Source organism: Borostomias antarcticus, assembly GCF_949987555.1.
Source record: "Borostomias antarcticus genome assembly, chromosome: 14".
Taxonomy (NCBI): domain Eukaryota; kingdom Metazoa; phylum Chordata; class Actinopteri; order Stomiiformes; family Stomiidae; genus Borostomias; species Borostomias antarcticus.
This window is the reverse complement of record NC_140247.1, coordinates 6,735,251-6,872,457: the sequence shown is the minus strand read 5'-3', so window position 1 is coordinate 6,872,457 and position 137,207 is coordinate 6,735,251. Positions and strand designations below refer to the sequence as shown.

Sequence of the window (137,207 nt, the reverse complement as noted above, 5' to 3'; positions counted from 1 at the left end):
AAATTAACAGAAACAAGAGTATTCATTACATTAAGATGAAGATAAATAATAATGAATAATTAAATGTATAAATAACGATTAAATTACGCTTCAAAAGTTTTAAAGAAAAAGCGGCATAAGAAAATACAGTATTTTACAATGTGCAAATAGTTGAAGTATACATATCAGTTTGATTACCGTGGGTTTTGTGTACCATTGAGGTATTTCACCTAATGAAATGTATGTACTGTATGTCGATATTTGCTTTGTTTTTAAATTCTCTGTGGGTCTGTGTGACCTGTGGGAAATATATTTCTAATATGATATAGTTGGCAGGAGGTTAGAAAGTGCATCTTGGTTTCCACCTCAGTGTCCAGTAGGTTCATAGCCCGTCTTCTCTCGAGAGCTAGATCTGTATGGCAGCCTACGGTACCTTTCCATAGCAAGGCTATGCTCACTGAGTCTGCAGTAGTCGTGGATTTTCTTACTTTTAGATCACCTTTTAGAGACCTGACGAAGACCCACACGGGTCGAAACGTTGTCACCTTTGACCTAATAAATAGCCCTGTGGAGTAGCTGTGTGCGGACCTCAACCTTACTGTATCAGATGTCATTTTGTCCTGCACCAGCATGGTGGATGTGCTTGGCATACATTTGATTGTATTTCACTTACTTTTAGATCAGTCACAATGGTCAGGTATTCATCCACTGTGAACTCTGGGTTTAGGGCCAAATAACGTTCCAGTTTGCTCTTTTTTGTTTGATTCATTACAGTGTGTCCAGTAATTATGTTTTTGTTTTCTTATTTGGTTTGGTCTAATGATGTCGCTGTCCTGGGTCTCTGTGTAGTCTGGTTGTGTTAGTGAACAGAGCCCAGGAACCAGCTGGCTGAGGGAACTTTCTAGATTAATCTCTCTGTAGGTGACAGCTTTGTCATGGAAGGTGTCAGAGTCGCTTCACTTTCTTTTAGGTGATTATAGAACATCAATGCTCTCTTCTGGATTGTAGTGGGTGGGTAACTTCCTAATCATCTCTTGTATTCCCTCTCGCTCCCTCTCTCCCTCCCTCTCCTCCTCCCTCTCTACCTCTCCCTCTCTCTCTCTCTCTTTCATCAGTGTGTTTACATCACCCATGACTGAGGGGGATCACTAAAATCTGGTCCCTTCCCTGAATGGGTCTACACACACACGTACACGCACGCACACACACACGCACACACACACAAAGTCAGGGCTCCAGGTATGAATGGAGAATGAGGCTGTTTGAGTGTAGCTGCTTTTAAGTTTCCCCAGAAGGAAAAACTAACATGGAGCCTTATAAACAGACGAGCCTGCCCACCAGTCCCCCAGCAGCATTCAACCATCCTCCACGCGCACGCACGCACGCTCGCACGCACACACACACACACACACACACACACACACACACACACACACACACACACACACACACACACACACACACACACACACACACACACACAGGCGGCAGCCTGGTGGAGGAGTGTGTTTTCTCCCCCTCATCACATCCTGCTCCTGACGGCAGCTAAGTTAGACGTTCTCTCTGGCCAACGTTTCTCGTCTGCTCCATAAAAATCAGCCAAAGCAACAGAACACAGTTCATAACTAACATTGGAACTGATGGGGGAGCGAGAATCAAACTTAACACCAAAGTTACGGGATCTCAATACATCTGTCAAACAAAAACTCCTCACGAAATAACAAAAACCCTGGATCACCTCTCCCTGGCCTCAGAACCAGCCTATACTCAGCATCTTCAAGAAATTGTGGGTGGTGGATGTTTGTGTGTGTGTGTGTCCATCTGTGTGCGTGTGTGAGAGTGTGTGTGTGTGTGTTTGTGTGTGCGTGTGTAGGAGAGGGAGTGTGCGTGTGTGAATAGGCCCTCTGTGCATTCCTGTGGGTGGTTCCCGAGGGGCGGGTCTAACAGGGCAGTCCCCGCCCCCATTGGCCAGCGTGGTTGGGCTGAGGGCTGTTAATTGGCTTCCTGCTCAGGGTTAAGTCAACAGGCTGGCCTGGTGTAGGCAACAATACAGCTGTGTTAGCTGCTGCTAGCCCTGCCTCCTTTAGCCTATCTTTGCCTTGCTTCCTCTCTACCTCCATCTGCCTCTCTCTACCTCTCTACTGTACCTCTCTCTACCTCTCTTCCTCTCTACTGTACCTCTCTCTACTTCTCTACCTCTCTACTGTACCTCTTTCTACCTCTCTACTGTACCTCTCTCTACCTCTCTACTGTACCTCATACTACCTCTCTACTGTACCTCTCTCTGCCTCTCTACCTCTCTACTGTACCTCTCTCTACCTCTCTACCTCTCTACTGTACCTCTCTCTACCTCTCTTCCTCTCTACTGTACCTCTCTCTACCTCTCTACCTCTCTACTGTACCTCTCTCTACCTCTCTACCTCTCTACTGTACCTCTCTCTACCTCTCTTCCTCTCTACTGTACCTCTCTCTACCTCTCTACCTCTCTACCTCTCTACTGTACCTCTCTCTACCTCTCTATACCTCTCTCTACCTTTGTACCTCTCTACCTGTCTACCTCTCTTCCTCTCTATCACTCAACCTCTCTGCCTCTCTCTACCTCTTTCTACCTGTCTACCTCTCTTCCTCTCTATCACTCAACCTCTCTATCACTCAACCTCTCTGCCTCTCTCTACCTCTTTCTACCTGTCTACCTCTCTTCCTCTCTATCACTCTACCTCTCTGCCTCTCTCTACCTCTCTATCACTCTACCTTTCTGCCTCTCTCTACCTCTTTCTACCTCCCACTGCCTCACCAGGCTGGTTAGAAGAACAAACCTGCTGGAGCCCAAGCTGCATGACAGATCCGTCAGTCATCCTCACAAACACACACACACACACACACACACACACACACACACACACACACACACACAGACACACACACACACACACACACACACACACACACACACACACACACATGCTCACATGCACACACACATGCACTCACAGACTACCCCCCATAACAGACTAGGTCCCTCAGTTCTCTCAATCATCTTCACTGTGTTTGTGTGTGTGTGTGTGTGTGTGTGTGTGTGTTTCAGATGACACAGTGGTGGTGAGCCAGACCAGTGCTCCTCCTGTTGCAGCAGAACCCAGTGCTGAGCTGATCCAGCCGGACCCTACTGGAGAACCCTGGGGTAGGACAACACACACACACACACACACACACCCTACCGGAGAACCCTAAGGTAGGAGAGCACCCTGTGTCAGGGCCAGGTACTCACATGTTCTCGAGTAGACATAACCTCTGTGACGTCATCGCTGTGACATCATCCCCACGTGCTCCTGTCCCCCGTCCCCGCCCAGTGAAGCCCAGGTTCAGCCAGCCCACCAAGATGCGCCGGCGGGTTCTGTACAAGCCCGTGGGCAGCTCTGTGCGCCTGAAGTGCCAGGCCGCGGGGACCCCGCCCCCCTCCATCAGCTGGTGGAAGGACCACGCCCCCCTGCCGCCGCCCCGCAGGGCCGGCCGCCCCCAGTGGACCCTCACCCTCCGGAACCTGCAGCCAGGGGACAGCGGCAGCTACACCTGCCAGGTCAACAGCCCCGCCGGGCACATCAACGCCAGCTACAAGCTGGATGTCATCGGTATGAGGGGGTCAGGAGGGAGGAGATAGGGAGCAGGAGACAGGGGGTAGGGGTTAGGAGGTAGGAGGCATGTACACCAGCCTATACAGATTGTAGTGGAGGGGACGGAGTACGCTCACTTCTTTATCCGTGGATCCACAGTATAAACCCTCTCCTTTAAACACCACCCATTGGAAAAACTGTAACATTTCCGCTGCAGTTTACCCACTGATTTAGTCGCGGCTGCACCCGTGGATGCTAGCATGTCAACGGGGCACGAGGCACAGCTACACAAGACACAGCTTTAAGGGTCAGAACTTAGCCGCCAGGCACATCAATACCTCTTCCACATTAATACCGCTTCCTAAGTATCTAATCTCTCTCTCTCTCTCTCTCTCTCTCTCTCTCTCTCTCTCTCTCTCTCTCCCCCACACACACACACACGCGCGCAGAGCGGTCCCACTGTAAGCCCGTCCTGACGGGCACCCACCCGGTCAACACCACCGTGGAGTTCGGCGGCACCGCCTCCTTCCAGTGCAAGGTCCACAGCGACGTCAAGCCCGTGGTCCAGTGGCTGAAGCGGGTGGACGCGGCGGCGGCCGAGGAGGACCGGCGCAACACCACGCTGGAGGTGGGCGGGCAGCACTTCGTGGTCCTGCCCACCGGCGAGGTGTGGTCCCGGCCCGACGGCTCCTACCTGAACAAGCTGGCCATCGTCAAGGCCACGGAGGAGGACGCCGGGATGTACATCTGCCTGGGCGCCAACACCATGGGCTACAGCTTCCGCAGCGCTTACCTCACCGTGCTGCCAGGTCAGCGGGGCGGGGGCGTGTGTGTGTGTGTGTGTATATATGTGTGTGTGTGCGTGTGTATAAGAGTGTGTATATGTGTGTGTGTATGTAAAAAAACGTGTGTGTATATATGTGTGTGTGTGTGCGTGTGTGTGTGTATAAGAGTGTGTATATGTGTGTGTGTGTGTATGTACAAAAATGTGTGTGTGTGTGTGTACAAAAACATATAATATATGTAATGTGTTGTGTGTGTTTGTGTGTATACGTAATGTACAGGTGCATCTCCGAAAATTAAAAGTACATTATTTTCTGTTTAATTCAAACTGTGAAACTTTCATGTATTCTAGATCCATTACACAAAGTGAAATATTTCAAGCCTTTTTTGTTTTAATCTTTATGATTGTACAGTATGTTCAGTATGCTCATTTATATACTCAATACTTGGTCAGGGCTCCTTTTGCACATGGAGATAATCAGCCTTGAAATGTTTCACTTCATGTGTAATGAATCTATATAATATATGAAAGTTTCACTTTTTGAATTAAATAACAGAAAATAATGAACTTTCCACAATATTCTAATTTTCTGAGATGCACCTGTATAATGTGTGTGTGTGTGTGTGTGTGTGTGTGTGTGTGTGATCTCCCTCCTCACCTCTCTCTGGCCTGTGTGTTCAGACCCCCAGGTGGAGAACACGGTGACGGTGTGTGTGTGTGTGTGTGTGTGTGTGTGTGTGTGTGTGTGTGTGTGTGTGTGTGTGTGTGTGTGATCTCCCGTCTCACCTCTCTCTGGCCTGTGTGTTCAGACCCCCAGGTGGAGAACACGGTGACCCCGCCCCACCTGAGTTCCGGCCTGCCCTGGCCTCTGATCGTGGGCATCCCTGCCGCTGCCCTACTCATGGTGGGCACCATCGTCCTCTGGCTGTGCCACGCCCGCCGGCGCCACGCGGCCCTGCCGCCCCGGCCCCTGGGGCACCGAGACCACCACGGGCCCCCCTCGGACAAGGACCCCCCCGGCCATGACGTACCTCCCGCACACAGACTGCTGGGCGTGGGCCCGGGCCCCCCCCCTAACCTCGGCGCCCCGCCCAAGGTGTACTCTAAGGTGTACACGGACATGCACACACACACTCACACACACTCCCACGCGCATGTGGAGGGTAAGGTACACCAGCACCAGCACTTCCACTACCAGTGCTAACTGGGCACACGCAGAAACACACTACTCACACATACACACACACACACACACACACACATAAACTCTCTTATACACACACTCAACACACTCACACGCACACACACACACGCACACAAATATAATGTTTTGTACGCACACACACACAAACACACACACACACATCTCCCTTGTGGCCTTGTCTCCTAGCCACTGCTGCTACTCCCACCTACCAACGGACTACAAGCGAGGGACACTGAGTCATGTAGATGAAACCAAAAATATGAACTATATCTCCCATGGTGTAGTGTGGACACGGGGAACACTTCCTACCTCCTTCGAGAGGTGTGGAAGATGTCATGTCAGTGGCCGGTCTCACCAGTCTCTGTCTGGACCACACCTGGTGGAGGTCAGGCAGCTGAGAAGACGCCTACAGGGGTGAATGGGGTGACCAGGGATGGGACAGTCTCTATTAGACACCAACACAGAGAGACAAGCATGTAGCTTAGTGGAGGGAAGAGAGTATGGAATAGTCAGCAATAAGCAGAGAGACTGAGGCCGTAGCAACCTAGCTGGTCTCCCATCCCAAAGAGACTATATCAGTCTAGCTGGTCTCCCAGAGAGAGCGTAGCAGCCTAGCTGGTCTCCCAGAGAGACTGTAGCAGCCTAGCTGGTCTCCCAGAGAGACTAGCAGTGGTTCTCAGGAGTCCTAACCCTGGTTGTGTGAGATCAGAATGATAGAATGTCCCAGCTCTGGCGGTCATCCACAAACACTTTGATCCTCTCCAGTCTGACTTAGAAATTGAATTCCAATTTACTCACAAGTTCTTCGCCCTAATATGGACCCTATCTGACCCAAGCCTGGAATGTTTTGTGGTGTTATCTGCTTGGAAGCATGATGTACAGTAGCTACTGTACCCTGTATGTCTCCGCCGCAGGGAGACGCATGGTCCAGCCAGCCTCTGTGTGCCCCAAATGTCAACTGTGTCCAATCAATTAAAGTGTACCAGCCAGAATGTTTACAAAGTGTAGCTAGCTTGGATGCTAGCCTGTTAGCAAGGTTAGCTGTGGTGGTTATGGTTCCACTCCCTGTCACGGAGATGATAGATGTTGGAGAGGAGATTGTTACGTGTGAGACTCCTGGAGGAGAGCACAACTCATCAGGGAACATGGATGGACGGACAAATGGATAAAGGTGAAACAGGCTTTTTCTATTTTTGTATTCAGATATTGTATGATAATATAATATGTATCCAACTGTGCCTGAGAGAACTACAGTACTACCGTTGTTAATCAGCATGTATGTGCCAGATCCCATGTCGTTCTCAACGCTAGGTGTGTATATTATTCTCATTTCTTCTTAGGTATATTTTTATATAAAGTATGTGAGGATATGTATTGTTTTATTGTATTGTGAATTGTTAACTCGCCAAAAAGCTATTTTATTTGCGTTATTTTCTCATATGTCTGGGCAGTCTGACTGGACTGACAGCAACCGGAGCTGTAAAGAAAAGAAAAGCTGATTGTACTGTTAACATCACATATCTAGCATCATATCTAGCACATCTAGCTTGGTTCTCTATGCAAATTTCTATCCAGTCAGTCCAGTTCATTCTATAGGAAACCTATCGAGTATTTTTATTTCCTGGAAATCATGCCAAACATTTCACAGAGCCATTCAGCCAGTCCTGGATCTACAGTGGGGTGTTCTAGAAGAAGTATTCTAGAGCCTGTTCACGTCATGCTGTACATTTGTATTTTTGTAATATAAACATCTCCATTACTGTTCCCCAGAAACTCTTTTGAATGAAAACAAGGTGAAAGATGTGTGAACATGTTTGTTCTGTGAGCTGTGGAGGTTGAGAGGGCAGTCTGGGGCTGGTCTCTCCCTGGGTAGTCTGGTCTCTCCCTGGGCAGGCTGGTCTCTCCCTGGGCAGGCTGGTCTCTCCCTGGGTAGGCTGGTCTCTCCCTGGGCAGGCTGGTCTCTCCCTGGGCAGGCTGGTCTCTCCCTGGGCAGGCTGGTCTCTCCCTGGGTAGGCTGGTCTCTCCCTGGGCAGGCTGGTCTCTCCCTGGGCAGGCTGGTCTCTCCCTGGGCAGGCTGTTCTCTCCCTGGGCAGGCTGGTCTCTCCCTGGGCAGGCTGGTCTCTCCCTGGGTAGGCTGGTCTCTCCCTGGGCAGGCCTCAGCCCTCTGTTAGTGTAAAAGAGGGAGGAATGCTCTGGGAAAAGCAAGCTGCTCTCTCAGCGTCAGGCAGATAAATATTCCCAATAGGATTTGCTGGTTATTAATCAGGGGTCGAGTTGTGCAGAGGCAGGCCTCAGAGACAAGCCTCCTTCCTCTGAGCTCCCCAGGTGACTCAAACTGTTCATCAATCCCTGACAACCATGGGCTTTACAAGGTTAAAGGTTGCATGTTTGTCAATGTGACACCTAACACATTGGGTAAAGTTGTGGTGAAAACTTGTGAAGAACATGTATGTCATGGCAATCTTGAGTTTCCAATATGTTCTACAACTCTTATATTTCTGTGATAGAGTGATTTGAGCACATACTTCTTTGTTACAAAAAAACATTAATGAGGTTCTTTTATGAATTTGTTATGAGTCTACTGAAAATCGGACCAAATCTGATGGATCAAAAATATACCAACAGCAACATGAATTTTGGTGATGTAGAAAGTTGTGTCCATCAAATTAGCTTTGTGGCATGGCCTCTTAACTTAGAGTGATTATGCTTGACTACAGCTGGTGACTTTTCCAAGCCCATTTAAATTGGTACAAATTAAATTTGATACAATCATTAGACTCAGGCACAAACACTACAACGGGAAAGTTAAAGGAGTTCAGCACGGATCTGAAAAAGCACATCATTGACTCGAACAAGTCAGGAAAGTTACTTGGAGCCATTTCAAAGCAGCCACAGGTCCCAAAATCAACTGTGCAAAAAATGCTTTTAAGTATAAAGTGCATGACACAGTTGTGTCACTGCCACAATCAGGAAGAAAACGCAAGCTATCACCTGCTGCTGAGATAAAATTGGTCAGGATGGTCAAGAGTCAACCGAGAACCACTAAAAAGCAGGTCTGCAATGAATTAGAAGCTGCTGGAACACAGGTGTCAGTGTCCACAGTCAAGCCTGTTTTACATCACCATGGGCTGAGAGGCTGCCATGAAAGAAGGAAGCTCTTGCTCCAGAAGTGACACCAAGGCTCGACTGAAGTTTGCAGCTCATCACATGGACAAAAAAAAGCCCTTCTGGTGGAAAGTTGTGGTCAGGTGAAACAAAATTTGAGCTGTTTGGCCACAATGACCAGAAATGTTTGGAGGAGACAAGGTGATGCCTTTAACCCCAAGAATACCTACCGTCAAATATGGTGGTGGTAGTATTATGCTATGGACCTGTTTTGCTGCCAATGGAACTGGGGGTTTACAGAAAGTAAATGGAATAATGAAGAAGGAGGATTACCTCCAAATTCTTCAGGATAGCCTAAAACCATCAGCCAGTTAAGTATTGGGCACAGTTGAGGGTTCCAAGAAACACACATCAAAAGTGGTAAAGGAATGGCTAAATCAGGCTAGAATTAAGGTTTTAGAATGGCCTTCCCAAAGTCCTGACTTAAACTCCATCGAGAACATGTGGACAGTGCTGAAGAAACAAGTCCATCTGTCAAGAGGAGTGGTCAAAGATTCAACTAGAAGCTTACCAGAAGCTTGTTGATGGCTACTAAAAGCACTTAATTGAGGTAAAAATATGGCCAAGGGACATGTAACCAAATATTAGCATTACTGTCCATATTTTTTGACTCGATTTGATTTGGTCACATTTTCAGAAGATCCATAATAAATTCAAAAAGTAACCAAAGTTCATGATTTTGTGTGGCTAAGAAATGTGTGCTCCAATCACTCTATCCAATAACTTAAGCCTGTCATTGTTCTTTACAAGTGTATGTAAACTTTTGACCAGAACTGTATGTAATAAATGTTTATATTTGTGTATCTGTCTCTTTCATGAGAAAAACACCCAGTAGCTTAGTCCCATTCTAAAAGTCTTTCATTGTTTCATCTATGGAGGACAACATTCATTGTAGCGTAAATTTGCCTCATCTGTGTCTAGTCTACAAGGTCTGTCCATAGATGTACTGTATCGTACGAATCTCGTATCTGATTGGGAATCAAGGAAATACTATGACTTTGTTTAAGAATGGTATTTTGCGCCATCTAGTGGCTAACTTGCGCTACGACTAGGCTACGTGCGACCATGATCATGTTGCTCCTGTTGGGGCGGCTGTACCTCAGTTGGTAGAGCGGATCGTTCAATGATCGAAGGGTCAGTGGTTCGAATCCCAACTCAGACTGTCCACATGTCGAAGTGTCCTTGAGCAAGACACCTAACCCCAAATTGCTCCCAAAGAGCAGGTTAGCGCCTTGCCTTGGATTGCTGTGTGATTGGGTGAATGAGAGGCCATTGTAAAGCTCTTTGAGTGCCGCTAAGGTGGAAAAGCGCTATATAAGTGCAGTCCATTTACCATCAATAATCAGATATTCTAATTAGCCTATATAATAGGCTAATTTTTACCCCATTTCTGTCAAATATTCACTGCAAAGATCTGTCCACATAGAGGTGAGTCCAGACTGGTTATTCCAACTACTACAGTACTTAAAGGGTGTTGAGCTAAAACCAGGCAAGGTCCAGCCTGGCTTATGTACGTGGCTGACTTGTTTCTGTTCAGGACTGGTAGAACGGAAGCTAGTCATGCCACTGAAATAGCTGTGAATTGAAATTACATGAAATAAGGTCTGATAAATTAAAGGAGTAGTAAAGGGAAATGCATGTTTAGCCCTGTTTTAGGGTTACTTATGATCATATACGTTTTCTGTCTCCCCTAGTGCCTCTCTCTCTCCCTCTCACCTCTAACCAGGTCCAGTGTCAGCTGCGGAGCTGTGGATATCGTAGTATTTAGTACACACACACACGTACACACAGACACACATCAGTCCACATCCGGCTTAGGCCTGGACCTGATGCTCTTAGCCTTTCTTGCTCCGAAAATTTAATTTAATGTTATCTATTGTTCTTTAAATGTTCTTAGCCATTAGACAAATATATTCCAGGAGCTTGCCCCAGGTTGCCTGTTTCAATATCTGTGTGGTCTGTATGGCTCTATGTGCTACTAACCCTGCTCTGCCTTCTCTCTGCCTTCCCTCTCCCAAGTGCCTCTCTCTCTCCCTCCTATCTTCTAACCAGGTCCAGTAGATGCCCCACTGTCACCAGCAGACCTCCCGAAGTCCGATAGATACCCCTGTGTCTGCTGTAGATGATGTAGCATGTCCATAGAATATTCTCTCTCCTATGATGCTTTTAGCCTCTCTCACTCTGAAATGTAATTTAATGCAATGTATTGCTTTATAAATGTTCTTAACCGGTAGACAAACATACTCCTGGAGCTTGCTCGATCGCCTTGTTGAGAGGGGAATAATTTTTACAGCTCACTTATCTGGCCCCCGGGTGATTACTGTTTTTTTGCTTCCCTCTGGAATATGTAGAGTGGGTCGTATGCCCACCTCCCTTGTTCTCTGTAAAGCGCATTGTGTTGCCTCTGGGTATGAAATGCGCTATACAAATAAAGCTTTGATTGATTGATTGATTGATTGATTGATTGATATACAATGGTTCAGATCAAAACGTTGACAAAACTAGCACTTTTGAGAAAGTCTGATAATTGCTCTACCACCGTTTTGGTCATACAATGGATGTGGATGGGCACTGTGAAAAATCATTCAAAAAACATGTTAAACTCTCAATTTCAAAGACAAGAAACTCACCGAGGTGTTAGTTGACGTTCTGACATATAATTCGCCATAAAGTAAGATTCTAGTTCATCTGGAAAGGCTTTTAAAAATATTTAGCATAGAACTATTTAGTCCCAGCACATACGTGTGTAAACTTCTGCAAACTAGGTAGCCTAGCAACATAAACAATAACAATAGCTACTGTAAGTAGTTCCGCTTCCTGAATCCCCTCTGCGGATTGATCTACACATCTACAACGGTCGCTTCAATACAAGTCAATGGATTTCATAAAATGATCAATAAAACCCTACAGGATTCATACTTTGCAATTAATTTTATGTCAGAACACCAACGGACACCAATTACCCCCTCGGTGAGCTTCTTGTCTTTGAAATCGAGAGTTTAACATGTTTTTGAATGATTTTTCAAGATGCCCATCCACATCCATTTTATGACCAAAACAGTGGTAGAGCAATTATCAGACTTTCTCAAAAGTGCTAGTTTTGTCAACGTTTTGATCTGAACCATTGTATATGATCATAAGTAAGCTTAAAACAGGGATTAAAAAAAGGGATAACTAAACATGCATTTTCCCTTTACTACTCCTGTAAGATAGGTCTTGTCGCCTGGACACATCAGTTCCAATGCTAATCCAGAACAGTAAGAGTGGGATAGCCAGTTAGCTCATGAGCTCACAACAACTAGCAGCAGCTTCCATAACATTAATGGTAGCGGTCAGTAGCTAAAGTAGTTATACTGATGATTCCTTTAACGTTATTTTGCTGCAATTGGTTCAACTTCTGTTTCTGGACAAAGGTAAGGGATAAAAAGATTGGAGTGAAAGGATGAATGTGTGGAGGCTTGGGGTATAGTCCCATAAAGTCAACCCCACTGGGGCATTGAACCCCGGTCTCCCAGGTGGGAGTCCTATGCTCTTACCACTACTCTACTTGTGTGGGTTGAGGTTGGCCTGTGTACTTGTCCTATTTTTCTGCGACAGTCTCATGATGTTCTAGGCCTTCTCCTTTGCTACAGGCACTTGTTGTGAGCAAATGCATGTAGGTTTGCCTTGTCTGCTGTATATCCCAGAAGAAATAATGCTCTTTCAATCTTTCTTGAAATGCCCTACATTCCTTGTCAACCATTCACTTGAAATAGTGAGATTAAACATTAAAGACTTATTTAAGTTCAACAGTTTAATAGTTTAATATGAAACATTTGAATACAAAAATAAAATACAAAAATATTTCCTCAACAGTGTTATTGTTCATTCTATTACATCACAACATCCAATTACATAAAAAGCATGAAAATGAAAAATATGGGAAAAAAAACATTTAATGAAATAATTTAACAGTAAAGAAAGAATGCTGACAAACAAGCACAATATGTAACAGATAACCTCACAATGAACACACACAAGACAATAACCTCCCAATGAGCACACAAGACATAACAAATAACCCACCCACCGACCTAGAACACACACAAGACATAACAAATAACCCAACCACCCACCTACATGCCTACCACCCAAAAACCCCTCCTACCTACTAACCCACCTACCCCCCTACCTACTCACATACCTACCTATCCACTTACCTACCCACCCATGTACCTACCTACCTACCTGCCTACCTACCTACCTACCCATGTACCTACCTACCCCCCTACCTACCTACCCCTCAGTTACCTACCTATCTACCCACCCACGTACTTACCTACCTACCTACCTACCCACCAACCTAACAACCTACCTACCTAAACACCTACCTACCCACATACCTGACTACCTACCTACCCACCAACCTACCTACCGACCTATCTACCTACCCCCTTACCTACCTACCCACCTACCACTCTCCCACCCACCCACTCCTACCTACGTATCACCCCCCCCCCCCCCCAGCCCTCCTACCTACCCCACTACTTACCTACCTAACCACCCACTGACCCACACCCCTACCCATCTACCCACCCCTACCTACCCACCCACCCCTACCTGGTGGAACTAGGACTAGCGCTGGGGGGACTAGGTCTGGAGCTGGGAGGACTTGGAGGCCTGGAGCTGGGGGGACTAGGTCTGGAGCTGGGAGGGACTAGGTCTGGAGCTGGGAGGGACTAGGTCTGGAGCTGGGAGGACTAGGTCTGGAGCTGGGAGGGACTAGGTCTGGAGCTGGGTGGACTAGGTCTTGAGCTGGGAGGGACTAGATCTGGAACTGGGAGGGACTGGAGCTGGAGGGACTAGGTCTGGAGCTGGGAGGGACTAGGTCTGGAACTGGGAGGGACTAGATCTGGAGCTGGGAGGGACTAGGTCTGGAACTGGGAGGGACTAGATCTGGAGCTGGGAGGGACTAGGTCTGGAGCTGGGAGGGACTAGGTCTGGAACTGGGAGGGACTGGAGCTGGAGGGACTAGGTCTGGAGCTGGGAGAGACTAGGTCTGGAGCTGGGAGGGTCTGGAGCAGGGAGGGACTAGGTCTGGAGCAGGGAGACACGAACGAGAAATTACAAGAAAAGCCAAGGCAATAAACATGGGAGCCAGGACCATGGCCACACCCACTGTCCCCAGCCCCAGGACTGAATCTCCAACCAGCCGCCATGGTAACATGCCAGCCACTGAGAGAGTGTGAGGGAGAGAAAGACAAAGTGAGAGAGAGAGAGAGAGAGAGAGAGAGAGAGAGGGAGAAAGAAAGAGAGAGAGAGAGAAATATCCAGCAGTTTTATTACATGGCGCTCTGAAATACTCGATTCTGAATGGACAACCGACACATTCTGCTGTCAATTATTTCTCAACAACTTACCCACGTTCAGGGCAACGGAGCAATGTTGAGTGCTGCTTGGGGCAACACTCTTAGACCGGTCATGACTGGGCACGATGATCACAGGACATGGCTCCTGAGACACAGACAGACACAAACAGCGAGAAGATTAGTCAAGTCAAGTGAGCCGCCAAATCTGTTTCCACTCCTCCACCAACCAACAACAATAACCGGCATTTTTGTTCAAACTAAAAACAGTAAGTCCAAATGTCCAAACGTCTATCTCGGGCTGCGTGGTCCGGTTGATGGCAGTGCTCTGTGGTGACATACCCAGCCTGCCTTGCAGCACGTGCAGGTCATTGGCCACCTGGAGCTTGTTACAGTACAGTATGAGTGTATGAGTACAGTGACACACCAAAGATTGAGTCATCTTACTGATTTAGAATCCTCTCCTAACAGTTGCTCCATCTGGGGGTTGATGTAGGAGAAGCCTGTGAAGGAATTCTGGTCTGTCACCGTGTCAACGGTGGGGAGGCGGGGCTCCTCCCTCAGCACCTCCTGGTCACTGCAGTCATGGGCGGCTTTCTGTGATTGGCAGAGAAGGGCTGTCAGTCAACAAGCTGCCAGTAGGAAGGACTATGGTCCCAGTAATACATGTGTTCTGCTTTCTCTAGAATGTTCAGTGTTCTGATGTTCTGATGTGACTGGAAAATAGGCTGTAATGGAGTCCCTACTTGTTGTGTAAGAGAGACGATTATCATTCTAGAATGATAATCATCTCTCTTACACAACAAGAGGGACTCTAGGCTGGAGCTGGGAGGGACTAGAGCCGATTGGACCAATGTTTCATTTTATCACAGACATCCTATCACCAATAGCCTAGCGAGTCGTAAACCACACCTCCCTACTACAGCAAGCATTAAATAAAGCATTACTTTTAGAGTTCAATGCCCTACAGTTATGCTAGGTGGTGCTGTAGCTAAGTTAATCGTAGCTGGCTCTGTGACACTATCTTTTAGTTTGCTCTGACCCCTTGAGGGATATTGTAACCTTAAGGCCTATACTCACCTCTGTAGCCTAGGCCTACTCAACAGTGTGGCCTATCCACCTGTAGATTCACTACATCCCTGCATTTAGCCTGAATCAACTAAATGCCAGAATAGTCCCAGGTCTACTACCCAGCTTGATATAGACTGGTTTGCTTATGCATATCTTAGACCTCTCTTACAACAGGCCTACAATAATAGATTAAAAACGCTGGTATCAGGTCATCTATTAACAGAATTTCCCCACCCATGGCCCATGATGTCTTAAAACGTGTTATGTTATGTCTAATAGACTATAGCCTTTTACTAACATGCAACATTACTAATAAATAATAATAATAATAATAACAATAATAATAATACTAATATTGCAGATATTTCTTTGAGCAGTGTAGTATTTGGAGCCAGGTCTGGGGCCAAACACACTCACCTCCGGGGCCATGTATGGCCGAGTTCCACAGGAGTCGGTGCCGAACATGTCTTCCTTGCACAGCCCAAAGTCGACGTGTCCCTCCCTATCCAGCAACACGTTTTCGAGCTTCAGGTCCCTGTGGAGGACGCCCTTGCCGTGGAGGAACTGGAGCCCGATGACGATCTCTGCAGAGTACAACCTGGGAGAGATGGAGGGAGGTTAACAGCACATTAAGGTTCATACAACAGCCCAGGCAGGCAGTTTTCGTCGTGGCTGTAAAAGGGCCTGTATATGACCTGGTGTAGCTCTATAACAAGACCTGTATATGACCTGGCGAAGCTCTATAACAGGGCCTGTATATGACCTGGTGTAGCTCTACAACAGGGCCTGTATATGACCTGGTGTAGCTCTATAACAGGGCCTGTATATGACCTGGTGTAGCTCTATAACAGGGCCTGTATAAGACCTGGTGTAGCTCTATAACACGGACTGTTATTACAGGGCCAAAAAAGGGGAAAGGAGCGAGCAGAGGGTGTGGGTATTCTTTCCCCAAATCTTTCCCACTGGGGTCTTGAACCCCTGATCTCCCGCATTAGAGTTGGATGCTTCATCCACTACACCTACACTACCAGGGAATTAAAAAATGTGTGATGTCATAGTGTATTTATTTGGTGTGCTGGGACTACTGCCTCTTGTGGTGGCAAAATAGAAATGCAGTTCAACAACGGGACGGGGGGAAGGAGGGAGGGAGTGACAACCCGACAAATGCTATCTATGGTGCGCCGGCTTACAGCCACGCACAAAAAAATAGAGTGGCAAAATACGTGGTTTGATTGCTTTGAGTTTCCGTAGCTCAAGACATCACGGAAGTATTTCAAATGAAAAGTAAACAGACAAGTGCACAGGGCGGCAGGAATCTTCTAGCAAACTTAATGATTTGTATTTTAAGAATCGGAGATAGAACCATGTATTAGATATACTTTAGTATTGCTAGCGTGTTCAACAAGCTAGCAGGGCAACGTATAGCACTAACAGTCAGATTCAGCTTTAGTAGGCTTAAGCGAATGAACGTTGGTCAATTGCTAACTTACCTCGCCTCCTAAATTGTCTGGCTAGTTTGTTAGCTAACCAGGTCATTGGCTATCTAGCCTAGCTACTATCTAACATTAGCTGTCAACTGGGACGATGAGACTACGCGCGTCTGTTTTCGCCTCGTTTATCCTCATATTGGAGGTGTTGGGCATCGCCCTGTTTCTGAGGGGGTTCTTCCCTGTCCCCATCAAGTCTTCTGTCTCCTCAAAGAACAAGCTGTCTGATCTCCCTGCGGAACCCTTCACAGGTTTGCTGCTCACTGTGTCCTATACGTAGCCTATAGGCCAGCCTAGCTGCTGGGTAGTATTGTAGTAGTACCTGTGAACTAAAAAGTTATTATGACTTTTCACATCCATACGGATTTATAATGTCAGGTGATGATATGGCTCTTGAAAATATTCCAGCACACATAGGTCTAGCCCTTCTCAGTCCCAGCACACATAGGCCTAGCCCTTCTCAGTCCCGTTACACACAGGCCTAGCCCTTCTCAGTCCCGTCACACATAGGCCTAGCCCTTCTCAGTCCCGTCACACATAGGCCTAGCCCTTCTCAGTCCCGTCACACATAGGCCTAGCCCTTCTCAGTCCCAGCACACATAGGCCTAGCCCTTCTCAGTCCCGTCACACATAGGCCTAGCCCTTCTCAGTCCCGTCACACATAGGCCTAGCCCTTCTCAGTCCCGTCACACATAGGCCTAGCCCTTCTCAGTCCCAGCACACATAGGCCTAGCCCTTCTCAGTCCCGTCACACATAGGCCTAGCCCTTCTCAGTCCCGTTACACACAGGCCTAGCCCTTCTCAGTCCCGTCACACATAGGCCTAGCCCTTCTCAGTCCCGTCTCAGTCCAGTGAAATTATTTTTCCGAGGTAGTCTTCTTCTGTGGTGGTGGCGGTGCTTTGAAGGAAAAATAATTTCACTCGGACAGAACGCGTCTAAATAAGTTATTTGATGGTATCGCCGAGGCTTCAAAACCCAGTATTTGTTAAAATAGACCCTTTTGCTTAGGTAAGTGAAGTTTGATGTTTATCTGACACTTGTAAATATAAGCGCCTCTCCGGCATGAGCGAGCGACAAGGGGACTGAGAAGGGCTAACATAGGCCTAGCTAGAATGACAACACCTTGTGTAGCTCATGCAGAGGAATATTTGGTAACACATATTTTCTTTTTGCATCACAGGGAGCTCTTCTAATGCCACCAAAGCCCCCCAGCCCCTTTTCAAAAGAGTGGTCATAATGCTGATAGATGCTCTCAGAGAGGACTTTGTATTTGGGCCCAATGGACAGAAAAACATGCCATACACCAGACATCTGGTGGAGCGGGGCTCAACACACAGCTTTGTGGCCAAAGCCAGGCCTCCCACCGTCACCATGCCCAGAATAAAGGTAAGGTGATGTTTTGGTTAAACAAGGAGTAGAGTCGCAGAGTAGTTTGATATGTTATGATGAATAATTATAACATATACAGTAGGCCTATAACAATGGGTGTGATGAGCAGACAGCTAAGAGCCAAATCATTTGGTATGTATTCAGATGTTCTGCAATTTACCAGGAGGTGGCAGTGTTGAAGTGTCATGGAGTGCTGTTCCTGAGATTACTGCAGTGCACCCAATAAAGTAGAGTGACCCAGCCAACTCAACCAAATCATAATCTCACATACTTGTATGTACACACCCATTCATCAATGGCTCACCATCCGCCCTCTGACTATTGACAAGAAATCATTGAAATACTCAACGGCCTGGATTCTTGTGGCTGATGTGATAAAACACTTAGATGTGTAGCCTACATTTCCTTGGGTGAAAACAGCCCAGAAGCACACACATTGTTGTGGTCTCAATCCCTCCCTTGATAGGCCCAATCAATTAATTTGCTATCCATGAATGCATAGTGCTGTCCATCACATTCTCTTGACTTCATAGAGATGGTCAGACCAATGCTAACTCAGAGATGGTCCGCAATCTTGCCACCTCCATCTTTGTTATCATAGCTCTGTCTGCTGACGGCAGCATCCCCATCGACACAGTCTCCAACTCTATCCTCCTCAACCGCCTGTCCGACCACCTAGTCCTCACCAGTACAGCTCTCTCCTGGTTCCAGTCATACCTCTCCAACAGGAAACAGTCACCATCAATGGCTCCAGCTCCTCCCCGGCCCCAGTCAACCAAGGTGTGCCTCAAGGATCAGTGCTTGGACTCTTCCTCTTTACCATCTACATGCTCCCCTTCGGTCAGATGCTACACTGATGACACCCAACTGTATCTCAGCACCACACCATCCACTCAGCTGCCCCCACAGTGTCTTGTCAACTGCCGACACAAAATAAAAACATGGATGTCGTCAAACCTACTCAAACTTAACTGCAAAAAATCTGAGCTCATTGTTGATGCACCCAAGGCGCTACTCCGGAAGGTTGGTGATTTTGTTCTCCGGGTAGACGGCTGTTCCATCTCTCCATCACCAAGTCTGTAACCTGGGTGTCATTCTTGACTCCCGTCACACATCAAATCCATCACCAGAACCATCTTCTTCCACCTCAGAAACATTTCCAGACTCTGGCCGTCACTCTCAGACTCCTGACTCCTACTGCAATGGAGTCCAGTTCGGGGTGTACCCAGTAAATCCATGGGACAAGCTCCAGTATGTGCAGAACTCAGCTTCACCCCCACCCTCATCCAACTCCACTGGCTTACAGTTATGTCCCGCATGTCCTACACATGCCTCCTCCTCACCCACAAAACCCTCCATGCCCTTGCTCCCCAATACCTATCTGACCTCCTCCACCAACATGCACCATCCCAGAGCCCGCGGTCCTCAGACACGGGTCTGCTCTCCACCCCCCTGCACTAGCCTGCGACCCTTTGGGGACAGAGCCTTCAGTGTGGCTGCCCCCACCCTCTGGAACTCGCTCCTCACAGAGATACATAACCCCTCAACCCTGGACATCTTCAAATCAGCCCTCAAAACCCACTTTTTTAACAAGTGCTCGTTAGTTAGCTAGTCAGTTAGTTAGTTAGTTAGTTAGTAAGATAGTTAGCTAGTTAGTAAGATAGTTAGCTAGTTAGTAAGATAGTTAGCTAGTTAGCCAGATGGTTTCTGTGTCGTTTTTGTTCTGGTCTGTTTCTTTTGTCTGTCTGACTCATGAAAGGCGCTATATACATGTAATTGTATTATTATTATTATTATTATTACATGTTTATTTAGCTTGTCAGTCACACACACACACACACACACACACACACACACACACACACACACACACACACACACTTTCTCTCTCTGACCTGGCAGCCCAGTGAGGTGCGGAGTTGTGTGGAGCTTATCCTCCACAAACTGTTGTTTCATCCCAGCCTCCAAATGATGAAATGGTTGGCAATACTGCACACTCAGGTCCTTCATGCATCTGATGTGATGCCAGGGCCATAGCCTACCTCAGAGAGCATGGTGGGAGGAGACAGGTTACAGCCCAGAGGGGTGTACAGTACTACAGTACCAAGCAGTTTGGAGGAATTAGCAAACTAACTTCAACTCTGACTTGAAAGTGGAGTAACTGGTACAAAGCTGGCAACATATCCTTCAGAACTAATCTGCTCTGGGGGAGGTTAACTTAGTGTCTGAGTCACACTTTAAGGACCAATTAAACCAGATTCCCTCATTCTGGCATATATATCATCATCCTCTGAAGTAGGGATGCACCGATTGCAAAATTCTGGGCCGATGCCGATGTTTAAAATAACAATCCGGCCGATGTTTATTTTATTTTATTTTGATTCCCCCTTTTGTGCCAGGGGAACAAAGAAATGAAGTGTTTGATTGCAAAATGCCAATTTTTTTTTTCACTTTCATTTGAAAGCAAACTACACGTGCATTTGCGGTGTTAAGTCACGGATCTTCTCCGAATCTGCAGCTGGGTAGGCTACGTTTTGCAACAAAAAAAACCGTAATTGTTGCGACATAAGATCGGCCACTACCATCGGTGAATGTCACTTCATTTGCCGATGGCAGTCAACAAGGCCGATGCATCGGTGCATCCCTACTCTGAGGAACTGATTAAATATTTCAGTGATTATTAAATGTTTTTTGAGTGTTGAAAGATTAGATTACTATCACAGAATGCATTTCAAGCATCAAGCACAGTGAAACTTTTATATGCACTTGGAGAGACAGTTCCATTACTACTAGAACCATGACGGTCAGTTGGTATTTCAATTGTGTAGGCTAAATACTTTCAAAGGCCTAAGAAATAATACATTGCAAGATGATGGTATGTTTCATATAGTTGCAAATCCTCAGCACAGCAAATGGTACCTGTAATTGTAGTTACTAATATATTCATAGGCTTTAGATTCAAGAAGTGCATGTTGGATTAGGCTAGCCTTGTGAGACCATCCTGATCTTGCGAATTCACTTTCAGTTTCTCTCCGCAGATCAGTCTGGACTTCCCCCTATCTCAAATTATTTCGCTCTGATTACGTTTCACTGTTCTGCCCCCCAATAGAACTAACCCCTTATTGGTTCCCGTGGAAAAACAGTCTCCCGAAGCAACGAGCAGTAACGTTAACGTTATTAGAATAAACAGCCTTAAGTGTAGTATTGCAGAAATAGATTCACAACAATTAAACAAGAACTGATTGGCTGAAGGAGTTAGTCTGTCAAGGCAAGTGCTCCCGTCCACTGAAATCATTCAAGATAGGGGGAAGGCCAGACTGATTTGCGGAGAGAAACTGAAAATGTGCTCCCTAGATCAGGAGGGGCTAGTGTAGTAATAGGCTACTAGATAGGATTGTTTTTCTGACTTAAATAGTTGCATGCCCGTCTGTAGTCTAATCTAATACATTCCATTCCATATATTCTTTCTGTGAAATATGTGTTGACCATGGTAGGGTATGGGAAATATAAGTGTGAGATGTGATGTCTGCTAAATGAACACATTGATTGGGGTATGCGGTGTAGGCTTAATCTAGGGGGGTAAGACCATTAACCCTGCAAAGATCAGTTCTGGTGAGTGTTTAATATATGCTTAACATTATATGATGTTAATTTCCCTAGCCTATTTGACTGTCCTGTTTGTTGGCTTTTCTAAAATAGTTAGAAACCCCATCTGAAAAATGGAGAACAGAAATGTATCTGTCTGTCACTTTCAAATAATAGCAGCACTGAGAAGCTTCCAAGGACATAGTAGGCTATTTAGCCTGCCCACCGAGAGAACTACTCTTTACTGTGGGGGTAGTGATTCAGTCTTGGTGGGTTGACACAGCAAAACATTACCAGTGGAATCAAAGAAAAAGACAAAACTCAAAGTGTGCGTGTGCTGAGATTCAATCAGCAACACAGAACATTGCTCTAAGCCCTTATTTGGGAGTGTGGATGTACCTAAACCCACAAATTGTGACTGAAGCAGACTGAATTTAGGCTCGTAGCACAAAGGTACATACTGTAGCTTTAATGTCTATCTGAAGTGTGCACAGTTATTCTGTTTATACCATTGCTAATGGACACATTTCCCCAACCAAACATGTAGTACCCCTTCAGCCGCACTTTACTGCATATCAATTAGGGCTTCAAAGTTGCATGTGGATTAGAGAGGTGCCTCTATTGATTAGTGGTTCAATGAAAACCCCTAAATAGACGAATCCATAAACAAAGTTATTATACAATAAGGAAGAAATAGATGGGAAATAGATCTCCTCTCCTCTCTATCTTTCATCATATCAGAGCATCAATATCAGGCGGAGGATACTGAATATTTGAGAGCACAGTCACAGCACTGATTCATCTCTCTCAGTTGTATGCATGTTGTCATCTTGTTTATCTTGTTTCATGTTTTATGTATTTTATGTATTTTTACTGAGCCCCTGTCAAAGAAAGATGTTCTTTATGCAAATTAGATGGACAATAACATAATAATAATAATAATAATAATAATAACAACAACAACAACAAATTCTGAATCTGAATCTGCTGTACGTGGCAGGTTAGGCTACATCAGACCAAACGCGGATCACTCTGTGCTGGTTTGGCCTCATCACCATCATCCCTGTTCCCTCCGTCTTTGCCTGCAGGCCCTGACCACCGGCAGCATCCCGGGCTTCATCGACGTGGTGATGAACCTGAACTCTCCTGCCCTCCTGGAGGACAACCTCCTCTGGCAGGCCAAGACCGCCGGCAAGAGTCTGATCTTCTACGGGGACGACACCTGGGTGCGCCTCTTCCCCAAACACTTCATGGAGTACGACGGCACCACCTCCTTCTTCGTGTCCGACTATACCGAGGTAAAGGGGCCTTTGATCGCCTTCTTGTGGTTCACTTGTTGTAGCAGCATGCTGCACTACTGTGTAGCAGGGACGGATCGGACCCTAACCCCAGCAGGGAAGGACTGCACCTGCGAGCCACTAAGCCAGCCTGGAAACCACCGTGTCAATTTGCCAAGCGTCTGTGCAACAACAGACCGACAGGCGATGCGCCATCAGCGTTTGCCGAAAACCAATCCCCTACTTCTGTTTCAACCGTACGTCTCGTGAACTACAGTATGTTGTGTGCCGCTCTCTCCAGGTTGACAACAATGTGACCCGTCACCTGGACAGCACCCTGAAGAGAGATGACTGGGATGTTCTCATCCTGCACTACCTGGGTCTGGACCACATTGGCCATGTCAGCGGACCCCACAGCTCCCTCATCCAGCCCAAACTCCTGGAGATGGACGATGTCCTCAAGAAGATCCACAGCTCTCTCATCTTCAAGGTGCTGTGCCGTCCTCTCCTGTTGAGTTTGTGTTGTCTTCTGAGTGTGTGTGTGTGTGTTTGTGTATGCTCTAAGGGATTGAATTGTGAAACGAATCGTTCATGCTTAAATTGGATCTCCTACTTATGAGTTATCCAACGTTTAATCCAATCTTTCTGTAAACAAAAGTCTTTCAAGATGAGCTTTCATTTCCTGAAAGCTGATCTTTTTCATCCCCGGTATAAAAAGTCCTCACAGTTTACGACTAACGGCTGTTTTCCTGTTCATTTTTTAATTGGATATTTGCATATTAACCACTCTTGCGTTGTAGCTTTTATTCTCTCAGCCAGGAAACTCAACTGGGAGCTCTTTGAGTGGCATCTTTGCCACAACCTCCCCTGTGTAGCTCTGCTGCTTCCGCTGTTCCCTCCCCGCTACCATTGTGACCTAAATATAGGTCTTGCGGAAGCTCACACAAAAGTCCACAAGCTTCGTCGGATGACTCTTCACTGTCGGCGGGTTTCGAGGGAGGCTTATGAAACAACCGTGGCTTATATCGCGCACCACCAAACAAGCAATTTCCTGCGTCTTCCTGCGGTATCGCGTCGGGAAGAAATCTCAGAGGCGTCCTGAGAAGTGTGGGGAGAAACGGGAAGACAACCAGGCTCCCCGGGCTCCCCTCGTGCACAGGTAGCAGGAGCGGTGGCCTACTTTGGATAATGAGAGCAGGACTAGTGGTGTCATAGCTGCAGTGCAGCCCTGCAGGCCCACTGAGCCATGGCTGCCACAGGGTTATGGCTAGATGGAGCGTTATCTGTCGTGTTAATGAGCCTGTGATGATCAGTGAGATGTACACTGTTAGCCAAAGGACTATCCAAGCTGACCAGGAGTGTGAGTTTCTTCACCATTTAACGTGACATCCTGTGCAGTAGGTCACTTTAACCGGGTGGGATCTATTACGTTTCAAGTCCCTGCTCGCGGAAGGTAGACGCAACCCAGCTCATAAGGCAAAGCCCACCGCTTTGTTCCCCAACACGTATGTTCTGCATCACTTCGTTTCACGGCCTGTTTCTCCCTCTGCGCTGACGGCAGCCCTGTCAAACAGACGCCGGCAGGTCCTTCTGAGTCAGGATGAAAGGGAATCTGGAGCAGAGAAAGCAGGCTTGATCACTCAGCGTGTCATCCCTCATGAACCAGCGCGTCATCCCTCATGAACCAGCGCGTCATCCCTCATGAACCAGCCTGGCCACCACTCACCTCCTGGGAACATGGAGCTGAATCCTTCCAGGCACAGTTTGCATCAGCATCTCCTGCAAACGATGTCTCTCCCTACGAGGTCTCTCCTTTCCTCTCTGTACAGTCACTTTAGAATGCCCTCCAAAGAACAGAGGAGAGAGAGGGAGAGAGAGAGACGGGGGGGGTGTTAAGGAGGGAGGGGAGAGAGGAGAGAGAGGAGTATTTGGAGCAGTGTCTCTACAGTGCAAACTGCCTGCTTCTCTAGTTTAATCAGACTGGGAGAGAGGTGGTGACACAGAAGGCTGCCAATAATGACCACTAATGTCTTCTCTCACTGTAATCCCATTCCTGCTATTAGCGGTAGGCAGGAGCTCGTTAGCCCGCATTTCAACATCTTAAGAGTTTCGTTTCCTAGCAGTTCTGAAGACTCGGACGACAGGGAGGTCCAGTAGAGCTTCGGATCCACTTTTGACGTGAAGGTGAAGACGTGGTCATTTAGGTTGGGAGCGTTGAAGCAGTCCTATATTGAAATCCCGGACGAGTGCTGCCTGAGTCATCACCAGGGGAGGGACAATCAGGGACCCCATCTCTCTTCCTCTTGCCTTTCAATCCTGCCATGGCAGCGGCCCCGGGGTCCTGTTTTCCTATTCTGACCCCTCTTCTCCAAGCTCATCAACCCCATACTGCAGCACTCGACAAACCTCAGATCTGTTGGACGGCCAAGCTCACCCCCAGACCCCCACCCAACCCACGTACCTGTCCATCCATCTGGCAAGGCGGAATAGGGCTAGATACATAAGAGATGAGAAGGATCATGTTTGTGGATGAGGGATGACGATAGAGCTATATTTCTGATGCAGAGAAGCAGCTGCCAGTGGCTCACCCTTGGCGTAGCTGTGTTGAGAGCGTGTGGATTACTCCCAGCGGCCTGGCATGAAAAATCAATATGAGGAGAGTAGAGCACCGTGGCGTCTCTGAGAGGCTGGAGACGAGGGCCGCATTGTACAGCCGCATCGTAAATCACCGCGGCGGCCTCTGAGCACGGGGCGGAAAAAAATGTTTTCTGTCTACCCATTACTTTAGCTGTGCCTGTCGAGGACCTGCTACGTTAACTGTGCCTGTGGAAGACGCCTTACTGTAGCTGTGCCTGTAGAAGCGGTGCCTGCGGAAGACTCATTTCTTTAGCTGTGTCTCTAGAAGATGTTCCGGTTGAAGACTCGTTACTCTAGCTCTGTGTGTAGAAGCTGTGCCTGTTGAAGACTCGTTACTTTAGCTGTGTCTGTCGAATTTGTGCCTGTGGTGGAAGACTCGTTACTCTAGCTGTGTCTCTACAAGCTGTTCCTGTGGAAGACGTGTTACTGTAGCTGTGTCTGTAGAAGCTGTGGAAGACTCCAGAAGTAATAATAATGTGATGTGACGTGAAAAGGCCACTCTTCTCCTGACCTGGCCGTCATCCATCTCCAACCCTGACAGACCTTCAACCTGTTCCTTCTTGTTCCTCTGCCTGCTGCTGCTGCTGCTGCTGCTGTGTGTGTGTGTGTGTGTGCGTGCGTGTCTGCGTGTGTGTGTGTGTGCGTGTGTGCGTGCGTGCGCGTACACACGTGTGGGGAGCTCTCACTGAACATAGGCTTACCAGGCCAGTCTGGTTTAGGCAGGTACTCCTGTTTGATACTGTTGTTGTTGTTGTTGTTTTTGTTGTTGTTGTCTATAGCGCTGGGTACTACACTACCTCCACGGTGGGACTCTTGTTAAGGAATAGACATGGAGGCAGGGGACAATTATTCTTTAGGAACGCATCAGCTCAGAGGAGATTTTTTCATTGTCATGTCATTTTAACAAGGCATTAGGCCCCTTAGGCAGCCAACTCAATGCTCGACTAGAATTGCAATACTGCCGGTGGCCTCCAGGTGGAATACAATACAGCATGGCTATTATGTAGATTCCTACGGTGCTACAGAGGTCACCAGATCCACATCGTCCGGGATGGCCGGCAGCTGGACAAGGTGTAGTGATTTAAATTGATTCAGCTCCCCTGCAATATAATCATGTCATGATATTGTAATCTTGTAAAAGCTGATCTGCTCTTGAGGGATAGTAGTATAAAAAGTCACCACCAGATGTAGCCATCGGGAACGGATGGGTGGAGAAGGGAATATCCCCACTGAATCAGGTTAACGCGGGAAAGCATAATATGCACCCAGCCTGAGCATACAGGATGTTTTTTTTCTCTTCTTCCTGCTGAAAGTCCTGGCTTGGTTTCAAGGAGCCTTGGCCATTAGCAGCCAGAGTATAGTGATGAGTATGCAGAGGTTGCATAAAATAGTTGCTCCTTTTCCTGTGGGGGGGGGGGGGGGTAGTTGAGATGCCGGAAAAGCCCTAGTTTTCCTCTTAAAAAGCAGACAGAGCCCTTCACCCAGGAAGCTGGGAGAGAGGGGGGGGGGGGGGAAGTGGGGATTCCGGCCGGGCCTTATTTTCTCTCAAATGAGCAGACAGTTACACCCAGGAAGGAGGAGGGGGGGGGGGAGGGGGGGGAGGGGGGGGGGGGGGGGGACAGGAAGGAAGGTAGGATATGAGATTATTTGCTGAGCCAGCAAAACTAGACATCATTTTGATTGGTGGAAATGTTTGTGATGTATGGAAAATGGGATGTGGTCAAGGGTGGGGGAAGGGGTGTTAAAAGATTATAAAAGGTTAATGTAGACAAAGAAAAGGTGTGATCTTCCCGGGGGAATCTCCGTCTTTATGCTATCTTGTTTTTACAAAAAGCAATAAAGTCTTTATCGCATTTGGAAACTTGGTGCCTCGAGCTTTTTCCTCTTTCAAGTCGGACTCTGAAGTTATTTTGAGACTCTGAAACTAATCCGAACTTAGAGTTATTTTCTTGAATTTTGACCCAAGACAGAGTAAATAATTTTTACACGACATTTGGCGAGCCAGAATACAGGAGGAGGACGGCAAAAAGGTCACCGAGGAGACCCGGGGGGACCCTTCCACGCCAAAACACACACGGGCCCTAAATTACAGAGGTAAGCAGAACCGTTTATAAAATCTGCTGATTTGTGTACGTGTGTTTGACGTGGTCGAGATCCGCCCGGGCTAACAGGTACCTTAAATGCCCCTCTTCAAAGAATCTAGAATAAAATGTTACTCTAAATTGTGTTTATCAAATTTTGATTAAATTAAAACATTGAAGGCACCCAGTATCCTATGTGATCGTTTGTCATTAACCATACTGCATGATTTAGAGGAAATGCATGAGCCTCGGTGCGGATAAAATGAATGAATGATTGCACAAACTAACCGCTTCTGACAAGCCAGAGTCATAAGTTGAAATAGTACAAGATATGTGGATTTGTACGATTGATACTTTTGAGGAATAAATCAGCCTACTTAGGTTTAAATTCCTCCTCTGACGTTTGGTTAAAAGATTAAAGTGTACATTGTTGACTTCGAAGATAGAAAAAGTTTGAGTAGCTTGTAAAGGGCCTGTGTGCCCTACAGTATGCGCTGACGAGGGCCGGTGTGTGTGCTCTTAGAGGACAGTGCGCGCGGCCGAGAGGGCAATAAATCTGATCAGAGAAAGAGTGTCTGGTTGTACACTTATTTTGGTAGTGTTTGTTTGTACACTTATCTTGTTAGTGTCTGGTTGTACACTTATATAGAAAAAGTTACCTGGTTGAGTAGCTTGTTGGTGTCTGTTTGTACACTTTTATAGAAAAAGCTACCGGTTTAAGTAGCTTGTGAGGGCCTGCGTGCCCTACAGTACGCGCGGACGGGGGCCTGTGTGTGTGTGCTCACAGGAGGCTGCGCGAGGCCGAGAGGGCAATAAATCTGATCAGAGTAAAAAATTGTAAATAAGTGTAAATAGGCATGCCGACGGAGTAAAATAGTATGAGAGTTGAGAATAGAATAATTTTGGGTTGGGGGTTATTTTTCTTTTCCTAAAAAAGTATAGCGAGTGGTTCTATGATTTAAAACTGAATGTAGTTTGTTAAATAAGTGTTAAAAATTGAGTTCAGGACAGCGAGGCCGTAATTTTACGATCGTAGGGGCCTCAAGACTCAAGCGAGCTGATAAGGGGAGGCAGAGCGAATAGCCCGGCTAGCTCAGAGGCCCGTTAGATTTAATGAGGAAGATTTATAAGACTAAGCGAGCAAAAATAACCGGTGCAGGGCGGTTTAACAAGCCGAGCAATAGACACCATAAGCGAGAACAGGCTTATGAGCGCTATATAAAACTCGAGAGTGGGCACATCATTTGCATCATCGCAGTGTTTTGGGCTCTGGTTATTTTATTACTGTAAGGTTACAGTAAAAGATCTGTGTTGTGCGATAATTGTCTCTGACCCACTCCTCAAAAACTCATACAGGCGAGGTCAGCTCGCCACACACACACACGCTTCGCAGCACACACACAGGTTCTCCAGAGCACACGACACACACACACACCACTCATTAAGCCACCCATAAATCACCACACACGCACGAGCGCCTTCCATCTCCATCACACACACCGCACTCACGCACACGCACGCACACACACATACACGCTTACAGTCCACACACACACACACGCACGTACACCTCCCACACACACACACACACACACACACACACACCCACACAGACACACACACACATACGCACACACACACACACACACACACACACCCACACAGACACACACACACATACGCACGCACACACACACACACACACACACACACCCACACAGACACACACACGCCACACATGCACACACCCTAAATCACCACACGCACGCGCCTAAACACACACACCACATTTCCTGAACGACACACACACACACACATACATACTCGCTTACATTCCACAGACACACACCCACACAGACACACACACACAGACACACACACACATCACACCTTCCACACACACACACACGCACGTACACCTCCCACACACACACACACACACACACACACCCACACAGACACACACACACATACGCACGCACACACACACACACACACACACACACCCACACAGACACACACACACTTACGCACGCACACACACACACACACACACACACACACCCACACAGACACACACACACACGACACACCCTAAATCCCCACACGCACGCCTGAACGACACACACACACACACATACATACTCGCTTACATTCCACAGACACACACCCACACAGACACACACACACAGACACACACACACATCACACCTTCCACACACACACACACGCACGTACACCTCCCACACACACACACACACACACACACACCCACACAGACACACACACACATACGCACGCACACACACACACACACACACACACACCCACACAGACACACACACACTTACGCACGCACACACACACACACACACACACACACACACACCCACACAGACACACACACACACGCACACACCCTAAATCCCCACACGCACGCCTGAACGACACACACACACACACATACATACTCGCTTACATTCCACAGACACACACCCACACAGACACACACACACATACGCACGCACACATACACACACACACACACACACACCCACACAGACACACACACACATCACACCTTCCACACACACACACACGCACGCACACCTCCCACACACACACACACACACACACACCCACACAGACACACACACACATACGCACGCACACACACACACACACACACACACCCACACAGACACACACGCACACACATACATACTCGCTTACATTCCACAAACACACACCCACACAGACACACACACACATACGCACGCACACACACACACACACACACACACACACACACACACACACACACCCACACAGACACACACACATCACAACTTCCACACACACACACACACAAACACACACCCACACAAACACAGACACACACACAACCCTCATCACCCGATACACACACTCACCCACGCACGCACACCTTCCATACACACGCACACACACGCACACACCCCGCACTCACAAGGCTAAACACACACACACACACACACACAAACACACACCCACACAGACACACACGCACACACACAACCCTCTGAACGACACACACGCACACACATACATACTCGCTTACATTCCACAAACACACACCCACACAGACACACACACACACACACATAACCTTACACGTTTATCCCCACATTAACAAACACACACACAGATATACTTACAATAAGCATATACACACACACTCGCATACACACGCACGCAAACACCCTCACACCGATATACACACACATCCCCAGAGAAACACAAAGCCTCTAGGTAGTCAATCAGGATAAAGAGATATGGGGGCTGCCCAAAGGAAAAAAAGGATTGAGAATGAAAAAGGGCCCTCCGCAGTAGAGATAGTGGTGAAAAAACACCCGACACACAGTAAACAAATATTAAAGTATATGGAAAAGTGGCACTCGAGGAACCCATTATGGCCGAAAGAGGGTAGCTTTATGATGGCATGTTGTGACGAGATGGCAATGAACATAAAACATCATAAAGCCAAAGACACCAGCAACAGAAGAACAGGGAAGAGAACAAAAGAAATGGAAGTATTGCAGTGGTTTAGACTAGAGAGAGAAAGACAGAAGTTCATGAAGCAAGCCAAGCAGGAAGCAATAAACAAAGGCATAATAAAAATAAAAGAAGACAATAACATAGGGAGTCAGGAGATAAAACCCACAGCGCCCTTATGGCCTTTTGAACCGCCCCCATATTCAGGTGAACGTAATCCATTCAAAGCAGGGATCTACCCGTCATTAACAGAAGGAGAGGTAGAGGAAGGAAAAGAGGTGGAGGTAAACTGTTCAATGAAAGGAGACTTCACTCTGAAAATACTAGAGGCACCATCAACACCAGTGAAACTAACACAAAAGTCGAAACCAGCTGAAATAGCAGTCAATGATGACACATCTGAAGGCGAAGGGTCACAGGGGGATGAAGACAGACAAAGATACCACTTCATAGAAAAACAACATCAGAAGAAAGGTCAGTCTACATCAAAGACCCCTCTGACCCGTCCCGTTCACAGCGTAGCGTTCAAACCACCGGTCCCGGCACAGCGAGAACCAAGACGGGATGTCCTGAATGAGACAGACCACACACTGCCACAGAGACAAGATGACCTGACTGATTCTCCACAGGAGCCGGGTCATGCAGAAGGCCCAAAAAGGATACAAACAGAGGAGGAGCAAGTCAATGAACAACTCAATGAGTTAATGGCCGAAGCCGTGCGGAAAACCACCGCACAGCTAAACCGAGCCGAACACCATATAGGAGAGTTGAGCAGAAATCTTAGCCCGTTCAGCCCCAGGCCGGGTCCGGCCAGGGGCCCACGACATCGTCATAAGGGGGCGGGGCTACACCCCGACACACAGGGGAAAATGACGGTGAAACTAACAGGTACAATGACACCAACGCAGCCAAATGAGAGGATGCAGCAGGATTCCGAAGAAGAAGAGGAACAGTTGGAGACCACCCAGCCCCGGAGAAAGAAGGGGGGAGAGAACAGACAGGGCTGGGAAAGAGATGAAGGAAGACGATTGACACGAAGCAGGAATGATCCTGACACACACACACACGGCTCAGCAGAGACAATCTATCCACTAGTAGTTAAGGGACAGGGACAAGCAGCATCATATATTCCCTGGGCGTTCATGGATATGATCGGGCTCGCGTCCAGATTACCAGCCCTAACAGATGGAGCTAATAAGTGGGTGTTAACATTGGAAGAAAGCACGGCCGGACTGACTTTGGCATTAGGCGACATAAAAGCTCTATTGATGCATCTCGCAGGGACACAGACCACCGAAGAAATCTTCACAGGAGCAGGCATACCAGGTGTAGTAACCGGAACCCACCACAATGGGGTGGGGTTCGGAGGACATCGCACAATGATATGGGCGGAACTCAGAAAGCATTATCCAGAAAAAATGGACCCCTCCAGACTGGAAGGAGTGAAATTGAAAGATGATGAGTGCCCATCCAAGTTTCTGCATGATTTCCAACGGAAGTGGAGGGATGAGACAGGAAGTGCCTGGAACATAAATCTCACCACTCAAAGCCTGTTCAAACTTATGGTGAAAAAAGCCATGACAAATGATATACAGAAAAGATTGGATTGCGTGGTAGGTTTGTTGAAGATGGAATGGCCACTATTCTCAGAACATGTCGTCCATCATGTGAACATCTGCAGAAAAGAAAAACGAGATGCAGAAGAACTGAGCAAACAGCTAACTCACAAACTAACACAGCTGCAATTGGGAGAATTGACCAAGAAGAAGGACAAAGTAAAAACTCAGGCCCCGGTGGTAACCATCACGCCAGCCCAAACCACAGAGGGACCAATGACCCAGGCTCCAGTTGTGCACCAGTCCCAGTCACCACCACGAGAGGGACCCACTCAGGTGGCACCCTGTCCCCCCATCCACGTGCACATCTCCGGCGCAGATATTTACCGCACAATACAGGGGCGAGGAAGACCAATGCAACAAGGAGATAAACCAGGACGCGGGGGATGGAGAGGAGGCCCGCTCACTCAATATAATACAGGAGGCCACCAACCGCAACAACCACGAGACCCACACGCACAAAGAAATCAGGACCAGCGTCAGCAACAATATAGACACGCTCAGTCAACACCAAACCTAGCTGAAAACTCCCCAAGGCGTGGAGAAGAGTGCTGGGGATGCAAAAAATTGGGTCACGTCAGGGGAAACTGCCCAACAAACCCGTGGATGGGTCCTGCTGCAGAATGGGAATAGGGGTGCCCAGAGAAATCCGAGGGGGACACAATGTCACCAATCATCTCTACCAAGCCACATGATGAGCCCACCTTACCTGTCCTGATTCATGGCCAAGAACACACTTTTATGATTGACACAGGGGCGACATATTCATGTATCGGCGGCCACAGGTGCAATTTGCCCCTCTCCAGCTCGTCTATAAAAACTGTAGGTTTCTCTGGGAAAACACAAATAATACCCCTCACTAAGCCGGTCCCAATGTTCATTGCAGGTAAAGAAATCGTGGCACCTTTGTTATATTCAGCTCAAACTCCTGTTAATCTATTAGGAAGAGACATTTTATGCCCTCTAGAAGCCAGCATTATGTGCACACCAGATGGCCTACGTGTCTCGTTCCCAGAACACTCACCAACACGCCTGATGGCCCTTATGACACATCAGGAACACGGAGACACACCTAGGAGCGCGACACCGAAACACATAAACCCACAACCAGTGGTTTACTGGTTACAGTTGACCCCACAGGAGTCAATGCTACAACTGCGCTGGTTAGAATGGGCGCCCTGGGTGCATACGAAAGTGGGAGGAGCCAAAGATCCACAACTACCACTTCACTGCACACTCCTGTACACCACTGAACAAACTCATGAGGACTATGATGCCTGCTGGCGAGAAACAATCAACAAAAAACACTATTCAGTGATCAGTAATGACATTTACGTGGGTCCACAGGGGGCGGCCGCAGCAGTGACGCTCCCAAGCGAGCTCCGAGAATGGTTTCAGGTGCAGGGGTCAACCCCACACATTACATTAATGATAACAGAGGGACATGAGTCTCATGAGTTAGGTCCAATGGTTAAAACAGCGATGCAAATTCCAGAATGGCAGTCGACCCATAACAAACATATTCATGTGTCTCCGGATGCACAATTCCTTAGAATATCCTCCAAAGTTTATGATGTAGGGATAGCAGAGCGAGTCATAGTTACAGCTAGTGCACCAGTAAGCCAAATGCTCACCACAGAAGAACACAACTTATTGGCCCAGGTGCCTCAGTGTTTATGGTCGAGACACAAGACAGATGTAGGGTTTGTGAAGTCAGCGCAACCGATACACATCAAAATAAAAAAAGGAGTGCGATTACCCTATCAAAAGCAATACCCGCTCAAAGAACATGCCATCGTAGGGATAACTTCTACAATTGAAGGCCTGGTGAACGCAGGAGTTCTGGTAAAAGCACAGAGCCCTTGTAATACACCCATTTTTCCAATAAAGAAGCCACACTCTAATGATTATCGATTGGTACATGATTTGAGGGCTGTGAACTCAATTGTGGAGGTCCCCAGTCCGGTCGTTCCCGATCCTCACACCTTACTCTCAAATATCCCTCCTGGAACCAAATGGTACACTGTCATAGATCTATGCTCAGCGTTTTTTAGTGTGCCCATACATCAAGAGTCACAATATCTTTTTGCATTTACATTTCGAAATTCGCAGTACCAGTACACGAGACTACCGCAGGGATTCACTGACAGCCCTGCAGCATTTAATAGAGTACTGGCCCAGGACTTACGAGATTTACAGGTTTCAAGTACAGTGTTACAGTATGTAGATGACCTATTAATCTGCAGTTCCACTAAAGATCAGTGTGAGACAGACTCAATAACAGTACTAACCAGACTAGCAGAAGGAGGTCACAAGGTCAACCAAGACAAGCTACAATTCTGTAAAAACAGTGTAGAATATTTAGGGAGGCAGTTATGTGGTGACAAAAGACAAATAGCTCAGTCACAGATAGAGGCCATAGTGAAGGCCCCTAAACCACACACAACTGGAAATATGCTATCATTTTTGGGCATGACGGGATATAGTCGACCATGGATCTGTGATTATGCCTCCAAGACGGCACCATTACGAGCTCTCATACGCGCTGCAGGTCAACTAGACCAAAAAAGTCAGCTTCAGTGGACTGAGGAAGCGGATGGGGCGTTTTTGGCTCTAAAAGCCGACCTACAAACAAGCCCTGCTTTAGGAAATCCGGATTACACTAAGCCATTTCACCTGTATGTTGCGGAGAGGGCAGGCTATGCAAATGCTGTATTAATGCAAAACACTCCAGCAGGAAAACAACCACTCGCATATTACAGTACTAAGCTCGATAATATTGAGGCAGGGCTGCCTCCGTGCTATCAAGGTTTAGCTGCAGCCTCCTTTGCATTTCAGAAAGCCGCATCAATCACTATGGGGTATCCGGTAATACTATATACGTCACACCAATTACATGCTCTCCTCACTAGTCAGAGATTTGTTTTAACTCATGCCCGATGCACGGGGTATGAGGTAATATTGTCTGCACCTGAACTTACTATCCAGCGGTGTGGAACAGTAAACCCGGCCACCAAAATGGTTTTGCCAACAGATGGTACGACACATGATTGTGTTTTAGCAACCAATACGTTCATGCGTGCACGCGATGATCTACACAACGAACCAATCGCAGCTGACCTCACTCTATTTGTAGATGGTTCATGTTTTCGCGACGAGAAAGGAAATCACGCTGGATATGGTGTGGTGCAATTGAGTGAGGATGAAGAATCTTTTCATGTCATTCAAAGCTTACATTTAGCACAGCCATGCTCTGCTCAATTAGCTGAGATCAAAGCTTTGACAGCTGCATGTAGACTAGGAGCAGGAAAAAAACTCAATGTGTTTACTGATTCACAATATGCGTTTGGAGTGTGCCATATTTACGGAAGTATATGGAAACAAAGAGGATTTCTCAGAGCTGATGGCACAGCCATCACTCACGGTGACGCTATATCCCAATTGTTAGAAGCAATGCTTTTACCTATTGCATTAGCTGTCATTAAGTGCTCAGCACATCAAAAAGCTGACACAGTCATAGCTAGAGGCAACAATAGGGCTGATGAAGCAGCCAAACGAGCCGCAACACGTGATGATGCAATAATAGGTCCGCTTCTAGTAACTGAAGATTTACTGCCACTGATAACCTTACCGTCACTTATACAGGCCCAGGACAAAGCTTCTCCACAGGAAAAGTCTATGTGGCTCAAAAGAGGGGCTCTCCCTCATGCAGCACCAGGCCCACAGACAGGGCTCTGGCGCAGCCTACAGGGGCGTTTTGTAATGCCCAGTGCACTGTTGCATTTTGCAATCAGGGAGGCGCATGGGGCCGCCCATTGCGCCAGGGGGGAGGTTATCAAAACGCTTCAAAAAGTATGGTGGTCACCATATTTGGCAGCCACAGTAGACAAAACGCTGACAGAATGTGAGATTTGCGCCAAATATAATGTCAGAAAAGTCCTTCCAGCACCAATAGCACACATCCCGGTCCCCGATGGGCCATTTCGACATATTTTTTTAGATTACATTGACATGACGCAGAGAATAGGAAGAATGAGGTATATTCTGGTGGTAATCTGTCGTTTCAGCAGGTGGGTGGAGGCAATAGCCACTACTGGACCAGACGCTAGGTCAGTGGCAAAATTCCTATGCAGAGAGGTTTTTCCTCGGTTTGGCATCCCAGACACAATAAGTTCTGATAACGGCCCACATTTTGTGGCAAGTTTAGTCAAAATAGCGTTCAAAATGCTAGGAATCAATCAGAGATTTGGATGTGTTTATCACCCACAGAGTCAGGGAAGCGTGGAACGAGCGAACGGTACTTTAAAAACGAAATTAGCCAAGATAATGCAGGACAGTAGGATGAATTGGATACAGGCTCTGCCGATTGCTCTAATGAGTATGCGAACGTCTACTAACAGAATAACGCATTTAACCCCGCATGAAATGCTTACCGGCCGCCCCATGCCCGTACCGCATGTCCGAGGTCCTGTCGAAGGACCGGCGCTCGAAAAATTGGAAAGGGAGCTGCACAGCTACCTACTGCACCTAACAAAAATCCATAAAGCTGTGTTTCAACAGGTGAAAGGAGCCACAGAAGCAAGAGAAGCAGACATCCCAGAGAACCTGCAGAAAATCACTCCAGGAGACTGGGTGTACGTGAAAGTGTTTAAGAGAAAGTGGGACGAGCCCAGACGAGAAGGCCCATTTAAAGTCCGTCTTGCAACCAGAACAGCCCTAAAAGTTGACGGTAAGAAGTTCTGGTTCCATCTCACTCACTGCTGCAGAGCAGACGACCCAGGCAGGACTATTGAAGCAGATAGAAGAAGAGCAGCGTCACCTGTGGTGTCGGGGGCAGGTGACACCGCCCCGCAGGAACAAAAAGGATACCACGATGGGGACGGCGATGCCTCCCCGCAGGGGGTCAGGCGCTCCCAGAGACTGGGGGCAGCCAGAAGAAGGAGTGAAGAAGGCAGAGACATTACAACCAACGGCCCCATCCATTCCGATAGTAGAGGGTCAGCTAGGCGAAGGTCCTCACGTCGTTGAACTCCTATTACTGTCCCCAGTGAGGGCAATAGTAGGACACAAACCTAGTCCAAGGAAAAGGCAGACCATGAAGCAAGTTCAGGAGAGAGATGCCCTAAATTTTGAGGCCCAAGTAGTATGTGGTTTAGGAATATTGATAGTAATAATAACCTTTCTACTAGCAGGAATTTTTGTAATAACCTCACTCCGACAGCATCATGCCACAAAACCGAATGTCCAAACAGTGATAAGACCAGCTCAACAAGCCTATGAAGCCCTGCGTTCAGAACCACCCTATAAACAAAACCACTCAATGAAGGAAGCAGGCATATTAGCTAAGTGTGCTCTGGCCACAGGAGTTATAGCAGCAGGGGAAGGGAGGCTGACACTAGGGAAAGAAATACAGTTAATATACGCTAAACGTTCCACACATACGGAAGCACTGACCATGGACATGAATAGAACCAGAATCTATAGCAATTCAGTAAAAAGCAGATGCGATGAGACAGGGATGACGACAATCTGGGTGATTTGTTTGAAAAATCACTGCAGGGATACAAAAACCGGAAGGATAATGATAAAAAACAGGGCAGAAGGAATGATAAAACTGGTCTCAGCAGGCAGTAGAAAGAAGAGGGATGTGTTAGGATCAATCCCACACAGGTTCAACAGACTGAAAACGTCACAATGGCGGGCCAATATGTTCTACCAGTGGCTAAACTTCTCCGCCAGACAAGTGAGTAACGAGACCTGTGTAGCCTGTTATAATGCCAAACGGCTGCCCAGCATAAGGCCCATTCCGGGAAGCCAGATAGGGGACTGTCGATGGATAAGGAGGTGTTTCGCGCCCTGCGCTATGTTTTTGGCAGGTACTCATAACCCAAAACTAAACAACAAAGGATGGAGTGAAGATAAACGAGTGTGCCCAGAAAGGTTGAATTTAACATCTCCAGCAGACGAATTCCCACTGCCACCAATAATAGACATTCCATCAAACATGGTATTTCCATTTTGCATAGTAAGAGGAGCAAAATTGCAAAGAATAGTCACCCGTAACAGTCCAGAGTTACATGATCCAGGAGGGCTAGTGCAGTGCATAAACACTACGATAAATCTTAAAAAAAAGGACGGAACAAACAAAACGGAGTACATAAAATTATGTAACACTACAAGCAAAGCTAAATTTCAGTGCCAACAGTTGGTGGCAAATGGAGGAAGGGTGATTTATGCACTAACAGATACTAAAATTCGGCGGTACGCGACCCCAGACTACTCTAAAGGGACTCTCCCGCTAGCAGATATGTTCTGGATATGTGAGCAGGATGAACATCTGCAAACCCACCTTCCAAGCCAGTGGACAGGAATCTGTGCCCCTACAATGTTAACAGGAAAAGTGACCATCCTAGCCGCATCAGCTTTAATTGGAGGGAGGGCGAAAAGGGACATAGATCAAAAGGGGAAAGCAGAGGATAAGGTATACGTTGCCTGGAACCAGGAACCGCACAACGTGCCCACCGATCATTTAGCAATAAGTAACGCATGGATAATCTCCGGGCAAATAGCAGGGTCCGTGCCCATGTATGGACAGATAATTAATGCACAATACCTTGCACGCAATAGCAGGTGGATCAATTACTTATGGTATAACCAACAAAGATTTATTAATTTCACCATACGGGCCCTCGAGGGCGTAAAAGAGCAATTACATGCCGTCTCACTTATGGCCCTGCAGAATAGGTTTGTCATAGAAACACTTTTAGCAGAAGATCAAAATGTCTGTCAATTAATTGGTGACGAATGTTGTGTTGAAATACCCATGCATTCAGGAGAAGGAGGGAACCTCACAATGGTCCTATCTAAGTTAAAACTGCTGAGAGAGGAACATGTAATCAATTCCAATTGGAGCACGAAAACGAATGAATGGTGGGATTGGCTCAAAAGCCTGTCCTGGAGTAAAGTCCTGAGAGGAATAGGGATTATGGTGGCATGTATTATTTTAATAATACTAATTACGGCATGTTGTGTAGTACCAGTAGCAAGCTTGGCGTTAAAACGAATATCAAAAGCAGCCATTGGGCAGTTCGTGGTACAGGCGGAACTACAAGAGGTTAGGAGGGAAGCTGAGAACCAAATAGACCAACTGTCAGAAAACAACCCCTATGAAAACGACCCCTACGAAAACCACCCCTATGAAAACCATAATGTTTATATAGCCATGGAAGGGCTTAGCCGTTGTTAAAACAAGCAGCCACTAACCCATATGATGGATATTTCAGTGTATGAATGATAACAGCCATCTAATTTTGATATTATGTTACTAGATGAACATGGAAGGAGGGACATTCTGGACGGACAACGATGAACGCCCCCAACATCCCCACGATCAGACCGTACCCCTACCTAGTCTTCTGCCCCCACCACCAGGGGAGGAAAGCCTCCAGCAAGTAGTACCCCAGGTTTTACCGTACCCCGTCACCCTGTACCACAGCTCTCAACCAATAGAGAATATAGTACACTCCACATCCATATCTAATTCCCAGCCCCTGGGGAATCAACAGTTCAGGCAGCCCCTAGGACCCTTAAGGCCAGTCCAGTATCCCAGAGGTCAGGATGAGACCCAGGGGGTCATGCCCGGAGGGCTAGATGAGATGCCCCGATTAGAGATAGAAGCAGCATACGCCATGGGCCTACTTCATAACACCCCCACAGGTCAAGCAGTCTGGCAGGGAGATGCAGGGGGTCCAGGACCGGCTGGTCCGCCCCCCTACCCGAGGGGACCGGCTGGTCCGCCCCCCTACCCGAGGGGACCGAGGACCCCGCCCCCCTACCAGACGGCGCCGATGACCCCGGGACCGGCTGGTCCGCCCCCCTACCCGAGGGGACCGATGACCCCGAGCCCCTACCAGACGGCGACGATGACCCCGAGCCCCTACCAGACGGCGCCGATGACCCCGAGCCCCTACCAGACGGCGCCGATGACCCCGAGACCCACTGAGCCGACAGCCCCCTACCAGAGTATGCCGAGTCCAGGACCCAGCAGAAACCCCGCCTTCGAAACACCTGGATCAGCCTTCAGGAGACACCAAGCGACAACCTGGCCATCCACTACACCAGCTAATTCACCCACCGGGGTCAAAACCCGGTCATCAAGGATGACTCCCGCCCCTCAAAAGGAATTCCCAGGTGCCATTAGCACCATCAAGGGGAGAGTAGACGCCTCGCCCCGAGTGGTGCCCCAAAGCCCGTTCAGTCCCGTCGAGGTGGAGCCGCTGGCCACACCCCCAGAGCGCTCCAGGTCACGCAATTGGTCAGCGAATAACAGCTACATCTCCTCAGAGGAGAACATGGATCTGTCTTGGTTTCCCTGCACCCCCAGCACAACGGAGCGCCTGGCTAGAATGCCCTTGCCCAGGTTCAAAAATCTTGTTGATAAACTGCCCGCCCGTCAGGATAAATCAGAGCTGCGCCGTCTGCGCCGTATGGGCCAGAGTCGCATCAGGTATCATCAGAATCAGGCTGTCCCCACAATGACGCCCAGGAGGGGACTCAGCACTAGGCAGATAGTCGAGGAAAACCGCCATTACTTGTTCGCACTCATCGCCGGAATGGATGCCCTGGGAAGCAGGCTTGACGAGTTGTGTGAGCTGCTGAGGCAAATCCCAGTCGACTACTGAAGAGAGACCCCTGCGTAGGGGGTTATGTGGGATCGATATAACATGTATAATCAAGTGTACCCCACAATAATACTTGTGAAGTGATCTGAAGTAATGTATACCACTGTAGTAAGTAGACTTGGTCACTATGCAATCAACATTATAACCATCAAGAACATAATGTAACTAATGTTCTAGAAATAGTTTTCAGTTTTATTGATGTTTTAAGAACTGTCTTTTTGTATTACTGTATCTGCACTAAAAAGGTGCTGTTCGGCCGTAACTATTTCCAAAAAGAGATAAACAAAATGATGGAGGGCTGTTTGTCTAAGATATAAGTATTAGAACCTCAGTTACATAGGCTTAAGTGGTTTGTAAAGTTTCTCGCAGACAGAGGTATTTTTGTACACAAGGGCGTTATTATGTTGGGCAATGGTGGGGTTTTTAGGAACTCAAACCCGCGGAACATCCCCTGGTGTTAGTTTAATTTAGGGACATCTGGTAGAAGGTGATTGCTAATAGGTGTAGTAGTTATCCGATTTACCGTGTTCAGTTAACGGTGATGTGGCTTGTACTGTGACACTTTATCATTGTTTTTCCTCTAACTGTGTGCTATACAAACCATACACCCACATAAAGTCTTGTAATATAGCTGAAGATATGTAGAAATAAACTGTGCCGAATTGAGCAGGATCTCTATGGTCAGGAGCCTGATGAAACATGTGTGAGCAAAGGAGGGGAATGTTGTTCAGGTCATCCAGCCATAAAGAGCTGCGTATACGTGCGGTCTATAACCGTACTCTCATATCTATGTGTTGTTGTTTATGTTGAATTATTTAATCAGTAATATTGGAAATGTTGGGTCTGAATGTGACTAACTATTATTGTCACATAGGAGGGATTGTAGTGATTTAAATTGATTCAGCTCCCCTGCAATATAATCATGTCATGATATTGTAATCTTGTAAAAGCTGATCTGCTCTTGAGGGATAGTAGTATAAAAAGTCACCACCAGATGTAGCCATCGGGAACGGATGGGTGGAGAAGGGAATATCCCCACTGAATCAGGTTAACGCGGGAAAGCATAATATGCACCCAGCCTGAGCATACAGGATGTTTTTTTTCTCTTCTTCCTGCTGAAAGTCCTGGCTTGGTTTCAAGGAGCCTTGGCCATTAGCAGCCAGAGTATAGTGATGAGTATGCAGAGGTTGCATAAAATAGTTGCTCCTTTTCCTGTGGGGGGGGGGGGGGGTAGTTGAGATGCCGGAAAAGCCCTAGTTTTCCTCTTAAAAAGCAGACAGAGCCCTTCACCCAGGAAGCTGGGAGAGAGGGGGGGGGGGGGGAAGTGGGGATTCCGGCCGGGCCTTATTTTCTCTCAAATGAGCAGACAGTTACACCCAGGAAGGAGGAGGGGGGGGGGGAGGGGGGGGAGGGGGGGGGGGGGGGGGGACAGGAAGGAAGGTAGGATATGAGATTATTTGCTGAGCCAGCAAAACTAGACATCATTTTGATTGGTGGAAATGTTTGTGATGTATGGAAAATGGGATGTGGTCAAGGGTGGGGGAAGGGGTGTTAAAAGATTATAAAAGGTTAATGTAGACAAAGAAAAGGTGTGATCTTCCCGGGGGAATCTCCGTCTTTATGCTATCTTGTTTTTACAAAAAGCAATAAAGTCTTTATCGCATTTGGAAACTTGGTGCCTCGAGCTTTTTCCTCTTTCAAGTCGGACTCTGAAGTTATTTTGAGACTCTGAAACTAATCCGAACTTAGAGTTATTTTCTTGAATTTTGACCCAAGACAGAGTAAATAATTTTTACACGACAAAGGCAGGCCACAGGGCGGAGGTAGTCTTGTCTCCAACTCTGACCTCGGTGCAGATGCAGCCGTCTGCACTGGTGTTCAGCTTGACCACCTTCCCAATGGGCCAGTGAGCATGTGGCAGCTGGGGATCGAGGGGCTCTGTTAACTCATAGGTCCTGGAAGTAGCAGGGCTCGGTTGAATAGAGCGGAGAAGCCTTGTGTTCCAGAGGGCAGAGAGGCTGATTGGTTTGTTGAGCCCCATTTGAGTGGAGAGGTAGAAACCTCTCCCTTACGGCAGGACTTTCCACCCAGGCCACGATCATGGTGGCACACTTGGACAAACGCTATAGTCAAATGCTATTTGCAACAGCGCTGTAGGCACAATGGCCTAATGTTGATATTCTGCTCGTGCAACGCATCCGGAGGTCAGTGGAGGTGCGTCCAGTATAGGAGTAGAGTACTGTAACTGAGTGAGGTCAGTGGAGGTGCGTCCAGTAGAGGGGTTAGAGTACTGTAACTGAATGAAGCGAAGGTGTACCACAGTGAATGGAACAGGCTAGGTGTGACAATGGATGAATGAGCATAGAGCTGGCGAGGAAAAGAAGCTTTAGGCTATGCAGGAGGAGGTCGACATCCTTGTGTGTGAAGTACAAGAATGCACATTACAGAGTCAAATCATGTCATGCAATGTTAGACTTGCTTGGGAGGAGATAGCGGTGGCTGTCAGTACTCATTTGTAGGCCGACAGAAAGATGTGGTGCCAGGGGCGGATCACGCTGGTCACAGGGCCCCAGGCTAGCCCCCCCCGCCCCCCCCACCCCCCTCCATTTCATGTAGCTGCACTTGATGCGCTTGAATTTCACATTGCCTAACTTGTAAGTCGTAATTGCAGCTTTTGGTAAACAATTATTCACTGGACATATGGCTACTGAGGCTATTATTGAATAGTGTGGTGAACCTACAGTACCTGGGTGGAGTCAAGTCAGCTATCAGGCTAATGACTGACTCCTGCACCCACATGTTTTGTGTGGTGATATGTAGTACTGACCTCTGACGCCGGACCGTACCGGTAGAAAAAGGTGGTGGCAGCGTAACCCTCTAAATGATCCAGTAGATTCCCCCTTTCTAGGTAGTTCTGGACCATTCCAATAGCTTAAATAGACATAACGTTATATATCAATGTGATATATATATACATATCTCCCACACCTCCAGCACATCTACACACGGCAGTGCAGGATCAAGGTCAGGAGAATGTTGAAAAATCCCAGCCACCCGGACAACAGCCCTGGCAACAACTCTGTCTAGACTCAAAATGAGCCCAAGTGTCCAATTGTGAAGAAATTCCCATAAGCTGTTTCTGAGATATGTGGTGGAGGTTGTTGTCCTGACAACATTTAGTTCGGCACTCCACCACCTCCATGAAGGCCTTCTCATTATTGTTGGAGATTAGGCCTACCGCAGCTGTGTCATCAGTGAATTGATAATTGAGCTGGAATTGTAGGTAACTATGCAGTCGTGTTTGTACAGAGGATATGAAACAGCCCAGTGTTGAGGGTGAGAGGTTGACTGTCTACAGTGTTGAGACAGTTGCTGAGTTTGGAGATGAGTATGGGGGGAGTTATGGTATTGCAATCTGAAATATAGTCAATGGATAGCAGCTCTTAACTATAGTTGATGAACAGCAGCCTCATAATTTGCCTCATACACTTCTTTTAATTCATATAATGAAATCTGTTTTAAATTAAATCCTGTCTTCTACTATATAGGCTAAGATAAAATACTAAATCCCTTTTTGAAGGGCCCTACTAATCACTAAGTATCTCAAAGTACTCCAAAGTATACCACAAAGTACCGCAAAGTACTCCAAAGTATAGTGCAAAGTACTGCAAAATACTGCAAAATACCACAAAGTACATTACATTACAGTCATTTAGCAGACGCTTTTATCCAAAGCGACTAACAATAATTGCATTTAACGTAGGAAGAGCCAATGTACTACTACTTGCCAGAACTCACAAGTGCATCTTCTCTCTAAAACAAGTGACTAAGAGCATAATCTAGTGCTGAAGGCAAAGTGCAAGAATAGCAATCTAAAGTACAGTGCAATATAATATAATACAATAAAATACAATAAGTGCTTAGGCGGGAGGATTGTTGTAGTACTTCTTGAAGAGATGAGTTTTGAGCCTGCGACGAAAGATGGGCAGGACTCTGCTGTCCTGACATCAGTGGGCAGTTCATTCCACCACTGCGGGGCCAGGACAGAGAAGAGCCGTGACCGTGTCGATCGACCGCAGGAGCCTCGGAATGACGGGGCAACCGGTCGCCCTGAGGTAGCAGAGCGTAGTGATCGGGAGGGGGTGTAGGGTTTGACCATGGCCTGGAGGTAGGAGGGGGCTGTTCCTTTCATTGCCCTGTAGGTTAGTGCCAGAGTTTTAAACTGGATGCGAGCCGCTACAGGGAGCCAGTGTAGGGAACGGAGGAGGGAAGTTGTGTGGGAGAATTTGGGGTGGTTGAACACCAGGCGAGCAGCAGCTTTCTGGACAAGTTCCAGAGGTTTAATGGCTGATGCCGGCGCCCCAGCGAGGAGGGAGTTGCAGTAGTCCAGGCGGGAGATCACCAGGGCCTGGATGAGTACCTGCGCCGTTTCATCAGTGAGGAAAGGGCGAATCCTCCTGATGTTGTAGAGCATGAATCTGCAGGAACGTGTGACGGATTTGACATGTGCGGAAAACGACAGTTGGTCATCCAGGGTCACACCCAGATTCCTCGCAGTCCAAGTCGGGGTCACCACTGTGTCTTCAATGGTGATGGTCAAGTCCCGGTGCGGGCAGCCCTTCCCTGGGAGGAACAGCAGCTCAGTCTTGTCCAGATTGAGCTTGAGGTGATGTGTCGTCATCCACTCCGAGATGTCAGCCAAGCACCCAGCTATGCGTGTCTCCACTTGTGTATCAGAAGGGGGAAATGACAGGACCAGTTGGGTGTCATCGGCATAGCAGTGATAGCAGAAGCCATGCGAGCGAATGACAGAGCCCTGAGATGTAGTGTAGAGGGAAAACAGGAGAGGACCCAGGACAGACTCTTGTGGAACCCCCGTAGTCAGACTACGCGGTTCCGACATCGACCTTCTCCATGTCACCTGGTAGGAGCGGCCCATCAGGTAGGATGCAAACAGGGAGTGTGCAGAGCCAGCGATGCCTTTCTCCTCGAGGGTGGAGAGGAGCATATGGTGGTCTACCGTATCAAATGCTGCTGACAGGTCTAGGTGTATCAGGACAGAGGCGAGAGAGTTCCTCTTGCGGCATGGAGTGACTCCGTCACTGCAAGGAGGGCGGTCTCTGTCGAGTGGCCAGCCTTGAACCCGGACTGGTGGGGATCTAGGAGGTCGTTCTGGTGGAGGTACGAAGACAGTTGGTTCAAGATAGCACGTTCAAGTGTTTTGGATAGAAAGGATAGAAGGGAAACCGGTCTGTAGTTTTTGACATCAGAGGGGTCGAGAAATGGTTTCTTTAGGAGGGGGGTGACTCTGGCAGTCTTGAAAGCGGAGGGAAAGCATCCTGAGATGCTTTGATGAGGTGGGTTAGGAGGAAGTACCCCAAAGTATACAGCAAAGTACCCCAAAGTATACAGCAAAGTATACTACAAAGTACCGCAAAGTACCCCAAAGCATACTGCAAATTACCACCGTATACCACAAAGTACCACAAATTACCACACATTACTGCAAAGTATGGGTAAGTACCTCAATGTATATCACAAAGTACCCCAAAGCATACTGCAAAGTACCTCCGTATGCCACAAAGTACCACAAATTACCACACATTAATGCAAAGTATGGGTAAGTGCCTCAATGTATACCACAACGTACTACAAAGTACCCCAAAGTAAAATCAAAAGTACCCCAAGTATACTGCAAAGTACCACAAAGTATACCACTAAGTACCGCAAAGTACTCCAAAGCACACAACAAAGTACCTCAAAGTATTCCGCAAAGTATCGCAAAGTACTGCAAAGTACCCCAACGTTTACTGCAAACTCCCGCAAAATTTCAAAGTACCTCAAAGTACCCCAAAGTATACTGCAGAGTACTGCAAAGTATTGTTGTGTACTCCAAAGTATACCACAAAGTAGTGCACAAAGTACCGCAAAGTACCCCAAAGCATACTGCAAAGTACCTCCGTATACCACAAAGTACCACAAATTACCACACATTACTGCAAGTATGGGTAAGTACCTCAATGTATTCCACAAAGTACTACAAAGTACCCCAAAGTATAACGCAAAGTACCCAAAGTATACTGCAGAGTACCACAAACTACCCTAAAGTATACCACTAACTACTGTAAAGTACTCCAAAGCACACCACAAAGTACCTCAAAGTATTCCGCAAAGTACTGCCAAGTACCCCAACATTTACTGCAAACTACTGCAAAAGTACCCCAAAGTATACTGCAGAGTACTGCAAATTATTGCTGTGTACTCCAAAGTATACCACAAAGTACTGCAAAGTATACCACAGTGTACCCCAAAGTATACCACAAAGTACCTCAAAGCACCCCAAAGTATCATGACACACCAAAGTATACCACAAGTACCACAAAGTACGCCAAAGTATACCACAAAGTACCCTAACAGTATTATTCATTCACTTTTTTAGATTATTACATTATCAGTCAAGTATTACATTACCAGTTTTGAAAAAAAAGACCCACCTGATAATGTAATAACTTGACCAACAATGTAATAAGGTATTACATTATCAGAAAAATTGTATTACATTATCAGTCAGGAAATGTTATTACATTATTGGTTAAGTTATTACATTATCAGGTTTTATTAGGGCCCGAGCACTGGCGGTGCGAGGCCCTATTGTATTTCGAAGGATTATTATTCTCCTTGTTAGGGCCCGAGCACTGGCGGTGCGAGGCCCTATTGAAACTCGAAGGATTATTAGGGCCCGAGCACTGGCGGTGCGAGGCCCTATTGAAACTCGAAGGATTATTATTCTCCTTCTTCTCCTTTACTCCAAACAAATGCCTTTTAGGCGGCCTGAACATCGATGAAAACGGATGAAACTTTGCAGATACGTCAGTCCCGGTGAAAAATTTGATAATTCATGGGTGACGGAAATGGGCGTGGCAAAACGGCTCAAGAGCGCCCCCTGGAAAGTTTAAAATGGCGAGCCCCACCTTTCAGTTTGATGTAGGCTAACGAAATTCGGTGGCCATATGTATTTCATCGAGCCACACTTAAATGTCTCTTGGAGCTATACCCAACATGCAACAGGAAGTCCGCCATTTTGCTCTTAATGTGCCATTTTGTCCTTGTTTTGACCATTTCCATGCCTCGTACTTCGACGAACTCCTCCTACAGATTTCATCCGATCAACTTCATATCGGGTCAGCTTCATCTTAAGACCTTTGTGATCAAAAGTTATCAAAAAAATTGAGTTTTCACCAAACACCCTTGCCGTGGCGCCCCGCCAAAGTTTGACATTTCGCCATAAAACACGAAGTCCTCATAACTCCTCCATACATTATCCAATTTGTCCGATATATCTCACGCTTCATGAGGGTTCTGTCCTGAACACATCTATGTGTCAGTATTGCGTCATACTTATAGCGCCACCTATTGGTGAAACAGGAAGTCCTCATAACTCCTCCATACATTATCCGATTTGTCCGATATGTCTCACGCTTCATGACAGTTCTGTCATGAACACATCTATGTGTCAGTATTGCGTCATACTTATAGCGCCACCTATTGGTGAAAAAGGAAGTCCTCATAACTCCTCCATACATTATCCAATTTGTCCGATATAGCTCACGCTTCATGACGGTTCTGTCCTGAAAACATCTATGTGTCAGTATTGCGTCATACGTATAGCGCCACCTATTGGTGAAACAGGAAGTCCTCATAACTCCTCCATACATTATCCAATTTGTCCGATATATCTCACGCTTCATGACGGTTCTGTCCTGAACACATCTATGTGTCAGTATTACGTCATACTTATAGCGCCACCTATTGGTGAAACAGGAAGTACTCATAACTCCTCCATACATTATCCAATTTGTCCGATATATCTCACGCTTCATGACGGTTCTGTCCTGAACACATCTATGTGTCAGTATTGCGTCATACTTATAGCGCCACCTATTGGTAAAACAGGAAGTCCTCATAACTCCTCCATACATTATCCGATTTGTCCGATATATCTCACGCTTCATAACGGTTCTGTCCTGAACACATCTATGTGTCAGTATTGCGTCATACTTATAGCGCCACCTATTGGTGAAACAGGAAGTCCTCATAACTCCTCCATACATTATCCAATTTGTCCGATATAGCTCACGCTTCATGACGGTTCTGTCCTGAACACATCTATGTGTCAGTATTGCGTCATACGAATAGCGCCACCTATTGGTGAAACAGGAAGTCCTCATAACTCCTGCATACATCATCCGATTTGCACCAAATTGCTGACGGTTCATGAAGGTGGCCTTCTGAACCCATCTATGTGTCGGTATTGAGTCACACTTACAGCGCCACCTACTGGTGTAACAGGAAGTCCTCATAACTCCTACATACGTCATCCGATTTACTCAACATTTCTCACGCTTCATCAAGGTACCGTCCTGAACACATCTATGCTTCGGTATTGAGTCACGCCTAGAGCGCCACCTACTGGTGACAGGAAGTTTCTCTCAGTACTGCACACCGAAATAGCACAGCCTTTAACGGCGCAGCACCCCGACACGCATGGGGTGCGAGGGCCCGCTCACTGCTGCTCGCAGCCCTAGTTATTATTATTCTTCTCCTTCTTCTCCTTCTCCTTCTTCTCCCCAAACAAATGCCTTTTTGGCGGCCTTAACATCGATGAAAACGGATGAAACTTTGCACATACGTCAGTCCCGGTAAAAAATTTGATAATTCATGGGTGACGGAAATGGGCGTGGCAAAACGGCTCAAGTGCGCCCCCTGGAAAATTTAAAATGGCGAGCCCCACCTTTCAGTTTGATGTAGTCGACCGAAATTCGGTGGGCATATGTAGTTCATCGAGACACACTAAAATGTCTCTTGGAGCTATACCCAACATGCAACAGGAAGTCCGCCATCTTGCTTTTAATGTGCCATTTTGTCCTTGTTTTGACCATTTCCATGCCTCGTACTTCAACGAACTCCTCCTACAGATTTCATCCGATCAACTTCATATCGGGTCGGCTTCATCTTAAGACCTTTGTGATCAAAAGTTATCAAAAAATTGAGTTTTCACCACACACCCTTGCCGTGGCGCCCCGCCAAAGTTTGACATTTCGCCATAAAACACGAAGTCCTCATAACTCCTACATACATTATCCAATTTGTCCGATATATCTCACGCTTCATGACGGTTCTGTCCTGTACACATCTATGTTTCAGTATTGCATCATACTTATAGCGCCACCTATTGGTGAAACAGGAAGTCCTCATAACTCCTACATACATTATCCAATTCGTCCGATATATCTCACGCTTCATGAAGGTTCTGTCCTGAACACATCTATGTGTCAGTATTGCGTCATACTTATAGCGCCACCTATTGGTGAAACAGGAAGTCCTCATAACTCCTACATACATTATCCAATTCGTCCGATATATCTCACGCTTCATGAAGGTTCTGTCCTGAACACATCTATGTTTCAGTATTGCATCATACTTATAGCGCCACCTATTGGTGAAACAGGAAGTCCTCATAACTCCTACATACATAATCCAATTCGTCCGATATATCTCACGCTTCATGAAGGTTCTGTCCTGAACACAACTATGTGTCAGTATTGCGTCATACTTATAGCGCCACCTATTGGTGAAACAGGAAGTCCTCATAACTCCTCCATACATTATCCGATTCGTCCGATATATCTCACGCTTCATGACGGTTCTGTCCTGAACACATCTATGTGTCAGTATTGCATCATACTTATAGCGCCACCTATTGGTGAAACAGGAAGTCCTCATAACTCCTACATACATTATCCAATTCGTCCGATATATCTCACGCTTCATGAGGGTTCTGTCCTGTACACATCTATGTTTCAGTATTGCATCATACTTATAGCGCCACCTATTGGTGAAACAGGAAGTCCTCATAACTCCTACATACATAATCCAATTCGTCCGATATATCTCACGCTTCATGAAGGTTCTGTCCTGAACACAACTATGTGTCAGTATTGCGTCATACTTATAGCGCCACCTATTGGTGAAACAGGAAGTCCTCATAACTCCTCCATACATTATCCGATTCGTCCGATATATCTCACGCTTCATGACGGTTCTGTCCTGAACACATCTATGTGTCAGTATTGCATCATACTTATAGCGCCACCTATTGGTGAAACAGGAAGTCCTCATAACTCCTACATACATTATCCAATTCGTCCGATATATCTCACGCTTCATGAGGGTTCTGTCCTGTACACATCTATGTTTCAGTATTGCATCATACTTATAGCGCCACCTATTGGTGAAACAGGAAGTCCTCATAACTCCTACATACATTATCCAATTCGTCCGATATATCTCACGCTTCATGAGGGTTCTGTCCTGTACACATCTATGTTTCAGTATTGAGTCACACTTACAGCGCCACCTACTGGTGAAACAGGAAGTCCTCATAACTCCTACATACTTTGTCCGATTTACACAACATTTCTCACGCTTCATCAAGGTACTGTCCTGAACACATCTATGCGTCGGTATTGAGTCACGCTTAGAGCGCTACCTACTGGTGACAGGAAGTTTCTGTCAGTACTGGACACCGAAATAGCACACCCTTTAACGGCGCCACACCCCGACCCGCGTGGGGTGCGAGGGCCCGCTCACTGCTGCTCGCAGCACTAGTTCGTGTTCTTCTTGTTCTTCTCCCCAAACAAATGCCTTTTTGGCGGCCTAAACATCGATGAAAACGGATGAAACTTTGCAGATACGTCAGTCCCGGTGAAAAATTTGATAATTCATGGGTGACGGAAATGGGCGTGGCAAAACGGCTCAAGAGCGCCCCCTGGAAAGTTTAAAATGGCGAGCCCCACCTTTCAGTTTGATGTAGGCTAACGAAATTCGGTGGGCATATGTATTTCATCGAGCCACACTTAAATGTCTCTTGGAGCTATACCCAACATGCAACAGGAAGTCCGCCATTTTGCTCTTAATGTGCCATTTTGTCCTTGTTTTGACCATTTCCATGCCTCGTACTTCGACGAACTCCTCCTACAGATTTCATCCGATCAACTTCATATCGGGTCAGCTTCATCTTAAGACCTTTGTGATCAAAAGTTATCAAAAAAATTGAGTTTTCACCAAACACCCTTGCCGTGGCGCCCTGCCAAAGTTTGACATTTCGCCATAAAACACGAAGTCCTCATAACTCCTCCATACATTATCCAATTTGTCCGATATATCTCACGCTTCATGACGGTTCTGTCCTGAACACATCTATGTGTCAGTATTGCGTCATACTTATAGCGCCACCTATTGGTGAAACAGGAAGTCCTCATAACTCCTCCATACATTATCCAATTTGTCCGATATATCTCACGCTTCATGACGGTTCTGTCCTGAACACATCTATGTGTCAGTATTGCGTCATACTTATAGCGCCACCTATTGGTGAAACAGGAAGTCCTCATAACTCCTCCATACATTATCCAATTTGTCCGATATATCTCACGCTTCATGACGGTTCTGTCCTGAACACATCTATGTGTCAGTATTGCGTCATACTTATAGCTCCACCTATTGGTGAAACAGGAAGTCCTCATAACTCCTCCATACATTATCCAATTTGTCCGATATATCTCACGCTTCATGACGGTTCTGTCCTGAACACATCTATGTGTCAGTATTGCGTCATACTTATAGCGCCACCTATTGGTGAAACAGGAAGTCCTCATAACTCCTCCATACATTATCCAATTTGTCCGATATATCTCACGCTTCATGACGGTTCTGTCCTGAACACATCTATGTGTCAGTATTGCGTCATACTTATAGCGCCACCTATTGGTGAAACAGGAAGTACTCATAACTCCTCCATACATTATCCAATTTGTCCGATATATCTCACGCTTCATGACGGTTCTGTCCTGAACACATCTATGTGTCAGTATTGCGTCATACTTATAGCGCCACCTATTGGTGAAACAGGAAGTCCTCATAACTCCTCCATACATTATCCAATTTGTCCGATATATCTCACGCTTCATGACGGTTCTGTCCTGAACACATCTATGTGTCAGTATTGCGTCATACTTATAGCGCCACCTATTGGTGAAACAGGAAGTCCTCATAACTCCTCCATACATTATCCAATTTGTCCGATATATCTCACGCTTCATGACGGTTCTGTCCTGAACACATCTATGTGTCAGTATTGCGTCATACGTATAGCGCCACCTATTGGTGAAACAGGAAGTCCTCATAACTTCTGCATACATCATCCGATTTGCACCAAATTGCTGATGCTTCATGAAGGTGGCCTTCTGAACCCATCTATGTGTCGGTATTGAGTCACACTTACAGCGCCACCTACTGGTGAAACAGGAAGTCCTCATAACTCCTACATACTTTGTCCGATTTACACAACATTTCTCACGCTTCATCAAGGTACTGTCCTGAACACATCTATGCGTCGGTATTGAGTCACGCTTAGAGCGCTACCTACTGGTGACAGGAAGTTTCTGTCAGTACTGGACACCGAAATAGCACACCCTTTAACGGCGCCACACCCCGACCCGCGTGGGGTGCGAGGGCCCGCTCACTGCTGCTCGCAGCACTAGTTACATTTTCGATTTTGTTAAGTCAAACTTTTATTACATTATCAGCCGTTATTACATTATCAGTTAATTATTACATTATTGGGTGCTACATGGATGTACAGTGCATCTGGAAAGTATTCACACTTCACTTTTTCCACATTTTGTTATGTTACAGCCTTATTCCAAAATGAATTAAATTCATTTTTTCTTCATAAATCTACACACAATACCCCATAATGACAAAGTGAAAAAAGCTTTGTAGAAATGTTTGCAAATGTATTAAAAATAAAGAATTAAAATATCACATGTACTTACAGTTAGGTCCATAAATATTTGGACATCGACACCAAATTTTCATAATTTTGGCTCTGTACACCACAATGGATTTGAAAAGAAACATTCAATATGTGCTTTTCAGCTTTAATTTGAGGGTATTTACTGTACATCCAAATCTGGTGAACGGTGTAGGAATTACAACCAATTTTAACCCCCTTTTTAAGGGACCAAAAGTAATTGTACAAACTAACAATCATAATCAAATTGTTCGTTTTTAATATTTGGTTGCAAATCCTTTGCAGTCACTGACAGCCTGAAGTCTGGAACCCACAGACATTACCAGACGCCTGGTTTTGTCCCTGGTGATGCTCTGCCAGGCATCCACTGCAACTGTCTTCAATTCTTACTTGTTCTTTGGGTTTCTCCTTCAGTTTTGTCTTCAGCAAGTGAAATTAATGCTCAATTGGATTCAGGTCAGGTGATTGCAGAACATTCTTTGCCTTGAAAAATGATTTGGTTGCTTTCGCAGTATGCTTCAGTTCATTGTCCATCTGCACTGTGAACAGCGGTTCAATGAGTTCTGAAGCGTTTGGCTGAATATGGGCAGATAATATTGCCATCATCAATGAATACAAGAGAACTATTTCCATTTGCAGCCATACATGCCCACGCCATTACACTACCACCATCATGCTTCACCAAGGAGGTGGTATACTTTGGATCATTCCCTTTTCTGTACTCTTGTCTTCCCATCATTCTGGTACAAGCTGATCTTTGTCTCATCTGTCCATAGGATGTTGTTCCAGAACTGTACAGGCTTTTTTAGATGGGTGTTGGCAAACTCTAATCTGGTCTTCCCCACTAATGGTTTACATCTTGTGGTGAATCTTTGAAACCCTGGTGAAGTGTTCTCCTGATTGTTGACTTGAGATATGCGAAACATTATTGAAACTGGACTACAACAGTCAAAGGGCCGCCATTTTTTTCATACTTGAGCAACTGTAGCACTACAGATTGTGAGATTTCCCAAACTGAATAAAGACCACACATATAACCACACCTATAAACACAAAACTGCCTCGCTAGCTCAATCATTTTGTAACTAGGATATCTGCTGTTTTTTTTTTTTCCATGGACAGATTTAGCTGCAACGAATGCAAATGTTATCTGTTGCACTTTTAAGTCAATCTGCGCTCAGAACAATGGTGCGTCAATGAAGCCATTTAACTAAGTCCACAAATATTTTCGATTTTTTTTTTCTCTTCGATTTATTGGGCCGAGAAGACAGGACAAACGTTTTGGCAGTCAGGCCATCATCAGTGTTTCACACGCAGTTGGACACTGTCACACAGTTTTTATTCACTGTTCAGTGCTTGGTTTCTGGCATAGAGCCCGCTGGCATCCTGTCACCAAGTGCCGAATCGAGCAGCCTAGACTTGACAGTCTATTCCAGAAGAAGTTCTCAGCGCTTCGCATCGTAGGTTCATGGGTAGGCCCATTTTTGTTTGTTGGCTGTAAGCCGACACACCAAGGAGAGGGAATCCTTTTTGTCCATGCTTCTTGCGTCTTGCGTCTTTCTTGCGGCATGTTGTTGACCTGCAATTCCATTGCTGCTACCACAAGAGGCAGTAGTCCCAGAACATCAAAACCAAAAGACTCCACTGACCCCTACATGCGTAGTTTCTCTCCCTATCTGCGTGTGTGTACGGGGTGTGCAGGGGGGGGGGTTGGGGGGCATTGGGAGTAATAACAATGTCGGAGAAGACCCTGTGCAAGACCCCACGGTACGCTACTGCATTATAGACAGACAGTCCTCATTACAATAGGAGTAGGACACTTCAAATCCTATAGTAATTAATTTTTGTATAGGATGTGATGCACCAGTCGCTCTACGCCTATGTGGTTTATTTTCGGTGATTAGACTGACTGTTGACTGGCACAGCTTTAGGTGGTGATGGAGAAATTAGCTTAATGTATTGATGCTTTTTTGTGCGTGACTTACAGTGCCAGCGCACCTAGTATAGCGTTCGTCCGGTCATCACTCCCTCCCTCCCTCCCCTCCGTTACTGCGGACAATGTTGGCCTGCATTTCTCTGTTGGCACCACAAGAGGCAGTAGTCCCAACACACCAAAATCAAGAAGGACACCAAAACCCACCCGCCGATCTCCACTGCACAAGTAGAGTAGTGGTGAGAGCATTGGACTCCCACCCAGGAGACCGGGGTTCCCGGTGGGGATGACTTTATGTTATCATCAGTGTAACTGCTTTAGCCACTGACCGCTACCATTAATGTTATGTAAGCTGCTGCTAGTTGTTGTGAGCTCATGAGCTAACTGGCTATCCCACTCTTATTGTGCTGGATTAGCATTGGAAGCATTGGAACTGATGTGTCCAGGTGACAAGACCTATCTTAATTTATCAGACATTACCGTCCTACCAGTCCCGCACAGAAACAAGCCAGCCAACACACATAAGCCAGGCTTGACCTGGCCTGGTTGGACAGGGGCAACCATATCCGCTTAGACAAATAACATCTGTCAGGGTTAATTTGAGTGTTTAAACCATCATTTTCTAAGTTAAACTATTGTTGAATCCTTTACTTTGCGTGGACACCGCTAGCGCTAGCAGTTAATGGACCAGGGGCTATAGGGCTGAGTGCCTGTGCTGGGGCTGAGCATAACACTCTGGCCTGGGGATGAAGTCTCAAGACCGCGTAAACGTGGTCTAGGCATGGGTCTGGTCTCGGCTGGGGTGTGATCTGACACCTGCCTTGTGTGTGCTGTGTTCTTCAGGAGGCGGAGGGGTCGCTGCCCTACCTGCTGGTGCTGTGTGGGGATCACGGCATGTCAGAGACCGGCAGCCATGGAGGATCCTCCGAACCAGAGGTCAACACCCCTCTGGTGCTCATCAGCCCTGCCTTCAAGAGGAAAGGTGAACCAGTCTGTCTATTGTCTAGCCTCCCCCTGACACATCTGCAGTACTGTCTGTCTGTCTGTCTGTCTGTCTGTCTGTCTGTCTGTCTGTCTGTCTGTCTGTCTGTCTGTCTGTCTGTCTGTCCCTGCCTTAAACTTCTGCCGAGTTGTGTGGCTGAAGGATTCTGTTCTGCACACACATAGTATGTCTCTTTCTCTCTCTCTCACACCCACACACACACACACACTAAGCATGTAACGGTAACCGCAGTATTTTTTGGTCACGCGGTAACCTTGGGACTGGCTCGGTAAAACCGTAGGCTAAACTCACTGTTCTCGACTGGTCAGACGCCTTAGTTATATCTTAGTATATATCTTAGTTATATCAAGCTAAATATTGGCATCGATGTGCTTATCGGTGTCATATTTATTCAGTTTGAGTAATTTAGGATCGAGCTAGCTAACCACCTTTAGCTCAATTGGCTCAGTTGCTGGTTAGCGATGAGAGGCGGAGTCCCAGCCCAGTTGATAACCCTCCGTTGCGGGTTGGGGGGATGCAACGGTCGGCTAGGATCCTGCCTCTCATAGCTAACCAGCAACTGGTCACATAGGGCGCATGTTCAATCCACACTAGTCACGTAGCTTTATAATATATAAAAATATATATATTTTTAAAGGTAGCCTAATTTAAGTAATAAATACACACAAAAAGTTTTAAGAATTTGAGCAGAGTTGGGCTGGCCAATCAGGGGGGCACTTGCCCTCCCTGCCCCCCCCTATAAAATCGCCCATGCCCACAGACCTCCTCTATCACTGCTCAACACACCGTCTATACCCACAGACCTCCTCTATCACTGCTCAACACACCATCTATACCCACAGACCTCCTCTATCACTGCTCAACACACCATCTATACCCACAGACCTCCTCTATCACTGCTCAACACACCATCTATACCCACAGACCTCCTCTATCACTGCTCAACACACCGTCTATACCCACAGACCTCCTCCATCACTGCTCAACACACCATCTATACCCACAGACCTCCTCTATCACTGCTCAACACACCATCTATACCCACAGACCTCCTCTATCACTGCTCAACACACCATCTATACCCACAGACCTCCTCTATCACTGCTCAACACACCGTCTATACCCACATACCTCCTCTATCACTGCTCAACACACCATCTATACCCACAGACCTCCTCTATCACTGCTCAACACACCATCTATACCCACAGACCTCCTCTATCACTGCTCAACACACCATCTATACCCACAGACCTCCTCTATCACTACTGAATAGTGGTGCAACGGATCATTGTTGATCCGTGATTGTAAGGAAAGCAGAAGCACTTTAAATTAAAAGAAAAAAACTGTACACATCAGAAATGTGTTTAATAAATGCTATGGTGTTTTTTCCAAAGTACAAATCTTCTTCCTCTTTAAATTTTGTGTTTTAAAACTGTGTTTAATACCGTGATATACCGTACCGTGGACCTTGATACCGTGATATTACCGTACCGTGAGTTTTTGATACCGTTACATGCTTAACACACACACACACACACACACACACACACCATGTCTCTGTGTGGCATGCTGACGTCACAGTGGTGTGAAGACTGGCTCATTAACACGTGCTCCGATCAACGTGTTCAGGCACTTTAGTGTGAACCTGATAATTGTTTCTTCCTTCATCACGTCTATTTCTGAGATCTCTCACTCGCACCATGCCTTTATTTTTGGTTCCACCATATTTAGTGGTAATGGCTGGTGGTTGCTAGACAACTGAATCGCATGTGCACTGGTGCTGTAGCACAGAGGAACATCTTGATTTGTGTACTAAAAAGTGTGTGTGTGTGTGTGTGTGTGCGCGCGCATGTCTGTGCGCTTGTGTGTGTCTGTGTGTGTTCTTGTGTGTCTGTCTGTGCGTGTATATGTGCGTGTGTGTGTTTGTGCGTGCATGCTTGTGTGTGTGTGTGTGTGTGCATGTTTGTGCGTACCTGCAGTGGCCATGGAGAAGCCCGCCGTGGTGGAGCAGGTGGACTTGACCCCGACCCTGGCGCTGGGGCTGGGACTGCCCATCTCCCAGAACAGCGTTGGCCGGGTCATCCCGGCCGTCATCGAGGACACGCCCCTCCGGGAGCAGCTGCGCTTCCTGCATCTCAATGGCCACCAGCTCAGCTGCTTACTGAAGGACAGCACGCCAGACTACCAGAAAGGTACAGCAGCACCATATACACTACACTGCTGTCAATAACCATTCATCACAATAGAAGAACCATCTGAAAAAGCTTCCATGTAGAACCCTTTTTAGGTCCATAAAGTTCCATATAGAAAGAAAGAACTAAGGCTACAATCAAAGCACCTTATACAACGGTATAGATCCGGTCCATTGTCTCTATTGGTCAGTTTGCATTCCAGCCATGGCGATAACCACGATATCCCCACGCTAAAATGGAATGTTCGCACATCTTTTAATATCAATCCACCTCTTATTAGTAGCCGTGGCAGTGTCCAGATCAATGTTTACAAAGGGTGCGTTAAATAGCTGAGCGCTCGGTCAACGATCTGTGATCTGAATTCACTTAACGGGTTGCTCAGTTACGCTCAGACTGATCGGCTCAGAGCACAAGTGAGCAGTTTTGAACTATGATCGGTTTGAGCCAAACACCACGTCATAATCATCATCATCACCAAAAAAGCAAAAAAAAACAAGGGGTGGTTTTGGCTTGGGAATCATTGGGACGCTGCTCGCTAATCACACATTGACAACAGGTGAAAAGTTCTCGTCTCCTAGCAACTCAGCGCTCAGTTAGAGCAGACCGTTAAGTGGTTTTAAAAACCGCTCAGCGCTCAGAGTAAGCATACTACTACTTAACGCAGTACTACTTAACGCACCCAAAGATGTGCTGTAGCATTTTCGTTGCCTGGCACCGTTCCCTTTTTCAGCGGAAGTATCCGCAAATGATTAACAAATAGTTCCATTAAAAATACATTTTAAAGTTTGTATTGTCTTTCTTTTTGAAATATTGACGGATAAATGTGGCAAGCGTTGTATAAAAGCATTATGGAACTCGAAGCCGTGGGATGTCACGGATATCGCCACGGCTAGCGGGGTGTAACGGCACTCCGCTGCGCGTCGTGCCTAACCACTCCCGCTAGCCACTGCTTCTCGTTCCATAATGCTTTATTATTATTAAGAGGTCCTGGAACCTTTTTAGAGGGTTAATTTATTGGTAGCTTTGTTTAGAGTGTAGCGGTGCTGCAGAGAGAAGCGAGTTGGTACCTAGCCATGAGGCACAAAGGACAAATGAGCGGTCACACAGCGCCTGCAGGAGTATCATCTACTTTCTTCCCCGACGCACTCATACCCCCCCCCGCCCCCCCCCACACACACACACACGTCCCGCTCTCATACCCCAGACATACACACACTCACAAATCCCCCAATTGCTCCAGACATGTGCACACACACACACCCACACACACACTGATGAACGAACAGATACACACAAACACACATACATGTACACATGCACACACACACTCACACTTCCCCCAGATGCCCCAGACACATAACCGCACACACACACGCACACACACACACACACACACACACACACACACACACACACACACACACTGTGTGCACACACACACACACACACACGTCACCCAGACGCAGACATACTGGCCTACCTCCACAGAATGGAGTGAGCAAATGGAATCCTTAAAGCCTTTAAGTAGATGGATTGACACCCACAAAGGACTAAACAAGGGTTACAGATGTATTGCCTTTGTTCAGTTCTCCCCTGAGTACAGTCCCGAAGCACTGCCCTCTCCATCCCCCTCTAAACACACACACGCGCACACAACCACACACACACACACACACACACACACACACACACACACACACACACACACACACACACACACACACACACATCTTACACATACATGTACTGTATGCACACACACATACATCTTTTTCACACATAAACAAACACAAACACGCAATCATATCTTTCTCTCTCTCTCTCTCACACACACAATCACATCTTTCTCATCCACATGCACACACACACATATACACACTCACACACACACACACACACACACACACACACACACACACACCTCACTCACATGCATACACACATCTCTCCCACATGCATACACACATCTCTCCCACATGCATACACACATCTCTCCCACACACGCGCACACACACACACACACACCTTCCCACAGGGTTTTACTCTCTTTCCGATACGCCCATCTTTCTGAGTCAGTCTCTATGCTGGCTGTCAAAGAAAGGGGAGGATTATCGACCTCTGGGACTGACACACACACACACACACACACACAACTCCCACACACCTACAGTTCCACCCCACGTTGTTGACTAGCATATTTGGCTGGGATTTAGAGGTAATTCCAAGATTGAGAGACTTTCTTCTCATAATAAATGACAGGATCCTGGGTTGGGGGTGGGGGGATCTTTAATCCGCCACACAGTGACACTACATATCGTGAGCGGCGACACGGCAACCTTTCCCTTCCCGAGCCGTCTTCCTCCAGGGGCGGCCAGGAGCAGTGAGCAGCCATCATTCATGGTGCCCGGGGACCAAGTGCTCAGTCCAGGTCATGGTTAGGGACCAGACTGAAGACCAGACTCTTCTTCTGCATGTTTTTAGTATTGGGTTCTTTTTTGGAACATGGGAGAACATGCAAACTCCGCACAGAAAGGCCCGGAGACCTTCTTGCTGTGAGGTGACAGTACAAGGTAACCCTAGCCTTAACCTTCACCCGCCCGCCCGCCCGCGAGCGATTTTGGGGTTCAGTGTCTTTGGCAAATGCCAGGATCTGGGATGGAACCAGGGACCTTGCGATCCCCAGCCAGCTGCTCTACCTCTGGAGCTACGTGCTGCCCCACACCTTGAGAAGGTTCTGGTTGACTGTAATACAGAGCATAGCAGTACAGGTGCCTACAGGCTGGGTTTTTCCTGCTTCAGAATGGGTCTTTGGGAGGTTAAGCGTACAGAATTTTTTGGGGAAACCTTCATTTTATGCCGATTAGCCTGCCAGCATTTATAGGCCTATATTCTTCGCTGTCGTTCTGACTGAGCTCACTTTTCACAATCGCAGGAAATCTCCCGACATGACCCAAAATGGATATGAAGCCAAAATGTTTAAGATACTGATAACCTGTCAATAATCTCGATTACTAGTGGTCCAAACCATGGACAACGCAAGAAAGAGGGATGGGCTGCACTTGAAACAAGCTCTCAAACACATTTGGAGAGGATTTGAATTTCTATTTTTATTCTCAATTTTTAGCATTTTGGCACTGGTGATTTTCCTTTGGCACTAGGGATGGGGATCATTAATTTTAATTGATATTGATACCGTTATCGAGTCTGCTTAATGATCCGGGTCCTTATTGATACCACTATTGATACTTTTCTATGGGAAAAACGAGACAGACGGCAATACATGTTTAACAGAACTGATTTTGCAAGCACTTGACCGTTTTGCACGCTCTGCCATTTTCTCAACAAGCCAACTTGTGAACGCGTGTGCAAGGCAATAAAATAACAGCGATTGGCATGCAATTCAATTGAATTCAAAAACTTTATCAATCATATGTTTGTGCACCACGATCAGACAGATCAGCCAGGACGTATAATGTGGGTGACCAGACGTCCCGATTGTCCGTGTCACTGGTTGTACCGAGAAATATCTGTAGAACACTAGTTTTCAACATTCACTGCCAACGGTTTTAACCACAACATAATGTGATGCTTGTTAACAGTGCTCACATGACATTTATCAAGTTAATATGATCTTTACGTCGGCATTCCTACCTACAAGACTAAAAGTGTAGCCGAGTGTGTGCTTGCTTGCTGGGAAGCTGTCCATGATGCTGAAACTGAAATACTTGTATCATTCTGAATGAAAACTCCTAGTTTTGGTGCTCGAGAATTATATATGCCTAATTGTGTGCTTGCATGAACGTGCAGTAGCCTAGCCTACACTTTTGATTGTCCCGGTTAAAATGGTCACTTGGCTGTAGGCTCGATAGCAGACCCGATAAACTCCGACCTTATTGATTACCGGGTCTTGAGAAATTTGGAACCCGGTCCTTTTGGACCCGGGTTTTGATCCCCATCCCTATTTGGCACTGGCTAAAATCTCTTTGGGGGGCGCCAAAAAATCCTCTATGCAGGAAAAACCCTGCCTACAGGTAGACAAAGGCCCAATCTCAAACCACCCCCTAAGCCCTCGCCCTATCCACTCCCCCTCTGTTTGCGCGTTCACGCCGAGCTTCGCCATCTTAAGGGCCGTCCCAAGCCAATTAGTGCGGGGTGCGCTTGGAGTGCGAGTGTGCTGTCATAGCAAGCCTGCATCGGTGCAAGCTCCCGATAGCCGAAGCAGGAAGTGCAGGTGCCAAAGACATGCCGCAGGAAACCGCATATAAATAACGTTCCGTCTTCCTACACTGTCAATTATTTTAGATTATTTTACAGCACTCAAACATTTGTTTTTCTCACGCAGAATGTGGTGTCAAAAGATACAACCAAGTGATACAATCACTTTATCCCTAGATCACTTGACTTTGCAAACTCTTAAAAGCCTGTATTCATAGCCGACATAAAATAAATCTAAATAGGCCTAGGTCTACGTCAAATGTAGCCTACATCATATATTCCATTCCATTAGGCTGCGATATGCAAATGGATCTTCACAAAAGAAGGAATGCTGCCAAAGAGGCATGGGAGTAAGTTATTAATTGATTTATGTATTTGTCTCGGGACAGTGTTATAGTATTAATTTAGAGTTAATTTGCAAAAACATATTTGCATTTTTCATCATACATGGATTTAATTATAGTGATTTATATTTGTATTATAAATCATAAACATTTTCCCCATAAATCACCTAAACATGCCATGGTGACGGCCCTGTCCCGGTCGGTTCCGGTGGAGTGGGGAGTCCGTCCCACATTTGGCTTTCCATTTATATACCCTCCCCCTCGATTGAGAGTGCCCTCCACAGCTGCGAGTCACACTTCATTTGGAGGGACACTCGGTGGCGGAGTGTGAGTGGGTAGGGGCTGGTTTGGGATTGGGCCAAACTCTGTGGCTGGAGATAGATTTGATCTCTGAAAATAAGAGCATTTCCTACTGCATGCTTGGCAACACAGAGATAAACATCTCTGGTCTAGGCGTTCCTTTGTTCCATAGACATACTGTGTGTGTGTGTGTGTGTGTGTGTGTGTGTGTGTGTGTGTGTGTGTTGCATCTCTCCTCTGAGAATTTGCCAGATCAAAGCCATGTATCCCAGTAAAGTCGTAACAGGCCCTGCAGCTAACCAGAACAACCTGTGTGTGTGATACGGTACACATCCCTCCCAACCTCCAATGCACACACACACACACACACACACACACACACACATACACACACACATACACACATACACTGACGAACAGATACACAAACAGACACACACACACACACATTGCACACACCCACACACATATTGACGAACAGATGCACACAAACACACACACACAAACACACACGTTCATAAACGCACACAGCCTGGGATGGACAGAGCAGCGACCCTAACTGCCCTCTCAGGGGTGTGGTTAAGGCTGGAGTGGAATGCCTCAGAGGTGAACTAGTTCCAAGATGTCAGCAGCACCAGCACCAGCAGGGCTAGGGATTCATCCTGCACACACAGGGAGACTGTCTTAGCCAGAACTGCTTTAGGGCTGTCATTCAAAGCTCTACTTCTGCTCTCTAGTTTCCTTAGTGATGTGGCTGGTTGCGTGGTGTGGAGTTAATCAGGTACCAGAGGACGCCAGTCTCTGGAGATGCTGGACTCTGAGTGGAGGTGTAAGAGTCACTCAAGGCAGAGGCCTTGGCCAACTGACGCCCCATCTGGACACTTGATGGACCTGCATACTAGTCTCCCCCTCCTCTTACCTGCATACCAGTCTCCTTCTCTGAGGGACATGCACACTAGTCTCCTCCTCTGACCTGCAGACCAGTCTCCTTCTCTGAGGGACATGCACACTAGTCTCCTCATCTGACCTGCATACCAGTGTCCTCCTCTGAGGGACATGCACACTAGTCTCCCCCTCATCTGACCTGCATACTAGTCTCCCCCTCCTCTTACCTGCATACTAGTGTCCTTTTAGCTACGTGAGAACAGAAACATACCAATCTAGCCTGGCTCCAGCCCCTGAATCTGAATTTTCGAAATTAGATTTCGGGTCTGGAATGGCTCTCGTCCAGAGTGATTCCTGTGTTGGAATTCCAACCACATCAATCAGTGTCCTTTATGAATGCGATGACAGAATTAAACTGTGCAGCGTGATTGGTTAGGGGATGACCTAATCGCTGAGGACTCCTTCAGAAATGCACATTTCGGAAAATGTTTGCATGGGGAGCCTGTTCAGAAAGAATAATGAAGTGAAATGAAATGACAATTCAGTCTTGAGTGCCAGGTTAATAACAACCTCTTATGTCCAATCGCTGAGCTTCACTAAATGCTGTTGCAGAATACATCTGCTGATGCAGAACACATTTGTTAGTGTAGGTTCTGATGCTGTGGCGCACCTCTGGTGACTTGATGACTTCACACCAGAAAACAGTCACAGAAATCAATAGTGAAAATCACTTATATTACAGATATGAAAATAACAATGTAGCTTTGAATGGAACCAGTCGCTCATCCACTGTTACTTCAGGCCCAGGGTTGTCCCAGACCTTTCTTATGGCTGCCAGTTTGTCTGTCACATGTCTTGCGAGTCTTGACTCACGGTTATCAAATCGTAGCAGTGTTGAGTAAGTGTGGAAGAGTTTGAGTGGCATCATGGCCCAGAGACTGCGTCCCAGAGACTAGCTGCAGCCTGGCCTCGGGACGTGTTTACACCCGCTAAGATTGGCAGCCCTGTGTAGGCATGCAGGTCAGTCTCATCCATCCTCTTCCAGCTCTCTCTATATTTCTGAAAACCCTCCAGATTTGTCATCTCCAGAATGATCTTTTCGATTGCTGGTGTGATGAACAGGTAGAATGTTGAGGCATGTCATGGGCATGGGAAACGGCATATCTTGTGGGTCCAGCGGTCATCTTCATGCCATTTTGTGCTGCCATCCTGCCCTGTTTGTCATATGCTGATGAGGACCATGTTATTTTGCTGTTTTTATGCCTCCGCCAGGAGATAGCCTGGCCAGAGGCATTATGGTTTCGGGTTTTCCGTCCGTCCGATGTTTGTTAATGCAATATCTCGGGAACTCATTGACGGAATTTCTTCCCCTTTGGTACAAATGTTCACTGGCACTCAAGGATGAACTGCTTAGATTGTGGGGGTCAAAGGTCAAGGGTCACTGTGACCTCACAAAATGTGTTTTTGTCCTGATGAACACAATATCTCAAGAAAGTCTTAACGGAATTAGTTCATATTTAGGTAAAATGTCCAGTCTATCCAAGTGCATCCATCTCTCAAGACCAACTGAATGTTAACTGCAACTTGCATTGTTGGACGGAGGCATTTTGCTGCTATGCGGTTTTTCTTGTTTGACAAGAAAGTCTGTCTTTCAGCTTGAGGGATTTCTTCTTGTTCTGAAGATGATGCATCATACTCTGGGTTGTATTCCTCCCCATCTTCTTCTTCTGATACCTCATCCACTTCCTCTTCTGAATCAGAGTTGTCTTGCTGGACATCTGAAAAAATCCATTCTAAATCCATTCTAGAGCCTGTTCTTTAGTGAAACATGCAATCGTGGCTTCAGCACAGAGAGAATTCTGGGTACTGTCATCTGCAGCACCTTTATATCCTCTGAGTAGCCACACAGAGAAGGTGGCAATGTTGTTACATTTCAATCATCAGAGCCTGTATGTAGTACTACCCCGAGCACCAAGGGACCAACACTGAAAACATTGTTGAATATAAATTATAATTGAATTCAATCTAATAGAGAGAGAGAGAGAGTGTGTGTGTGTGTGTGTGTGTGTGTGTGTGTGTGTGTGTGTGTGTGTGTGTGTGTGTGTGTGTGTGTGTGTGTGTGTGTGTGTGTGTGTGTGTGTGTGTGTGTGTTCGCGTTACGTATTTTTCACATTATTTTGGTTACATGTATTCCATTTGAGAGGAAGACATGCAGAAGTTGATGTGGAGTTGGGCTGTGCTGCTGCAGTTGGTCACTCTGACCAGGTGAGCATACAGCAATATGATACAGTGATGCAGTCAGTACTCAGTCTGCTGTGACGGTAGACCAGTCAGTACTCAGTCTGCTGTGATGGTAGACCAGTCAGTACTCAGTCTGCTGTGATGGTAGACCAGTCAGTACTCAGTCTGCTGTGACGGTAGACCAGTCAATCTAGTCTGGCTGTGACGGTAGACCAGTCAATCTAGTCTGGCTATGATGGTAGACCATTGTACACTACTAAGATGGTAGTCAGTACTCATTCTGTCAATGATGGTAGACCAGTCAGTCTATTACTTGGGCAAGACACTGAACCCCAAATGCTCCCAACGGGCAGGCTAGCACTTTGTATGGCAGCTGCCGCCATTGGTGTGTGAATGTGTGTGTGAATGGGTGAATGAGAGACCATTGTAAAGCGCTTTGGATAAAAGTGCTATGTAAGTGCAGTCCATTTACCATAATCTCTGATTCATACCTACAGCCATTAGTAATGTCTGATTCATAGTTCATACCTACAGCCATTAGTAATGTTTATTTAATACCTACAGCCATTACTAATGTCTGATTCATAACTACAGCCATTAGCAATGTCTGATTCATACCTACAGCCATTAGTAATGTTTGATTCATACATATAGCCATTACTAATGTCTGATTCATAACTACAGCCATTAGTAATGTCTGATTCATACCTACAGCCATTAGTAATGGTTGATTCATAACCACAGCCATTAGTAATGCTTGGTTTATTCACTGAAGGGGTAGTGTGCTATTTTGGACATTTAGCCCTATTTGTGGTCTGTCTACCTTGAACCTGAAACATAGAGACTATAATTTTACCTATCATTCCAGTATTGAGATAACTGCAGTTTTTATGCATGCATCTGCTCTCATCAGCTCTCACTGGGCTACAATGGAAGTCAATGTGGCATAAGTAAATGCATTGGAAAAACTATGATAAAGTGGTTTTCCGAGACAGGAAGCACAGTAATCTTACCAGTCTCACTATGCTCTCCTGTGAAATGTATCGCAATCTGAATGTTTTTACATGTTTGGTATAGCTTGGACATAAGCATTCCCCTGGCACTTGTTTTCACTGTTCCCACAAGGACTATGTGCAAGCCATACCAAACACCTGAAAATATTCGGATTGCGATACATTTCACAGGAGAGCACTCTTGAGACTGGTAAGATTACACCCTGTGCTTCCCATCTCAGAAAAGCACTTTTATCATAGTTTTTCAACTATTTACATATGCCCCATTGACTTTCATTGTAGCCCAGTGAGAGCCAGCATAAAAACTGCAGTTAGCTCAATACTGGAACGATCAGTGAAATAATGGTCTCTATGTTTCAGGTTCATGGTAGACAGACCACAAATAGGGCCACAGTAAATGTCCAAAATGGCAGACTAATCCCTCTAATACCTGCCCAATGTCTGGCATAATCACAATCACTGTTGTTATTTTTTTTTTTTTTTTTTATATATCTCTATGGTGTTTGCCCACTTTTGGCTCCTGGCTGCTGCTGACAAAACACTTTTCCCTTGGGGATACAGTAAATAAATAAAATATGATATAATGGAATCTCATCTCATTTATTTGAGTATATAAGTGCACTCCATTTCCCATTAATCATTGGCCAGTGTTATTCAGATATGCATCAGATAGCATCATTGAAAGTTGGTCATCATTCAAGTTGGGTGTACTATGAATCGCAGAATCTGAAGTAAAAGGAATAAGAAGGTTTATACTCGTTGACTATGTTGTTTTATATTTTTCCAAACAAACACACACTCGCAACATTCACCCAGTTTGGTGTCCGTCTCCCCAGAGGCAGGTTATGAGCAGTTCCGCGTGGCAGAGCGCTCCCACGGTAACTGGATGAAGCTGAACCTGGAGGGGAACACCTCCGAGGTGCTCAACAACATGGGCAAGAAGGTCCTGAAGCAGTACCTGGAGGCCCTGGCCGCCATGAGCTCCGCCCTGAGCAAACAGCTGGGCAAGTACGACATGTACTCCATGATCGTTGGCATGGTGCTCGTCCTCCAGGTGAGGCTCTTTCAACGCCAGCGGCTAAATGGTTAGATTCTGAAAATGAACCGCATATTGTTTTGGAATAGCTGAACAGCTATCAATCCCAGACTGTCGATCTCTGACTATGTTTGATTAAACCCCCTTAGCTTTTCATTTCATATGATTAATGATTAACATCACCTTCTCTCCCTCAGTTCGTCGACGTCAGCTACTGTAGGCCTGTAACGGCCTTGGTCTAGGAGAGAACGGAGGATTAGAGAGACTTCTGGGTATTTCCCTTCAACCGCTCATTAAACCTCTGAACAATAGAGAGTCTTTTATTCTCACTATAATCTATTATATTGTGCTCTGTGTCTTTTCACAGGTCCTTATTAAGAAAGACATTGTTTAAAACTATTATGGGGAGTGAGGTAATTTAGGCGCAACGATCCTCTTCATACAATTAATTTAAGATGAGATAGACATTAGACGGAGCAATAGATGCAGTTAGCCTGACACTCGTTTCACTTCATTATTCAGTCTGAACGGGCTCCCATTGCAGGGCGTTTTCCGAGATGGGCGTTGCCGAGGAGGGAGTCCTCAGCGATTAGTTCATCCCCTAACCAATCACAGCATTTGAAATCGCAGTCGAAGGACGCTGATTGGCCTGGTTGGTATTCCAACCAGAGATATCACTCTGGACGACAGCCTTTCCAGACCCTGAATCGCATTTTGAAAATGTAGATTCGAGGGCCGGAGCCGAGCTAAGATGCAGTATTATAACAAGTCCTTAGGCAAGGCCGTTAAAGTCCACGGGGCTGTGTGTTTGGTTTGAGGCTGTATGCCGTTTGGCTTTGCAGCTAGTTATAATGGTGCGTTCGTTTGTGGTCGGAGGTGGCAAGTCGCAAGTGGCAAAATACCTACCTCCGACCTGTGTGCATTCGAGCTATATACCATTATATCACAGTTACCTAGTTATATCTATATACCATTATATCACAGTTACCTAGTTATATCTAGTGCATTCGAGCAACTGGGGGCTGAGAAACATATCCGAATTTGTGACGAGGAAGTGCGAGTTCATGCGGTGTTTTATTTAATCATTCCTAGTAGCAAGTCGCAATTTGCCACCTCCCAGTTATAAACGAACGCACCATTATTAGAGGAGAAACAGCAGAACTGAAGGGAAGCAGCTCGTCATGGTGTCTCTGGTGTTTGTAGCCAGCAGCCGTGGGAAAGTTCCTAAAGACCTCCTGTACCAAGGGAAAAGCTTGGACCCCCTCCTAGGCCTCACACTTCACTGAAAGAACAGAGAGAAAATGTGGACAGTCAGCAGTTTGGCGCAAGGCCCAAGGACAAGGCAACCTGTCACCCACAATGCACACTGATAGATTCACACCGTTATGTGAAGGAGACAAATACACAGAGAAGGCAAAAGGACAGGGAACAAACATCTCTCTGGGGGTTTCTCTATTTTACATATATATATATATTTATATTATATTTTTCTAAAATGCTCCACCATCTCGGTATGCCTGGTTGTAATAGCTGAATGAAGGCTCTATCTGGGTCAAAATGCAAAGCTGGAATTGAAGCACTGAAACAGTGCATTTGCCTTCACCATCCTAATTGAAAGCAGATCTCTCTGTAGGGATGTTGAGTGATGATATGCTCTGCTATGAAAAGCTGTACTCGCTGGCTCAGTGTCACTCTGCTCCTCTGACAGTATGACTCATTTAGCGCAGTGCTCTGCAGTGCAGGTACGGAGGGACAAACCTGCTCCTACCAACGTTGCCAAATCTACAGGTTATTTACAGAGAGCTGTGTGTCCGTGTGTGTCTTTGTGTGTACGCGTGTGTGTGTGTGTCTTTGTGTGTGTGTGTGTGTGTGTGTGTGTGCGTGCGTGCGTGCGTGCGTGCCTAGCTCCTCCTGCTCCTGCTGCTGGCCATGCCGGAGGCACTGAGCAGAGCTGCGGAAGTGGATATCCCGGTGTCCTCCGCTCTGCTCTCCCTGCCCTTCTACCTCCTCTGCCTCCTCCTCTCTTCCGTGCACGTCCTGGTGTGCACGTCGGCCGAGAGCTCCTGCTACTTCTGCAGCCTGTCCTGGGGCCTGGTGTTCGCCGTCGTCTGCTTCTCCTCGGCCCTGCTCTGCGTACTGGTCTCTATGGCGACCAGGTGGCTACCCCTGGGAGCAAAGACCCCTGGGAAGGTGAGTCCCCCCCCTCCCTCCCCCCCTCCCACACCTTCCACAAAACTTCCTCTAGAACAGCCATTCTCAACCAGTGGTGTCTGCAGAGCGCCATCCAGTGGGCCGCGGAGGCAGTGCTAGCCTACTGCCAAATAGGACAAAAAATAAAATAAAAGTTTGGTAATTTACACAGCTAGCTATTTTTATATCTAAATGTACTCAAGAATTCACATATAAAATAAATTCAAATAAAAATGTAAAGTTAAAATGTATAATTTCAATGACCAGTTACGTTTGAATATCACCACGCCAATCACATCCGTTGGTGTTGAGACAAATTTGTTCGGCTAACGTTAGCAAACGTTCCCTCAGATCCTCATGGATTTGGGAAGGTGGTCCACTGAATTTTTTTATCAAGCAAAAGGGGGCCTTAAGTTACAAAAGGTTGAGAACGCCTGCTCTAGAATATACCTGCCCTACAATATACCGTGAGGTATAGTCCCCGAAGGTTAGCCTCATGAGAGTTGGGAAGTGACAATAATACAATACAATACAATACAATACAGGACCTGGGGGGGCGAGCGAGGGAGGGAGGGAGGGAGGGAGCGAGGGAGGGAGGGAGGGAGATGGAGACCAGTCCGGTATTCTGGTGGTTCCGCGTCCTTGATGGTAAATGCAGGCTATCACCACCAGACATCTCCAGCAGGGGATTAGCATTTATATAAGCCAGGATGGCTTCCTCCTTTCACCCACCAGCAGAGCCTGTAGACAGTGTAGCGGATCTTTCCAGCATGACAGTAAATCTGATAAACTACAGTAACTGGTGTGTGACCATTGCAAATGCAATGCAATGCAAAGTAGCAGGGGAGAGAATGAGAGACACAACAAATGTTATTTTCTAACTTTTGTCAACAAAAAGCAATCTGCCCCAAATTGTAATTTGTCCTGGACTGGACAGACCCGGAGCTTGAATGAGACTGAGGTGGGTTTGGGATTGGACTGGACCTGGACTGGGCTGGGGTTAAGGCTATGGTTGGGTTTGAGGTTGAGGTTGGGGCTGGGCTGGGATTGTCCTCATGCCGTGTGATAAAAGCGTTTTCATTTTCATTTTTCACCCCTCACCGTTATCCCAGTCTCCGTCCCATGGTGGCGCTAGAGAATGGGCGCTGTCAGAGCTGGACGTGCTACTGCTGGTGGGCACGGCAGGCCACACCCTCAGCCTGGCGGCCAGCAGCTTCGTGGAGGAGGAGCACCAGACCTGGTACTTCCTGCTCAACACGCTCTGCCTCGCCGTCTTCCAGGACGTCTGCCGCAAGTACTTCCGGGAGCAAAGCTCAAGTCCCAGGGACGGGGACGACCGCCGTCCTCTCCTCCCCTCCGCCGAGGAGGACCCCTCCTCAACCCCCTGCCCCTCCCCTCTGGCCGACCTCGGGGTGAGGGACGCGGGGTCGGAGAGATGGCTGGCTCTGGCCACGCCGCCCCTGACGCTGGCCTGCTGTCGCCTCCTGCGCTCGCTCAACCAGACGGGCGTGCAGTGGGCCCACCTGCCAGACCTGGGGCACTGGCTCAACAGGTGGGTGCACTGCAAAACATTAGTTCAAATACAAGAAATAAACACTGAAATTGAGGAGAAATTACTTAATACTAGTGAAATTATCGGTCCATGCAGCAAGATAATTTTACTTGATAAGAAATCTAAAAATAAACTGGTTCGAGTCTAGAACTAAGATAAAATAGAAACTAGTAAATAACGTTTAAAACAAGATATTTAATCTCTTATTTCCATATCTAAGATTTTAGATCTTGGCAGGTGCCGAACAATTTGCATTGTGGTACCCTGGTCTCCAAGCTTTAGCTTGGTTTATTTTATTTTTTATTTGTAAAGAGCACAACGTGAAAGCTTTTGACATTTTAGTCAACGTTATGTTCAGCCGACCGTCCCTTCTGCTCTCAGTTCCAGCACTCTCCCTAAGGCGGGAGGATCAGGCATGCGTTGTTGAAAGCCCTCTGTCCTACCATCAAATCTTCACAGGAATTTGGGGAGATCGTTAGAAAGTTCCACAGAAGGTGTCCTCATTCCTCTTCCTGGGGTGTGTTGTCAGGAACATCCTCCTCAATGTGGTTCATTGTCCCCTCAATCCTCGTTCGTTCTTTTGGACCCCCTCAGATGTCCAGAACCCTGGTAGAACAGATGGCCTGGCCCGGGCCGGCCTCCAGTCTAAACCGGCCTCATTCCACACCATTACATCTGCGCTCTGGCCAACACTGGAATTAACAGCCAGATAATTGCTCTGCCTGATGAGACAGGAGCCCAGACTAAGGCTCCTTCAACCAGCGCCTCACAGGGAGTCAGTAGAATCAGGAGGATGTAGGAAAACATGATCTACTGTTGAATGATACTGGTTAAAGGAGTGGTAAAGGGAAAAATCATGTTTAGCCCTGTTTTAAGGTTACTTATCATCATATACAATGGTTCAGATCAAAAAGTTGACAAAACTAGCACTTTTGAGAAAGTCTGATAATTGCTCTACCACCGTTTTGGTCATACAATGGATGTGGGTGGGCACCTTGAAAAATCATTCAAAAGACATGTTAAACTCTCAATTTCAAAGACAAGAAACTCACGAGGTGTTAGTTGGCGTTCTGACATATAATTCGCCATAAAGTAATATTCTAGTTCATCTGGAAAGGCTTTTTAAAATATTTAGCATAGAACTTTTTAGTCGCAGCACATATGTGTGTAAACTTCCGCAAACTAGGTAGTCTAGCAACATAAACAATAACAATAGCTACCGTAAGTAGTTCCGCTTCCTGAATCCCCTCTGCAGATTGATCTACACATGTACAACGGTCACGTCAATACAAGTCAATGGATTTCATAAAATGATCAATAAAACCCTACAGGATTCATACTTTACAAATTTGATGTCAGAACACCAACGGACACCAATTACCCCCTCGGTGAGCTTCTTGTCTTTGAAATCGAGAGTTTAACATGTTTTTGAATGATTTTTCTCGGTGCCCACCCACATCCATTGTATGACCAAAACGGTGGTAGAGCAATTATCAACTTTCTCAAAAGTGCTAGTTTTGTCAACTTCTTGATCTGAACCATTCTATATGATCATAAGTAACCTTAAAACAGGGCTAAAAAATATTTTTTCCCTTTACTACTTCTTTAAGGGTTGTCCAACACAGATTAGGGGCCGTTTACTGTACCTGTCCAACACTGTCAATAAGAATTTGTCCTTAACTGACCTGCCTGGTTGTTAATGTATATAGGTTAGATAAAAAAAGAACTAGTCCTTGACATAAGAGGCGATACAGCATATGACAGTGTTTCCCCTAGGATGGTGTTGTAGCAGCAGAGGTGATGCGTGTGAGAAAGGTCTCCTCACAAAGCGCACTCTGCCGGGGGGGTTTCCCTGGGGGGGTTTCCCTGGGTCTCCCGGCACCTGAAGGGCTCCAGGCCTGAGTACACACAGTACGTTGTGCACAGTAATGAGCAGGGGAAAGGCCTGACTGTCTAGCTTACATATTAGCTCCTTTTTTCCAGAATGAACTTGCATCACCACACTGTTGTATTATCAAACAGTGTTAGATGTAATGACATTTTCAATTATAAAATAACTGACATTTATTTTGCACAGATATGTTTCCTTATTCCTATCAAATGATTGTTTTTGCTGTAACATTACTGTGTAGTGTCCATGTAGGCTACAGGTCACGTAAAATGTTTAGTTTATCTATAGTAACATATGCTCCCTCAATAGAGAAACTGGGTCAGACTCATACTATCTAACAGCACAGTAATGAATGATCTGAACAAGGCCAGATCAGTCTTTGTTTAGCCCTGGAGAGTGCATATCGTGCTTTCCATTAGCTGCTCAGTTTAATGCTCCACCTGTGTCCCTCCACCGTCAAAATGATTAGCTCGATATTTACAGGAGGGTCTGAATGAAATGGAGTGGCCTCAATAGGAGCTGAACGCTCTGAGTCACATCCTGCTCCACTCGGATAGCTGCGTTATGCTACCAGTTCTGTTGTATGAGAGAGCGTCTCCTACTACCTGCTGCTCTGCTGTATGACACATCACACAATTCCCCTTCTCCAATCTCTACACTGGCTCCCTGTAGCAGCTCGCATCCAGTTTAAAACTCTGGCGCTAACCTACAGGGCAATGAAAGGAACAGCCCCCTCCTACCTCCAGGCCATGGTCAAACCCTACAGCCCCTCCCGACCGCTACGCTCTTCTACCTCGGGGTGACTGGTTGCCCCGTCACTCCGAGGCCCCTGCGGTCGATCGACACGGTCACGGCTCTTCTCTGTCCTGGCCCCGCAGTGGTGGAACAAACTACCCACTGACGTCAGGACAGCAGAGTCGCTGCCCATCTTTCGCCGCAGGCTCAAAACTCACCTCTTCAAGAAGTACTACCATGATCCTTCCTCTTATGCACCTATTGTATTTTAGATTGCTATTCTTGCACTTTGCCTTCAGCACTAGATTATGCTCTTACTCACTTGTTTTAGAAAGGAGATGCACTTGTGAGTAGTAGTACGTTGGCTTTTCCTACGTTAAATGCAATTATTTTATGTCGCTTTGGATAAAAGCGTCAGCTAAAATAATGACTAATGTAATGAGAGAGTGTCTCCTACCGCCTCTCTCCTGGGAGACAGCTCATGACCATGTCTGTAGAGATAACATCAGCAATCTTTTTCAGCCAAACTGCTCTAGATTTCTTACAAGTGCTTAATGCCCTGTACTTTGAAGGGTCCACCTAACCTTCAGTTAGGATCTCCAGGAGAGAGTTTTGAAGAGCTGTACAAAGTGTCTGTCTTATTGATTACCTCGCGGGCCGCTCCAGGGCTATTAGCTTTCTCTGAGCACCGTCTCATCCTCAGGGGTCAGAAGATCCTGGAAAAAGAGCTTTCCCTCCCTGCAGTCCACAGCTGCCCGTTTCCCCACACGTCAACCTCTGCCTGTGGCTTGAATAACAAGATGGAGTTATCGCTACCGTCTCATGTCTCCCTAGCTGCTCGACTCCTCCCACTTACTGACCCTGTCTTGGGGACTTGGGTTACGGGTAGGGGTAGGTGAGTGTCCTGGGGACTAGGGGTAGGGGTAGGTGAGTGTCCTGGGGACTAGGGGTAGGGGTAGGTGAGTGTCCTGGGGACTAGGGGTAGGGGTAGGTGAGTGTCCTGGGGACTAGGGGTAGGGGTAGGTGAGTGTCCTGGGGACTAGGGGTAGGGGTAGGTGAGTGTCCTGGGGACTAGGGGTAGGGGTAGGTGAGTGTCCTGGGGACGAGGGGTAGGGGTAGGTGAGTGTCCTGGGGACTAGGGGTAGGGGTAGGTGAGTGTCCTGGGGACTAGGGGTAGGGGTAGGTGAGTGTCCTGGGGACTAGGGGTAGGGGTAGGTGAGTGTCCTGGGGACTAGGGGTAGGGGTAGGTGAGTGTCCTGGGGACGAGGGGTAGGGGTAGGTGAGTGTCCTGGGGACTAGGATTAGGGGTTCTGTAGGGTTAGGGTATGGCTGTGCAATACAATCGATACAGCAGTACATCACAATATTTTTTCCACAATATTGTATTGGTTTTCCACAATATCGTATGGATGCATTTAAATATATATATATCTACATATATATATGTAGTCTACATATATATATTTTTTTTTATTTACTATTTTTGCACAAGGAAAATATACAGAACAGGACAGTATAGATATATAAAATGAATGATGAAGAATTCAATGATCAGTACATTATTCATGTTTTAAATGGATTTAAAATCTCCGCCCTCAGGATCACCGCCAGGGAGAGGGGGATGGTTGTATTTTCTGCTGTATTTTTACATTTTCATTAAATTATGTAGAGTATCGCAATATGTATTGTATTGTATGTATTGTGATACAATCGTATCGTGACCCATGTATGCTGATATGTATTGTATTGTGAGGTCCTTGCCAATACCCAACCCTAGGTTAGGGTTAGCATCAGTGTTATGAGTCCTGTGCTCTGTGAGGATGGGATTCTCTTGTTTTTTCATGCTGGACGTTTTATCTCTACAGCTCGGAACACAAGATGACTCTCTCCCTGTTGGCTGCATTCTCATTGGCTCTCATCTACTTCCTGGTTCAACGGCAATGCTCCTGGGTGTCTAAGATTGCCCTGGCCCTCGGCCTTCTGGGAGTCTACAGCTACCGGGCAGCAGTGGGCAATGTCTTGTTCCCGTGGCAACATGCTGGAAGAAATATGTCCAAGTGAGTTCTTATTTTTCAGTATTGTTTCCAACCACCAGCAGATGATCATTTGTCTTAGATGAAGGTTGTCAAGCTCCAATGATTACATTTGGTGTTTGATGGTAAATCAAAGCACACCGTACTCTATAAGAACGCTGCTCTATAAGAAATCAGCAGGAGAAAATTGTGTTTCATTCAATAGCAAAACAAAGCGGGAACTGATGTTAATGGCTCTCTAGTGGCCTGATTAAAGATCATTCAGCCCTTGTCAGTAGCCAGTACCTACTGCGTTCAGGTGATAAATTGATCAATTAGTCGGCTCACCACTTTGTTTACTCCCAGAGATAGGGTTAGCAATAATTACTGTGAGGAGGTTCTTAGCTGAGTAGCTCTCCCATGAATGCTAGCCTGCCAGTCTCAGCCCTCCACCGGCCCACCAGCCAGCCTGCTGCTACAAGCTCTCTGGCCACCGGGAGACTGTAATGAGAGGTGCAGGTGCTGCACTGTTGACCTGACCAGCTCTGCTAGCCTGCCACGCTGTTTTTTCCCACCCTCCCACTCTCTCGTTGACATCTTCTCTCTCCCCCACCTAATTAAAATGCCACTTCCCCCCCAGAGCAGCTGGCTGGGGGCGCTTGTTGAAGCTGGGTCCGCCACCTCTGGCATTTCCTCACAGCTAAGCCCACAGTAGGGAGGCTCGGCCCGCTCTCTGCAGTCGGTCAGAACCCCCCATGTCAGAGTGCCAGTCTGGACTGTTCAGAACCCTTCATCCCTGAGTTTGAGTGCCTTATCGGGCAGCGCCACGAAGCTCCCAGGGGCTCCAGAGCTGTTGCACAACAAGAGTTTGGACTATTTTGCCAAAGTAAGAGTTGGCAGTCCCCCGGCCCCCTCTCGCAGTGTACAGGAGGAACGGACAGGAGAACGCTGCACAGGGACTGAATGATGTGAGATTAGAATTCTGTATGCTTGGTATTCAGAGTACATGTAATGCTAGAGCCCACCCACAGGCTGTAAATGACTCAGACGGTGCTTAACACCTGCTCCAAACCACCAGCACAATTATTTATGCCCCGATTGATCTGGATTTGTTTGTTGTTGCTGACACTTCATTTGTGATTACTTATGCATTCGGATTCGGATTATGGATATGGAAGGTATTACATTTCCCATCAGAACCCTTGTGTACCCCCCTACCCCCCCACCCCCCACCCCCCGTACACAGACACACAAACACACACACCCACATACACACACACGCACACACAGCCTGAACTGAGTTGATTACTTCGTGTTAAGAAAGATTCCACATTAGGTAAATGGTGATTTACTGGATATTATCACCTGCACAGTATCGCAGATGTAAACAGGGGAGATGTAAACTTCTCTAATGGAAGCGCCCACAGAGAGCTGGGTAGTGGACTAGAATGTTCTCTGCTCTCTCTAGAGTGCATACTGCGTTACGTTGCTAATGAATTCAACAAACAAACACATACAGACATACAGGCAAACATGCTCTCTCTCTCTCTCTCTCTCTCTCTCTCTCTCTTTCTCACACACACACACACACACACACATACACAGGCAAACATGCTCTCTCACACACACACACACACACACACACACACACACACACACATACACAGGCAAACATGCTCTCTCACACACACACACACGCACACGCACACACACACACACACACACACACACACACACGTGTCTGCTTGGATGTTGGCTCTGTTGTAGAATTTCTCATTCAGTATAGGTTAATAAGCAAAACAGTTCAACAGAGTTACAAACACTCGAGTGTGGCTTCTTGTCAAGCAACCTGCAGCGAAGCTGGTCAGTTGAGAGAGCGCCCAATGCAATCTGTGTCTCACACTTTAACCAGAAGATCTGCAACTTCCCCTTTCCTGTCCATAAATCTGGAGGTAATAAACGTCTGAAAACCTAGACATAAATGGACCCTCCACATCCCAGGTATATGTTGTAAAGTTCCCAGGACATAGATCATTGGGGCTGCCCTTTCCATATCACCCTGGTTGTAAAGATAACCAGCTTACCAAGGCCCCATCTCCGAACACACACACCCCCACATTCCAAACCTCTCTGTAACCCCAACCCCTTGTCTTCTCATTGGAACATATTAAACATTAAACATACTGTCCGTTGTCCAGAACTAATTTTTACCCTTACAGTCCCCCCTTTGATAAAAAAAAATCAACATTAGTCATCAACCTTGTAAAAATGAGCTGAAGCATGAATAAAAAAAACAAACACTTAAGAGTATATGATTATAAAATAACCATGCATATTGGAATATCTGGTTATAGACTAGCAACACATGATTAGTCATTATCAGAAACACTCTCCCGTATCTGTACATAATTACCCATGACTGCACTAATAGTCTTTGTAACCATGGCCTTTATACATGTAATCACACAACACATCAAAGCCACAAATGGACAGAAAATAGTACAGACTGGTGAAGCCCACTTAAATTATACCTTCCCCAAAAAATGTTTCATTGCCCCCAGAACTTCAAATGAATTAAGTGGCCCGGTGATAAATGGAACACTTCCTTTTACAGTGGCAGGTATTAAAGAGCAAACATAACATGAGTCCTCGCTCACCTTCCGGGCTGACACCAGCATAGTCTGATATACCAGGTTATCAACTAGCTTTTCTTCCATTGCTCATTTAACCCTGCTTATAGTGGAGCCGGAGTAAACAAACGGTTTTACAGTAATATTGAGTGTTCCCACCGTGGTGTTACTTCTCACATGATCTGGTATGATATATATTATAGGAAGCACAATAATCAAACTTATACATAATAAAGCACATATTGTCCCACGCACTCCACCCAGGCCTGGTAGTCTGAAGGGATTCCATGGTCCTGCTTGTCCCATGTTCTGCGGGTAGGTTCACTCCACCACCTCTACTTCTCGTCCTGTTCTGCTCTTCTGCGGGTCGGTTCGAATGTTGCTGTCTGTATGCCACATTGCATATCAAACCCTCTGGTGCTGATAATTGCTGCGATATAATCCTAGCAGGAAAAGCTGCATCTAATTCAAGGCAGCACACAGGCACCACAACCAACCAGAACACACGCACTCACGCACACACACTCACTCACGCACACACACTCACGCACGCACACACACTCACTCACGCACACACACACACTGTTCACAAAAACATACATCCTCCTTACAGGTCTTTGCAGAGTGTTGACAAAACCGCTCGCAGGCTCTCTAAATCCTGTGCTTCTCACAGCCTGGTACAGTGTGTGCCTAACAAGCCATCCAGGCAGCCCAGCACCTGAACCAGTAGCATTAATCAGCCAGGCCAGGTCTCTACTGCTCTGCCCCAGCACAGACCCTGAGAGGCAAGCATAGATATGAATATTAAAGTTGTGTTAGAGCCGTGTGGCAGCATGAATCTGCATTCCACTGGCTCTCTCTCTCTCTCTCTCTCTCTCTCTCACCCCTGTATCGGAGAGGAGACATGCAGATTTCAGCGCTAGACAAAGCTAAGGGATAGCTGCGTTTGGAGTGTTGCTTTGGTTTTATTGACTGCTTATTTGATAGACAATTGTCTATCTAAGCCTCGCAAGGCTTCTCTGAGGACGGCTGCTTTGGTTGATGTGTTTCATTAAATCTGTTTACTCAAGACTCCTCACAGCTAGGTTAAATTCCATGTTTATTCATGGTTTACAAGTCATTTGTGCTCAGTCTCCCACCCCAGAGGGCACTGTGGTATTGAGGACATGGAGAGGGGGTGGGCGTAGATGTGGCTGTCTGGCTACATCTGCACTGCGTTACTTAGTTTTTCAATCACCGGAATGTTTATGCCAGCCCGGTCTCCATGGTTACACCTCAGCGGGAGACGACTGCACATGGCAGTGCTGTCGCAATAAGGGATTTGCCCTTGGCCATCGGCGTTCGCCTCAGGCATTCAGCCAGTCACTAATGTAGAAATCACCTCACAGCGAAGGCTGGTGTTGTGCCAGTATAGTGCTAAATCCCCTCAGGTGACCGGCGTTAACCTGGTGTGCGGTGTCTCTGCCAGGGGCACAGTGGAGGCCCGCTTCGTCTACGTCTTCGTGCTGGGCATCCTCTTCACGGGCTCCAAGGACCTGCTGCGCTCGCAGGTGGTCACGGCCGACGCGCGCCTGAAGAGCCGGGGCCTGTGGGAGGTCTACGGCGGCGTGGTGCTGCTGGTGGCCCTGCTGTTCCGAGCCCACAACCTGCCGGTGCTGTGCTGCTGCCTGCTGGTCCAGACCCTCATGGCCCAGTTCATCTGGAGGAGGCTGCGCTACGACGCCGCCCAGACCACCATCATGCACTACTGGTTCGGTCAGGCGTTCTTCTTCTTCCAGGTGAGGGGGGGGGTGGGGGGGTTGGCGCACTGGAGGTGGAGGTTTGGTGTAGCAAGTGTGTGAGTGTGTGTGTGTGTGGGTGGGTGTGTGTTGGGGGTAGGGGGGTACCGTGAAGGGGACATTTCCTCTCCGGCTCCTGGTGGACTGGTTACGCTGCTGGACCACACCAAGCAGCTGTCACGTCATGTCTGGGACGTCATGTGGCACCAGAATCCTACTAATATTGAAAAATTGTATATTATGTGAACTGTCCCTATTGTCAGTCTTCCCTATGGTTATCATATACACCATATACACTCGAGACTAGAAGAGAGGAAGCTACTGTAAGGCTGATAAAGACACCAGCCTGCCCATTCACTGCACAGCATCCTCCCTCCTAGCACGGGAGAAAGGACCAGCCTACCCATCCACTCCACAGCATCCTCCCTCCTAGCAAGGGAGAAAGGACCGGCCGGCTGCTTAGAAACAGCAGCCAGTTGTCACTCACACAAACTAGATCAAACAGACTGAGAAACTACACCATCCCCTGCAGCATCAGGCTTTATAACTCTCTCTAATATCATATGATATTTATGTTTCTATATGTGTTTGTGTTTTGTGTTTTATGCATCTCTGTATTTTGTATATTCTGCACAATTCAATTTGTAAAGATTGTGAGGCAGAATTATTCAACTCAAACTCAACTCATACACATGGTTCCCATGGGTCTTGGAATATCTGGTACATCATAGAATTTTAAGTCTATTCCAGACGTGGAAAGTCAGGGGATTTTATAATTTTTTTTGGCCAAGTCATGGAATATCAGGGAATTTTGTTTGTAGCATGTTGACATTTTAGTTGCCATTCATCAAAATGTAATATTTTCACTGCAGCATTTTTCTTTAGCGAGTTATTTCCGGTGTCGCGCGAGCGATCAGCTTTTTAGTTATTAAAAGTCAGGGAATTTATATATTTGACTGAATACAGTAGCGCTCTGTCTGCTCTGAACACAAGCAAGCCGTCTGGCAGCTCTCAGCTCTCCTTCCCCTGCTGGCATGTGACTGGTAATCATCCCCCATCGCTGCGGAGTCATTATCAGCATGGCGGGGTCATGAACACGCAACCACTAGCCAATTATCCACACAGGTGTGGAATTATAGACCTGGAGTATTGGCATTCTCAACAGAGTCCTGACCTAGTCCCACTCCAGGATGTCCCGGGCGCTGATTGTGTCCCTCTGCAGTGGGCTGTCTGGGGCTCTCATGATGGAGTGATTACATTGATCCACCCAAGCCTCTCTGACTCTGGGGCATTAATATTCATGAGCAGACAGAGCTGGTCTCTCTCTCTGTCTCTCTCTCTCTCTCTCTCTTTCACACACACACACACACACACACACACACACACATAGGTGAGAGGGGGAATCTATTGGTGCTCCTCATCCAGTAATGGCTGTGATAGTGGAGAGCTCTTCTGTCAGATGGGTATCAGTAGTGAGATGAAGTGGAGGATGAGAGGCAGAGGGGAGTTTTCACCTATAGAGCCATAGGTTTGATTTCCTGTATGTGCTGCTTCATGGAGTTGTCTGTCTTCTGCTGGTTTTTCTGCAGGGGAACTCCAACAACATAGGCACTGTGGACATCTCGGTGGGCTTTGTGGGGCTGGAGAGCTACGTGGAGGCCCCCGCCGTCTTCCTGACGGCCCTCAGTACGTACGCCGGGCCCCTGCTCTGGGCCTGCCACCTGGTCTGCTACCTCAGCTCTGACGGGGACAGGTCAGTCAGACCCTCAACCCTTCACTCTCAGCATTTCATCACCTCACTCACTCACTCACTCACTCACTCATTGGCCTCACTAAGATGTATTGGTTAATTAATCCAAGTCCAACCCCAGAGGATTATGGTCAAAATACAGCTCTGAGGTTGACTACTGTACCATAGGGGAATGGATGACTACTCACCTCATATTTAATCCTGCATTGTGAATCATTCTAGTTTGAAGACTTGTATTAAAGATCCTGCATGTTCCCTGGGGTGTATCTGGGACCTCCAGGCAAGCTCAATCAAACAAAAATATATCATATTTAAATGCTTTCCTCTGGGGAATTTTCTCTATCAAAAGTTGCTGAAATAAAGCAGTTGTTCAAGACGAATGGAATTTGAATTTACTTACAATTACAGTACCTAATGGAGTTGAAATTGAATTGACCCCAACCATAACCATAAACGAGGGAGAGAGAAAGAGAGAAAGAGAGAGAGAGAGAGAGAGAGAGAGAGATGAAGAGGTCGAGGGAGGGAAAGGTGCACTGTGCTGAGATTGGGGTGTGTAATTATTTGGACAGGACACCATGACCTTGACTTAAGTGTCAATTCATCACAGAGTGAAAACAGTGATGCTCCTGGATTATGATTAGAAAAACATACATACAGTATAGCAACATAGTCATCATCAAAGATGCTGCAGATTGCTTTGATCCTGGAATATTTTTACCACATATTAACGAAGGACTCTTAATTGATTGTCTCATTATTTCATCCAAACCCCTTTCCAGCAGATGCTAGACACCTACAGCACTATTCAAAGAGGAGAGCATGAAAAGTGAGGGATGGTACATGAGGAAGTGAGGGATGGTACATGAGGAAGTGTGTTCCGCCATGCTGCAAGGCACACACATTTCAACATGGGTTTCTGCTGTGGAAAAACCACTCCCAGACATGGGACACACACGCACACATACTGTACTAACATACAGTACACATGCTCACACACACATACTCACACACACACATACACACACACACACACACACACACACACACACTGAGGCACTGATCAAAGCAGAGGCATCTGGTCTCAGATGTAGCTCTCTCTCTCTCTCTTTTTTTTCTTTTTCTAGCGCTCCCTTTCCCTCTGTGCCTCTGCAGCCCTCTGGGAGCTCAGGCTGGCTTGAGGAAGGCCCTGCTAGCAGACTACTCTGCCGTGCCTGTGTGCCGTTCACTGCCTGTGGTATTTGGCTCAATATTACAAAGTATGATTGAAAGTTATGACTCATCAGCTCCTTAGTGTGACAAAAACTGGTGTTTTGTCATCATCCAGTTGAACCAATACAGCTGGCCGCAGGGTCAAGGGGTTCATTACCTACCACTTTGCCCCCCCCCCCCCAACTTCACATCCTCTAGACTCGAGCGAATCAGCATTCTTCATCCCACATCCTCTCTCTCTCCCCCCACACTCCGCTCACCCCTCCACCAGCATGGCCTCAGAGTGCAGCTAGAGATGCCCAGTGATAGATGAGGCTCTAAAGTAGTCTGACACCAAGCAGCTCATTTAGAATGCAGCCCTGCTTCATCAGCAGGCCTTCCACTGACCAAATACTGGGAATTGACTGTGATCAATAACTCCTGCTCCAGCCCAGTCCCTTAGGAGGCAGACAAAGGAGAGAGTTCTTACTTAAAAGTATGTGTGCGTGTTCGCGCCCTCGTTAACGTGGTGCAACAGATGTGTGTGGAGCCAACTATGGAGACGGCCTACAGTCATGCCGGAAAGTCTGTACACCTCTTTCACCTTCTCCACATTTGTAGCAGACTTATTCTACATTAGATTGAGTTCATGTTTTATCTCAAAATTCGACACGAAATAGCCCATAATGACAAAGTGAAAACAGGTTTTTAGACATTTGTGCTCATTTATTAAAAATCAAAATGTAAAAGATCATACTGTACACAAGTCTGCACACCCTTTGATATGACACCCATAAGTGAGTTGAGGTGCATTTTCTTTCCACTGATACTGCTTGAGATGTTTCTACAACGTAATTGGAGTTACCTGTGGTAAATTCAATTGATTGGACATGATTGGAGATTGCCAAAACATGCCTATATGAGGTCCCACAGTTGACAGTGCATGTCAGAGCAAACTCCAAGCCGTGGGGTCTAAGGAATTATCTGCAGACCTTAGAAGCAGGATTGTGTAAAGGCATAGATCTTGAGAACGGTACGGACACATTTCTGCAGCTTTACAGGTCCCAAAGAGCACAGTGGCCACCATCATTCGTAAATGGAAGAAGTTTGGAACCACCAAGACTCTTCCTACACCTGGCCGCCCGGTCAAACCAAGCAATCGGGGAAAACTTGTCCAAGGAGGTGAGCAGGAGGCGAGGGTCACTCTGCTCCAGCGTATCCTTGTGGGGATGGGAGAAACTTCCAGAAGATCAACCATCCAGGCAGAACTCCACCAATCAGGTCTTTAGAGTGGCCAGACGGAAGCCACCCCTTAGTAAAAGGCACATGACAGCCTGCTTGGAGTTTGCCAAAAGGCACCTAGAGGACTTTCAAACCATGAGAATCAAGATTCTCTGGTCTGATGAAACCAAAATTGAACTTTTTGGCCTGAATACCAAGCATCACGTCTGGAGGAAACCAGGCACCGCTCATCACTGGGCTAATACCATCCCTACAGTGAAGCATGGCGGTGGCAGCATCATGATGTCTTCAAGCATGAGCATCATGATGTTTTATGTAGATTATCTAGCCTCCAAGCTGCGTCAGAAAATTGGCTTCCTGTACAGAAACCGTTCTAGCTTTCCTATGTTCAGTAGGAAACTAATTGTTCAAGCTGTTTTTCTATCAATATTATGTTATGGTGACACTATCTATAGACATGCTTCTGTGACAACCTTGAAACCCTTGGACTCTGTTTACCACCCCGCCTTAAGATTTACGGGTGATAGATATGACTCTCACCACTGTGTTCTTTATCAAGGTGGGCTGGCCATCTCTTTCTCTAACTACTACTTGTATATTTTTTTTTAATTTTCAAAGCCATTATTAGTAAACTTCCACCTTACATCTCGTCTCTGTTGGACTGGAGCCTTGGCACCTACCAGACCTGATCTAATGATCAGCTTGTTCTCCGAGTTCCTCGAGTGCATTCTGAACATGGAAGGATTGCTTTTTTCCATGATGCTCCTTATACTTGGAATACCTTACAACAGACTCTAAAGCCTGAGGTCCTTCCTTCAGTCATGGAGTTCAAGTCCATGACTCTAGACCAGGGGTTCCCAACCGTTCTCCCCCAGAGCCCCCCTAACTTACACCTGATGGAATTTGCCCCCCACCCCCCCAATTTTTTTTTTGCTGTGAACGTCCAGGTTGTGTGTGCATGTGCACAAATTCCATCAAGTGTAAGTTAGGGTTCAAAGAAGCGCTTCGCAAGTGTAGCAGTATTATTACATAACATAATTACATAATGTTGACACAATTCATAGTCTCTGATTAATTTCTTGAATTTATATGTTATTGTAGTACAAGGCTTTTTGACCCTTCATCAGATATGATCATGTATTTTGTAAATATTGCTGTGACATGTCAATAACATGATTCTTTGCCTAGCTAATATTAAGGCCTCACTGCGGGCCAGGCCAGTTGGCGCGCCAGGCCACCGGGAAAATTCCCGGTGCTCCCGATGGCCAGTCCGCCCCTGGTAAAGGGTGTGGATACAGTACATATGTATATGTGATATTTAAATGTTTTAATTTTAATACATTTGCAAAGATTTCCCCAAAACTTTTTTCACTTCGTCATTATGGGGTATTGTGTGTAGATTGAAGAGAAAAAATGAATTTAATCAATTTTGGAATAAGGCTGTAACATATCAAAATGTGGAAAAAATGAAGGGGTGTGCAGACTTTCTGGCTTGACTGTAATACAACCACTGTGCAGTTCCGCGTCAGAAACCATAATATTAATATCACTGGAGCAATCTTTATTAGAATTGCAAATGACGTGGATTTGCTATTTGTTGTGAGCATGTGAGTGGTCCAGATGCATAATGTATCAACCAAAATATCTTCTGCCTGCAGCAAAAATAGTTGTTCTTATGGATGCCCTCAAAAAACAGTCTCCCAATCCCTTGCCCAGCTGAATGTACTGTATTCAACCATGAATACTAATCCTTGTTTACTAGTGCAGCTAAAATAGAAGAAGCAGTCTGTGCGATAAACACGGCATTTTACTCAACAAGTGATGCCAGTTACAGACACGAGCGCCTATACTAGAACCTGTCTGAGGAAGCCTTCGCCACCCGGGTCCAGCCTATCAGAACCTCTCGTGTCTGTCTGGGAGATCCTACCCCGGCGATGAGAGATTACCTGGCTACCAGAGATGAATCTAGATGAACCTGGGACTGTGAACAGCCTTAGCCAGGCTTCTCAATGAGTCACACACTGCCTTCTACAGACCTGGAGGGAACTGTGTGTGTGTGTGTGCGTGCAAGGCGGGCAGTGGGGGGGGGGGTTTGTGTGTGCGTCCGTACACATGGGTGTGCACATGCTTGTATGTTTATGTGTACCGTAAACATGTGCTTGTTTCTGTGTCTCTCCATGGGAGAACTAGGGTGAGGTCTGGATGTGCACAGTCCTGGGGAAGGAAGTAGAGCTTGTCTGGTGACGGGTCCCTCAGAGACGGCCGTCCTCTGGACCCGGCGTGCTGTGTGATGACAGTAGCCGTACGGCGCCGGGGGCCACAGAGCAGACGGGCCCCTGGTTTGTGTTCTTTCTTTTCGTCACCTCTCTCTGTCCTCTAACCCTCCCACCTGTGGCTCGTCATTGTTTCAAACACTCTCCCCCTTTCTCTATCTCATCCCTCTCTTTCTTTGTAGTCTCTCTTCCTACTCTGTCTTCTGTTTCCCCTGTCACCTTATGCTGCCCACTCCTCTCCTCTCCTCTCTTGTGCTCATGAGTTTATCCTGCTCCCTCTCTCTTTCACCCTCCTCCCCCACTGCACACCTCTCTATCTCTAACCCTTTCTCTCGTCTTCCTTCTGTTCTGTTTCACCCCCCCTTCTTCAATTCAATTCAGTTCAAAGAGCTTTAGGGGCACGGGAAACATGTTTACATTGCCAAAGCAAACATCACAAAAATTACAAAAATGTTAAAGTATAAATGTGAATACAAATAGGTAAAGTGAGTGAATAAGTCCTGGATGTCCTTTTCCTGTCACAACAGCTCACAAATCTTGCTGCTGTTTTTGTGCATTGCTGTATTTCACTCAGCAGATATGGGCGTTTTTTGTCATTAGTCATGATTACCTCCGCCCCAATGACAGCGCAGGGCGAGAGGTAATGTTTTTGGTGGGTGTGTTTGTGCGTGCTTGTGTTTGTTAGCAGGATTACTTAAACTACTGGACCAATTTTCACAAAACTCGGGGTGTAGCATGGTTCAACTTAGAACCCAATAAATTTTGGATCAGATCCGACGCACAGGTCAGGTCCACGGGCCGCCCAAACACGTCCGGCCATTCACCTCCATTCATTTTTTGAACCAGGATTACGCAAAAACTACCAAACTGATTTATTATGAAACTCGGTGGAGGGGTGTGTTATGGGCCACCTTAGAACCCATTATATTTTGGAGCAGATCTGAATCATGGGCCGCATCCACAAATGAAAACAAAACTTAGAACAAAGCCAGCTCCCTATGTGGGGGTGCTAGAGAGACAGGGTTTGGACTGGGGTACGCGGGGGGGGAGAGCCCGGAGTGCACCGCACTGCCCCCTGCCAGTTGTGAGCCGGCCAAATACAGCCACCCATTCACCTCCAGTCATTTTTACCTCCGCCTCAGCAAATCACAGGGTGGATCCACAAGCTGCCCAAACACAGTCCGGATGTGGACTAGGATTACGCAAGAACTACCAGACTGCTTTTCATGAAACCTGGTGGACGGGTGTAGCATGGGCCAATTTAGAACCCATTCAATTTTGGCATGCACAAAGCCACAACATGCATTCATGGGCAGAGGTCTGTGCTCTCTGAGCACCATTTCTAGTTTTCAAAATCTGTTTGTAGTCTGTGGGAAGCATGAAGTCTGGGTACAGTTGGCAGGTTATAAAGTGCAACTCGGTTTCCACCTCTTTTTGTGTGCAGCAGACGCAGTCTGTCTCTAGGGAGCCGGCTGTGCTCACAGAATCTGTACAAAGAACTTCCTTAGTTTTGGGTCAGTCAGTGCTCAGGAGTTCTGCCACTGTGCATTCTCTGTTTTGCATTCCAATTTTCTCTCCCCTCTCTCTTTGTCTCCCTCTCTCTCCCCCACCCGCCCCCTCCACTCTCCCTCTCTCCAGGAGCTGGGTGGCGGTGGGTCACGGCTGCTACTGTCTGGCCGTCCTGCGCTCTGTGCCGGCAGTGGCCTATGTGGTCCTGGTGACGGCCCTGCGCTACCACCTGTTCATCTGGAGCGTCTTCTCCCCCAAGCTGCTGTACGAGTCCCTCCACACGCTGCTCACCGCCGCCGTCTGCCTCTTCTTCACCATCATGGAGCCCAGCCGCACCCCCGGCAGAGCCTAGAGGGCCTGCCTGCCCGCCAGGCTGACTGCTGAGCAGCTAGACCGGGACGAGACGCATCCAGCCTGGAGTCTGCGGGAGAAGATGAGCAGGTCCTCCTGATGGAAGATGAGCAGGTCCCCCTGGGTCCTGGAAGGAACTTCTAGCAGCTCCCCTGGATGTCCAGGGTGTACCCCTGAGGACTAGCTGTGAATGATTTCTCCCTTGCACTAAAGCGGTGCAGTATGACTCTGGGGGTTGGGAGAAGCCATAAGAATCTTTCATCTCAGGTGGATTGTGATATTTTCTCGGGGGAGATTGTCAGGTACATACAGTGTACCTGGAATAGTTTCCTTTGGCTTTTGTTTTGTTTTGTCTTATTTATTTTTACTCTCTTCTGATTTTCTTTGTAATTGGTGGTGGTGTTGTGCTAACCTCTACCTCTGCAGTGCTACCCCTACCCTTCTCCTATGTTATATTTTTAATTACTTTGATGGAATTGTTGTTTATTTACACAGGAACTTTTGAATATATATTTTTTAAATGGTAAGGAAAGTTAATTATTAATACACTTTCTACTGGGAATAGACTCACTGGATAAAGTTCAGAGTTCAGAAACTGGCTGTCAATTGTTTAATCCATCTTAATGCATTCTTGAAATTTTTCTATGTTATAGCCTAGATTTTTTTTCTTTTGTTAAAGTCTTATGTCAATAGCTGAAATTGTTATGAACTCATTCTGTTTGCTCGTGGCTTGTACTGTACTGAAGATGGAAAGGTTATTTATTAGGATTGGGACTGTGCTAAGAACATTAGATATGAGAAATGTGCCATTCAGTCAAGGGTTCAGGAATGTTTATGTACAAGATACAGGGACCATGCAGGCTGGCGGAGATGCTTCCATTAAAGTGATGGAAAAAGAGGAGGATGCACTCAGCTAATAAAATGTTGACGGATGATGACAAGTATTGTAAAGAGTGAAACTCCAGATATACATCTCTAGATATATTGTAAGGACTCCTTTACCCAAATAAATTATTTAAAAAAAGACAGGTTTCGATTGCATTTCACTCTATATAAACTTGAATATGAAGTGTGAATAATCAGCAGTAGTTTTTAATGATAGAAAGTCAATTGAGCACATGGCGTTCTTTTACTGTTGGCTTTCGTGGCACAATACTTACAGGAAGCAGCTGCCTCAGTTAGAATTGCAGCTGCAGAATTACCTTACATACACTACCATACCCTAGATCCATATTGGCCTCTGAGGCTGAGAATACTGTAACTGTAGACCCCCCCCAGGCCCCAGGAGCTGGTCACCCTGCTAAGGGGCAACTGGACGACATCCAAACAGTTTCTAGTGTCTGGGAAGAGACGAGAAGGAGCTCTCTCCTTAAATGCAGAGACTGCATGAGGTATCGATTCAGGTGCTGCTCGTTTGCAGCTGCCGAGCTTATCGGTGTTTCCCCTCAGTCTCTGCTGCGTCTCTCTGTTTAAACCTTTTCTACAGGTGGCCGACACACTCCCCCGAGACTGTCTTCAGGATATCCGTAGGTAAACACTGATGCCAGGGACCTAATACAAACCCAGCCTGGAGATGCTTGCTGCTCTGTGTCTTTGTGGAGGGGGCGGTGTGTTCTGCTCTGCGCGGCTCCTGCAGGTGTCACCACTCTGATCACGATGCACGGCTGCAGCCACACCCAGACATTGAGAGGCAGAGAGTGCGGGTGGCAGCACGATGCCTTACCCATTTAACAACATCTCTGTGAGAGGAAAATCCATAGGCTGGGACAGGGGTCCAGATACATACATAAGCAGTAGTTAGTTGGCTAAACAACATGCCAAATGCACAATGTATCAGAGACACCCTCTGAATATCTCTGTAACAGCTTTTCTCCTCTGTTTGACCAAGAGCCTTTGGCAGAGTTGAGCTTTCCGGTTGGCCTTTCATCGTTCTGCCTTTATTGTGGCCTCCCGCAGCTCACGGCCGCTGCAGAGGTGAGGGAAGCAGGAAGAAACTGGAAAGGTGGGGGGTCTGCAGAGTCCGCATTGTTCTTCTAACCCCTCCCTCCCCGCACAACACTCTGAGACAGCATGTGGAGGGAAAGAGAGAGAGTGTGTGTGTGCCCTCTGATGTATTCCAGACTGACAGTTGACATTCCTCTGCATCTGAGAGGGTAAATAACCAGGGGGGCTGTGCACATATGACTAGCATTTCCCAAACTCAGTAATTCATATCAGATAAACAGGGCTGCAAAAAGATGCCCTCATAATAAGCTGAATGCACAGCTTACATCATGCTCCATATCCCAGCGTTGAGACCTCCTTACGCTGTGTCTGGGGACTCAGAGGCTTTTCATCTCTCCAAGATGACTGTTGACATTCTGATACAGTAACAGAGATAAAATGAGCAGTAAAAAAAACCCACATCAAACAGTCTGGAAATAGGGCGGATGTTCCAGTCTGTGGTAGGCTAGATGTTCTTTACTGTGGTCTGCTCGGAGGCGGCATTGGGACTGTAAAGACCAACGAGCCGAACAAGCTGATGAGGAAGGCCAGCTCTGTCGTGGGGCAACAACTGGACACTGAGGTCTGTGGTGGAGAGGAAGATGAGGGACAAACTGAAGATCATCCTGGACAACCCCTCTCATCCCCTCTATGACTGTGGCAGATGAGGGCTCATCCCTCCCAGGGGCAAAACAGAGCGGCTCAGGAGTGCCTTTGTGCCAGCCGCCATAAGACTGGACAACAGTGCATGAACCCCCCACCCCTATCACTTGTCACTTTAACTAGTTTTATAGTTATCTATAGTTTTAGTGTTAGTTCCTTCATATGCGTCGCTTGTTTATTGTTATTGTATGTATGTGATATTTGACTCTTGATTCTTGATCTTATTCTGCTGCTGTAATGCCCCCTCCCCGCCCCCCGCAGATTAATAAAGTATTTCTTATCTTATCTTAGCTGCAGGCACATATCCACCACGGCCAGTGCTGCATTGGAAAATACAATGCGAGAACAAAATGATCCGTGGCTAGGAAGTTGTGAAATTGCATTGTTTTGTTGTTGAAAATGAGCCTGTGTACCCGGACCCCCGTTCCCCTGCAGGCTGTTATCTGAGAGCTCATAGTCATCCTGTAAACTCATCCGGTCACCCAGCAACACCGGCGGCGAGCTCATCTCTACCCCATCCAGAGCGGAGAGCGTTACGGCGAGGTTACCACGACCTCCCGGGCTCCTGTTGACTGACAAACGCAGCTGCATGTGTCGGAGGTCAGCAGAAAATAAGGCTGTGGGGATGCATGAGGAAGAGAGCGTGTTCGGGTTGATTTCCTCCCCTGCTGAAGGCTGGTGAAGGCTAGGTCGTGTTCCCGGTGCCCTGGCTCTCACTTCCCCAGCCTGCTCGCTCCACTAAACCTAATCCCAGCACATCCGCCCATACACTGTACTAGAATAGAGCATGAAATTGCAGTTGATTTCCTGTCAGTGCTGTTAGACAGGCACATCGCTTGGTCTGAGAAATAAGGAGACCTGATTCTACACCGGCTGGGTTTGGGGCTTCACAGTAACTTTGATGGGTTATTTGCATTTGCAGTTTGAGTATTCAATACCTTATAGCCTACTATGAATAGCCTATTCAAGTTAATGACAGTAGACTGGGTCTCTGATACACTGCTTGAAATTATAACAGAGAAATTGAAATATTACCCCCACATATTGCAAGAGAACTTCTCACAGAATGAAAACAATGCCATAGAACTTCATGATAAACAAATCACCCATAGCATTCTCAACTTCATATTTAATATATGGCATTCCTCTGTGCTTGACAACATTTAGATTTATTCCCATTATAACCCTGAGTTCCCATGCATAAGTCATGAACTCTGATACATTCTGAGTAGTTACTAGTCATTCACTGATAAGCCAGAAAGCCCGGGAACAGCATCAGGCAAGTCGCAAGTAGAAATGTGAATATACCCAGACAGCCATACGCCTTTAGTCAGAAGCTACCCTACGGTGCAAAACCTGTATGCAAACTAGATGAGGTAATGGGAGCCCCGACGCATTGTGGGTTTAACAAAGAACAGCTCTGGATACGCCTGGTCTCCTCCAACTATTGTGCTTCTGGCTCAGAGATAAGGAGGGACAGCTTTAACCTTTCAATTGAGGCAGCCTGACAGACATCATTCTCATGCAAAACAAAACCATTTTGGAAAGTTGACACTTTCCAAGGGGGCAGTCAACACATTTCCCCAGGCTGATTTCACCCCGCTGCACAGGGACCCCCTCAGACAGACAGCAGCTCAAAAACTCGCCTCGAAATTCATTCAATCCTGTCAGTCTTGTCTCGGTAGCATCACAGCCTGACGGCGTTGAATTTATACACACATCAATTCAGGAGATTAGTACTGACAACATGCCGATTTCTTAGACGGCACATTTGTTTTCTGTGGTTTGTGCGTAGCTGGGAGGGGATTCTGGGGAATCAGCAAGAGCCCCTCCTGACTCTTGGCTTTATGCCTTAGAATTGTGAATCACCAGACTGCTAATATGCTGTGTGTGCCACCTGCATCTGTAAATACCGTAGCATCAGTTCACCAGGCTCCTTCATGGTTGCAGACCAAATGTCATGGGCTGCGATAACAAAATTACACAGGGCATGTCTTCAGAGTGATCAGGGGCCTCATGCATAAAACCTGAGGATTCACATCAAAAGGTTGCATAGCCTACGCAATGCAGAAAGAGCGTAAGCACAAAAATATAATTATAACAGTGCGCATGCATGTCCCATGCCAGTTTCCCATTATAAATCACAATCAACTGTGGCGTGCACAGCATTTTGCCTATATATCTATGACCACCCCTAGTTAGAGTAAGTTAGGAGTTCTGAGTGGTCAGGAAGAATAGGAGAAAGCCTATGATTTATGTTTACTTTGCTTTATATTGAAATCCAACAGACTCTTATTGTAGCCTATATCATTGTCTATTACTGGGTTTAGTTAGTAATGTGTGTAACGCTATACCTCCATGGTGTAACGCCCCTAATGAATATTCATCCATAGCCTACTGACTGCATGATGAAAATGGCGACAGATCCCGACAAAAAGGCTAAAGAAAGAAATTTCACCCAATGTGAGCTTGTAGCAAGAGTGTGAGGCATTGGTCTCGTAAACCAATCATAGGCTCAATCCCCATCCGCTCCACTGTGATATGAAACTGTGCACTCATATCTACCTGACTGGATCACCCGGCATCAGTTTAAATGTAATTTGTTCATCTGTTCACCTTATTATTTATGAGAATACATTTCATTACATGCAAGCATTGTTTCATAATTACATATGTTTAACCAATTACATATGATTCCTGATTACTTATTTTATTGTTCGGGGTTCTTTTGCAAAAACATATCTCCGCCTATCTATTATCCAAAATATTTTTTTGTGATTTGATATATTATGTGAGAGGTAGTCTGCCAATTTATTTTACACAATGGTATGAATTTCAGTGTTTCTCGAGTTTCATCCTTCTGTCATTGGAGTCACAGTTTCTCATTTGTCCAGAAATGTGTGTACTCATGAGTCAGAGTTTGCATGGAGGACCGCACATTGTCCTGTCAAGTTTATTTTTTATAAATTACGAAGGTTGCATAGAAAGTGGCGTACGCATTCTTCTGTGTGTGCACACCATTTATAAATGAGGCCCCAGGTCTGAGTAGAGGATGACATACTGCTGCTTTAAGACAAGGCTAAGCAGAGTCAGGTCATTGGCTCTCAGGATAATTAAAGTTAGGCAGGCAGGATTTAGGATGTCATCAGGAAGCATAAAACAGGCATGATGCAGATAAGAGCGTACAGTATGTCCTTATCAGACTAGAACAGGACATGATCCAGACCAGACAGTCCTTATCAGACTAGAACAGGACATGATCCAGACCAGACAGTCCTTATCAGACTAGAACAGGACATGATCCAGACCAGACAGTCCTTTTCAGACTAGAACAGGACATGATCCAGACCAGACAGTCCTTATCAGACTAGAACAGGACATGATCCAGACCAGACAGTCCTTATCAGACTAGAACAGGACATGATCCAGACCAGACAGTCCTTATCAAACTAGAACAGGACATGATCCAGACCAGACAGTCCTTATCAGACTAGAACAGGACATGATCCAGACCAGACAGTCCTTATCAGACTAGAACAGGACATGATCCAGACCAGACAGTCCTTTTCAGACTAGAACAGGACATGATCCAGACCAGACAGTCCTTATCAGACTAGAACAGGACATGATCCAGACCAGACAGTCCTTATCAGACTAGAACAGGACATGATCCAGACCCGTGAGGATGTCCAAACTAGCCCTGGTAATGTGTTGGCTCCATAAGCTCCTCTGGTTACCCCCATCCTAACACTGGTGGCTGAAACCAATTAGACCAAGGTGAGGCTCTTCTGACGACCACTTACCGTGGTCGCCGCACTTGATCCGTTTCAGATTAAATCGAATTTAAAGGTGACTTTGTCATGGTGCCTTTGTGTGGCGCACAGAACTGTAATGACCAAGGATAATGAGGGACTAGTGCGTCTTGGGAAATAGCCAAGTTCCTAAATTAAGCTACAATATCCTGGGATAGTTTTTGATTGCTCTATGCCCATAGTGTATGCTGATATCTACCTCTTAGAAGACTGCACTTCTTTGCTTTTGTCTTTATCAAAAGGAGAACCTGGCAAAGGTCTTGTTCATAAGACACCAAACCTCCAGTCCTTATGCACACATTCATCATCCTCCTCCAGCAGTGGTATTATGGAGGATGGTCACAGAGGAGCAGATGCTTATCAGCGCGAGAGCTACATTTCCTCTACATAATCAACAACTCACAGCCAATCTTCCATGTCAGAGTATTTGCTAGAGCCTGACGACAGCCTGTCTCCTGAGTCCTGACACCCCCTTACTTGCTCTCAGAGGGGACATACCTGCCTGTGTGACATGCTGTCGCCTAGCAACCTATTGTCTTGTTCTGAAGATGACAGCTACAGTATGTAAGGGCCCAGCTCATCAGCCCCTAAAGACAGCATCCCTCTCTCGAGTTTGGAGGAAAGGTTCCTTTATTGCAAATTTGCTCTCCCAATTGTCTTTTCTTTGTTCTTTGCTCACTTCTGGCAGGAAGTGAATGGTGATGATAGGAACTGTCCCTGACCAGCAAACTGAGGACAAGAGTATTAGCTGACATGTAGTCCCATCCTCACACTACAGGCGGAAACCTGTATACTCTGGCGAAGGAACAGGTAGAGGAGCTGTTGCAGTATTTCTGATGTAATACTGTATGTCAAATTGAATACCAGTGTCAGGTGCTTCCTCGGCTACATGTCTGTTCAGAAGAAGACAAATCTAGGGAGCAGTTTATTTGTGCAATAGCTGATTTATTAACTTGTCTATGAGTTGCAAAAAGGGTTTTAACGGCAATGATCAAACATGTCATGCCAGGTGTTGTGAGATGAGAGACAAAGAAAAGCAAGGCTAATGGCTTGGAAGCTCACAGCAAAGTAATGAAGTCTGCGTGGTAATGGACAGGCCCACTGTTGGCTTTCAGAAGCTGCTGGAACACCTCCAACAGCAACTATTCCTGGCAGCTCTGAACACACAAATGGATCTGTGTTTAATGAAAGGCTTTTAGGGGGTATTGATTTTTTTTTCTAAGTGTGGCCTGAATTTTTTACCCTTGGAGTAGCCTATATTTGACCCAGGACAGAGTGATGTGGAACCATGAGGCATTAACAGGTGTGACTTAAGGGTGCTACAATCGATTGGTCAGCAATCAGAATTGGACGATATTCAGTATAAATACCGTATGAGATCAGGGAATTCCGAAAATGCTTCTAGTAACTGATTACGAAAAACGATCGATGAGGCAAAAGAAGTGAGACAATTCTCAGCGTTGGTGTCATTGTTGCACTTTTTAACACTTTTTAACCAGGATGGCTGAACTGTATGTCAATGTAAAATGTAGACCTATAATTCCGCTATCAGCCGCTATAATAAAACAAAAAGTAGGCTATATTTAGCGAACTGGCTTCCTTGATTGGTATTGTGTTCCATAGCTTTGGGGCATAATGACAAAGCTCCTGATCTCCCGATCTCTGACTGTTGGGATCTTCTAGTAAACTAGCAGTGGATAATCACAGTGTTCTTGAAGGCATGTAGTTGACAAGGGAATTAGCAATGTAGTTCGGTCTTCGCCCATTAAGGCCTTTGATAATCAAGTTTTAAACCATTATTAGAAGCCACCAAGTGCCAGAGTTTACAGCTGTTTCTTTCTCCAGGCAGCGCCGTGCTGGTCTGTGGGAACCAGGCCAGGTCAAGCCTGGCTTATGTGCGTGGCTGGTTTCTGTTCAGGACTGGTAGGATGGGAGCTAGTCATGCCACTGAAATAGCTGTGATTTGAAATGACATGAAATGATGTCTGATAAATTAACATAAAGTCATCCCTACCGGGAACCCCGGTCTCCTGGGTGGGAGTCCAATGCTCTCACCACTACTCTACTTGTGCGATGGAGATCGGCGGGTGGGTTTTGGTGTCCTTCTTCCAGTCCCTAGTGTGGGTTGGGGTTAGAATGTGTTGGGGTTGGGACAGGATCTGATCTATAAGGCAAGGGGTAAAGGTTGGAGTGAAAGGATGAACATGTGGAGGTTTTGGGTATAGTCCCCTAAAATCACCCCCACCGGGTCTTGAACCCCAGTCTCCTGGGTGGGAGTCCAGTGCTCTCACCACTACTCTACTTGTGCAGTGGAGATCTGTGAGTGGATTTTGGTGTGCTTCTTGATTTCGGTGTGCTGGGACTACTGTCCCTTGGGACTACTGTCCCAAAAGAGAAACACAGGCCAACATTGTCCGGAGGGAGGGAGAGATAACAGGACGAACGCTCTACTAGGTGCACTGGCTTACAGTCACGCACACAAAGGGATAGGCGGGGCCAAGGAAAAGACTAGTGCACAGGTGCCGTGGGCCACAGAGCCAAGACAACACGACTGCGCCTGTGCTGTGGCCTGACAGGGAGTATGTTCAAAATGTTTAATGCGCTGAGTGAGCAATTTTCATTGGAATGAATGGGCACATTTTCAATGCTGCATCCAGTTCTTTTAATATCCATGCTTACATGGGGAAAGAAACATTGGTAAACTCCAGCTCTTAGTGGCTTCTAAAGAAAAATGGCCAGGGCCAAATGACTGAAATCTTGATCTTTCAAAGAGTAGCCTAGTTTTTAAATTAACCCAGCAAATTATTTGTTTCTTTTCCCAGCTGTACATTCCCCATGTCTATAGGGAAAAGTAGTTTTAGTAGTAGACCAAATGCGTCACATCACTTGCAATACCGAGCTCCGTCAATGTGCTCAAATTGCTTCACTGTCCAGAGCTCTTCCTGGGGGCTTGGTGTGAGCCCTCACCAAACAGTTCACCATGGAGCCTGGACGATGACAGAAGTTTCAGCAAAGGCAGATTGAAGACAGCCTCATCACTGTAAGTATTGTAAGAACACTTGATCTCTTCCTATATTTAAGGCATAGACTACTGCACATGCAAAAAAAAAAGAGAAACAAATGATGATATTCTAAGCGTTTTTCCCAAGGGTTCAGCAAATATTCCTTAGTACTATGGGCTTCAAAGTAATGACGTGCTGTTGTTAATCAATGTGTTAATCATCTCTCTCTGCAGATCTGTGTTCCCAGTCTCGTACAGTACCTTCAGGTTACCTTGAACCACTGTCCTCTCACAACTCTCCTTGTGATAATGACCAATCATTCATCTCAATCTCTGCTGTGTAATCAACCCATGGATCCCTGGGAATTAATCATTTGGATTTGCAAGTCAGCGATTTCTACTCTGAGAGGACAGTGCTGTAGGCAGTGTCATTAAACTAACGCAGCTTTTCTATCTAAAAGACCATCCAAAGAAAAAAATAACTTAAGATGAATATCTAGAATATTTACCTTTCACCTTAACAGGTCTAAGCTACTTCCTGTAAATTAGCCAAAATACTGTATGAGCTGTAATTCAGGGGCGACAGACAAGAGAAGACACAGAAAGCACTACGATTAACTAATGTACTTTAAAAAGCATCATGATGAACTAATGTACTTTAAAAAGCATTATGATGAACTACAGTAATGTACCTTACAAAGCACTATGGTGAACTAATGTACTTTAAAAAGCACCATGATGAAACTAATGTACTTTAAAAAGCACCATGATGAACTAATGCACTTTAAAAGGCACTTAGAAATACAGTAGAGAGGTGCAGACACTGTCCGTCTGAAATCAGAATGAAGGGTCAGGGACTACATTTGTCAGGCTACAGTATCATTAGTCTTGCGAGACCAGACTTCTGAACAGATGTAGCCGAAATCTCCTCTTCCAAAAGTCTGGAGACATCTCCGTTGAAAATTGTTGCTTGAACGGCACAGAAAACTGACGCTAACAATCAGAACCACTCCCTAATCTCCAATAGGGTGAAGGATCCGTCCCTGGAAATTATGTCCTCCAACAAACTGGAGTGGAGAATAAAATAAAAACATAAAGACGTTGGATTGCAATGCACGTTTTTTTCAATTTCTCAAATGATTTCCTCCCACGTTTAGTAATAAAATCTGGACGAATGTCTTCAGGCTCTAGTCGAGTGCAGCGTTTAGAGACTGACTCGCAGGCAGACAAAAAATTATTCATATCATCATGACCGTTCAATAATGCAGTAGTCTGTCCATCAGTAGTCTGTTCATCTACTCTCCTTTTCACCTTTTTCACTGGCAAATAACTATCTTACTACCGTTTTACATCTCATTACATGATTCTGCCTGCGCTGCTTCGCACTACAGTATGCACACGCACGCACACACACACAATCTGTCTCTTTTCCCCTGCAGTAAACTCTGTGACATCTAATCCCAGGCCCACCACAGCTACCTCAAAGGCCAAAAGGAGAGGAAGAGCCCAGCCAAGAGTGAGCCATCAGCAGCCATGAAGACATTACTTCACCCACCCTCCTCCAGCCCCACCCCAATGACCACAGGGGGAGGGGCTTCTCAGTCATTGAGTATCCGAACATGCCATCCCTGTCTAGTAATCCCAGATGTAGGATGGAGTAAGCAGTTTCAACAGCTCTATTAACAGTCAGCACTGGGACACTTTGTCTGAGACGGTTAATGTCTCCCTATTGCATGTACTATACGTACTGTATATCTAAAGCTGTGGAAGACACTCCTATAGGTATGCATTTTATAGGCTACATGCAAATTGCAATAAACTTGAACCTGGGGTTTGCTGCTCTACTGCCCCTCCTCTGATAGTGTTATGACTATAATAATGTCAAAACACTGCATAGAAAGAAGGCAGGCAAACAGCAGGCATAAGAACATTTTGTTATAAAAGTAATTTGTCAAGTACTACTCTGTACACCTGTCTCACTCTAAATTACTCTCTCACACCCTGCAGTGTGTTCTGGAAGTGAAATGACATCTTTTTGACTGCAAATGTATGATTCTGATGATGGTTTGTAGATCAGCTGTCAAACTAAGCTTGCTGTCTCCAAACGTTTGCCCATGTGAGCAGAGGTTTGAATGAGGAGAGAGGGGCTGTTTCTAGAGAAAGGACCAACCGCCTCAACAGTTATCATATCATTAAATTAGTAGTAAAGGGAAAATGCATGTTTAGCCCTGTTTTAAGGTTACTTATGATCATATGCAATGGTTCAGATCAAAACGTTGACAAAACTAGCACTTTTGAGAAAGTCTGATAATTTCTCTACCACCGTTTTGGTCATACAATGGATGTGGGTGGGCACCTTGAAAAATCATTCAAAAAACATGTTAAACTCTCAATTTCAAAGTGAAGTGGACTGTAAAATACCACCTGCGGGAGGACTTGGGTTGAAGGTGGGCATACAGGTGGTTTATGCTGAGTGATATTTCTGGTCGTTTATATTTAGGTTTAGGGTTAGAAACACTGGTCTACTCTGTAGACTATAGACTTTCAACATCAGGTGAGAGTAAATACACTTTTATTAATATGGCAAAGGAACAATAAACAACAACAAACTATTTGAGGATATAGTGTGTTTACAGTCTGAATTCAAAACACAAATGCTTTGATATCTTAAATATTATGGTAGCATCTCCAAATAGGCTATAGGCCTTGGCGTTTGCCAGATACCTTTGACTATTGTAGTCGCCTGAGGAGAGAAAGATAAGCGATACAATATGCTAGCCTAGTTTATTGGCAGCATAATTTGTTCGGCATACTGCCAATGGAATAGGCGGCAAGACTTGCTGAGAAATTAGGCTAAGCAGAGCTCACAGCGATGCTAATGTTATGAATGAAATACAATTTCAGTGAAAATATCCATGGTTTGTCTCACCAGACGTGGGGCTCTCTAAGATAAAGGCCAGTGATTGTCACTGCAGAATTTGGTACCTTCGTGGGACTAATAGCCTGTACCGCTTAGATGTGTTGTTAGGCTATTTGTTGCTTTCTTCTCCGGGGAAAATGTCTTCATACGCGGGCGGTAGTTCATTCGGGAGCGGGTAAGAAAAGGGATAGGAAAGGTTTAGTTCGGGATCCGTGGGCGAATAACCCGGGAGCTCCACTGACGGGTGCCCTCCGCATTGTACTTCCACTCCCGCCTCATCAAACACATGAAAAACACCCAAGTTGATATAGGAAACCGGTTGGAATTCTGCTGACGAAAAGTCCTGCTCCTCATTGAAAATGATAGCCCCTGCACTCGGCCTCTGAGATTGCCTACGTCTGTAAAACTCCGCTGCCTTGTATTTTTTGATTATCACCAAGTTCATAAGCCCGAGGAGGCATTCCAAAGTGCTAAGAATGGTCGATATAACCAAGCCTCTCTGATAATCCTTCAGCTGCTCGCAGATAGGTTTTAAATCCATAGAGTCCAGGCAATAGTGTGAATATTTCCGCTCCACTAAAGACACAGTGTCCCCGTCCACCACGGCGCCGGAAAAGGCTGTGAGAACTCCCAACAAGAACACCAGGATACCGAGGAGGAATAAATTCCGACAGCCGGGTTTCCCTTTGCAACAAAGCAGCGCAAAGCCCAGGAGCGCCTGCCCGAGTCCCACAAGTATACCCGAGTAAAATGCTCCGGCCGCAGTTCCTAGATGGAAATGCACCTTTACCCTGGTGCCCATTGCGATGCATTTGAATCCGACAACAACTTCGCTCACGGCACAGACGAAGAGGAGGGTGCTGGAGATGATGGTACACAGTCCTTTCCCACTCAACTTCATTATATTCCTCCTCTACCTCTCCCGGTCCCTCTTCTTCCTTCATCCTCCCTTGTCCTCCTCGGCTGCCCCTCTCGAAGCACTGTCTGACTGTGACATGGTACGCCGGCGACTGCTACTGAAAACGAGAATCTCCAGTGCTGCGCGTTCTCGCTTCCCCGCTGCTTCAGGAATGGATGAATTATTAATAGAAAAAAATGATTGTTTCTGCAGTACCGACCCCCGAAATCCAACTCAAAGGCAAAGAACAACCTCATGACCCCCGCACCCCATCCACACTGTTATTCCAACACTCGTCCCAAAAACTCCGTGGTCTTCCCATGTCGCGTGATGGTGTTCATTCAGCATGCTGGTGGGCTGCAGGGGGCCTGAACTATTAGGGGGCCGCGGGGACTTGGGAGAGCATCGTTTAAGTATTAGGTTTATTAGCCTTAGACTGGACTGATTTAGTATTGCACTGATTTCTACTTCGCTTGGCCACTGTCTCTATCATGTGAGCATGTTCCTTTGGCATTAGAGATAATCAGATGGCATACTACAGTAGTAGGGCTTTCGAAAATTTCCAAACTGAGCCCATATTATAGTTTTAGTGAAGCGCATTTGCCACCGTCCAAAGTAGCCTACCATGCGCTGTCCGTGGTGCTGAAAACAATGTCAGGCTCTGCCGTAGGAGGAAATTCGTTTGGAGCTCGCTAGATAATATCATGAGAAGTTGTTTCTGGATGCAGCAAAGTATGTTTCAACATAGCCTTATCTTATTGGATGTTCGTTATTTTGGATTGAACGCCTCACTTCCACACTGAAGGGTCCGGACTGACACCTGTGGCTCCCCTGTCTACATGATGACTAATAACGGAGACATCGATCCAGCTAAGGGCATTAGCACAAGATTGTTCCAGTGACACAAGCCAAAACACCACTTAGACAAATATACGACGTGCGACCGAAAAGTCCCCGGCTTGTGTCAGCCACGCTCATGCCTCTATTTGAATTGAAAAAAACAATGATATCCCTTTGTCGCCCTATATCTCACGCCTATTCTGGTATAATATTGTTCACCTCACTCAATCGGTGCTTCGGTGACAGGCTGTTTTGTAGAGTGTCGCAGGGGTAGCTTGTCACAGTTGTGGCACTTTTCTCTACCAACTCCCAAAACTCAACATTTTTATTACAATAAAGAAAGTACACTCTCAAAACATTTGTATTACAGAATCTGCAGAGAAATTACCCATTGTCCCCCTCAAAGTAGCCCCCCCCCCAGAGTTAATGCACTTCTGCATTCGCTTTTGCCACCCACGGAAGCACTTAGCAAAGTCCTCCTCTTTGAGACCCCTTAGTTCCCCACTCATGGTGGCTTTGATCTCTTCCACGGAGGTGGGTGGCAAAAGCGAATGCACAAGTGCATTAACTCTGGGTGGGACTACTTTGAGGGTGACAATGTGTCATTTCTCTGCAGATTCTGTAATAAAAATGTTTTGAGAGTGTACTTTCTTTATTGTAATAAAATTGTTGAGTTTTGGGCGTTGGTAGAGAAAAGTGCCACAACTGTGACAAGCTACCCCTGCGACACTCTACAAAACAGCCTGTCACAGAAGCACCGATTGAGTGAGGTGAACAATATTATACCAGAATAGTCGTGAGATATAGGGCAACAAAGGGATATCATTGTTTTTTTCAAATTCAAATAGAGGCATGAGCGTGGCTGACACAATCCGGGGACTTTTCAGTCGCACCTCGTATATGTGTATGGCATGACAGACAGTGCTTCATCTCATCTGTCTTAACTAATCTCATATAGTTTCATTCATCTCAGATGTTAAATGGGAGAGAATTATGATAATGCAGTTACAACCTCCAGCAGAGCCAGCCCCTCTAATGATGAAACAAGTACATTTGAGGCACCCATCAAACAAATTGAAGTACAAAAGAAAGACTCTGGGTTTAGAATAATCATGTAATTAGGTTTTTTTTTCTGGCACAAAAACATGATAGCCTACAGCAATAATGAATATGGTTACATAAAATTTTGCAAAAAGCTATATCCACGTTACCATAACGTGTGTTCTCCATACAGTACAATATACGGATGCTCCATGTAGACTACTGCCCAAACTGAATACAACCAAAAGGACGATTCTTGGGTCTATCTTTATACAGTGCAGTCTAAAAGCCAACACTGACAGTGTAGGGACCACTAACTGACATTAACATCCAGTCTACCTCACCATTGGTTATCAATTAAATATACAATATAACAGTTGAAGTTGGGTGGAGAGCAGGCTGTGGGTCCTTGCTACACCCATGTGGAGAAACTGATTGGCTGAGAGCGGAGTGGGTGTTTGTCTGTGGAGTGGTTCCTCAGCTGCAGCAGGCCTCTTCCTGTCCCGGGGCTGAGGCTGGGGCCGAGGCTGTTGGGCCAGGGGCTCCCCCAGGGCCTCCCCCTGATCCATATTTACTCTCCAGGGAACGGCCAACATACCTCCAGTACTCCCGCCGGATGGTGTCCTTCTCCAGGGCCAGGAGCTCACAGAGCTGGGGGGAAGGGTAGACAGGACGGTATAGGAAGGTAAGTGAAGGGTGGAGAGTAGAGCTGACAGAGAGGGTAGAGTGTGCAAAGCTGAAGTCAGAAGATGTGGGAGAACTCTCACCTCCAGGGCCTGGCTAAGGTGCTCCTCCTGGTCGCTGGGCATGTTCTCCAGAGCGTCTTCATAGCTGTCTACCAGGAAGGCCAGGAGATAGGGCGAGCAGTGTGTCTCCTTCAGCTCAAGGATCTGGTCCAGCAGACCAGGGTGTGATGCCAGGCCGCGGTCCTGCAGGATCCTGGTGGAAGAGCAGGAGGAGGACGGGGATTGTACTTAGATTCACCTTTTAGTCATTTAGCTTTTATCCAAAGCGACTTCAAAAAAAGTACATTTGTCTTAGAGTAAAGTGAACTAGCTGTATATCCCAGTCATCGTAAATAAAACCTTCGATCATAACAGATGCCCCCACCAGTCGCAGTGGTAGAGAAAGGAAGAGGACACTTTTTTTTCTTCTTTTATACGTAGACCAAAAGTTGAAGTAACATTGGTAACCAGAGTGTTATGAGGTGGAGAGATGCCACCTATAGTCACAGGACATGCCACATAGTCACGATTTCCAGTCTCACCCTCAGTATAAAACAAGGCGAGTGCTGACATCTGCTGGTGTATGCTAGAAACTGCAAGGTGAGTGTCCATCAAATATCTTCCCAATCCCACTGTACTGTATATCTGCTTCACTTTTGGAAACGTTCGATTTCAGATCTACCCATGTCACAGTCATATCAACAAGTCGCTTATAGTACTTGTAGTACTTACCCTTTCAAATAGTTCCATGCACTTTCATTGTGCGGTGCCTTCTTGATCTGTTTCAGACAGTACCTTGAGCCGAAGAACAACAAGGTTACATGCCATGGTTGATTGATGAAGCCAAATCAAACCAATGAAATAACATCAGCAGAAATGTATAATTAAGCCGTAAACAGTGTGTTCTTTCTGGATGGTAAGTTACACCGCCTACATCTTAATTATGGACTTATGGACAGAGCTCGAAACAATAATCAGTCTTTCAGTAAGTCTTTATTTAGATTGAAGCCTGCGGTATACTTGCTTTTAACTACACGTACGAATACAAAAGATGGCGACCATGCGTCTCCTGCGGTTCTCTGTGCAGGACCTCAGAAATTAACGCACCGCAAAATGTGTGTGGGTGTCTGTAGGGATAAATGAATGAACTTACTGAACTTCTCTGTGCAGTATGGGTGGGTCAGAGTAGCCCGTCGTGAGGGACATTACAAAGTGCCTCTGATTCCAGGCAGAGTTGTTCCTCACATCCTCCTCCAGCAGCTGCTCCACATACTCCAGCTCACCGTCCCATAGTTTATACTCCTGGAAATGAGCCAACACAGTACTGATCCACGATCCCACAAGCAGCTTCACGGCTCATTCACTGGAGAACCTACAACCTTTATATAGGCTAATGTTAATAATGCTGAATACAAGTTAAACGAAGCCATACTGGTAGAGGTTCGTACCTGGATGACCCACTGTCTGTGCTGCCATGCGTGGTAGTTCTTGGCGTCCTGGTTCAGAATCTCTGCAATGAACTCCAGCTCCTCTGATGGGTCGTTCAGCCATTCTACCACCATGCGTCTATGATGCCTAAGATATACAGTAGTAGTTGGTGGAGAGTCCCTCAGTTACAGAACTATGTATATCCCATCCACAAGTTGTGAGAATAGTTTTCAGGACTGCACAATCTAATGCAGTACTACATATGTAATTACAGTGGCAGTAAGGCAAGAGTCGAATAGACCATAGTGTTCTAATAAACTATTGGCCTGGCAGAGCTCACCAGACTTGGTAGTTTTTGGGTTGGTCCTCGATGATGGCGGTGATGTAGTTCATCTCCTCCCTCAGGTCCTTGTTCAGGGCCTGTAGTAGGACTCGGCGGTAGTGCCTGTAGCATTCACATTCACAAACAGAGCTAACAAGTCTCCTATCACTTGCACTCCATTTCAAGGATTTTAAACAAGGTTTTTAAAGATGAGCTAGGAAAGTCAAGTCAAGTCTGGTGTCACTTACCATACAGTGTAGTTTGCTGCGTTGAGTTCAATAGCTTCTGCTGTCAGAGAAAAAGCCCTGTTGCTTTTCTCATCATTCTTCAGTACTGCTCGGAAATAGTCATATACATCTGTAACTGTGAGAAACAAGAAACATGTTAACGGTGCTGGAATGAGATATTCCTGCTACATACTAGTCTGGGGCCTGTCTCGTTCGGTGTTGTTTCGCCGGTCTAGAGCGGAAGCGCGATGACGCATTGCATTATCATCCAGTCTGGACCGGAAGACGAACAGTTGTTGTAATGTTTTTACTGTAGGCTGCACATGGTGAAGTTTCGAGTAGATAACATTCGCGATGGCATCACCAGGCATAACACCGACGAAAATTGTAAAATAAGATGCAGGGAGAACTACCGGTTAAGGAAAAATAAAGCAAGCGGATGTTGGAGGCGGGCTCTACAGGCTCGAGCCGGATGATGGGGCGGGCTCTACAGGCTCGAGACGGATGATGGGGCGGGCTCTACAGGCTCGAGCCGGATGATGGGGCGGGCTCTACAGGCTCGAGCCGGATGATGGGGCGGGCTCTACAGGCTCGAGCCGGATGATGGGGCGGGCTCTACAGGCTCGAGCCGGATGATGGGGTGGGCTCTACAGGCTCGAGCCGGATGATGGAGGCGGGCTCTACAGGCTCGAGCCGGATGATGGGGCGGGCTCTACAGGCTCGAGCCGGATGATGGGGCGGGCTCTACAGGCTCGAGCCGGATGATGGGGTGGGCTCTACAGGCTCGAGCCGGATGATGGAGGCGGGCTCTACAGGCTCGAGCCGGATGATGGGGCGGGCTCTACAGGCTCGAGCCGGATGATGGAGGCGGGCTCTACAGGCTCGAGCCGGATGATGGGGTGGGCTCTACAGGCTCGAGCCAGATGATGGGGCGGGCTTAAGGCAGTGACGTAAATAGACACCAAGCTCTCCTCCCCGAAGAGAGACTGGGGACGCGAGGCTACTACATCCCTTTCTTTTGAATATAAAGGTGACATACACGTACACACAAGGGCCGGGTTTCCCGAACGAGTTAAGAAGCACTTAACTCCAAAGTACTTCTTAACTCCCATACAAAGGGCTGCTTAAGAAGGTTCTTTATCGGGAAACCCGGCCCATGTGGTAAGAAGCTTAGCACACACACAGGGGAATATCCAATTAAACTCAGTCATCGTAGGGACACTTACATTTGTCAGAGTATGCAATCTTCACAACAGGATTGGGTCCATCGTCTTGTGGAACAGGTTCTAGATCAGCCCACTCTTTCCGGTCTCTGATATAAAAGGACATCATACAATAAAGTATCACACGAAAGAAAGCCTTGCTTTTACATTTTACTGTAGCTGCTTTAGCTATGGGGCTAGCACGTAGCTAGCAAACTAGACAGCCAGTTACCTGTAAAAAACATATCGAAACGGGTCGTAGTCGGCTTCATTCTCCCCGTCCACTTCCACCTCACCCCCATTATCCTCTTGAAATTGTGAAGGTTCACTATAATTGTCCTCAAGACCTGACATCTTTAGCTAGCTGGTATAGTACAGTACGTTAGCTACATTCACTGGCGCTCGTCTTCTTCTTCCTTGGTTTATTGGCGGATCGCAAACAGCTTACAGGTGCATACCGCCACCTACTGTACAAGAGTGTGCATCATCATGTCATCATCTTAGTGCTTACAGTCTACCCCACAACCGTGTGTCACCCAAGAAAGTGAATAGAGCCTTCCTGCAGATTCCCCCCCTCCCCAATAAACCCCTCAAATTCCATTCCCGACCTGCTTCTCTGACTTCATCCCGGAGTCTCTCTCTGTCGTCCTCATAGTTGGGACAGTGCAATAGAACATGTTCAGTGTTTTCTTTAGCTCCACAGTGCTCACATGTACCACTCCCCCTTTTCCCCATTAGAAACAAGGTGCTGTTCAGTCCCGTGTGATCTAACCTCAGTCTAGCCACGACGATTTCCTCCCTCCTGTTCAGTGCAGTGTAGTTCTTCACCACAACTGACTTCTGTACCCTGTGACACCCCCTCCCCTTCTGGTCTTCATCCCACCTTTTCTGCCAGAACTCATATCCCTTCCTTCTAATCACCGCTTTCCCTTCTCCTTTCCCGAGTGGAACAGGTACTGAGATGTCCTTTGTCAGTGCACCTTTCAACAGTTTGTCTGCAGTCTCATTCCCTGTCACCCCCTCATGTGCCTGAACCCAACAAAACTGTACGTCTATACCACCCCTGTGAAGCCTAAACAAACTGTGATATAATTCAATAAGTAGATCCTCTCTGATGGTTTTGGTGGACTGTATACTGTCCAATACTGATTTGGAGTCCGTGCACACCACCACCTTATCAGGTCTGACCTCTTCCACCCACTGCAACCCAAGGATGACCGCCACCATTTCAGCCATGTACACTGATAACATATCAGACAGCTGCTTGGACAGACCCATTTGGAACTCTGGGATAAACACCCCAACTCCCACTCTATCCAGTTCGTCCTTCGACCCGTCAGTGTAGATCTCCTCATACCTGTACTAACTCTCGTGCAGATACATGTTCGTGTTCACACCCACTTCACCTGGCTGCCATTCATGTTTTCTCTCCAGAACACACCTGTCCACTGTCACTTCAGGGAAGAGCCATGGAGGCACCCAACTAACTGGGGCGGACCTAGTGAACTCTAACCCCTCCAGCCCATATTTCCTCACTCTGACTTCAATAGTCCACCCAAACCCAGTCCCCTGGAACCTAGTGAATTCCCAACAATCCCACACTGTGAGCTTAACTAGGTGGTCGTCCCCGAACCCTTACAGCCTAACCCAATAGGCCAGCGCTAGTTTCTCCTGCCTGAGCTCTAGTAGCATTTCTCCACCTTCAATGAACACCACATTATTGGGGGTTGATCTAATAGCTCCTAAACAGATCCGCAGAGTACCATACTAGAGTGTGCAACAACATGGCTGATATATCAGGCAATAGATTGAGACAGACACACTGGGTTTATTGATGTCAAACTTTATTCTCCATGGAGAGTAGTGCTCGTGTTACTTAGGCAACAATGTCAGCCTACACTGGCCCCCAGGAACTAAATCCTCTGACCAACCCCTGTATCTGCTAGAAAAGTAAACAGCGCCTTACAACATTCCCTCATTATTATTATCACCCATCACCTATCCCCAGAATCCTGCATAAATTCCACCCCTGTCACAGCTCACTGATCCTACCCCGCAGTATAGCCCTCTTAACATTGTAGCCACTACACTGCAGAAGCACATGGTCAACTGTTTCAGGCACGCAACAAACCTCACAGGCACCCGACTCACACTTTTCACACGCTAAAAGGTGAAGGGTGGATCTAATGCCAGTATGGCTGAACCGTAACCTGGCGAGCATTACTTCCTCCCTCCTGCATCTCCCACTAAAAGGCGTGACCGCAACTGACTTTTGGATGCCGTAATAGTGCCTCCCTTGACACAACTATCTCACGCCCGCTGCCAGGACTCCATCACTGCTGTTTTGATCAGGGACTTGGCCTCACCCTTCCCATATGGGTCTTTCAAAATGGCCTCCTCGAGCACCTTTAGCCAGCCTGTCAGCACGCTCATTACCCCGGACTCCCACGTGCGCAGGGACCCGACAGAAGTGCACATCCAGGCCCGCCCTCAGCAGCCGCATACTGACATCCAGCAGAACACGCTCTGAGACTGCAGAAGACAGGCTCTGAAGAACAGACATCGAGTCTGAGCACACCACTACCCAATCAGGCCCCACCTCTTCAACCCACTGCAAACCTGAAATTATAGAGACCAGCTCGGCAGGGAACACAGCAAGACGATCAGGCAAGCGTTTAGAAATCACCACGTTAAAGTCAGGCACATACACAGACCCAGTCCCCGGGTCCTTAGAGCCATCTGTGAAGATAGTTAGGCAGGACACGTACTCCCGCTACACATAATCTTGGACCAAGAACCCAAAGTTACCCCCATGCCGTTCAGCCCAGCCCGACGCTCAAGTTCACTTTGGGCTCTGGAATTACCCACGGAGGGACATTACCCCACACCAGCTGTGGCCCATAATCCAGCCCAGCCAAGCCATAGCCCTCAGACAGTGCCTGAACAGTCCACCCAAAGCCCTTAGACCGCCGTGGCTGCAGATACTCCCAGCAGTCACGTCACAGGTTGGTCCTCCCCAGAGCCCTGCAGCTTAGCCCATCCCGCCGGGAGGACAGCGGCATCTCCCCAGCCTCCACCACCAGAGCACTAGTCCTGAACGCACCCAAACAGAGCCTCAAGGCCCTGAACTGAGTCCGGTCAAGCCTGGCCAGAACACTCTTGGCAGCCGTTCCATAGACCACGCACCCATAATCAATGCAGGAGCGAATCAAGGCCCCATATATGTCCAAGAGTGACCGCCTGTCCGCACCCCAGCCATAGCCACAGACAGACCGAAGCAGGTTCACGATCTCCATAGCTACGTAATGTCCTTTACCATTTAAAAAAAATAAAAAAAATAAAATCCTTTACCATTTAACGTGTAACCAGCGACCTCTAGCACTCATGGGGAAACATTTTTGATGAACAAAGTAATATTCAGTAAAGTTATGGCCTGACCTCTGTATGATTATGCAGGATCTCTGTGCTGTAGTCCTGAGGGATATTCCTGTAATGCTCACTGTTGGCTTTTGGAACATGATATAACAGTGCATTATAAAACAAAATAATACATGGATAGATTTCAATTTAATTTTATTCAGGTGACAATCCATCACATCATATAAAAGTCATACGTATAAGTATATACGAACTTTGATGCTATATCAAAGTTCTATAGCATGAAAACAATGTTAAGGGGACAAACATTAGCCATCATCAAGGACAGATGTGCAAGAAGTGAGATCTAGGTACGTAGGTAGGTCTACTTTATTTCTGCAATCCCAGAAGGAAATTGCAGTGTAGGTTTACAGATATAGATTCTTTAGGGTGGAAAAATTCACTGTTTTCCATTGCCATTGATAGGCAATTTCTTGTAGGCGTCAGAGTCCAGGAAGGCCTTGAGTTTGGGACGTGCAGACATCGTTTCGACAAAGCTCTTCAGGGAGGGGAAGTCATCAAGGCAGCAGGAGCAGAGAACCAGGTGGTTGAGCATGACTTCAAGCAGACTGTAGTCAGCGAAGGAAACCTTTGAAAGATGCACAAGAATGAGTTGTTTTTGCAAGACAAAAACAAAATGTAATCTTTAAAATCTAAAAACTTACATTCTAAATAACTGATTTTAATATTAGTCAATTAACTGGCTCTGATTCTCTAAGAATTAAGAAATTCGTTTATTTTTCTTTCTCAGAACAAGTCACCTTGTCACCAACAAGGAAGCCAGTCTTGTTTCTGGCCAGAACAGCCTCAAACTTGGAGAGGTGGTTGGGCAGGTCTTTGATGTACTGGTCTTTTCCAGTGTCCTGTGAAGAGAGTCAAAGAGATGATGACACATCCTAAGAACTTGCCTGGGGGGAGAGAGAAAACGTTGTGCGCCACTTTGCTGCAGCTTCCGGGTTGAACTAAATGTTTCCTGTGTGCAACGGGCTTTGAGGCAAGTTTTTTTCTCATTTGTTGGGTGTGCCAGAGGTCGTACAGTGTTCAACACACCACCATTTCTGTTTCAATAACTGTTTTGCAACATTTTATCAGGGCTGACAGGATTGAGGAAGCTGTCAATTTTCAGCAAGTCCCCAACTCAGCAGATTCCTACTAAAAATCAACCCTAGCTCCTTCAATTACCAATGAAGTGCTGAGATCCTGGATGGCTCAGTATCACTGCTGCCAACTATCTACAGCCATGAGATTCCAATGACGTAGTGAAATAAATAGGGGAAAATGTGGTAGACATGAAATACAGTATAAGCTGCTTTACACATGCTAGGAGTCAGTCAACTTCTGCTCTATTTCTACTCTCATAGGATAAATATGAGAGGTTATCACATACATATTCCTGGTAAATCAGGCGTCCATATTTAAGGCGTAAATCTTCAACGCCATCGTTCATCATGTCAATAAGTGCTGCTTCTTTGACATCCTTCCCATATGCCCCTGCAAAGGACACAATATGAACACCATTATGCAATTTAAAGTTCCAAGTATAAATTATATCCTGTAAAGGTAAAGTATAATGAATGATAGATAAAAGTAATGTTAATATGTTAATAAATTAAAACAATACAATTAAATCAGGTAGCCAACATGAACAAGAGGGAAGGATACCATGAGTGCGACCCAAGTGCCTTAGGATGGCATTTGACTGAAACAAAGTCAAGTCTCCATCCTCAAACTTGGGCAACTGGCCAAATACCTAAAAAAAAAAAGGATGTAACATGCATCTCGTCACTTGTGTAAACATGCACAACTGACATTTTACATGGCCATTGTTAGCTTTACTGAAGGTGACAAATCTCTTATTTTATTGGAAAATATTTTATTGCTGTTGTTTTTAAGTGTCTGAGTACCTTGAAAAGCACTTTACAAATATTAATTATTATATATTAATATATATAAATTATTATTATTAAAAAAGAGGAGACTCACGCAAGTGGGTTTTAAGTCCCCCTTCAGCCAGTCGTCAAAGTTCATCAGAACCTCCTTCCACTCCTGACCCTGGTCGGACAACATGATTCTCGTTGCACCACAGCGCCCTGTTAAGCAAAACAGACCTTCTTGGCACATGTATAAAGCAATCATCAAATCATAAAAGGGGCCATAGGGGCTACCCAACTACCTAGAGACTTTTTTATTTCTTCTGCAAAGAAGAAGAAAAAGCCTGCAACTCCATCCTAACTCAACCCATGTTTCAATAAAGGATTTTAAATTCACAATCATCTCTTTAGAATCAGAATTTGTTTTTATTGCCATGCCGTTTTTCAACATACTAGAAATTAGCTTTTGGCCATGGTAGATAACAGAGACAACATTGGACAGGGTGCAGGGACGAGAGGACAGTGCAAAGACAGGACTGTGCAAAGAGCAAGTACAAAATGCTAGCGCAAAAAAGAATAAGCTAAGAAAAAGAACAATATACAAAAAGTAGTACAGTCAGTGTATATACTGTGAGTGAGCAGAGTGTAATGTGTGTGTGAGTGTGGCGGGGTCAGTAGTGGGGCGGGGGGTGGGAGTCAGAGGGGGACACAAGTCTTGTTGAAGAGGCTGATGGCCGTGAGGAAGAAGCTGCCTCTGTGGTGTGCAGACGTGGTCCTATTGGACCACAGCCTTTTGCCTGAGGGGAGTGGCAGGAAGGGATTATGGCCGGAGTGGGAGGGGTCGGACGCAATCTTCCTGGCCCGCTTCAGCGTCCTGGAGTTGTGCAGGACCAGGATGGAGGGCAGGTTGCAGCAAATCACCTTCTCGGTGGATTGGATGATGCGCTGCAGTTTGGCCCTGTCCTTGGCTGTAGTGGTGGAGTACCAGATGGTGATAGAAGAGGTGAGGATGGACTTGATGATTGAGGTGTAGTACCATAATTTTCTTTGGTAGTCCAAATTTCTTCAGCTGCCTCAGGAAGTACATCCTCTGCTGTGCCTTCTTTGCAAGGGAGCTGGTGTTTAGTTCCCATCTGACATCCCGGGAGATTGTGGTGCCCAGGAGTGGGAGGAGTCAACAGTGGTCACTGGGGTGTCATTCAGTGTGATTGGGGGGGGGGGGGGGGGGCGATTTCTTTCTAAAGCCTACAATCATCTCCACTCTCCAGGTTGTTTTGGCCGCAGCAGGACAGCAGCTGGTCGATCTCCCACCTGTAGGTCGGACTAGTCTCCCTTAGAGATGAGTCCAATGAGGGTGGCGTCTTCTGCAAACTTCAGGATCTTGACAGACTGGTGGCTGGAGGTGCAGCTGTTCGTGCACAGGGAGACGAGTAGGGGAAAGGAGGCAGCCCTGGGTGGAGCCGGGGCCGTCCTACACCGTGGACCGTTACTGTTGTTTTTTTAAATTAAATTCCTTACTTCAACATTAACCAACATCAACATTAACCAACATCAATATTAACCAACATGAACATTAACCAACATCACTGCTCCTGACCCAGTGCAGCACTCCCTAATTTTTTCCTTCCTATAAGTAGGCCTCGCCGTTGTCCCCTTTTGAATGAATCCATTCACGCAGGCTTTCCTCTCATGCTGCCTTTATTCTCTTTCAACAATGCACCTCGGGATGGCCTAATTAGACATGGCCAAGGCCTGGCAATCTGTCACATGTTCCACAAAAGAATGTACACTTCTTTGCATGACTAGCTGGAGCAGCATTAATAATACAGAGGCAGAGCTGATGAAGCTGCAGAGATAAAATGCCGGTCATCGATACTATAATGTACAGCGCAGGGTACAGCACCTAAGGGTGCAGCTGAAATATTAGAACTGTGACACAAATGATCACACAGATTGTAATAGCGGCTCGGAACAACCTGTTTAATATAAGGAGTGTTGCTGCAGAAGGATTGAGAAACAGGTTAACATATAACCATTATCATAAAGCAAAGGACATTATGATTGAAAATGATTATGAAGGGAATCTTTTGAATATTTTTAAGTGCATTCTGATGATTGGCTACATTGGAACAATATAAAAGCCGTCACGTGACTACCAGGGTTTTTCCTGGCTCAGAATGGGTCTTTGGGGGGTGATGCGCACACACTTTTTGGGGGAAATACAGAGTAGCCTACCAGCATATAGGGTTTGGGAAAATGTAGTCCCAGACACGACCATCTTGTTTCTACACAGGTGTATATTTGTCTGATTGGCTCTACTGCATAGAATCCTATGCAATCAGAGAATAGATACACCTGTGTAGAAACAAGATGGTCGTGTCTGGGACTACATTTTCCCAAGCCCTATATTCTGTGCTGTCATTCTGACTGAGCTCACTTTTCACAATCGCGGGAAATCTCCTGACACGACAAAATTAATATGAAGACAAAATGTTTAAGGTAGGCTACTGATAACAGGTTATCTCGATTACTATAGGCTTTGTGCACCAGCTTCACTACTTCCTGAAAGTCACTTGGCTTCTTTATTTCCTGTCCAATATGATTGGATCAAGTGATTTAATCAGGTGTGCGCTGGGTCTGCCGCACACCTGATTAATCACTTAATCCAATCATATAGGACAGGAAATAAAGTTGCAAAGTGACTTTCAGGAAGTAGTGAAGCTGGTGCACAGAGCCTATTGGTCCAAACCATGGACAACACAAGAAAGAGGGAAGGGCTGCACAAGCCATCAAACACATTTGGAGAGGATTTGAAATGATTTTTTATGCTAAAATTTTTAGCATTTTGGAACTGGTGATTTTCCTTTGGCTTTGGCTAAAATCTATTTGGGAGGCGCCAAAAAGTCGACAACCCTGACTAGACGGTCCACATAACTCCACAGTGAGACTCCCCAACCCCACAGTGAGACTCCCCAACCCCACAGTGAGACTCCCCAACCCCACAGTGAGACTCCCCAACCCCACAGTGAGACTCCCCAACCCCACAGTGAGACTCCCCAACCCCACAGTGAGACTCCCCAACCCCACAACAACCCCACTTTTTATACATACCGCGGACAGCAAAGTAAGTGATGGTGTAAGGAGGCACTGGAGAAAGAGAAACAAATAATTTAAAAGATGTATTGCACACAGGAGTTGAAGGGCATGTAACGCTTATAAGCGATGTTGTGGTAACGTTAGTTTTTTGCAAATAAAGAAGCACATAGAGCATAACGTAAAACAGTTTCATCTAGCAATGTGTTGTAGCTGTTGTAGCCTAGCCTACTTCACTACTTCAAAGTAACCTAGTTTCTTGCTAGCCTACTTACTCTTGCGCTGGAGGTAAAGGTCACAGTCAATCCTACTGCAGCTCGACGATTGTGTGAGAGACTGTTTCACGCTATAGGTAGGTTTTGTAGCCCAGTTTGCGTCAAGTATCCAGGGGTTAGTTCAGTCCTGACAAAAACGTTGCAAAACGTTTATTCACACGGAAACGGTGGTGCGTTGAACACCCAGTGTGTTACGCAAGCGTTGCACCTGTCCTATGGCAGCTGAGAAGATACGGCGAGGTGTATTAATCAGCCTGCTGATTGGGTAACACCTCTGCTCTGACACACCCACCAAACGAGATAAACCTACCTCAAACCTCAAAGCCCGTTTCACAGAAACATGTCGTTCAACTGTAGCAAAATGGTGCACACCGTTTTCAGATTGAACTCACCCCAAAGCTACCGCCTTGGCAACGCCCCCGCCTTCAGCGGGTACAGGGACCTTTGGTGTGTGGGAGGGGAGGGAGGAGGAGAGAAGAGTGGTCTCTGGTGACACGTCATTTTCTGCTGAGTCACCCTGACTGCTAATTAATATTAAGGTCTACAAGAGTAACATCCCAGAGGAAGATAGATGTTTGTTGAAATTAATGGTCTCTAAGCAACATAGACTGTTTATTTCACAGACCTATGCTACATGCAATGACAATAGCCTAATTTAACACTTTAATGACAGAACAAAGTGAACAAGCAGCTTTCTTTCTTTCTTTCTTATGAAGTACTGTATTTAGCCCCTGTTTACTGCTCTGTATATATTCTTAGTCAATAGACAAACATTTTCCAGGAGCTTGCTCAATCATCTTGTTGAGAGAGGTCAGGGAATAATTTTTACAGCTCACAATTCTGGCCCCCGGGTGAAACTGTTTTTTTTGCTTCCCTCTAGAATATGTAGGGGTGGGACCTATACCCACCCCCCATTGCTCTCTGTAAAGCGCATTGTGTTGCCTCTGTGTATGAAATGCGCTATACAAATAAAGTTTGATTTGATTTAACACGTCTCATACCCAAACACAGTGTAACATTTACAAATGTATTTAAATGGCAACCTTTAAGGTTGTATGTGCAGTGATCAGTGTGGTGTGCAGGGATACTGATTGACAGTCTTTACGGTGGTTGTGTTCCATTGGGTGTCCTTTTCCTGTCAAACCTGCTCACAAAGCTGTGTTTGCGCATCGTGCAATTATCCCCCAGCAGATATAGGAGTTTTTTGTCATGTTTTCAAAATCTTTTTGGGTGTTTGTAATCTGTGTTAAGTATGTATCTCTGATGTTCTGGTACAGTTGGCAGGTAGGCCAGTTAAAAAGTGAAGCTCGGTGTAGGTAAAATCTTCTCTAGGGAGCTGGATCTGCCTGTGGCGGCCTCTCTCGATGGCGAGGCTGTGCTCGCTGACTCTGTACTGTCAAGGGCTTCCTTAGTTGTGGGTCCGTCACAGTGCTCAGGTATTCTACCACTGTTTATTCTCTGTTTAGGGCTCTGTCTCACACTCTCTCTCACACACACACACCTTGTGTAAACACCTTGTGTGTGACGCCCAGACCCATTTTCTGCTGGGTCATTCTGACTGCATATCAGTTTTCTAGGACAAGAGTTACATCCCTGAGGAAGACATTTGTTGAAAGTAATGGGCTCCAAGCAACATAGATTGTTTATTGTACAGATTGCAATAGTAATGACAATTTCTTATCAATTATGATTATTTTTACAGCTACTGTATGACAGAACAACACTTCAACAAATTCTCATACAAACACAAAACTCTCTCTCACACACACACACCTTTATTTGTTGGTGATAATGACTGTAATAGGGTGTAACTACTACTTATATAGTAGTATAATAGTTTCCCCTCCTTGGCAGACATTCTGGTTGAGGGTCCCTTGTGCTTCTGAGGTTCAGCTGGTCACCCAGTTTGTGGATGAGCAGAGACAGCTGATTCATGGCCTGAGACTTGTCTTCCAGGAGCTCATAGCGTAGGCTTGAGATGTCCTGCTTGATCTCTTTCAGTTCCCCTGGAATTTAAAATGTGGTGACACCAAAAAGAGATGGAAACAAAGAAAGGGAGACATCAAAGAAACGGAGGCAGTTACGTATACTAACAAAAACAGACGTAACAAGCAGGAAGTTATTCATGCTTTATATATCTAGAACCTGTATGACCTCTGACCTGTGCCTTAGATTTAGAGGTTTACCTTCATTCACCTCGTCGTTCTCTTTGTCCACCTGGGCTTTCAAGACATATCGCTTGACGAGTCGCTTCATAATTTGCTGCAGTAAGGAAGAGGGAAAAAGCTCATCTTTTCTTGAGGACTCGAAACAAGATGGGTAACATTCTTGTGCACTGATAACAGCCCATACCTGATAGCGCGTGGGCTGGCTCAGCAGGCTGTTCATACTGTGCAGCTCTGCAATATGATGAAGACTGGTCTGCGTGGAGAGATTGACCTTCAAGCACAGACATACTCAGAGTTCAATAGCATATTTGAATTTGTGAGCATTCAGAATACACATCCTCAAAAGCTCATACAATGCTCAAAGGGCGATGGATACAAGCAAAGTGATCATCCAGGGATCATTCTACTACTACTAAATATATACTCCCTACCCTGGACTTAGAATAGTATATTCCCAGGTCCACATCCTTTTTCAAACTGCGCCTTGGCTGTCGGAGTAGGTTGATTATCCTCTTGATGCACTTGAGGAATGACTTGGGACTGGGCACCATGCTGAAGGGGGGAGGAAGAGTCTTGCCGTTGTCAAAATAGGACAGCCATAGCTTAGATCGTGCAAACTTCCACTCCACATCAGCGTCATCCTAAAAGATATAGGGAAAGTTCTCTTAGTGAACTGAGCCTGTACTTTCTTCCTGTATAAGAGAAATGTTAAAAGTCTGTGTAATTGTTTGAATGGAGGGTGAAGCCAGGGACAGGTATGAGGGCATACTTCAATCTCCTGATAGGAACTGTTGATCATGGCTATGAGCATGTTGAGGAGAACAACCACCATGGTGACGTTGTAGATACCAAACAGAACGTAGCCGATGTTCTCAATGAATTTGTGGTCATACTTCAGCACCACTGACGACACCTCTGACAGCCCAAATATTGACCAGAACAGTGTCTTGAAACTTTCCTCCACTCTGCAATGACATAAGTAATCGATTCAGTATGTTATGTTTTAACAGAAATGTATTTCTACTCTCTACCTATATGTTGTCAGTGATGCCAGATGCCAGACACACAAAAGAACAGCTTGACAAAGTCTATTGTACATAATTGTAGCCAATCTGTAACCAATACCCCCTTTTAGTAAAGAGACCAAGTTCCACTCTTCATCTAACTTCGGTAAGAAACACCTCTATCACTTCCCTCGCCCCGTTACCAACCCTGGAGATCATGTTTAATAATGAATGAGTTAAAAAGGTTTGATTACATGAGCAGATTGAGCAAGAGTGAGTGAACTCTGCAGATCATGGATGTCTCACTCTGACCAAGGAACAGGAACAAAAAAAGAATGAAATGTCAGTCTTAAATTCACTTCCTGTTTGGAACTACTGTACTGCTACCCTGAGAGCCCAGTGCTCCAGAGCCAAGCTCCAACTCTGTAAAAGAGGCTCTTATGTTTTGTCACAAGCCACGTGTGACATATCTGACGATTCCTTCGTTTTCATGTTCCTTGACTTGAACTGAGTAAATGTAGATCTCACTCACGTGGTGAAGGCCAGGTTCACCTTGGCGCCCAGGTAGTAGGAGTAGAGGATGAACATGCCTATCATAAATGCCAGGAAGACCATGATGAACAAGACCATGAACTTGAAAATGTCCTTGACTGTTCGGCCCAGGGAGATCTGGAGAGGACCGAAGCTTTCGTTGGCCGGCAGGATATAGGCGATGCGCAGGAAACTCAGCACCACCGCGATGGCGTAGAGCCCCTCAGAGATGAGCTGGGGATCTGAGGGCAGCCACTTGTCCCTGGCTGGAATTGGAGGTAAGACAACACAAATACAGTAGGAATCTGATTTAGGTCATTATTTATAATTGTTTTCTCTCCAAGCAGATTCTGACTTAAGATGCTTCTAGTATGCAAAATTAGAATATCAGTATTGCTCTACAAGATGTATGAATTGTACACTAGAGCGTCATGATCAATATGTGAAGTAGTGGGATCCTCTCAAGCTCACCATAGGTCAGGTATCTGATGTCTGGGGGCAGGTTCACAAGTGACAGGTCACTGGCATGAACCTTCTCATCTACATATTGCTGAGCCCTTGTGGCCTGGTGGAACGCTACCAGTCTGGAAGCGAAGGAGGCGATGAAGATGGAGAGCATGCCGAAGTCCAGAACGTGCCACAGGTGCAGAAGGTACTCCCTGAGACCCTTGGTCCACAACTCCTTACACTCCGACCACATCATCCCTGCAGAGCAGACAAGAGGAAGACATTCGCAGCGAGTGCAACGCCATCAGGGCAGATGTTTACCTCTGCCCCAGCGACAGAGCAGGACGAGAGGTTTTGTTTTCAGTGGCGTGTGTGCGTTTGTTTGTTTGTGTGTCCGTCGGTCCGTCTGCAGGACTACACAAAAACTACTAGACCACTCAGTGTCGTGTAGTAGCAAGGACCAATTTAGAACCCATTAAATTGGAGCGGATCCGAATCACGATGCGATGAGCTACCCAAACACGGCTGGCCATTCACTTCCATTCATTTTTTTAGATTAGAATTACCCAAAAACTACCAGACCGCATTTCATGAAACGTCATCATCAATGGGGGGAATTGAAATGGCCATATCTCGACATGGGAAGGTCACAGAGGCACAGGGTCTGGAATGGAATAAAAATCTTGACCTAACGAATGCAGCAATACCAAACATGTGCGCGCACAGAGCCACAAAACACATTCATGGGCAGAGGCTGTTATGAGACCCAGGTGGCTTGGACCATGTGAAGAGATGACAATGCTTGAGAGTTCAAAAAAGGAGGCTTTACTTTGCCAAAACAATGAGAATACAGCCATAAGGTTCAACAGAAAAAAGGCAAAGGACTGAAACTAAAAAACAGAACAAAAAATCAGAGCAAGTCTGAGTCACAGAGAATCTCTACATTGTCAAGTTCAAGCACAGAACACAACATAAGCAAGGCTTAAATACTCTAGGCATAGATGTGTTGTAATGAGTCATCAGCAGAACACAGCACAGGTGTGGTGCAGACTTCTTTGCCGGCGCTGTGGCATACTCCCTGGGAAGGACTGCGCTCTGCTGCCACCCGGCTCCTGGGAGGCCTCATGACAGAGGCCTGTGCTCTCTGAGCACCATTTCTAGTTGATTATGAATTTTTTGACTATTCATGATCTCACCAGCAACCCAGACCATGATGAGGATCTCAGTCCAGCTGAACCGGGTAGTCTTCACCCTGAAGAGCTGCCTGGGGTGGTCTGTGACAGTCACGTTGGGTAGAGTGGTGATGCCAGTGAACCGGTCCGAGGCGTTGAACACCAGCAGACACAGGAAGATGAGGAAGGAGGCCGCATGCGCCACAAACTTCATGAAGGGGCTTCGCAGGACCTTCCCCAGCTACAGATACACATGGAGAGATGCAATTGTCAGTCAGTCTAAGGGCCCATTCATGCTCTACGTAATTACACGAGGTGTGTTAGACGTGTCCTTGCGTACAGTAGCAATGTGTGTCTTGGATAAAATTAACTTCATGCAAGAGCTTGCGTAGAGCCCGCGTTCCCAGACGCGTCAGTGTAGCTTGCGTAGAGAATGAATCAGTCAGAGATCTAACTACCTGCAGTGTACAAAATTAACTTTTTGGCTCACTTGCCAAGGGGACTCTGGTCCAAGGAAAAAATCCACCAGCCAAGCATATTTTTTGCCGGCCATAATAATAAATTGACTTTTTGTGTCACATACTTTTGTTTCAGTAGCTACATTTCATTTAGACTGATTAGCTATCAAAAGGCTCATAGCTATGCATAGCATTTTCCCGATCCCTTTTACCTTTCTGACAATCAGTTTCCGACTGGGTCATCCTGGGAATGATATTTTTCAGTATGCAAAGTTACTTTGTAACGGATCATTTAAAAAAGTACAATACTTGATAAAAGTAAATTACTAACTCAAAAAAGTACACAGAAAAGCAAATCATTTACTGTAATGACAGTAGTTATGCAATCTGTTACTTCCACGTCTTCTGGTCTTACCCGACTGCAAGGGGACACCCAGTAGCCTACAGCCAGAAGGGGCAAGAACAGCACCACCAGCAGCACCACCAGACACTTCACAGGAGTACTTTGCTCCCGCAGGAAAGACAGGTTCTCATACCAGATGGTCAGAAGCTGCTGCTGGCAGTTGGGGTGGGCAACAAACTATAGAGGAGAGAAGAGAAATGTATTGGAGAGGCAAAATATACTGTATATGAGATAAGAGTTGTATGGTAGCAGTGTTGGATAGTTTCGAGGGATATTGTTGTATCTGCCACTTGCCTTCTTCACCTCATATTTAATGGCCAGTTTGACTCTGCTCAGGAGGCAGTATCGAAGCTTTCCATCATCCACCTCACCACTAACGTCCCCGTTTAATATGGCCTCCACCTCCTCTGTGTCCCGACAAATGTCCAGAACCCCCACTGCAAAGTCCTTACACTGCATAGACAGCTTACGATAATCATTCTAGGGAAAGGGAAACCCAAAATAGATTGACATTCATTCATGTTTTTGTCTCCTCCTTCATATTAAGGGTACACAGCATCCCTTTACATCTCTTTAGTAACACAAGATCTGCTTTTTAGGGTCATTTAACATCCATTACCAGTCTAATTGACGTAGGCTACCTTATGAAAGTGGTAACATAAACCTTTCAAATAGATTGTTGCCAAATATAATATTTACCAGGGAGAAGACATGCGTTGTTGTTTCTTTTTTAAGGCTCTTTTTATCCTGGTGGCGACAGCAGCACACACACACAAACACCAGACACAAAATTGTTGTTAATAAAAAATATAAAAGGAGTTGTTGAGACAATGAAATGGCTTACTTGTCATGAAAACAGAATCAGTCTTATGTCTACAGGGTTAGGGTTAGGTTGTATGCCATGTCACACTTCCGAGGTTGTAATGTAAACAGAGAAATATTGTTAGGTCATAACGTAAAATGGATGGACACAAAAACATGTAAATCAATCAGCAATCTCAGAGGAGACAGCCCCTAAAGCCTCTACCTTGAACTCTTTCTCGATGTTGGCGAGCTTGGCCAGTTCATTGCTGAGCTCCAGTGCTGTGAGAACGGGATCCTCACTGGAGAGGGACAGGTACGCAGGGCTGGCCAGACCCCGGTAGGCGTTGATGCGAGAGCGGGAGTGACTGAAGGAGTCCTTGAGCTGTTTCTCAGTGCAGTCCGGACACTTGCAGAAGTAGTCGTGTGGCCGCTCGATTCTCGCACCCTTCAGCAGCAGCATGTGGACCACCTCGTACTTCTGCCCGTGGGCCGCCAAGATGACAGGCGTGATGTCGGGAGAAAAGCGAGTCCCATCCTCGTCGTAGGAGTAGAAGTCATCGTCCTGCAGCTCACAGGGACTGCGCGTCAACCGCTCACTGTTGAGGAAAGCTGGGTGGGTGAGGATGGTCTCCACAATTCGGACATAGCCCTTGCTGATGGCCAGGAGCAGGGCGTCACCAATGCGCGCCAGGTTATCTTTCCGAAGGAGCAACTCGGTTACCTCCAGGTGCTCATTGCCCACAGCCAGCTGCAGCCCGTTCTGGCCCATGTAGTCCACACAGTTGACATTCAGAGTCGGGATGTCCTCCAGCATCTTGCGCACGACAGGGATATTGCCGTACTCCGCAGCGTCCAAGAAGCGCTCCTCCTCAGGGGTGATGTTGCTGCCGCGGTCGTTGAACATGAGGGCCGGGCCACGCACCCCTAGCCGACGGCCGCGGTCCCTGGCTGCACTCATGCGGTGGTGTGCGGTGCGCTCCACTGTTGTCCTGGCAGACGGAGAGTGTGGACAAAATGAGAAAGGTTATCGCCTCTGTTCAAAGCTGGCCTTTGTATAGGCTAGTGCATATGCACACATTACAGAAATGTCTCTACCAGAAAATGCCTTCAAGGTGTCCGTTTTGTTCGAAGTGGAGCTGCTTTCAATTTCTGGTCATTGTACCCCAACCTGCGTCATTCTGCCACCCATATGGGTTCAGAAGGGTGAGGAGTGGCACCACAGCTTTCTCACCTCAGAACAATAGCAGGGGAGCCAGGATTAGACCCACAGATAGTGTGAACTCCTCCCAGCTTTAATAGCATTTTAATGAAACACAACAGATGCTCGCCTTGGGGCTAAACTACAGGTTGCACTGCGGTGACATTGCTTTCTGTCTCAAGGAGAGCAACTGTTGAGGGCAGGGGAGATAGGTCATGATGCCAGAAATGTATGTATTCAACAACGGAACAGTTTGGATTCGGTAACAAATTTGGTAAATTAATTTAGCGAGCTAGAAAACATTCCATTCCGCACATTCAGTTGAATGCAAGACATTTACTGAATAAGCACACAAAAGATTCTCACTTAAGATTGTCATTTCCCATTCTGTGCAACGCACCATGTTCACACTGGGCTGGCCTGGGAGCCAATCATGTTCAGAGATCCAGGCAATATTTTTAGCCCCTCAGTCACATTTATGTCGATGTTATGAAAGTAAGCTAACCCCCGTGTAGACTCAACAAGGTATGTAGATCTTATGAAATACATCCAACATACAATTCTTGTGCACATCATTCTTGTGTAAATGTCTTGTGAAATCATGTTCATGGTGCAAATATAGTTGTACTTACTTTTAGCAACAGATAAGCCTTCAGAAACTGCAGCATTCACCTTGAGAGCTGCAGTATAATTAAGACAAGTTCTTGAATTTATAGATGATTCACTTTATTGTCCTTAAAAATTGAAACTGCAGAAACTAGCACCCTCGAGAATCATAATAAATCCAATGTGTCTTAACTGAAACAAGACCCAGACACATAAGAACATGTTTCACTAGCACTAGACACATTATTATCAAAATGATACATTTATAAGACACATGCAGATTTGCCATGCCAGCAAATAAAAAACATATTCCAGAGGTCTTGACATCTTTCTCCAGTTTGGGCAGTCAATAAAATCCATTTTGAGAATCCAAAATGTCTTTTTGTTGCAAAAACTAATCCCAACACCTGAATTTGACCGATTTCATCCATTCCTTTTCAAATGTCCGTACACTTGTTTGACTTAAGCGATGGCTTCTCCACCAGGAATCACATCTACTTGTTCAAAGGCTGTCCTCCGTGTCCAGTCCATACTTTTCAATGTAGCGCCTGGAGAGAAGTGGAAAGAAAACATTGTAAAGACTCATTAGACAAGAACAAATGCTTAAGACAACACACCACTATTAACTTGTTTTAATTCAAATATATCTGAAAAATTAAAAACATGATAGAGAGATAGATAGATAGATAGATAAACTTCAATAATACCTTCTTGCAAAATTATACAAGGCCTCTTTCCGCTCCTGAAGTGACATGTGTCTGTCTATTGGCGATTTCCCAAAGGATTTAGAAGCTGGCTATGGATCAGAAGAAGAAACCTACATCACCACAAAGCTGTTTCACAATAAGCAGTTCAACTGTTGTGACTTCAGACATGAACTTCGATTACAGCTATTACATATCTCCAACTCATAATATACTTGCAAGGGTACAACAGGGAAATAAGTTGTGTTCTTACCTTGATGGTGGGAATGGGGGCAGCAGCTAAGGAAGGGGAGTTCTGGAAGGATCCAAATGATGACCCTCCTGTCGCACTCACAGAGAACTCCTCAGTTCTCTCCAGCAGGTTAGTTATGGTGGTGTCCACACAGTTGGTTTGCACTGTACAGAAAAAATAAATAAATAAATACATCCATATATATTTTATAAATAATCTAAGGTGACACATAAGCCTGTGTGTTCGCTCACCAAGATCCCTGGTGATGACACTGATGGGGACGTCAGGCAGCACGTCCTTGACCTGCAGGGCCATCCTGCTGACTCTGTGCTCGTCGGCTGCAGGGCTCTGGGACGTGAAGCCCAGGGGAGCGGAGCGAGGTCTGGCACCTAGACCTGGAGCCCCAAAAAAAACACATCAGATCTGGGGCCCAAATACACTCACCTGAGGTCTGCTCGGCTCATCTGAGGGTGCACTTTGGGGACTGTTTCATTGTACTCGGTTCTAGGTTACTAGGTTTTATTCCACTAGGTCAGGGTTCGAAAACCTGCAGCTACTTGACAACTCATTGTTGACTCGAGTCAAATTTTGAATTGGTAGACTAATACAATTGACAATTAGCAGCATAATGCAAATCCACTGAAAACATTGGGGTTGAATAAATAAATATACGCTACTGAAACCACCTAAATTAAGTCTAGGTGTTTCATTTGTAAGGCAGCCATATATTAGCCTGTCCAACACGCGCACCATGGACAGCTCACAACGTGGAACAAATCGTTTGTTAAGTGGTGCAGCTGTATGTGTATATACAGTATATGTGATGCGTGTCCAACCGTCTGTCCCTTCGTAGCATGATATTTACATCAATCAACCAGCAGAGGGCACTAGAGATTGCTAATAAACCCGCTAACTTTTTTTTATTTTAAATACACCCTTAATTTTCTTATTCTGTCAGTAGGCCACCCGCTCTAACTACAAGCAAACAACAAAAAAGATGAGTAAAAGTTAGAAAAAATCTAAGTAATGAGCTAGTATTCAGGAATGAAATGGCCACAAGAAAGAGAAAGAGTGAACACGAATACTGACATTTCAAAGTATCGACCGACATAGCTAACACAGCTGGGTTGCCGCTATGTATCATCTGCAGTGAGAAATTCTCCCACAATAATGAGCAATGCTGAGAGACTACATTTGCCACATAATGCTCTTCATCTTTCAAGCCCATCATGTTCATCCGTTGTGGCTCCTGAGGTACACTTTTTTTTCTTAAATGTGAAAAAAAAAGTATTTGGCTGTTATAAAGGCTCCTGACCCCATCAAGTACACTCCTTTTCCTTTGCTTATTGAGCGTAGTCTGATCATAAACACTGTAATATCTTCAGTGACATGATGGCAGTTGTATGCATGTTGATCTCTGTGTTTGGCTTACTGGATGTTGTCGTGTGCGGGGCAACGTGTCTTTTCCTTTTGATATGCTCTGCTTTGTCCGCTTTGGTGATCTGGGTTGACACCACACCAAGTTCAGTTGCAAGGAGCTGAAAATGAAGTGAATGAAATGATCTGAGAGTAGGCCGAGCCATAAACAGGATGAGACTGTTGTCTGAAAACACAGTTAATGGTCTATACCTCCTGGACTTTGTTGGCAAACTCTTGCAGGGACTCTCCATCTGTCCTGGACACGAGTGGGAGCCATCTGTATAGGAGAATGGAAAAAGAGAGAGAGACACAGAGATAGAGACAGAGACAGACAGAGAGGGAGAGAGAGAGAGACACACACACACATTGGCTTCCACATTTCATATAATCAAACAAACTGAAGCAGTGTTTCATGGAGCTCCAGCACGGATAATAGAACTGAGGACCAAGGTCCGCTGTGGCACTGGCACTAGAACACTAGCCTGGCTTCACCAAACCCAATTTGCAAAAATGCGATGCGTCTGGAAATCCTGTGCTTATTTCCAATGGGCATTACCAACGGTCGCAAACCAAAATGCCTCTGGACACAATTGGATAGACCTACAACCAATCAGAGCAACGAAATGTGGGTTAGTCATCGTATCAAGTGGGTACAGTCATCGTATCAAACCTGACCCATATTAGATAAACGGTTGTGATTGGCCCGACCAATACCTGGTCAGGTGGTAATCAGTTTGAACAGGTGGATGTCCAAACCGGGTGAAACAGAATGTGAGCTCGTGATCAGGATGGCGACGCCAGGCTACTATAACACCCCCACACTGGCACGGTTTACTGAGAGCCCCCGGGAATACAATGGTATACTCTAAATATCTGTGATAATCTGAAACGTCTAGTAAGTATAAATAGTAGAGAAAAGTAATTATTTAGTACCTTACATGATAGACTGTACATGGGACGAAAAAGGTCCACAACAGTTCTGTCAACCAAGAGGAGTCCGGTGTACTCTAAAAAGAGAGTCAAACAACATAGCTCTTTATTCAAGGTAAATCTAGTGCCCCATAAGCCCATGGAAGTGATTTTAAGGTAGGAATTAACTGGGGATTCTCTAAATGGAAACATTATAGGTTACAACAAGAATGAATATCTAATACACACACACCGAGTCAAAACTAAAAATAAGTACTATTAATCCCCATTAAAGTAAGAATGTAGGCGAGGTCACAAAATCCCCTTAGTTTCATTATACTCAAACATTATTTAGCACCACAGGACATAAGAGACATGATAATCTATTGACTGAATAGTAGGTTTGGTGTTTACCAAAGCAAGAAACGGCCTCTTCACCTGCAAGGCCACAGGCTGGATGGTATCAGTCACCGAGAAGGGCCACGAACTGAGGGGGAGAAAGTACACAACTAAGAACAAGGCCTATAACACACTGTCCTGCCGGAGATGGTTATATATCAGCTGTTTAACTATGTCTTCCATAAACTCTGCTCAATTGATAATTGATATTCTTGTAAGTGCTGTCTGTGTCTGACCTGAACTTGAGCAGGCCGGATCGTCCATTGGTGGTGTCCTCCTCAGGGAAGAGGAGCAGGGGCAGAGTGTTTGGGATAGACAAGTACCTCCTGAGGGAGTCTTCCACCTCCCCCTGGCTCCACATTGGACCCAGCTCCATGAAGCCTCGGGCCCAACAGACAAAACCTGCGGAGCCCCCCAGCATAGGCTGAGGAGTGGACAGCACAGCACAGCACACTAAGAGTTAAAACTAAGAACTTTTTTTTATCAGTACACAGATACAGGCACTGCAGGCCAATAAATGAACGGTACTCACAGTGTTGCAGGAGGTCAGAAGATTGACAATGTTGTGGTCAAACTCCGTCACATGATTGCAGATGTACAGTTTCACACTTTTGTCTCTTAAGCGTGGGCTGTTCTGTCTGACATGCATTCCAAGGACTGAGCACATTATCCTCACAATGCATCTGGACCAAATGAGAGGTTTGTTAGAACAATGCAAACCCACCCCTGATGATGCAAACTAATCAAGTGACACACACACAGTCACAGACATTTGACTTACGGTATATTTAATTTAATTTACGTTTGGACGTATACCCTACATGACAGATATGGCAAATGAGTTCTTACCTCCTGATAAGACTGTCTGGCAGTGCGCAGCTCACCAGAAACACATGTACGCCTATGAAGATGCGTAGTAACATCAGACAGACTCCAATCGGAGAATAGATCATGAGTAGAAGCCGAGCCAGTCCATCATTGGGCAACCTATCAGAGAAACAGTATACATGTCAGTACCCAAGCAAGTAATGTTACTAAATGTTACAGCAACAAGTAAAGTTACTGACAAGGTTAGCTCAGATAGCCGACTAAAGATAGCACAAATTCTAGCTCGCAGATAATGGGTTAGGGTTATAATTGGCTCCGAAAGTTAAGTTAATTAACGTTAGAGATGGGTAGACAATGACGTGACCTAACGTTAGCGTCACATGCTGCAATGAGCTACATGGAAACACAAGTCTCACAGCTCACTACCGTTAGCGAGCCTGTACTGTTGGAGTTTCAACAAGATGATATAGCTGCGTTAGCTAGATAACGGCTGGAGAGTGGGCCAGGATCGCTAGTGCTGGCTCTCTAGTGTGAAGGCGTGCTCTGCTATGCTAACACCATTAGCAGGGAAGCTAACCTGTCCGACCCGTTAGCTAAGCTACCTCCAACATCTAACCCCCACATCGGCTCGACCCTTTGAAAATTGACTGTTTACCGCTTAAAGTCGAACATCTGTTCGATTCCCCGAGTTTCCATTGCTCAACTAAGTTACTTCGATGTGAAGTTGCAATGGTTGCTTTTCTGCATCGTAAACAAACGTGGGGTCAGATAACTTTAGACTTGTCACTTGAGTAGCTACTGGCTTAGCCTGTCCCCAGCTAGCAGGTTCTTCTGGGAAGGTTTGGATCAAAGGTGCGCTAGCGCCACCAAGTGGACTGGAGTCAAATGACTTGTCACTCCGAGGCCCCTGCGGTCATGGCTCTTCCTCTTGTATTTTTGTGCGTGGCTGAAAGCCAGCGCAGCATGGAGAGCAAATGTCGGGTTGTCCCTCTGTCCCTTCCCTTGTTGACTTGCAGTTCTATGTTGCTACCACAAGAGGCAGTGGTCCCAGAACATCACAACAAAAGACTATGACACCATTTATTTTCAAAAGCTCCGGTGGCCTAGTGGTTAAGGAGCTCGTCTTCCATGCTGAACGTTGTGAGTTTAAAACTTGTGGTGTGGACAGCTTTTTGTCACTGGATGTTATAGAAGCTATGTAAAAATGCGGTTACCTGGTGGTTCTATGTCAGTTATTGAATGTATGTGCAGTAATTGAACATTTGAAATACTCCTGTTTTGAAATTATACCTACAGTAGTATATGTGTCTCAGTAATTACCCATTATAGGCTGTACTTTGCATGTATTTACCAGGTAAGAGAATGGAGAGATCCCATGGGAACATTTTTTTTTTTTTCATCTTTATAGAAATGTATAGTCTGTTTTGCAGATGAATTAACTGTGTCAAACTGATTTTGCCACCACAAGACGAAGAACATTTAAGTCCCAGAACATCAAACTAGGGCTGCACGATTATGACAAAAGATAATAATTGCGATTATTTGCTTCAAAATGGTAATTGCGATTAATATTTAATATATAATATTAATATATAATAACCAAAATGCTCCCAAATCACAGATGTTGATCCCTTTCTTGCTACTAACTCACTGACCTCGTTTTCACTAATTTTTTCACTACTCACGGCTGCGGGTACTCTTGTGACACTTGTCTTGACCTACTGCTATCTGTCTTCTCAGTGAAATTGCTGCGCACAGCGCACTCAGCGGGAACGCATGTGATTGGTCAGACAGCATAAGCGCCTGTGATTCGTCCGTGTCCTAGCACACTCAATTCAAAGCAAAAATATTAATCACATTAATTGCATCCTTTTGCGATTAGTTAATTGCGGAGGTCATAATCACGATTTCGATTAATTCACAATTAATTGTGCAGCCCTACATCAAACACTATAGCTGTGTTTCCACTGTCGGGCCGAACGGTTACTAGGCAGTTTCGTTTGGCTCTGTTCTGTCCCGGACTCGTGAGAACCGTTACCACCTGTCTTTCCACTGTTGGGCCGCTAACAGTATGGAGGAGGATTTGGTTTATTTTGGACTATTTCTGTTTTTTCTTTTTATGCGCCTACATGAGCGCACAAACCGTACCTGGCGTGATGGTGTTGAAAGAAGCAGACAGAGAAGAAAGAGAGAGGAAGATAGTAGGCAGGAGGAGGACACAAATCAAAGTAGGTAACAACTAAAGCCTTGGATACACTAGAAGACTTTCACAATCTTAACAGATTATGAAATGACTGGGAGTATAGATACACTAGACTGGCTTCTGATGATTTTTGTATGACAACTGAAAAACTGGGTATCACACATTTAACGACTGGACCAGGTGGTGACGAGTTTACACTAAACGATTGCGTCCAGAATCTGCTCAAAAATATCAAACATGTTTGATATGCTCCGACTCGCTCCGACTCGGATCGGGAGAAGTCTGTTCTCGTCATACTCTTGCCGATTTAAATCTGTACCCCTCATACACTTACAGATTTCTGTGCCAAATTGCCACTCCGACTACCCCCAACTAGTGCAGACTGCTGCCGACTAGGACAGACTCGGCAGGATTGTGAAAATCGGATCGAATAAAATTGGGCATAATATCTTGTAGTGTATACTCAGCTTTACGTTACACACTAACTACAAAAAGTAAACCTGTTGCGTTCTTGTGATTGAAACAAGTTTAGGTAGGCTACAGTAATATTACCATGGATGTATTAATAGAACTGGATACAGCCACTCCATTCACTGACCGCTATCAAAAGTGAAGCCCTATTGAACCGCGCCATCTTGGCAAATTTGTAGTCATTTCACTATTTCCGGTGCCTTTTGTACTTGCGCAGTTGTGCTTTTCTGGCCTAAGCACGTCCACGAACAGGTTCACGTTTATGTGAAATGTAGACGCACGTTCCCGGCTCTCCCCGCTTTGTGTTAGCAATGAAAACCGGCTTGCATATTTTTTTTACAATCTTTATTGATTTTTTAAGGGCGTAGAAGTGTCACAATGCAATTGCAGCACTAAGTTAACGACTGCAAAGCCCAATAACAACAAAGAAATAACGAACAAATGACAGAACATGAAATGATAAAAGCAATGAATAACAAATCTAGTAGACATCACAAAATGAATAACTATACAGTCAATAATATACGTTTACAAAGATGACTACATAATTGAATGAAATAAAGAACAAAAAACAAAGAAAGAAAATCAAGAAAAACAAAAAATCGAGAGTTTAACATGTTTTTGAATGATTTTTCAAGATGCCCACCCACATCCATTGTATGACCAAAACGGTGGTAGAGCAATTATCAACTTTTTCGAAAATGCTAGCTGCTGCTTTCCACTGTGGTATGGAACAGCAGTTAAAACGCAGTCCCTGATTGGCCCAGAATGGTCTGGATTTTGGGATAATCGCTCTGGAGGAGGCGAAGACCAGACCGTTCTGTGTTAGTGAAACAGAATGTGAGCTCGGGATGGTCGTATCAGGCTGGTGTGGACTGGCAGAGCAGTAGTGTTCCCACAGACATGACAAGTCCGTTGATCTGAGGAAGAAAACAGTGTAGACTACTGTACACTGGAATTTCTACATCTCCATACACACCAGTGCGTTTTACGACATACTGACTACAGTGGTTCTGTAGCGCAATTATGTCAGACGTAATGGGCTTGTGTAATGAGTTAGGCAGATCATGTGTTCCCAAGCAGATGACGTGTGCTGTATCATGCATATCCCTCTGGGCTGTAGGTCCCCACGCTGACGTCAGACTATAGCCTTTAGGTGTTGTCTGGTGAAAGAGGCAGGAAGTGGGAGATAATGACTTGGTTTACATCCAGAACTTTATTTTTGGTCAGAATCGTATACTGTGATTTCTTGTTGTCTAATGTTCCCATGCCCCCTTTTGTGCTAAGCGTAACCTCCAGTGTGAAAGGCCATGGTGCCATGAGATTAACTCTGGCCTGGACATAGGCTAGCATGGACCACTACTCTGTCTCTCTCTAGATGTTTCATGAATAGTTGATGAGTGGGTGGCTCAATCCTTTGACCTTTCATGTAGACCTAGCTTCATCCCATGTCTTGACCATTTATAACCCAGTCAATGCAGGAAGGTGAACCTGCAGAGGATGCAAGATTGTAGGATTGTGGGAATATTGTAGCACTACAACCTTGGCAAGTAATACTAGTGGGCTAGGGCTTTCTTTGAAAGCCTCTTTAAGTGAAAGTGGGTCTAGGAACCTGCTGAGTGGAGAACCGATGAGAACAGAACCAACTGGAGCAGAAAGGAACATTCCTTTCTTTGAGGATTGGCCAGTGGGAATGAACAGTCCCCTTACTCATGGCTTGACACTATTTGAAATTTGAATTAAAAAGAAACTAAATGTTTTAAGAAGCAGACATGCATGCAATCATTGTAGTGGCAGTGCCCTCTGTTGTTTACTCTAGTAAAGTGCAGCTTGGGGACTGTGACTAGGGGAAGAAAAGTTTCAGACTCACAGGTTGTTGCCAAAAAGAACACAAGGCAAGATGATTTACTGATTGCAAATATTTATTTAAAACAATATTTCCTGAGAAAAATCTTGGTCAAAAATGAGAGAAATGTGCATCTCTGCTGATTGCTTCTAACCTGACGTGCGGTACAGTATGTCTCATGGGGCTAGTTTGCTCCTGCTGCCTCAATCAATCAATCAATCAATCAAAGCTTTATTTGTATAGCGCATTTCATACCCAGAGGCAACACAATGCGCTTTACAGAGAACAAGGGAGGTGGGCATACGACCTACCCCTACATATTCCAGAACAAAAACCAGTATCACCCGGGGGCCAGATAAGTGAGCTGTAAAAAATTCTTCCCTGACCCCTTTCAAGAAGGCGATCGAGCAAGCTCCTGGAGTATGTTTGTCTACCGGCTAAGAACATTTATAAAGCAATAAATTACATTTATTACATCATCAATTACATTTATGAGAGGCTAAAAACATCATCGGAGAGACATGTATGTCTGTGTGTACGTGTGTGTGTGTTAACTAAATGCTACAACATCCACAGCAGGGAAAAGGATACGGACCCGGGTTAGGGTGAGGGGAAGGAGGACTGGGCCCAGGTCCAGGCCTAAGCCGGATGTGGACTGATGTGTGTCTGTGTGTACGTGTGTGTGTGTTAACTAAATACTACAACATCCACAGCTGACACAGGGGTATCTATCGAACTCAGGGTGGTCTGCGGGCGGCAGTGGGGCATCCACTGGACTTGCTTAGAAAGTAGGAGGGAGAGAGAGAGGCACTATAGGAGGCAGAAAACGGTTAGTAGCACGCTGAGCCATTGAAGCAAAACAGATGTCAGAACAGAACAAGCCTGTTTCAGGGCAACCAGCTTCTGTACACAACTTGATATACATAGTGCATAGCAGGATATACACCAATGTATACAGAGGATTCACAGGTAGGTTTGAGGCTGCCTTTCTGTGTCTCAAGGTCCTGGCTAGTGATTGTAGGCTAGGTCGAAAAGGTACGTCTTGAGATCTCGCTTGAAGACCTCCGTTGTTTCGGCCCTTCTTAGGCACTCCGGTAGGG

At 46.1% G+C, this 137,207-nt stretch overlaps 7 protein-coding genes across 7 annotated transcripts in view; 2 read left to right on the top strand and 5 right to left on the bottom strand.

The window, feature by feature from the left end:
• The window catches only part of fgfrl1b (fibroblast growth factor receptor like 1b), a gene marked incomplete at both ends in the record, with an annotated part of 19,871 nt that extends 14,293 nt beyond the window's left edge, over positions 1-5,578 (top strand). The window contains 4 exons of the mRNA XM_084449133.1: positions 3,065-3,160; positions 3,330-3,608; positions 4,040-4,399; positions 5,184-5,578. Of these exons, the coding sequence (XP_084305259.1) occupies positions 3,065-3,160; positions 3,330-3,608; positions 4,040-4,399; positions 5,184-5,578 (1,130 nt within the window). The remainder of the gene's footprint in view (positions 1-3,064; positions 3,161-3,329; positions 3,609-4,039; positions 4,400-5,183) is intronic.
• Positions 5,579-16,516: 10,938 nt separating this feature from the next.
• On the top strand, positions 16,517-91,546 carry pigg (phosphatidylinositol glycan anchor biosynthesis class G (EMM blood group)). The gene is made up of 13 exons (XM_084449228.1): positions 16,517-16,897; positions 17,828-18,033; positions 22,710-22,919; positions 23,200-23,388; positions 57,098-57,236; positions 59,240-59,452; positions 69,287-69,504; positions 71,392-71,676; positions 72,789-73,228; positions 77,720-77,911; positions 81,965-82,274; positions 83,864-84,027; positions 90,366-91,546. The coding sequence occupies exons 1-13, from the start codon at positions 16,744-16,746 to the stop codon at positions 90,586-90,588; spliced, it is 2,943 nt and encodes a 980-aa protein (XP_084305354.1). The 5' UTR covers positions 16,517-16,743; the 3' UTR covers positions 90,589-91,546.
• Positions 91,547-103,075: 11,529 nt separating this feature from the next.
• On the bottom strand, positions 103,076-103,867 carry tmem271 (transmembrane protein 271; the record flags this gene model as incomplete). The annotated part of the gene is made up of 1 exon (XM_084448360.1): positions 103,076-103,867. One exon carries the CDS (start codon positions 103,865-103,867, stop codon positions 103,076-103,078), a length of 792 nt encoding a protein of 263 aa, XP_084304486.1.
• A 2,321-nt stretch (positions 103,868-106,188) lies between these two features.
• On the bottom strand, positions 106,189-110,003 carry fnta (farnesyltransferase, CAAX box, subunit alpha; the record flags this gene model as incomplete). The annotated part of the gene is made up of 9 exons (XM_084449132.1): positions 106,189-106,396; positions 106,513-106,684; positions 107,203-107,265; positions 107,624-107,772; positions 107,919-108,045; positions 108,239-108,343; positions 108,469-108,583; positions 109,674-109,759; positions 109,882-110,003. The coding sequence occupies 9 exons, from the start codon at positions 110,001-110,003 to the stop codon at positions 106,223-106,225; spliced, it is 1,113 nt and encodes a 370-aa protein (XP_084305258.1). The 3' UTR covers positions 106,189-106,222.
• Positions 110,004-113,211: 3,208 nt separating this feature from the next.
• LOC311317238 (glutathione S-transferase P-like) lies at positions 113,212-118,410 on the bottom strand. Its single transcript, XM_084448301.1, has 7 exons — positions 118,306-118,410; positions 118,049-118,084; positions 115,050-115,156; positions 114,729-114,816; positions 114,454-114,557; positions 113,828-113,929; positions 113,212-113,655 (listed from the first exon to the last, which is right to left on the bottom strand). Coding segments are annotated over exons 1-7 (627 nt in total). The 5' UTR covers positions 118,307-118,410; the 3' UTR covers positions 113,212-113,466.
• Positions 118,411-119,890: 1,480 nt separating this feature from the next.
• trpc3 (transient receptor potential cation channel, subfamily C, member 3) lies at positions 119,891-126,925 on the bottom strand (the record flags this gene model as incomplete). Its single annotated transcript, XM_084449131.1, has 14 exons — positions 119,891-119,898; positions 120,162-120,311; positions 120,492-120,567; positions 120,658-120,744; positions 120,905-121,114; positions 121,243-121,438; positions 122,010-122,274; positions 122,480-122,713; positions 123,652-123,868; positions 124,501-124,665; positions 124,783-124,968; positions 125,188-125,235; positions 125,516-126,281; positions 126,900-126,925. 14 exons carry the CDS (start codon positions 126,923-126,925, stop codon positions 119,891-119,893), a joined length of 2,634 nt encoding a protein of 877 aa, XP_084305257.1.
• A 305-nt stretch (positions 126,926-127,230) lies between these two features.
• On the bottom strand, positions 127,231-132,406 carry aup1 (AUP1 lipid droplet regulating VLDL assembly factor). Its single transcript, XM_084449071.1, has 12 exons — positions 132,243-132,406; positions 131,609-131,746; positions 131,292-131,442; positions 130,996-131,183; positions 130,775-130,847; positions 130,385-130,458; positions 129,662-129,728; positions 129,465-129,570; positions 128,284-128,427; positions 128,054-128,196; positions 127,804-127,892; positions 127,231-127,644 (listed from the first exon to the last, which is right to left on the bottom strand). The coding sequence occupies exons 1-12, from the start codon at positions 132,281-132,283 to the stop codon at positions 127,599-127,601; spliced, it is 1,260 nt and encodes a 419-aa protein (XP_084305197.1). The 5' UTR covers positions 132,284-132,406; the 3' UTR covers positions 127,231-127,598.
• Positions 132,407-137,207: the final 4,801 nt, after the last annotated feature.

Excerpts from the sequence above, each read along its gene's own strand:
- pigg (XM_084449228.1), top strand. The coding sequence starts at position 16,744 with ATGAGACTACGCGCGTCTGTTTTCGCCTCGTTTATCCTCATATTGGAG. Across the intron at positions 23,389-57,097 it reads ACAGCTCTCTCATCTTCAAG|GAGGCGGAGGGGTCGCTGCC; the intron begins GTGCTGTGCCGT and ends TGTGTTCTTCAG. Across the intron at positions 59,453-69,286 it reads CACGCCAGACTACCAGAAAG|AGGCAGGTTATGAGCAGTTC; the intron begins GTACAGCAGCAC and ends CCGTCTCCCCAG.
- LOC311317238 (XM_084448301.1), bottom strand. Across the intron at positions 114,817-115,049 it reads GGGACTTAAAACCCACTTGC|GTATTTGGCCAGTTGCCCAA; the intron begins GTGAGTCTCCTC and ends TTTTTTTTTTAG. Across the intron at positions 113,656-113,827 it reads GCTTCCTTGTTGGTGACAAG|GTTTCCTTCGCTGACTACAG; the intron begins GTGACTTGTTCT and ends CATCTTTCAAAG.
- aup1 (XM_084449071.1), bottom strand. The coding sequence starts at position 132,283 with ATGGAAACTCGGGGAATCGAACAGATGTTCGACTTTAAGCG. Across the intron at positions 130,848-130,995 it reads TCCGGCCTGCTCAAGTTCAG|TTCGTGGCCCTTCTCGGTGA; the intron begins GTCAGACACAGA and ends TCTCCCCCTCAG. Across the intron at positions 127,645-127,803 it reads TTGTATAATTTTGCAAGAAG|GCGCTACATTGAAAAGTATG; the intron begins GTATTATTGAAG and ends ACTTCTCTCCAG.